General features: G+C 47.9%; 1 protein-coding gene across 3 annotated transcripts; it reads right to left on the reverse strand.

Moving 5' to 3' along the window:
* Positions 1 to 17765: 17765 nt before the first annotated feature.
* mgat3b (beta-1,4-mannosyl-glycoprotein 4-beta-N-acetylglucosaminyltransferase b) lies at positions 17766 to 104324 on the reverse strand. Of its 3 annotated transcripts, XM_083923734.1 has the most exons (6): positions 104175 to 104285; positions 34420 to 34564; positions 27548 to 27992; positions 24482 to 25146; positions 22282 to 22564; positions 17766 to 22180 (listed from the first exon to the last, which is right to left on the reverse strand). In XM_083923734.1, the coding sequence occupies exons 2-6, from the start codon at positions 34494 to 34496 to the stop codon at positions 21683 to 21685; spliced, it is 1968 nt and encodes a 655-aa protein (XP_083779860.1). In that variant the 5' UTR covers positions 34497 to 34564; positions 104175 to 104285; the 3' UTR covers positions 17766 to 21682. The 3 variants fall into 3 exon arrangements, with proteins under 3 accessions (XP_083779860.1, XP_083779861.1, XP_083779862.1); XM_083923735.1 differs by lacking the exon at positions 34420 to 34564 and having other exon boundaries at positions 104175 to 104324; XM_083923736.1 differs by lacking the exons at positions 34420 to 34564; positions 104175 to 104285 and adding an exon at positions 93695 to 94324.
* Positions 104325 to 110169: the final 5845 nt, after the last annotated feature.

Genomic DNA, 110169 nt, shown 5'->3' on the forward strand with positions numbered 1-110169 from the left:
GCAGTGTGACGAATGAGAGTGGCTGAAAGTTCTTGAAACATTGCTACGTCAAAGAATAAGGTTAAAAAACGAGATGCAATGGTGAGCTAAGAAAAGACTTAGCTAATAAATACGACCCTTGCTGTTATGACGAACGACAGAGGTTGAACCCAAGTGCCCGACCCGACTCAGGTGATTCAGTTCAATGTGATATTTATTGTGACCCGGTGAAAGTACCACGGTGCAGGAAGAAATAATGGCGTGCTAGGAGGGGTCCCCGGGATCCCACGAGGAGTGCTGGTGGTGCTGGGGGAAAACGTGGTGATCTCCCCTCGTAAAGGCGGAGACACGTTTCATCGCGGACTGCGTCATGCTGGTCGGAAGCTTCCCCAAGATTGAGGTCGGGTGGCTGCAGTGACCGGCAGTGGCAGGAGGAGACAGACAGGCGTGGAAGCAAGCAGGCAGACGAACTGGCAGGCAACCAGGATTAACTGGACAGAGGAATCAACAGGTTAGAAACGCTACACAAGAGCTAACTAGAGGCTGGTGTCAAACTATAGCGCTCAGGCTGAGAGAATGAACTGGCAACGAGTGGCTGGAAATCATGAGGTTATACGGAGAGGTCGATTAGTGGGATGAGTTGCACCTGGCTCTACCTGCTGGAGAGAGAAGACCACGCCCACGCACGCACAACACTGACTGGGAAGGGGAGAGACGAGGATCAAACATACACAGAGCGGACACAAAGGAGAGGAGGGGCTGCCAGGATGTAGATGGTGACACTTGCTTCTCAGATTACAGATGCAAATACATACTTAGCGCTGCCTGACACAAGGTCACACACATTACGAGTGAAAGGGGGAGGGGGGAGGTTGATTTGACACAATGCTTGCTAACAAGCAATCTTCTTCCTGTGATTTCGAGTGTTGACACTCTGAATAGTTCATTAGTGTGTTTTGGGTGTGAAGAGCGTAAATAACAGGTCTTACTGAGTGATAGGATTTGACTGATGGCTGCAGCGCCGGTCCTCAGTGTTCTCAATGGGCCGACACAGCAAGACACCCATCAGACTGGGCGGCAGAAACAGACCATTACACTAAAAAAGGATGTGTAATAATCCCTTACATTATTCAAACCGAGAATACAATCACACGTGTTGTGCAGTACGGTCATGCATCACCTCCACTAACTGTTCACGAGGCATATAAATGAAGCTTAGCGTACGTTCAATAGACTCAGCAGACCAGGGGTTGGCGACCTTTTTGATATGAAGTGCCGCCCATTTTCTCGTTAATCAGTGTGTCGTATCTACGTCTACCGAGCATTATTCCCCCCCATCTGCACTGTGAAGACGCTAACGATTACAAGGACTCCAATCAGAGCCAGAGCAGGGCCGCTGTTCACAAATGGGGATTGGGTAAAAGCAGTGATGTCCAAACAAAGCTTCATGAAGCTACATGAACCATTTTCTTTATCAACTGATGTCGCACTCACACTGTCCTTCCGTACCGGGCCAAAACAGGTTTTACGGGTAAAGCCTGGTTCGTTTGACCAGTGTGAGTGTAACCGCTCCGCGCCTAGCTGCGTCAAGCTTGCCGTCCACGGCCCGTTTGGGAGAGGTGGGCTTTTGTAAAGCAAACAAATATTTAATATAAACGACAGACAAAACGAGAATAACTAGAGGGAAACAAGAAACTAAGACGAGACGGACGAGGGAAACAGGAACGGGGAAACGAGGGAAAGAAACAAAGAAAACAATGATTAACAAACATCAACGAGGAGGGTAAAAACCAGAACGAACGCGTAACAGGAGCCAAACCGACGAAGAGTTTACCAGGGGAAGGATAACAACGGTCCGGCGCTGCATGCCTGTCAGCTCTGGGTCTTTATGCTCCTCAGGTGATCAGCATAACAGGCTGCAGCTGGGTAAGGCCACGCCTACAGGACCTGGACAAACAAACACAGAGGGGAGACACATGCAGGGAAAAACAGACAGAGGGAGACAAACTCACACAAAAGGGAGAGAGGAGGGAGTGACAGAACCGACTCTTGACACATGAAGCCAGGCAGTTCATTCATTCATCTTCAACCTCTTGTCCCTGTCGTGGTCACCCGGGGGAAATGGAGCCGATCCCAGCTGACATCGGGCGTGAGGCGGGGTCCACCCTGGACAGGACGCCAGTCTATCACAGGACACATAGAGACGAACAGAGACAGACAACCATTCACACCTACGGGTGATTTAGAGTCATCAATGAACCGAACACCTGCACGTCTTTGGACTGTGGGAGGAAACCGGAGAACCCGGAGAAAACCCACGCAGACACGGGGAGAACATGCAAACTCCACACAGAAGGGCCCCAGCTGGGATGCGAACCTGAAACCTTCTCACTGTGAGGCGACAGTGCTAACCACTACACCACCATGTAGATACCAGGCAGTTCACAATCACTAAGAAAACTGTATACATATAAATTACTAAAAGACACCATTTGGTGTCACACTTTTCTATTATTAATCGTTTTCGTACTTTAAAGACGTTCCTTCCTGTGATCTTGGAGCGTTCGGTGTTCCCACAGTGCTCATACTCACAGCACCGCTGCAAAGGATCATAGCAACAGATTCACATGCACAATAACAGGGATGTTACATGCTGCACCTCTCTGAGCATCATCTTTGCTGCTGTTTCTTTGCCATGTTGCAGTCATGTCCCCCTTTCTAATTTCATTTTGCACCAAAGCACGTTTCATTTTCCATCCCTGATCCCCGTACATCGCTTGGTTACTGTCATTCTGAAGAAAAGCTTTTTAATTGGATGTCCATTAGCTGCTGAGATGGTGGTGTGAGTCATCGGCAATTAGGGAAAACATAAAGAGGATATTACAATGTGATGACATTAACGTAATTAAATGCTGCCGACTGGAAACTGTTGTAACTGATAAGCCTGTGAATGTTCTCACTTCACGTCCAGGTCGTCGTTACCCTCAAAGCAACTTCAGTCAAAAGCAACTGGACTTGGTTATTTGTCTAGGAAGACGTTTCACCTCTCATCCAAGAGGCTTCATCAGTTCATGTACGCATCTGACCAGGCTGGGACTGGACCAGGACCAGGACCAGGACCAGGCTGGGACTGGACCAGGACCTGGACCAGGACCAGGACCAGGACCAGGCTGGGACTGGTCCAACTAACTGGTGTGGAGATCCAGGTATTTAACCTCTCACAAGGTCGATGATGTCACTGGAACCCTTTGTGCTCCAAGTGCCAACGACCGTTGTTAGAGTGACAGTCGTTGGTGGGAAGTCGTTTGGACTTGGTTAGTGCTCTATTGAGTCTTGACGACAGTCGTTGGAATCACAGGAGGCCATTTGTGAACAGAACTGATTGGATGAGCCTGCTTCAGTAGAATACTATGGTGTCATCAGAGAGTCTGGAAGGCAGGCGTGACGATGGGGTCGAAGTGAATGGTTGAGACAGTGAATTGAAGAATCTGAGAAAAGCAGCAAAAACGTGGCTCCTATGGGGTTCAAGAAACATGTGCAACCCTGTGTCCAAAGAGACTGTGTGGACGCAGATCGACAGTGAGTCTGCCGTAAGAGGTGTTGATGATTTTGAGCTTCCTCTTGGTGTAGAGGACCTCTGGGAGTTTAGTCATTACCTGCCTTACCGGCCCTTTTCACAGCAGACATAAGCACAGGTGAAAATAATCACATAACGATGGCTCTAATCCATTGTTATTACTTCCACCTGTGCTTTTCCTGCTTTGTCGAGTCAAATTATCGGCTCTATCTAAAGTTCGATTTGAGTAATAGCTAATTTATTTGTTAAGATGCAGCACAAAAGCACAATGAAACTGGAATTGTAGGGGCCCTAAGGTGGCTCTTGCTTACTCTTGACTCAACACACTATTACAGTTGATGTTTGCATACCAATCTGGGTTAAAATACATTATCACAACTTCAGTGTCATAAAGCAAACCTGAGTTTGTCATAAAAATACTGGTTTTCTGTGGCGTGTGTGTGTGTGTGTGTGTGTGTGTGTGTGTGGGGGGGGGGGGGTTCTTGGGCGACACAGTGGATAAATCCAATGTTCTGGACCAAGGTTGGTAAGTCAAATCTCATGTTAAACAGTGTTTGATTTCAATTACTGGGCAACAGTCCACTTACTTCATGTCATGTCCATAAACTTCCTTATGGGGCTCGTCGCCCCAAATGTTAAGGGTTCATCCTTTAAACGGTGTGAATGAACTCTAAATGTCATGGGAGTTAAATGTTGATGATGGCATGAGAGGAAGGACCAGAAACATCAGGGTTCAGCCTCTGGGAAACGCAAAATCCACAGCAACATTCATGGAAATCTGCCAATCAGTGTTTCAGTCTATAATCGTGAACAAAGGTGTGTGTTACGGGCGTCTTCAGATGGTAGACAAAGGAGTAGTCCCCACTGGAACCACACACAGCGTCGACACCACAATACATGACACATCTAGCTAATAGTGTCTGAGTCATCACCTGAGTCCTTGACTTTTTACTTGAGCAAAAATACAACAAGTCATCCATTAAATGGCTGTTTGTGTCATGACTGTCAAAACTCACTTATATGTCATGCATGTCACTTCCTGTCTGCAGCGGTGTGTATTTTACGGCTGCACGGTGTGAAGCTGTTTGCATTTACTCCATGTGTGCCTATCTTCAGATACTAGCGGACCTAAAAGATCGTCCGTGCCTCTTTCTCTCTCCACCTTCGACAGAAAAACAACTGCAGTGCATTCCTCGGTCTGTGCGCCTGGGCCGGGCGCCGTTACACCCTGGCCCACTGTGGCTGATCTGGCACTTCAACTGGACATTAACTGGATACTTAGACATTACAGTGCAGCTGCTCCCTCCTCCCCGCTGAATGCGTCATGGCCTCAAATGACACTTTCTCGGTCCATTTTGTTTCCAAAACGCTGCAGTTTAATTTGGTAGACAGTCGGGGGGGTAGTGCGTGTGATTTTTATTTTCTTCTTTTATTATATTTTGGTCATTTCCACAGAAACAGTCACTTACTGCTTTCACTGCAGGTTAGAAACTCCTCACCATATGGCTTTTGGAAAGTAATGGCGTCGGTGCAGATGTGTCCCTGGAGGCCATTACGGTTTAATAGTCGATTTTTACAACCTGCAGTAATATCAGTGATTAAAGGCAAGGCTATATTTGCAGTTTGGGTCATAAAGCCTTGCCCAAGTTACCTAGCTCAACTCTGGAAGATGCTGATGTTGATTAGTTTCTGTAGTTTGACTCGACTGCAAGTTTGTGTAGGAGTTTGCACCGGTTTAAGGAATACATTTAACGTTATTGGCCTGGGAACGCCTCGGGATCCCCCAGTTAGAGCTGGTTAATTTGGCCCGGGAAAGGGAAGTTTGGGGTCCCCTGCTAAAGCTGCTGCCCCCGAGACCCGACCCCGGATAAGAGGCTGAAGATGAGAAGAGATGAGATTATAGCCGAGGCGTTTCTGATAATTTTCTGGAGGTTTTAGAAATTGCTGGGGTCAAATTGACCCCGAGGATAAATGATGTTGGTACATTTTGAAGGGAACAGGAGGGTTAACAGATTAATTCAATTCAAAAAACTTTATTTGTCCCCGGGGGGCAATTCAGCCGACCGTCCTTGGAAGTTGTGTTCCAGTGCTGCTAATGTGGGCTTTTATTCTGAAATGTTGAATGAAACCTGTGATCAGCATGGCGTCTAATAACCGCATGAATGTTTCTTTATAGATTAGTGTTGTTTGTAAGTTTTTGGTGCGCTTGCATTAGGAGTTTTGAACATTAACGCTCCGCTGTTTAAAATGAATCCACAGCTTAGTGTTCTCAGTGCTGCTAATGTAGGCTTTTATTCTGAAATGTTAGATTAAACCTGTGATTAGCATGGCTTCTAATAACCGCATGAATGTTTCTTTTTAAATTTGTGAGTGTGTCAATCCACAGTTTAGTGTTCTCAGTGCTGCTAATGTGTGCTTTTATTCTGAAATGTTGAATGAAACCTGTTCTCAGTGCTGCTAATGTGTGCTTTTATTCTGAAATGTTGAATGAAACCTGTTCTCAGTGCTGCTAATGTGTGCTTTTATTCTGAAATGTTGAATGAAACCTGTTCTCAGTGCTGCTAATGTGTGCTTTTATTCTGAAATGTTGAATGAAACCAGTTCTCAGTGCTGCTAATGTGTGCTTTTATTTTGAAATGTTGAATGAAACCTGTGATCAGCATGGCGTCTAATGACTGCATGAATGTTTCTTTTTAAAGTTGGGTTCCAGTGCTGCTAATGTGTGCTTTTATTCTGAAATGTTGAATGAAACCTGTTCTCAGTGCTGCTAATGTGTGCTTTTATTCTGAAATGTTGCATGAAACCCGTGATCAGCATGGCATCTAATGACCGCATGAATGTTTCTTTATAGATTAGTGTTGTTTGTAAGCGTTTGGTGCGCTTGCATTAGGAGTTTTGAACATTAACTTTGTTTAAAGTGAATCCACAGCTCAGTGTTCTCAGTGCTGCGTCCTAATGAGCCCTAATGATGTGTGCTGCGGTGCTGCCCTCTAGTGAGAGCAGAGATGGATGATGCACGTCAGCGTCATCTAGGGAAGTTTCAGGACATCTGCAAACAATTCAGCACCGACCCCCACAACACACAAACCCTCGACGTCAGACACAGACACACAGACAGACAGCACCGTTAAAACCTTTAAAATTAATTTATTATATGTCTTTGTCATAGAACTCATTACTTTTTGTTCATGGTTAACATACAGCCATTCATATAGAGAACAATTGAGTTTTGTATTCGTCGTTTTCAGTTCACTTAGAAATGTACACTCTTCTTTGTGACGCCGCGGAGGAGAAAAATATCCTTTCTTCAAAAGTTTCTTTCCTCGTTTGTGTGTTTTTTCGCCCCCCTGAGGGAAAAGGCCCTCTGCTTCCTCCTCCTCTTCCTCCTCCTCTCTCTCTTGATTTGGATGAACGGATGCAGAGGCAAAGGGAACACCTGAACACACTGGCACGATGATGAACACAGGCGGCGAAAGGGCTGATGTGCACCGGGAGCCGAACACCGAGCCGCTGAACAACAACACACCCACCCAATCTGTTTCTCTTCTTTCTCTCACACACACGCTTTCATTAAGCTACAGTACACACACACACACACACACTCTTCCACAGTTAAACAGACCCCATCAAACCGTTTCAACATAACAGCACAAAAAAATAAATAAAATAAATGACCCCAGAAACAAAACGAAGCCCCAACAATGATATAAAAAATAAAACTATGCGACCGTATACAATCATTATCAGTGCATGGGGACAGAGGGAGGCGGGGGGAGGCGGGGGGATGCAGGGTGTGTTATCGTACAATGTCAAAATGTGTAATAAGCTCGTGTTGCCGTTGTGTCAAAAATAAAAGGTATAAAAATCATTTGCTTGCTCCGTGCTCTTCTGGCAGCTTCTGCAAATGTGTTTCAGATGCTTGGAAAGGAGTGACAGGTGTGTGTGTGTGTGTGTTTTTACAGGGTGCATACGAACGTGGCTGTGAGCTCCTCAGGTAGGGGTGTTTTGTTTTGTGTGTTTTTCCACTTGTAGACAGAAATGCATCAGAACGACCAGCCTACAAACGACTCCAATCTCATTTAAATCCACTTAAAAAAGCACGTGTTGCCACCTGCTCGTCCCTTTACCCGACAATAACACACCGTCTAATCTACTAACATTACTCCTCTCACATCGTTAACCGTGTGTCTTTTTTATAACACAACAAAGTGTGAAGTGTGGAGGGCTAAATCTGGCAACGTGGCGGGAGGTTGGAGGGGATTAGATGGATACGGACCTGGCAACTGGCCCTGTTGGTTAATTGGCTGCAGACAGCACTCTGCCCTGGGGACATGAGACCGGGTGGCAGCACCATCGCTGTTGCCAGTCATCTTGCCAAGGCCGTATTGTTGATGTGTGTGTGTTAAAATTTGTGTGTGTGTGTGTGTGTACCCAAGCAACATGGTGTCTTTTGTTAGTTTGTCATTTGTCCTTTTTCAAGGACAAGATGGGCGAAAGGCGGTAGTGCTTGTGTCTGTGTGATATGTGCGAGGACAAGCAGGATGCCTCCTATTGGTCACTGTGTGAAAAATGACAGGCCTGTGTGTGTGTGTGTGTGTGTGTGTGTGTGTGTGTGTGTGTGTGTAGACAGGGCTCCACTAAGCAGCAGCAGTGAACCAGGCAGTCACACTTGTCTTCATTACAGGAGAGAATCTGGACCCAGAAGGAAAAGCTGTTTTTCGTGGTCAAAATTCATCCCTTCTACAAACTTCCTGGTACCCCACTGTGCTGGGTTGTCAGGTGCAGTAGCAGGTGTCTAATTAGCGGATAAAATGTAATTTGTCACTCCATTTGAACCTCAAAGTCCGCCTAATTTGGAGGTCTGTGCAGACAGAAGTTAACATTTTATGGAGTAAATCCATCCTAGGAAGTGCGAAGGAGCTGCGCCTGTTCACCTGATGCTGCTTAATGAAGCCGTCCGACGACAAACACCAGTGACTGAATCAGTGATGATGAAACCCAGAATTAATAAACATAACAAAACCATAACCCTGTTTAAGATTTGACACTGCCTGACAGTTACATCACTTATCAAAATGAATAATAAACAAGCACGTATGCATAAAAACAAACAAAATTAGAATCACATCCCTCCAATAAGGTGCAATTACAGGCAGGAGTACTATCTTCAGTTCAGCATGCAACTCAAATAAAAAGCTTTTTTCTAAAAGAGATCGTCTCTTTTCCTTTTTCTGTGTTTGCTTTTGACATCTTCGTCTTTTTGGAGGGTGAAAAAAACAACATCAGTGGTAAAAGAGGAAAAGAAACAACACTAAAAAGCATCAAACAAGCACCATTTTGCTGTCAGACGGACACGGAGCATTGAACAAAGGATGAGGACGGAAAAACGGTGGTTCATTTTCTGCATCCTGGGTTCCCTCTTGGGTCCGGAGGCTCTGGCCCAAACCGGTTCTGAGTGGCTGAGCGACGACAAAAAAATGCTTTACTGTCGCACAATGGCGAGCCTTCATAGTGATCACATAACAGTGAGGGCACGGACGGATCGGCTACAGTAGTCTGACTGTTTTCCCAGCAGAGGACACGGCCACAATCACACCACAGTGAAAACACCAGGCTGTTCTGTGTGTGTGTACCTTTGTGTGTGTGTAGCCTACGTATGCGTACGCCGTAGTTATCCGTATATGCAGAGTGTGTGATGGTAGGAAAAGGAGTTATGAACACCCCCTTAAAGAATCGTGTCAAATACTCAAACAAGCAAAGCAAATCATAAATCAAGCGCTTATGCGATGCTGGAGGAAAACATAATGTCGTCGGCATAACGCGACATTTACAGAGAGCAAACAAGATGGCCGCCACAGTGCGGAGTCCCGTTTATGGCGTCAAAGGAGGTAAAAGATCTGTGAGGTGAGGTGGACGTTTATTCTAGCAGTAGGCCGAGACAGTGCTTATGAGCTCACACGCACATTCATTCACATACAGCCTTCAAAAGACATTAAATACCAAGCTGCCAAGTGGATGAAGTTACACAAAAACAGTACAAAAACAAAGTTAAATAGAAAAACAGAGGCCCCCCCCCCAAAAAAAATAATATCACCCCTCCATCTGTTTCTCATACTTCCACCAAAAGCAATGTTAAAACAGAAGGAAGGACACATTGATTGACTTCACACAGAAGCACGAGTGCAAAACAAAACCACACTAAAAAGGGGTAGAGGCTATAAATGTGGGAAGTCTGTGATTGTAAGGATCAGCCACTTTCCATCTCTGTCTCCCGTTTCTGATTGCGGGGGAATTCAAACCCCTCTGGAGGCTCGCTCTCGCCCCCTTCCCTCCCCTTCATTTGCCTTTTTCCTCTCTTTCATTGCCTGCGTCTCAGTTCAGGCCGGGACGCCTACAGGGACGGCAGGTTTCTGAGTACCGCGGATGGGATCGAGTTCCTAAACAGACCGCACACATGCACACAGACGAACAACAAAAGAAACACACAACGTGGAGGAAAGTACGTGGACACCTGAAGGTTACAACCGTATGGGATCGTCGAACATCTCGGTCCAAAAACACGGACATTAATCTGCTGCTGTGACAGCCTCCACTCTTCTGGAGAGGCTTCCTCCCCGCCAGCCACAAGAGCATTAATTAAGTCAACTGTAAATGTGTTGGATGTGGCTGAGGTCAGTGCTCAGTGCAGGCCAGTCAGGCTCTTTCACACTAGACTCAGGGCGCACTCACACTGTCCTTCCGCACCGTGCCAAAACCGTTTTTTCAGGTCAAGCCTAGTGCGTTTGACCAGTGTGAGTGCAACCGCTCTGCGCATAACTGCGGCCAGCTGGCCGTCCACGGCCCGTCTGAGAGAGGTGGGCTTTTGTAGAGCGCGTTTGCACATGTACGAGCACGAGCACAAGGCCTACTGCGGTTCTGAGGTCATTTATGTGCGCCTGTTCGGACATAGAAATTAGAAGGACGGACCATGAGCGGACATGGGTCTGGGGGGAGAGCGAGGGGGGACAAGTACCCTAAAGCCCGGGGTGCGGTGCGGAAGGACAGTGTGAGTGCGCCCTTAGTCAACCAGTTCTTCAAGGACATTATTTTGGCCGCAGGGGGCGTATCACGTTAAACAGGAAACGCGGTAAGAGAGAATATCACTGTGTGCCATCGAATTCTGCCAAAGCGGAAACAGTCGGCTTATTTTCATGGAAATAGATTGAGAGTAGAACGAACACCAATCAATGCAGCAGGATGGATCAGAGCGTCGGCCATTTTTACGTGCACTGCTGCCGTGGCAAAGAACCGTCGTAGCGAGCTAACCCACAGTGCCGAGCGCCACTTTCTTTTGAACCAGAACTACCTGATAGGCAGCGCGTGACTACGTACTGATCTACTGACCTGATATGCTGAAGTATGCTGTGGCATTGAACCTGCGCACAGAACAACGTAAATATGTAGAAATGCCTCTGACGGCACCGACATCCACAGTTTAAACCGCTCCGGGACAAGTTCATGTACGATAAGAACAATAAAAAAATATATATAATCATGACAATTTTAGGTTTTTTATGAGAAAAACAAAAAAAAGATGTCGTTATTTAGAGATGATAAACATTAAATGGGGTCAAATTGACCCTTAGGAGAACAGGACGGTTAAACATGACGAACAACCCGGCACTGAAACGCCGTAAACACAATGTCGTCAGGGCTGTCCACATACTTTTGGCCACGTGGAGTAGACACACACACACGAGACACACACACGCGGCGCTCATCCCTTCCCTCCAGTGTCTGCTGGTATTTGATCAGCAGCCAGGTGTCGGCCGGTGTCTGCATGCCCGAGTGTCACTGCGCCCATCTGTCTCTGCAGCGCCACACTGACTTTTATCTTTTTTTTGATCTGCACTGTCACAACATACGGAGTCCTGGACCAAACTGGTCCCGCACCCACCCCTGAAACCGACAATCTGTCCTGGAACGCACTCAAAACGTGTTATGAGTCCTGTCTGGCAAAAACACACACACACACACACACACACACACACACACACACACACACACACACACACACACACACACACACACACACACACACACACACACACACACACACACACACACACACACACACACACACACACACACACACACACACACACACACACACACACACACACACACTTGCCTCCTATATTGCTGATATAAATACCAGATGCATTTATGAGACAAAACGTGACGTGTTTACAAGAGTCTCATACGGTATGCAACACTGCTTCTAAGGGCGCACTCACACTGTCCTTCCACACCGGGCAAAAACAGGTTTTTCGGGTCAAGCCTAGTGCGTTTGACCAGTGTGAGTGCAACCGCTCCACGCATGACTGCGGCCAGCTGGCCGTCCACGGCCCGTTTGGGAGAGGTGGGCTTTTGTAGAGCGTGTTTGCACATGAACGAGCACGGGGCCTACGGCGGTTCTGACGTCATTTATGTGCGCCTGTTCGGAAAAAAGAAGGAGGGACCATGCGCGGACATTTAACAATAACAACAATGGCGGTGAAAGGTTCACGTTGGTGTGATGCGGAGGTGGAGTGTTTACTGCAGATTTGGTCGATGAAAAGATTCAAAAACAGTCGACAAGACGCACAAAAACTCAGAGGTCTACGGAAAGATTTGGAAACAAAGCCACGCATCGCCATGACGTCATCAATGCGTGTGACGTGTTACGGCGTGATGACGTATAGGCAGCAAGAAGCATTCTCCGAGGCCCAGGTAGTGTGAGTACAAACGGGCCTGGAGGGGGGGACAAGGACCCTAAAGCCCGGGGTGTGGTGCAGAAGGACAGTGTGAGTGCGCCCTAAACTGCTGCTTAACGTTCTGTTTTCTCTCGCTGGAGCGGACCCACTTAAATATGCGATAGGGTAAATTATATTTCCATGAAAGTTTTACGGGAGTTGGCTGCTTTGCTGAACACATCTGGACGCGGCCCAATTGATTTACTCATTAAAAACATCTTTAAACAGTAGTTTCTCAGTGGTAGAATCAACATTGTGAGGTTTACTGTTGTTTTTTTTTGCTTATTTTAATGCTTTAAATGCTCCGTTCACCCAAATGTACTCACTTAACATGTAGTGGCACCAAGACATGCAGGTCATTTTGGTTCAATTTGGTCAAGTTTTAAGATATTATCCCTCATAGTACAATGGAAGTGTACTGTGTGGTTTCCATTCCCTCTGTTTCTGGATAATCTACAGACTATGCATTCAACAGTTTTCCTTCATAGGGGCTTTGGTCGTAAGTCGTTCCAAGTCAAACTGGAAAGACACTAAATGTAATTTTTCAACACTGTAAGCCTCATAAATCAAAGTCCGATTACCTCGATCGTGAAAGGGCTGGCGACGGAAATCTCTAAAGATGTTTAACTCAAAGTCTGCTCAGCTGAAACCAAACTTGGACGCTGTAGCGCTCCTAAAATACCATTTGTAGGTTCGAGTCCAACACAAACAAATCCTCAAACAGCCCTGAAGTCCAACTAAGCACAAAAGAGCAGCTTAAAGTCTCGCACTTGTTTTGGGGCCAATGCACTTTTGACTCAGAGGTGACACACCGTCGCAGCTGTCTGGGGTTAATGTGATCGCTCAGCTCGTGGAATGCGAACGCTTTCCGTCGCTCGCGTGAACAGAATAACATGTTTACGGCCAAGACGACAGCAGCAGCAGCCTTCCGTTGCTGCTCTCCGACACGGGCTCCCGTCCGCGGCGACTCGTAGTAGTAAAACGACACTACACTTGGTACTTTTTCCGTAGGTTTTCCGCACATTCCTGACGCACAAAGGAGCTGCCAGAAAGAGAGAAAGACAGAAACGACTTCAACAACAAAGACTAAAAAAGGGACCCAAGTAAAATGACTCTTCCCCCCCCTACACCCTCCTTCCTTGATTTCCGGCCTGCCTGCCGCTAATGTTTCTTGGAAAAGATCAATCGGTGAAAGCCACAGGGCTGGCGGGGGTCCAGAGCCGTGAAGGCATGTAAGCCTCGTAGACAGGCAGCCACTCTGCAAGCAAAACAACAGATGGGGGTGTGTGTGTGTGTGTGTGTGGGGTGACTGTAATGGTGCCGGTGGTGGGGCAACGCAGCCCTGGAGACACACATCTGTTCGGGATACACACACGTGCTGAACGCTACGAACATGTGTTGATGGTTAAGTGAGTATTCTGCAGAAAGAGTCGGACTAATAACGGGGGTTTTTGACGGCTGATCGTTTAAGATGGACGGTTCTGATTTGAAGTTGGCAGAGATTTTTGCAATACTGATCGGCTTACAAGTCGTGGTTAGTGTTGTATAACGTTTCCTGTCGCTTTGGAGGGGCTCGAGAGAAATAACCCCGATGATGTCACGGTGACGTCATCGGGGTTATCTCAGCGTTGGCGTGGAGAGCAAAACATTAAAACAAAAAGCCCGCGTGGCAATCTGGTAACGTGGAATTTGAAAGACATGAACATTGACCAGGTGGGGACAGTGTAGCCACAAATTGCATCATGGGAAATGTAGTCTGAAGACCTTTCGGAGGATACGTCGACCTCTGCTGCACCAGATCAGCATTCTCCAAGTCCCCCAGCGTTATGGAAGTGCAGTGATACCTCACTTTAGTGTCCCTTTAAGCCTTTAGGTGTGTGACTACGCAAAACTAATACTAATACAAGGAAGTATGCTAAACGTTAAGCAAACGTTAAGGAAGAGAACTACCTGATAGGCAGCGCGTGACTACACACTGATCTACTACGGACACTCCCATTTCAATCAATGCAGCAGGATGGATCAGAGCGTCGGCCATTTTTAGGTGCACTTCTGCCGTGGCAAAGAACCGTCGTAGCGAGCTAACCCACAGTACCGAGCGCCACTTTCTTTTGAACTAGAACTACCTGATAGGCAGCGCGTGACTACATACTGATCTACTGACCTGATATGCTGAAGTATACTGTGGCATTGAACCTGCACACAGAACAACGTAAATATGTAGAAATCCCTCTGACAGCACCGTCATCCACCGTTTAAACCGCTCCAGTTACAGACGTTAACCTTCCAAATGGGTCCAAGTTTGTTTCCTGTTGCTAATGTCAATGATTGAAAGGAGTAAAGACCGCGCTCGGCTGTTTCCTAGCAACACAACTCCACACCAGTCAGTCTGCAGCGGCTGTCTCTCTTATATTTTAGCATTTTACATTTCATTTATTCAATGTTCCAGTCGCCTGAGGCAAGCAGCCATGTCAGCCCGGCGAAATCGGATCCACAGAAATGATAATAATAAGTTTGTATCTTTGGGGAAATGTTTGACACTCCTGCACAAAAGGCTGTAAATAAGCTGTAACATCCTCAAAGTCTGTTGTGGTTACGTGCAGCGGCTATTTCCTTCCCCGTATGTTATTGCTTTATTGATTTTATGACTGATCATGACAGAGACAACAGCAGGCACCGGGCCAGTCACACTGTCCATTAACGCAGATGTCACTGTTTTGAATGGCCACAATCTGCTGAAGTGTCCTTGAGCAAGAACCTTCCTCGAACACTTTGAGTCTATTCCGAGTCCAGCGAGGCGTCGCAAACACATCGCGTCTGATCGTTCAACGTAACAACCTTGGTTCAGCTCTAACTGTCACCGGTTTATAGATTCCCTTCTTACAGGGACGCTGAGACGCTCTCTTCATCTCACAGCGTTTGCATTTCATCACCGCGGCGACGCTCCCCCTCATCACGGTGAAAAATCAAAGGTGTCTGGTCAAGCAGTTTATTACTCCCTCCTCTCCCCACGTCAGAACAACGCTTCATCCCATAAGGGCGCACTCCCACTGTGCCTCCATCCCGTGCCCCGTGCTTTAGGGTCCTTGTCCCCCCCTCCAGGCCCGTTTGTACTCACTCTACCTGGGCCTCGGAGAATGCTTCTTGCTGCCTATACGTCATCACGCCGTAACACGTCACACGCATTGATGACGTCATGGCGATGCGTGGCTTTGTTTCCAGATCTTTCCGTAGACCTCTGAGTTTTTGTGCGTCTTGTCGACTGTTTTTGAATCTTTTCATCGACCAAATCTGCAGTAAACACTCCACCTCCGCATCACACCAACGTGAACCTTTCACCGCCATTGTTTAGGCCTCGTGCTCGTACACGTGTACACGCGCTTTACAAAAGCCCACCTCTCCCAAACGGGCCGTGGACGGCAAGCTGGCTGCAGCAAGGTGCGGTACGGTTGCACTCACACTGGTCAAAGGAACTAGACTTTAGCCGTAAAGCCTGTTTGGGCACGGTACGGATGGACAATGTGAGTCATTGGGAACGGCGATGGAAGGATTAGTTCCCTAAAACGCCTCTTTTTGGTTTTGATTCTCCGTTTATCAACTGAACCGTGGTTCGATTTACTTGTTTTCCTGTCCTGGCTCATCTTTTGACTTTTAACTGTAAAACCACCTCAAACTCCCGTGTACGGGCGAATGAAGTGGTTCTGAAAAGAAGGTCTTTCCTGCTCCACATGCAGATTTAGTGTTTTCCATCGCTGTGACTGAGCAGAGCGAGCGAATGCAGCGGCGTTTATTGAAAGAAGAGCGGTGTCAGGTTTTGCATCTCTCACTCAGATCAGATCAGGTTATGTAACGAGAATTACGCAGGAAACGGTTTTGTGGTTTTCTCCAATCGCCCCCGCTCCGGTCTCGATCACCTCTTATCCTATTGGTCGGCTGTCTGGGTCGATGACCTCACACTGTTAAGGATCTCAGAAATTCATCAAGAGGTTAGTTGCCATGACGATACTGGGGCAACAGGCCGAGTGAAGTAACCCTGGCTTTGTCTTTCATCAGACACCCTTATCTGGCACGAGCTGCTCACACACACACAAACACACACACACACACACACACACACACACACACACACACACACACACACACACACACACACACACACACACACGTGCATAGCACACACACGTGCATAGCGCACACAAACACACACACACACACACACAAATGTGCATAGCACACATACAGATATGCAAACACATACATACATACTCACTCACTTACTCACACACACACACACACACACACACACACACACACACACACACACACATTTGCATAGCAAACACATACATACTCACACACACACATACATACATACTGACACACACACACACACACACAGATATGCAAACACATACATACTCTCTCCCTCACACACACACACACACACACACACACACACACACACACACACACACACACACACACACACACACACACACACACACACACACACACACACACACACACACACACACACACACACACACACACACACACACACACACACACACACACACACACATATGCAAACACATACATACTCACACACCCACTGCTCACCAGATGTGCAGCCTGAATGCTCCAGCTCTGGTTAAATACCTCTTGGCAGAGCTGACACACAAACACACTCACACACTCACACTCCCCAGCCCTCGACGGGATTGAACAGACACTCGTGGTCCCATTTCTGAGATGACATTTAGCGATCGAGCACAAACCTTTTGTTTTTTTCCATGCGGCAGCGCCTAAATGAGAAAAAAAGATCCAACTTATAGAGAGAGAGTCTCTGTACATGGTTCAGGTTTGAGGCCTCGGAGCTACAGGGAAGTGTGTCACATCAGAACCTGTTATTATTTAGATGCAGATATCTGTTTACAGAGACGGCATAGCTCGACTCCAACTCGTCTCAAGACCGAACCGTAAACAACGGCCGTCCCTCGGGAGAGGAAGTCTTGGCATGGATCGGATATCTGCTGGCTCCACCAGAGGGCCAGAAATATTAACCGCTGCCCCCAAGATGGTAAATTAACGTCAGAGCCATAAACAATAGGTTCAGAGATAAAAGCTCAGGAAGCAGTTTTTAAAAGATTAATTCTGAGGCTTGGACAAGAAATCGCCAAAAAATCATTCATTTATTCATCTTAAACCGCTTATCCCAGGGTCGGGGTCGCGGGGCGGGGGGGGGGGGGGGTCCTATCCCAGCTGACATCGGGCGTGAGGCGGGGTCCACCCTGGACAGGACGCCAGTCTATCACAGGACACATAGAGACGAACAGAGACAGACAACCATTCACACCTACGGGTGATTTAGAGTCATCAATGAACCGAACACCTGCACGTCTTTGGACTGTGGGAGGAAACCGGAGAACCCGGAGAAAACCCACGCAGACACGGGGAGAACATGCAAACTCCACACAGAAGGACCGAGGCGCGAACCTGGAACCCTCTCGCTATGAGGCGCCAGTGCTAACCAACACACCACCGTGTCGCCCGCCCAAAAGAACGGATGAAATAAAGCAATTTAATCCCAAATTGTTTACAATCGTCCATTTTGGATGACTGCCTGCATTCGTGATTTAACATCTCTGAAAATATACAATAACCACTGTTTACCACGGACTCAAGTTTCCTTCTTCTCTTCTGAATTCATCGTCTGATTCATTTTTAATCCATCTATCAGAAAGGAAATTTAGCAACAATGACAACAACAGAACACAACACATCCAGCTTTGTTGTCGTCTCCTCTTTCCTATAATGTCAAATCCTATTTAAAGCTCGTTTCCCCGCAGCCCTTCTGGGGTTGGATGGGAGTTTGGCTCTGAACGCCAACACCAAACCCCTAACAGCTGTCGCCGCAGACCACGCCGCCAACCGAGGCAGCAGCAGCACAGGCCTGACACGACTGTCAGCGGCCCGTTGGTTAATCTGCTTTTCTCGCTGTGAGCTCACGGCGGTGAAGAGCCGGCGAGTCGTACACGGATACGCTCACACTAGTTTCCCAAAATCTCAGCTTTGAACCTATTCTGTCACCGAAGCTTTCGTCACACACCGTAGGGGTTTAGCTGATGATGTTCAAAGGGACGAAAAGATACGTGAGGGTGTTGGGGTTTAACGTCTTACTCAAGGACACTTTAAGGCGAAACAGGTGGGGAAAAGGAGCATTGGAGGCCGTCCGAATTTAGAGGATATGTGTAAGTGTCTTGTTCAGACGAAGACGGTCTAGAAAGGTAACGCAAAAGTGCTGTTGCATTCTCCCTTTTTATTCCGCGTGTAGACGAGCGCCTTCGGGGGGACTGTGTGTACGCGGTGACGCAAACGTGTGTAAATTGGGTGTAGCGTGCACGTCAGGTGTGTAGGTGGAGCTGTGAAGCGCTGCCACACAACCCAGAGCTGGTGCACGCGTAGAAACGTCCTTCTCCTTCTCTCCCTAACAGCGGAGAAGCAGGACGCCGTACAGTGTGACGGGGATCTGCAGCACGGTCTGCAGCCTCCCACCGCCTCGGCTCCACCCAGGACACTTGAACGTCCCGCTGATGGAAACAGTCCCACATGTTTGTTGTTGTTTACCTGAACTCTGCACACGGATGTTACGGACACACGTTTACGCCACGTGAGCCAGCGTGAGCAGATCAGAGCTCAGTTTAGGGTTTTTACCTTTACACGCAAACACAACGCTGGAGCAGATCAGAGCTCACTTTATCGTTTTTACCTTTACACGCAAACACAACGCTGGAGCAGATCAGAGCTCACTTTAGTGTTTCTACCTTTACACGCAAACACAACGCTGGAGCAGATCAGAGCTCACTTTAGTGTTTCTACCTTTACACGCAAACACAACGCTGGAGCAGATCAGAGCTCACGTTGGTGTTTCTACCTTTACACGCAAACACAACGCTGGAGCCTTTTTAACCTTTACACTCTGGGGGGGGGGGGACGCTGTCACTGTCTAAACGAAAGGCACATCTGATCAAATATTTTGTGGTTTTCACCCTCGAGCGTTGTCGTATACACAGGGCCTAAAGCTACAATATCAAACTTTTGCCTGCAGGTTTTAAAAATTATCAGTCTTCAGCAACTTTTTTCCTCCCTAATATGTTTTTTTATGTTCCTCTTGAGGCGCATATCAAACAGCATCGTGCCTCATGCTGAGGTAAACAATAACTGTGAAGCCCACACAGGCGTTGAAGAAGCAGATGGTGGATGCAGTCAATCTGCAATTACAAGAAAGCGCCAATGCGCTCGCTGTTTTGACTTGTGCTCGTCTGTCTGCTGCATGTTTAGATTCCATCTTAACTGCTCCTGTGATTCCCTTTCCCGAGACAAGACCGAGTCCCGGGCCTCCGCTGGCCTCCGCCTCCGCATGGGACACCCACCGACAAACTGTGCTCCCGAAGTGGCCAAAACATCACCGACTCCTGCTCAACGACATAGGGTGGGGATTTAGGCATCGAGCCACATCGACAGCCGCCTGTGGCGAGGAAAATGGCAAGAGGCATGAGCGCTCATGCCTAAATGTTCAGACAATCAAGCATCGCCACGGTAACAGCTGCCCTGCCCTACCTTGTCCTGTCCTGTCGAGACAAGGGGAGAGGATAAATGTATCCCTATTATTGAAAAGAGACATTCTTGTGAGGATTAAGAGGAAGTAGATACACACCCTAAAGGGAGAGTGAGAGCCAGTGTGTGTACGCTTCTTCGCGGGTGAGGGAAAGTCAGAGGAAGAGGTGCAGATCACCACTGTTTTGACAGAAAAGGGGACGGTGTAGAGAAAGAGAGTCTAAAAATTGAATTGAGGAGAGGAAAACTATGCCTTGTTAATGAGGATTCACATGAAATCAACAGGAAAGAAAGGTAAACAGGACGCTTAAAAGACAGAAGAAGCGCGGAAGAGTCGTTCTCAGAGCGTGGGCGACTGACAGCTGAGGAAAAATTTAACTGAGGGAACTCTGCGTCTGCGTTGACCTCGTTTGAACGCTGCAATTCCTTCGCCTGATGTGAACCCACCCACTCATGTTAACAACCCCTCATCCCGGCTTCTCTCTCACATACTTTAGTTTCCAAGGAAACAAAGTCGTCTCAGCTGCTGGGTAGACGGAAAAGACGCAAAACTGAAGGGCGATCGTTCCCAAACTGCTCTCGATCGCTGTCATCGGACGAACAATGGCAGCGAGTCTCATCCGTCTCGGATACCGTCGACGGGGCATGATTTATTCAGAGCCGTGTGTGTAGGCGCCGAGGGACGCACGCATTCTGCACGCTCATCCCTGCAACACTCGTGCGTCAGCAGACACTGTGGGAAAGGGGAACGCAGAGAGAGCCTCCTTTCTCTCCTTTTCATCGCAGCTCTCTTCCTCATTACTCTCCTTTCTCTCTCGCCTTCTGTTTTCCCATCTCGCGGTCTTTCTCTTCTCCCCCCACTGATTCTCTTCCGCTTTCTGTTTCCTCTCCCTGATCTTGTTCCCCGCTTCACAGACCAAAACCTGGCAATACGATACAAAGACAGACCCCCCACACACACACACACGCACACGCACGCACACATTTATTACACACAGGCAGGTCTAAGGTGCATGAGGATGAGTGTGAGTACACGGATGAGCTGAGACAACTCCATGAAGTCATTCGTTTTCATTTGGCAGTGGGTACTCCGGCGGGGGTTCGAGAGGATTTATACTTTTTCTACCGAGACCCAAGAATAACGTGATATCTGAACGTGTCTGCGTCTGCACAGAGGTCACCAAACATGACAGGAAGACATCTGAAGGAGGGAGAGTGAGGTGGGGAAGTCAGCCGGTCCGTGAACTTTAGTAAACACAAGAAACAAACAAGAAACAATCCCTCACTTCCGAGTTTCTTGCCTCCACGGTTTCCCGCGGCTGAAAAAATATCCCTTTTGCTTCGAAGCGGCCTCTTTCTTTCAGACAGCGGGCGCGTCGAATCGGCTCGGGGTGACGCAGGAGAGGACGGGGGAGGGGTGACAAAATGAGAGATAGCTTGGCTCCTCCCCCCAAAAAAGGGAGGAATGAGGAAATCTATGATTTTTTTTAATCCAGTGGTTGTATCCTTGCAATGATCTCTGTAAATCCATGGTTGTGTTCCCTTTTTTGACCCCGAAATAATGGTTTTTAAGAGATTTGAAGTCCCTGCAACGTCAGTGCTGCCTGGCGGAGATACATGTGGTATCGCTCCAAGGAGAGATGTAGTTCATCAGTACCGTCCCGTCGCCCAAAACTCAACGTTGAGGCCTCACATGGGTCCCATTAGTTATTTCATGTATCTTTTCCCGGCTGAACTAGCCCTCACTCAGTCTGGACGCTTTGATGTAAGGGTTCTCCAGGAGGTAGCGGTACCTGTCATAGTGCTCCAGCATGTACTTAGGGGCGTACATGTGCTCTTTGGGGTCCGCAGGGGGGTATTCCTGCGTGGAGCCGTCAAACCAGCCCCCCGTCCGGATCAGATCGCGGATATAGTTGAGGTCACGCTTGTCCTCGTAGTCACCCCACCGCGGGAAGTCTCCGTTCTGAGCTGACACCAGCTTGAAGAAGATCCCCTCGGGCGAGAAGCACCAGGAGCAGTGCCACCCGGCGAAATGGAAGGGGCTGCCCACCGACCACTGCACCAGGATATGGCCTGTGTCGTTCTCGTACTTACGGAAACCCGGCATGGTGTAGTATTCGCGGCGGCGGAGCTTGATACCGTCGCCATCGTAGACGTCGTGGAGCATCCCCAACGTGCAGCCTGATATCACCTCTAGAGATCCAAACTGCTTCCAGAAGAATCCATACAGTGACTGGAAATAGGGGAGAGAAGAAACCAGAAATATTAACAGAAATATGGTTTTTCTTTCCTTTCTTTACAAAGAAAGCTGCATGACACAGTTACTGCTGCTACCTTGCGCATGTGGATGGCGAACGGCTCTGTCCAGCCATCGAACAGCTTGACGAAAAGGAGGCCCTCGTGCGCCGGGATTTCATCCGCGTCGTTAATGATGAAGACGTCGTCCGATCTTATGCCCACCACCCTGGACAAGCCGTTGCGTGTCAGGTAGGTACGCAGGTAGTCATCAGCGATCCAGCCGTCCTGCCGACCGCCCTCTGGGAAGTGGTCGAGGAACACGTACAGGATCTTGTGACGTATGTAGTCGTATGTACCATTGAGGAGGCGCCGCAGGAAACTGGGGAAATGACATCACAAATGCCATTTAGTGAATTATTAGATCCAAAGAGACTTATAGTGCCATGAATGTGTGTGCTACTATAGAGGAACATCACATCAAAGCTAGCTATTCTCCATTGTTTAGCCTGGGTGTATCTGACCCCACTTCAGGTAGTCATTAGTCTCCATTCCTTTTCATATGGTAGCCTATCAGCTAAGTAGACTTTATTATTACCATTCTTTCTCGTCAAGGTTAGATTGCCATTCCTCAGCAAAACAGTGCAACATTTAAAATACTACTGCATTTAAAAAGGCACCTTGTAGAGTTTCCAACTACTATGAAAGACACATTTTCATGAGCAGGTCCCCGAAGGGAGTGTACCTATAATCCCCGGCCTGTTATTTTTTCCACAATCAGTGCCATTGACCAGCAAATAGGCCTATCTAGACCCTAACACTACCCCCTAACCCTGACTGTAACCCCTAACCCCAACTAAATGCTGAATTAAATTAGCGAAGGCAGAGGCTTATGAGACCGGGGAACATCGGGATGACCCTTCCCCAAACAGGCACGAGGATGCACATGCACTTGCACAAGCATGTTGATGCAAGATTGTAAAGTCTCATCTCATCTCATCTTCAGCCTCTTATCGGGGGTCAGGTCGCGGGGGCAGCAGCTTTAGCAGGGGACCCCAAACTTCCCTTTCCCGGGCCACATTAACCAGCTCTAACTGGGGGATCCTGAGGCGTTCCCAGGCCAGTGTGGAGATCTAATCTCTCCACCTGGTCCTGGGTCTTCCCCGAGGCCTCCTCCCAGCTGGACGTGCCTGGAACACCTCCCTAGGGAGGCGTCCAGGGAGACTTTATATGTAAAGTCTGCATGTATCTAATATTTTGAACAGGAAAAAGCAGAAATAAAAAAATCATGTAATACCTTTAGGTGTAAAACCCTGTAAAGGTAACCATTCCCTTCCAAGAGAACTAGGCATGGTAACTTTGAACTGCATCACCACGCAACCATAATATGACGTCAACATACATTTACAGAGACTAGATGAGCGATGAGATGGACTACATAACGACTTATTGATTTCCATACTTTACAGAACAGAGTGGAAACCAATGCTGCCTGTAAAAGAAAACAGAACCACATCCAAATTGCGTAGATTGCGTCACCATTGGCAAAGAGTTGAAGGGTAACCGGTCACCGACAGGTAAAAGGGGGTCTTGTTTCATGAATCTGTCCGTTCAGTACACAAAACCCACTGTCCACACACCAAAACTGACTGGAAGAACAACTCAATTAACCTGTTGATGTGCATAGCGAGAGAGATTGTTCGCTGAATGTAACCACTTTCATGCAGTGTCACATCCTATGATTGAACACACCAATCTCTCCCTCCGAGGCTGCACGCAGAGTCAATCATGCGGCTCTTGTCATAATCGGCTGTAAAATTGTTCCCGAGGCATTTCATGTCGTTGCCAGAGGAACTTCATTGTAATTGTAATTCAGCGCACTGGTACTTAAAAGGCATGAAGGTTGCCTGTAAACACAAACTGTAAGCTGTCACTACTCAACGCACCAGCAGTGTTAAAGCTCGGCAAAACAATTGGGATTTTGTGCAATTTTTGAACCCATTATTATGAAAATGGAGCATAAAAGAGGCTCCTCCATTGAGCCTGAATGAAGTTCATCTATATCTGATGATGACACGACCAATGGTTACTCTACTGCGCCGCAATACAAGTCCCATCATTGTGTCATATTCTTTTACCTTTTTAATCCATCTCAAAGTTTGCTGAGCGTGCAAAGATCCGTCTTCTGATGGTCGCAGAACAGCTCAGCTATACCATGACCTTAAAGGCTTATATAATATACACACACACACATGCACGCCGCACACACACACACACACACACAAAGAAGGTGTCTTACCCCAGAGGCCGCTTATCGCCATAGGCAGTAAAGTTGGATTCACAAACGAGGAACAGATCGACTGCTTGGGAAAGCTCTTGAAAGCGCACGTGCAGCAGGTCGAACTCGTGGTTAACGTTGATGGCGTTGATCACCCTCCGCGGGGTCTCTCGGGGCGTCAGCCGCTCCTTGGTGGGAAGATTGGAGTGGTACACCATGGTGGGAACCCCACAATAAGGTCCGTGCCACCCCGGCCGACAAACACACTTGACAAGCCGCTTCCCATTGCCCCTGGCCCTGGCCTTGACTTTCGGAGCTGTGGTGGGCTGCTGCTGCTGGATCTCCAGAGGTTTCCTTTGCCCAGCAGCTCGAGCGCCATCCCCAGCTCCATTTGCCACTGACCCCCCTGATTTCCCAGAGTACTCCTTTTGGGTGGCCACCTCCGTCCCCTGCCTGAAACAAAGGGCTCCCGCTTTGGTTCGGACAAAGTAAGGTGTCTTGTCTTCTTGAAGCTTGTGAGTGCGGGTGTGGAGGTCTCCCATGGTCTCTGAGGGGTCAGGCAACTGGTTCTTGTGAAACGTGTCCCGGTGCTCTTTTCGCACCAATGGCGCCTCCGGGAGGTCAGGCCCGGCAGGCTGGGCTGGTTGGCTTGGGTCCCGCTGCTTCAAGTGGTCTTCAGCTCTCTCCTGGAAGACAAAGAGAGAAAGGTGTATTAAGGCAACCTCCATTCAAAGAAGGCCTGTAACCAAACACGTCATTGTCGTTGATGAACTGGACTGTAGCTAAAATAAAGGTGGGGGTAACATGTAGTGTTTTGTATTGCAACCTCCCTTCTCTCCCAGAACTCTACTCTTCAAGGACCCTGAGGAGAGCAGGGAAGATCGCTGCTGATCCCTCCCCACCCTGGTCACTATCTGTTGGAACCTCTCCCCTCTGGACGGAGGCTGCGGTCCATCAGGACCAAAACCTCCCGCCACAAGAACAGTTTCTTCCCCTCTGCCATCAGGCTTTGGAATTCTGTTAAAGACACTTAACGGTCACTTGTTATATTAACGACATCTGGAACTCATACGTTATATTAACGTACCCAAATCACAGGTGTTATATTAACACCCCCCACCCCCCACCCCCTTTTCACTGGACACTAACTTGCACACTACCACCTGCACTGGTCATGCAAACACACTCACTTATATTTCATGTATATAAAATTCAATGCCATATGTTTAGTTTGCTTGTGTTCATGGTTATATTTATGTAGGCACCGTCAAATCAAGTCAAATTCCTTGTAATGAAAATTGCCTGGCAATAAACCTGATTCTGATTCTGCTTCTATTATTGTCCACTATTTCCACACTAATGTCTCTGCTGACACCTGTGACGACTTCCCAAAGGTTCATATAAAAGACTTCATGTAACAAATATAATAATATGCTGTTGCTTTCGTCCGAGTTGCTATGAAACTGTGAACTGTGAAACGTGCTCTTCGCAACTTCAGAGCAATTTCAAAACAAACAAACAACAACAAAAGTTGACCCCACACAAAGAAACCTGGTATGAGTTGCCATGCAGCTCAAAGCCTGGACTGATTTCAACACCAAGAAACAACCAAAAGGGAACAGACTTTAAAATGAAATTGGAAACTTGGGAACGCCAAGTCCTACAATCGCAGCATCCGCCAAAATAAAATGCCCTTTTTGTCACAGGAAGGTCTTTGCAAACCTGTATTTTTCTTCTGAAATGATCATGTTTAAATATAAATACAATCTCCAGCTGTGTCTCCAAAACTTTTGTCCATGATTAAAGTTTTGGGAAAAGGTTCGTGTCACACTCTGGCCTAGGGTGAGGGGGTAGTTTGACTGGAAAAGAGGTGGTTTAGCCTTAAAATGTTGACAAAAAAAGGTTACAAGACGGAGTCCACTTGAAGAAAAACATGAAATGTCCTTTAAACATTGTCCCTTGACAGCAGAGTTTCAACGTTTCAACCAGAAAGTAAAAAAAAACGATATTCACAGTACTTGGGTCCACACTGCCACACAGCCCTTCACCGACTGACTGGGCAGTGTCGAACCCCTCAATTTAAAGGCCTAGCCCCTCCCATGGACCATACCATCTTTAATTGAAAGTCATCAATCAATCAAGTCATCAAAAGTTATTTTCCAGCCAGGTGCCTCCAGTGGAGAGAGGAAATGAGAGATCAGGGGCGAGAGACGGAGCAACAGCATTGTGTGCAGCACCGGACTCAGTGTGCAGGGTTTCTGTGCCTAATATCGTTTTACAATACAGACTCAATGTGTGTGGACCTTTACTCCTACTAAGATGTAGCTGCTTATGCAAATAACCTATTTATTATTGTTATTTCCACGGCCTGAGCCAAAGTCTGTCTTCTTGTTTGGCCTGTTGAACACTGGACATTGGACTTTAAGGGCGCACTCACACTGTCCTTCCACACCGCGCCCCGTGCTTTAGGGTCCTTGTCCCCCCCTCCAGGCCCGTTTGTACTCACACTACCTGGGCCTCGCGCAAATGCTTCTTGCTGTCCATACGTCATCACGCCGTAACACGCCACACGCATTGATGACGTCATGGCGATGCGTGGCTTTGTTTCCAGATCTTTCCGTAGACCTCAGAGTTTTTGTGCGTCTTGTCGACTGTTTTTGAATCTTTTCATCGACCAAATCTGCAGTAAACACTCCACCTCCGCATCACACCAACGTGAACCTTTCACCGCCATTGTTTGAAATGTCCGCGCATGGTCCCTCCTTCTTTTTTCTACGTCCCAACAGGCGCACATAAATTACGTCAGAACTGTCGTAGGCCTCGTGCTCGTAAATGTGCAAACGCGCTCTACAAAAGCTCACCTCTCTCAGACGGGCCGTTAACGGCCAGCTGGCCGCAGTTATGCGCGAAGCGGTTGCACTCACACTGGTCAAACGCACTAGGCTTTACCCGCAAAACCTGTTTTGGCCCGGTGCGGAAGGACAGTGTGAGTGCGCCCTTAGTGGTACTTATTGCAGGCCTATTGTATTGCAGTTTTTCTGGTCACTCAGTGTACTGTACATAATGGAGCAGTAAAGTTTGACCCACCTCATTCGGAGTATCTCCCCGCAGGCTCTCTTCTGGTTTCTCCCAAGGGTGAGGGGGCGCCGGCTCCTCCCTCAACCTCATCTCCAGCCCTGCGCTGCCAATGATCCCGTCCCCTCCGACCATGACCCCCCCAATCCCCAGGCCCACGCCTTCTCCTACTCCTCCTCCCCCCACAGCCAAGGCTCTAGCTTTGGTGTCCAGTTGACGGAAAGCAGGAAGAGGAGGAGCCTCTTCGGGGGAGGCGGGGCTGAGCGGGGTCGTGCCCACACCTTTCTCCCTCCAGAAGAAGCCGGTGACCATGATGAAGGACTTGATGTTGGGGTACGGGGCGGAGAGCTCGCGCAGCAGGGAGACGTAGTGGAGGGCCTTGTAGTAGTGGAGGAAGGAGATGACGCACAGGCCCACTGTGCACAGCAAGAACACCCTGTGCCGCCGCATTTTCATCCTGGACAGAGAGACAGAAAGCAGGGGAGGGTTAGTCCGACTAATAACATCAGAAAACAATTTCCGATTTTGAATTATCTCCTTATTTTCATCTGCACCATCTTCCTCTGTGGGCGTAGCACAATTAACCCAAAACAAATTGCCTCCGGGTCGTTTAGAAGGACAAAAATACCATTTCCACCCCCTCGCTACAGTCTGCAGAATAAGCCCCAGGTGCACGGAGCCATCACGCTAGCATGAGTGCAACAATGTTTTCCCCGTTCAGTCGGTTGTTTTCTTCTCTAATCACATGGAAACGGAAGAGGAGTGAAAATACTCGAGGTGGAAACAAACCATGGATATTTGAATTGACTTTCAGAAGGACTGTGGCGATCCAGGCTCTTTGTTCTGTGTAGACGGATAACAGCGTTAGCTTGATTTGATCAGGATGCTACACGAGTCGGGATTTTCAGAGTAAAATTCAGATGTTTTCAGGCAGTAAAAGAAATGTGTAACCTGGAAGGTGTCGCCCGCAGTGACAAACCAATAGATGGATAGATATATGTTATATATTACAGTTTCACTCGGCTCTACTGTATTTTTAAGCATCTTTGATCTAATTTCTTTGGTTTTACAGCTTGAAACTTCAATATTTAGTTCACTCTCACCGCTCACATCAACGTTATTTCAATACGCAGGTGGGTGTTTGAGTTACAAACAGGTTCGGATAAACCCGAGCCCCAAGTGGCACACGTTAGCGGCTAATTGGTGAAGAGACACGTTTCCCCATCAGCGGTTGGTGGCGACCAAAACAGGGCTTAAAGGAGAGTTTATATTAGACTGAAGGACTGAAACAGGACCCCAAATAACTGCGTTTGCTGCTGGATGTTGCATGTTGTCCCCGTGTCTGCGTGGGTTTTCTCCGGGTTCTCCGGTTTCCTCCCACAGTCCAAAGACGTGCAGGTGTTCGGTTCATTGATGACTCTAAATCACCCGTAGGTGTGAATGGTTGTCTGTCTCTGTTCGTCTCTATGTGTCCTGTGATAGACTGGCGTCCTGTCCAGGGTGGACCCCGCCTCACGCCCGATGTCAGCTGGGATCGGCTCCAGCCCCCCCCACGACCCCGACAGGGACAAGAGGCTGAAGATGAATGAATGAATGAATGATGTTTAAAGAAGAAGCACCTGTTTGCTGATAATGTCACTGTTGTTTGAGTTTGTTGCGGACAAATCGGTTAATTCAGTTTTATTTAATCTAAAACACTGAAAAGTTGTTATTTTAAATGTGTACATTTGGCCACAGATAACAAAGGCCTGTGTGGAGCAGCGCTGTGGCTCGTTGTGCCCAGTGAGCTCTACGTACTGGACATGAATGCTGAAGTTCATGTTGATTAAATGATTTTAATTTCCATAATTTGACTTTTTATTAAGGAGGATGAAAACAATGACTCATGCATGGAAAAGACTGAACCCAAAGAAGAGAAATACTGTCGTTGCATCATTATTCACAATGACTCTTGGCTTCTCACGGAGGACTCGCTTAATGTGCACGGCATTGCATCAAATGTCCTCCTTTATAGGGTTGAGCTTAGAAATCAAAGGTGACAGATTAATTACAGATAATCCGCTGTTTTACACGTCTGCCTCATCCATTACATCATCATCGGTTATGATAAGAATATGATATAAATACTCAAAGCATCTGAAATTGAGTTTCTCTTTTGGCTTTAGAGGAACAATGTTCATTCATTCATCTTCAGCCTCTTGTCCCTGTCGGGGTCGCAGGGGGGCTGGAGCCGATCCCAGCTGACATCGGGCGTGAGTCGGGGTCCACCCTGGACAGGACGCCAGTCTATCACAGGACACATAGAGACGAACAGAGACAGACAACCATTCACACCTACGGGTGATTTAGAGTCATCAATGAACCCAACACCTGCACGTCTTTGGACTGTGGGAGGAAACCGGAGAACCCGGAGAAAACCCACGCAGACACGGGGACAACATGCAAACTCCACACAGAAGGGCCCTCGAACCTGTAACCTTCTCGCTGTGAGGTGACAGTGCTAACCACTACACCACTGTGTCAGGGAACAAAAGAACAAAACACTGAGGTAAGGGGGGGGGGAAGAGCGCCAACTCTGCCAGTGACCTCCCAGCAATGCATCACATGAACCTGAAATAGCTTGTTCAGCACAGAACCCCCCCACACACACACACACACACACACAGACACACCCACACACACACACACACACACACTCGAGGGTCTCCACTACTGGTTATGAAACGAAAGCATGTTGAGGAGTGAGGTCCAGTTAAAAAAGGGGAGAGGACAGAAAGGAAGAGGAGGATGGTGGAAAGGACTGAACGAGGCAGGAGTGAGAGCCCAGCGGAGCGAACGTGAGGGCAAAGAGGAGAGGAGAGGGAGAGGGAGAGTGAGAGTCCTGTGAGAGGAAGAAACATGTACATGCCTGTGCTGCATGAACAGAACTCTATGAGACTAAGCCTGTCCCAGCTGAAGCAGGTAGGTGGACCCAAAGACAGCAGGTGACGATGACTCTCAGATATAACGGGTTCATTTACTGAACAGGCACAAGGGAAGAGCCGGGGACCAGGGCACACAAAGACAAGACTAATCACAGACGAGACGCAGCTGGAGAGGGCAGAGGACACAGGTGGGACTAATAAGAGCAGAGCCGCCAATCAGAAGTGGGGAGAACAGAAAGGAAGTCAAACAAGAGGACAGGGCACAAGAGGAGAGAACTTCAAAATAAAACAGGAAACACACTCAGAACACGCCGCAAACTAGGATCATCACAAAACCGTACGTCGAGAGTCAAGTCGAGACAATATCAAGTCCTAAAATAGTAACAGGAATCATTTGTGCGTCCGCTGCACTGCCAGTCACCCCCCCCCCCTCCCTTCACACACACACACACACACACACACACACACACAGGTCTTAACAGATTGATTCAAAGTGCATTTGTCAGTAAAATGAAGAGTTTCTGCTGCTCATCATTTCTGATCTTTGAGATGAATATCAGGTCAGTTCCTAGCACACGGCTCAAGTCCAAAGGAAGTCACATGGCGTTCGTGTTTGAGTCCCGTTACGCCGAGTTTCAGGCCTTTTGTCAAGTTAAATCCAAAGTCACCTGATCTGTGACGTGAGTCCGGACCCCAAATCATGTCATCCATGTTCACACCTTTGCTATTTTCAGATCACCATCACGGATCTTGACACTACTCAGCTTCCTAAGAAATAGCCACGCGCTGCATCAAAATACCCCTTTTTCACAACAATAATCAATGACGAGTGCCCGTCTTTTATAACGCACAAATATTCCCAACCCACCCCACACACACACACACACACACACACACACACACACACACACAGGGATGTGATACTGAGCAGGCACAGACAAACACGCCTATACAAAGTTAGAGTCATACGTGGGAGAACATGCAAACCCCACACAGAAGGGCCCCAGCCGGGATTCGAACCAGGAACCCTCTCTCTGTGAGGCGACAGTGCTAACCTAAAGTCCAAACACTTCTGTATTAAGGGTCCATTTGATATGATTTACATGGAGCCATATCTAAAGTAAATCATATCAAATGGAGCCTTAATACAGAAGTGTTTGGACTTTCGGTTAGCACTGTCGCCTCACAGCGAGAGGGTCCCTGGTTCGAATCCCGGCTGGGCCCTTCTGTGTGGAGTTTGCATGTTGTCCCCGTGTCTGCGTGGGTTTTCTCCGGGTTCTCCGGTTTCCTCCCACAGTCCAAAGACGTGCAGGTGTTCGGTTCATTGATGACTCTAAATCACCCGTAGGTGTGAATGGTTGTCTGTCTCTGTTCGTCTCTATGTGTCCTGTGATAGACTGGCGTCCTGTCCAGGGTGGACCCCGCCTCACGCCCGATGTCAGCTGGGATCGGCTCCAGCCCCCCCGCGACCCCGACAGGGACAAGAGGCTGAAGATGAATGAATGAATGATCCGTTATCTTAAATTATCACTTATCAATAATCATGAGTGCCACTTTTTCCCCCCAAATCAAAGTTATTCCCCAAATTCGCAGTAGTCCTGGTATAAAAAGAGAGCGTAGGCGGTCTTAAATGAGATGCCGAGGCCCTTTTTCAGGTCACGTTGTGGGAAGGGAACACGTCCCAGGATCCCCGTGTCTTCAGCCGACGAGCCCTAACGCTGCAGCGCCGGCAGATTTATGCCACCAGCTTACGGATAGAGAGCTGCTCCACGCAACTACTCCGTCTCCTCACCGCGCCGGTACACTGCTTCTTCAACATGTAAATGAGGCATGCGTAATACCTCAGTCGATAAGAGGCACCATTTCACATGGAAGAGAGGGTGAGAGAGACGAGGTGATGGGAGCAGGAGGGAGACGTCGTCAAAGCAAAAGAGGATACGAGGTGGAAGCCGACGGTGTTACTGAAGCATCGCGCCACCTCATCTCCCACCGCCACATCCTCTCCGCAACTCTTTCAATCCCCCACTATTATCTGTCATCTTCAATCCCGCTTCACATTCACTCTTCACCCCCCCCACACACACACCCCCCGCGCTCGCTCTCCTCTGTCTCCCACACAGCGCGCCATGAAAGACAAAGAGGAGGAAGCGAAGGGATGAACTCAGAGACTCATCTCTCTTTCTGCCCCAACACACACACACACACACACACAGACACACACACACACACACACACACACACACAGACACAGACACAGACACACACACACACGCACACACACACACACACACACACACACACACACACACACACACACACACACACGCTGAAAGAAACAGTGACAGAGAGCGAAGAAGCAAAAGGGGCTTTTCTTCCTTCTCTACCAAAAGTGTCCCAATACATTTCACTCATGCGTGTCCACAGAGGCGGCGTGTCGGATGACTTGAAGAGTCAAAGATTAATGCGCAAAAATATGTTTCCGACACATGCTGCGGAATAAAAAAGGGAAACGACATGAAGTCACGATCTCTGAACACTTCCTGTAGACTTCCATTGTGATGCAAATACTCGGGACGGGGGCTTCTTAAACTCCCGGAGGGCGACGAGAAATCTGAGGACTCTGTGTGTAAATGAGAAACAGTGTTTCCGTGCCAGCGATGTTTTTTTTTGTCCGACAGCAAAGTCAAATGTTTGGTCCATTCCTCAGATTTTTGACAAGTGCAAAGATTTGGCTTTGAATTTGGTGCTTTGGCTCCGCTCACATGACGTGTTGCAGACGGCCACTTACGCGTATAATTCATAAGATTTTCATCTCGTTACTTGTCTGCTAAGTTCCTTTCTATCACAGAGTGAAAAAACAAGTTAGCATCCAACAAAATAATGGTGTTTGATCATGTGACCTACTAATGAAACCACTGAATGAATATTGAAAACAGAATAAGAAAAACATCAGTACTATGACAAACCAGGCCAACGTATTTGTCAAACCACCCAAGCTACTTTGTGCCGACACGATCCGTCCTAAAGCCGCCCAATTGCGTGGCAAATTGCCCAATCTGGCGACATATCTTGGGCGTAAAGTTTTCTGTCCCAGGTCCACACTTTCAGCGTGTGGTGGCCACCAGGAAACTCTGAGCACACACAACAAACAATAAGATTAAAATATTTATTTCACAAGAGGAATTGCAGGAGGGGTTGCACCCTAGCGTTCTTACCAATTATAAAATAGTCACTGAAAAATATGTTGTGCCTGCCTGAACTACTGCGATGTTAAAAGTGTAAAGCAGAGAAAGGTGTAAATGGACTTGTACTTATATAGTGCCTACTGTCTTCTGACTACTCGAGGCACTTTCACAGTGTTTGTCACATTCACCCGTTCACACTGACAGCAGTGGGCACCACATTTACACACCCATGCACAGCACGGGGGGCGACATGGGGACCGGGGGAGGTGGGGATCGAACCACCAATCTCTCAAATGGAGGACAACCCACTCTCCCACTGAGCCACAGTCATCCACGCTGAATTGGGAAATGATTGAATCAATGGTGGGAAGGAGTGAACATGTGAGACATTTCAGAAACGGTGGGGGCAGACGTGGACCGGCAAATTGGTTTTGAACATAACTGTAAAGGTAATTCCGTGTTTCTGTTTCCTGTTTGTAAAAAAAACTTTTACAGGAGGAGAAGAATAAAAAACAATAAGCAAGTCACAAAGAAACAAAGCCCTAATTACCTTTAAACACACATGAAAGCTAAACCTGGTTAAAGAACATTTCTACTTATTTACCACTGAACCAAAGAGAAAGATACCACAGAACACACCAAAGGTATTTAGCACCATCATCACTCCACACACACACACACACACACACACACACACACACACACACACACACACACACACACACACACACACACACACACACCCCATCACCAGTGCATAAACAGAAACACTTACAAACAGAGTAAGCGCAGGCATCGTGTGGGTATCTGCTGTGGCTGCAGGGATGCCCAGGTGCCTCTAAGCCAAGACATGACTGTAGAACTTATTCCAGGTGCTCATGTCACCAGCGTTGCCGGGCTACTGTTCCCCCTGCGTTAACCTGTCAGATAATGCACAGGATGGAGTTTAACAGTCACATAGCGGCTGCATGCTCAGCATTTAAGTCACTGAACAATACATTTGGTGAAATCATTGATGAGTGAGAACATACGGAAAATCCTCTATCACCAACCAGTGATTACCAAAATAAGACATTCATTGATTCATTCACTTATAATGTGGTGCGCCTTATAATGTATTGCACCCTATAGTGCGGAAAATACGGTTATCAGTCAGCACAAAGACTCCAAAACTCTCTGGTGTCGTCTCGTCGTGGACCAGCAGACCAACTTCCAACCACAAGTTTGTCCCAATCAAAGTTTCCTCAGTGCAATTCAAGGCGCACTCACACTGTCCTTCCGCACCGCGACCCGGGCTTTAGGGCACTTATCCCCCCCTCCCTCTCCCCCAGCGCCCCAGGCCCGTTTGTACTCACACTACCTGGGCCTCGCGCAAATGCTTCTTGCTGCCTATACGTCATCACGCCGTAACACGTCACACGCATTGATGACGTCATGGCGATGCGTGGCTTTGTTTCCAGATCTTTCCGTAGACCTCGGAGTTTTTGTGCGTCTTGTCGACTGTTTTTGAATCTTTTCATCGACCAAATCTGCAGTAAACACTCCACCTCCGCATCACACCAACGTGAACCTTTCACCGCCATTGTTGTTGTTGTTAAATGTCCGCGCATGGTCCCTCCTTCTTTTTTCTATGTCCCAACAGGCGCACATAACGCTACTGCCATAGGCCTCGTGCTTGTACACGTGCGTACGCTCGTGCTCGTACATGTGCAAACGTGCTCTGCTAAAGCCCACCTCTTCCAAGCGGGCCGTGGACGGCCAGCTGTCTGCAGTTATGCGCGGAACGGGTGCACTCACACTGGTCAAACGCACTAGGCTTTAGCTGAAAAAACGGTTTTGGCCCGGGACAGAACGACAGTGTGAGTGCGCCCTAAGAGTTGGTTTCTGAACTGTGTGCAGCAAATGGTAAATGGACTTGTGCTTATAAAGCGCCTTTCTAGTCTTCTGACTACTCAAGGTGCTTTCACAGTGTTTGTCACATTCACCCGTTCACACAGATATTCACACTGATGGCAGTGGACATCTACAGACCATCTAATGTAACCGTTCACACACATTCACACACCCATGCACTGCACAGGGAGCAATCTGGGGTTCAGCAACAAGTGCTTTCATTAGTGGGTCATGTGATCAATCAGCACTGTTTTAGATATTAACTTAAAGTCAATGAAATAGCTGTAAATCTTACGGAGTACATCTTTAATTCTATTATTGTATTTCTATGTGCGTCTTGCTAGAACTCTGTAATCGTGGTCACGGCCCTGCTCTCCTTTCTATCTTCACTTTAATCTGAATTCCTTTCTGCTGTACAAAGCACTTTGGGGTCAAACGAGGTTCGGTTAAAGCTGTTTTTTAACATCTGTCCAATCAGAGAGCGGGGCCACACCCAGCCTTCACCTCGGAGGCGATAAGCCAGCCAATCAAAACCGGGCATGCGTTCAGGTTCGGAACGCACCGAAGAAACGAGGAAATGTTTAAAAAAACAAGTTTTTCTCGTGTGTTTCAATTCAGGGCCGGCTCCAGTTCCTGTGTTTGTACAACTGAAGGCTTTTATTTGAGGACAGTCTGATATCAGAGGGAGGAGGCAGAGAGATATGCCCCACACACACACACACACACACACACACACACACAGAGACACACACACACACACACACACACACCATCTCTGTTTGTTTATCTTATCAGTGCGGTCTCATACGTGTAGATTTCACACCCCTCCTCTCCCTCCAAACAAAAACTCCCTTGTCTGTTTCTTCCTCCACCCACACACACACACACACACAACTCTGCGTCTGTGGGGAGTTTTCTTAAAAGGAAGTTTTGGGACTGAACGTGCACCCCGGAGAGTTTAGAGAAGCCCGGCCCGCTGGCTGGTGAACGCAGCCCAAACATTTGGTTTGGAGGCACGAAGGCCGACCGAGAGTGATAAACAAGCACAGGAGAGAGAGAGAGGGGACGTGCAGGGAGGAGGAGTTCTCCCAGGCAACTGCGTCTGATTTCATCAGTCTGACAGTGTGTGTGTGTGTGTTCAAGTGTCTGTGTGTGTGTGTGTGTGTGTGTGTGTGTGTGTGTGTGTGTGTGTGTATGTGTATCTGTGTTAGTGTGTGCGTCTGCATGTGCGTGTGCATGTGCATTTGCATGTGTGTTTGTGTGTGTGTGTGCGTGTTGGTGCGTGCGTGTCAGCGTGTTTGTGTCTGTGTGTCTGTGTGTGTGTGTTTTTGTTCGTGTATGTGTGCGTGCGTGTATGCATGCGTGTGCATGTGTGTGAGTGTGCGTGCGTGCGTGTGCGTGTGCGTGTGCATGTGTGTGTGTGTGTGTGCGTGCGTGCGTATGTGCGTGCGTCTGCGTGTGTGTGTGTTTGTATGCGCATGCGTGTGTGTGTGTGTGTGCACTGTCACTGCTGACCTGTTGAATCAGTTTCACATTGAAGTGAATTTGGGGTTGGTAGACAAAGGGAGGGCTGTCTGTCGTCATGGCTACAGACGACACATAAACAAGAAGCTTTATCACGGATTTTTTTGGACAACACCGCGTTAGCCGACATCCTGACGTCTCCTGTGATGATTTCAACTCACAAAAACAACTGAAATAGGATTTTAACCATTTTACTTCTGAGCTCTTCCAGACGTTTAAATAAAAACACGTTTCGTTATTAAATGAATAAATATAAAGTGGAATTTCAAAATAAAGGTGCATGTTAGAGATGAGGTATTTCCACTCTGCATCTCTGACACTGGATCACTGAATCAGTATATTGATCCAGATCGATGCATCATATACACATTTATTGTCATTCATTCATCTTCAGCCTCTTGTCCCTGTCGGGGTCTCTGGGGGCTGGAGCCGATCCCAGCTGACATCGGGCGTGAGGCGGGGTCCACCCTGGACAGGACGCCAGTCTATCACAGGACACATAGAGACAAACAGAGACAGACAACCATTCACACCTACGGGTGATTTAGAGTCATCAATGAACCGAACACCTGCACGTCTTTGGACTGTGGGAGGAAACCGGAGAACCCGGAGAAAACCCACGCAGATACGGGGAGAACATGCAAACTCCACACAGAAGGGCCCCAGCCAGGATTCTAACCAGGAACCCTCTTGTTGTGAGACAGACAACCATTCACACCTACGGGTGACTTAGAGTCGTGCGAACACTTTATAGGTACTTTATTTCTGCTTAATTTTCTTTTTACTGGCTCGGTTCAGACGCAGCGTGTAATTTGCATCTCATTTGCATCTCATTTGCATCTCTCACCCATTCGTCTCGTCCCTCTCTGCAGCCGAGAGCATGTTTGCAGCTGTCAAAGTCAAATAAGAATCTCAGGTTCTGTAGAAGAATGCGGTCGGTCGCCTCTCGCAGCGTCGTTTTTACTCCAACACACACACACAAACACTTCTCCTGAGACGACGTCCCAAGTTTCTGAAAAGCCTCGTTTTATAAAAACCTGTTTGTTTCACTTCAAAGTTACAAAACCTGAACCAACATATAATAAAGATTATTTGAACATCTCAGTTCAGCTGACACCAGTTGACCCGGCTGGTGGAGCGACCTCTCGCCTCTGTGCCCGGCTGTGCTGTGTTGTGCTGTGTTGTGCTGCGTTGGGTGGAGGAATGAGGGTCAGGAGGCCTGAGTCTATTTCTGTGCTCACATCTATTGTCTCCACAGGAAGAATCATGCAGACAGCTCGCCAGGGTCGCCCCACACTCAGAACAATATAACACGAATCAACCAGTGATTAGCACACCAGCCAGAGAGCTTTGTTGCCAAGTGCACTTTTTCACAAGGTGCATTATATTCGATTCCTCTCGTAACTCGATTTAATCGCTTATTGAAAATCCTCGAGGCAAAAAGGCTTTGAACCGATGTTGCATTTGATCCGTACTATAAACAGATCACCTTGTTTCGCACAGAGGAGTAAATAGGTGTCGTAATGAGCTAAAAATCTCCAACAAGCCGGATTGGGTTTTCTCAGGAGGGGGTCTGGAGTCTCCCTTAGAGAGAGGGGGAGAAGTTAAGTAGAGCCGCTGCTCCTTTGCATTAAGGAGCCAGTTGAGGTGGTTCAGGATCATCTGGTAAGGATGAACCCTGGGCGCCTCCCTAGGGAGGTGTTCCAGGCACGTCCAGCTGAGAGGAGGCCTCGGGGAAGACCCAGGACCAGGTGGAGAGATTAGATCTCCACACTGGCCTGGGAACGCCTCAGGATCCCCCAGTTAGAGCTGGTTAATGTGGCCCGGGAAAGGGAAGTTTGGGGTCCCCTGCTAGAACTGCTGCTCCCGCGACCCGACCCCGGATAAGCGGTTGAAGATGAGATGTAAAACAAGGAGTTAAAGAAGAAAAGGAAGCGCGGAGGACAACGGAGGTGGCGTGGAAAAATGGGGCAGGACAGAGTCAGCGACTAAGAAGGAAGAGAAGAAACTTTCAGAAACAATCAGAAGTTTGGGACCATTTCAAGCGCAAACTTAAGGAAAACTCTGCGCAGTGTGTGCGTTGTAAAGTTTATTTAGCATATTATAATAGCACAATGATGGCATCTCAACCGCAAGCACCCAGTTTGAGCATCCACTGCCCGGCGCAGACCCGACACAAGGTAACGTAAAGCTAACGTTGGCATAAACTGCGCGAATGAATACGTTAATTATGGCTTCATGTAAATCCATGTGGTGGCAAGTGTGTTTACATACTACACCCACTGACCCTGTTCACTGCAATCAAACTCTACTGACTGGCTCAGTCCATAGGGGACTCGGCTGGGAACCGGAGGGTCGCCAGGGTGCTGTTGAGCACCAGACCCCCAACTGCTCGGGGCGCTGAGCCACTGGCAGCCCCCTCGCTCTAACATCTCTCCATAATTGCATGTGTATAGGTCCCGTCTGTGCATGTGTGTACTTCGGGCCTGGGTGTGTGTGTAACATGTATAATAGAGTGAATTTCCCCTTGTGGGATTAATAAAGTAATTCTTCTTCTTCTTCTTCCTTTAAACCCACCCTTCTGAATATGAGGCAGGTGGATTCACACACGATCACGTCCCTCTCACACAAACATGGCCGTGTCAACACACACACTCGAAAACCGCAAAAGTGCAAAGAAAAAACCCCAACTACTACAGAATATGCAGATACACACGTTTGCACACACAGAGGTACACACACAATCTCCAACTCGGTGGTTTTGCCCCGTCAGCCAAACTGTTTCATAGGTGGAATGATAAATGATACAGTGCTTCTGCAAAGTGCTTAAAGGCCTTTGTTTTATAAGAAGTGAAGGCAGTAAAGCTTCGCTCAGCGTGTGTGCCCCTCTCACGATGCTCCGCGAGAGGCTCCGCGAGAGGCTCCGCGAGAGGCTCCTGTAAATCCCCTTTTCTTCTCTTTCAGCACAAAGACTCCAAAACTCTCTGGTGTCGTCTCATCTGAACTACAAAGTGCCTTTCAGCGTATGCAGCACCACCCACAGTCTCTGACCAGTCTGGTGACCTCACCTAACAAGCACCCAGGGGGGATAACGAAACAGGACAAAACACCTTGGGTGCAACAGACCAACTTCCAACCACAAGATCACAAGTTTGGCCCAATCAAAGTTTCCTCAGTGCAATCAAGGGCGCCCTCCCACTGTGCGTCCGTCCCGTACCCCGTGCTTTAGGGTCCTTGTCCCCCCCTCCAGGCCCGTTTGTACTCACACTACCTGGGCCTCGGAGAATGCTTCTTGCTGCCTATACGTCATCACGCCAAGACACGCCACACGCATTGATGACGTCATCGCGATGCATCGCTTTGTTTACAAATCTGTTGTTGACCTCTTAAAAGAGAAAATGGCTGACTAGTTGATTACAGAGGCAATAATAAGCCAAATAATCATCATCTGTAGCCATACGCGGAGGAACTTGGAGTAGAGCCGCTGCTCCTTTGCGTTGAAAGGAGCCAGTTGAGGTGGTTCAGGATCATCTGGTAAGGATGAACCCTGGGCGCCTCCCTAGGGAGGTGTTCCAGGCACGTCCAGCTGGGAGGAGGCCTCGGGGAAGACCCAGGACCAGGTGGAGAGATTAGATCTCCACACTGGCCTGGGAACGCCTCAGGATCCCCCAGTTAGAGCTGGTTAATGTGGCCCGGGAAAGGGAAGTTTGGGGTCCCTGCTAAAGCTGCTGCCCCCACGACCCGACCCCGGATAAGAGGCTGAAGATGAGATGAGATGAGATGAAGATGTAGCCGTAGTTTTTCATATAAAACACGCTAAAACCAAGAGTTCACACAGACTTTGAATTCTTGAAGGCTTTTGAAAAGTGCAACTCATTGTCAACTTATTTGATAAACTAGCACAGGCGTTAAATTACAACTAACCTATGATACGAAATAAATGTGCTTTCTGCAATTTCCCAGCTCGGGATCAATAAAGTATTTCTGTTCTACTCTAAGATGGATGAGTTTGAGAATGAAACGCTGCAGCCGTACACGTTTCTCAGCCTGATCCTTCCACTTCACAGTACAAGAGTAAGTGTCCATTCACCACGCACCGCTGACTGCAGCTTCCCCTCTCGTTCATGCTTTAAATCCCTGCTCTGCTACTGTTACTTTCTTATACAAGGTTCATCCGTTGGCGAACACGTGTGGTTCAGTGGACCGAGTGTGAGAAGATGACCCTTCGCTCAGGCGGTCACCAGCACTTCTCCCTTTACTGTGAGTAACTTCACTACACTTCCTTATTCACATTTCCCTCCTAACAATCACAAATGTGGATGTTCACACTGAAACGTGTGTCCAGTGTGAGCGTAGAGTGACACACAGACCGTGCTGGAAACCCCAGACGAGTTTCCGCAACAACTGAAAGATCATTAACTAAAGCATTAGTTTAGTTCTGCATTAGTGGAACTTTATCAGCTGATGATGGTCTGTGTGTGTGTGTGTGTGTGTGTGTGTGTGTGTGTGTGTGTGTTTGTGTGTGTGTGTGTGTGTGTCCAGGAAACACCTGCTTCAGCAAGAACCGTAGAGGGGGAATTCATATTTCTGTTGATTTGCCTGTTGTCTGTTTTTGAACGCAGTGATAGCGTCACAACGGACCTGCCACGCCGGCAATGGACTCCGCGGAACCGCCTGCGAACTGCGGCTGGACGTTACAAAGCATCAATGAGGAAGTGGGGGCCTGGCGGACAGAGCAGCGCGTGAGTGTGGGGAGCTGGAGCAGACCACCTCCTGTCCCCTGTATAAACCACCCTCGGAAGCCGGCCTTGGAGATGTGGGACCTGAAATTATGAGCTTTGATGATGGCACATGAAAGAAGAAGGTGCAAGATGCAGTCTCAAAGCTTTACAGGTGTGAAGTTGAAATCAAACAATGACAGCCGAGTTTGAGTCACTCTTCAAACACACTTTGTTCAAACTAGTCCAATCCCAGCCTGGTCCTGGTCCTGGTCCAGTCTCAGCCTGGTCAGATGCGTACATGAACTGATGAAGCCTCTTGGATGAGAGGTGAAACGTCTTCCTGACAAATAACCAAGTCCAGTTGCTTTGGACTGAAATTGCTTTGAGGAGAACGACGACCTGGACACATGAGAACATTCACAGGATCACTTAATGATGATTCTTCCCGAAGAGCGATAAAGAATAGAGATAGCTAGTGTTATTTCCTGTTGTAGTTGCATTATACAACAAAAGTGAGCATAAGCGTAAGTTGGCGTGTGTGTGTGTTGCTTTTGAGGGCCTGACACACGATTCAAACAAGTAGATTTGAACACTAGCTCTCCGTCCCTCATCGCTCTGGCAGCAGTACATGAAAAGTCCTCCCTCCTCTCTTTTCTTTCAAACTGCAGCACCGGCGACCACAGATCTCTTGTTCTCTTGTCCCGCTCCAGCAGCAGCAGCAACAACATCAGAGCACATTCTTCTCTCGTCTCTTCTGCAGCAGAATCAGAGAATTCTGCTCTTCTTCCCCGGCTCACGGGTCACCGCTCTGGTGAGTCAGATGTCAAGAGAAAGCCGGCGTGCTAAGTGGGTTTCAATAATGCAGGCTCGGTGAGGGCCTCAGAAAGTGTATATGTGTGAGTGTGTGTGTGTGTGTGAGTGTGTGTGAAACTGTGTGTATGTTAAGATAGAGCCGGGTTTAAGGTGTACATGAAGCTCGGGACGTGGAGGGCTGGAGCTGCGGTGTGCATGTGTGCTGCCTGTGAGAGATTTGGTGCGTGTCAGGAATATTGTTTGGGTGTAGTAGGTGTGATTGTGTGTGTGTGTGTGTGTGTGTGTGTGTGTGTGTGTGAGGGAGAGAGAAAGCATGGATTGAGGTGGGAGGATGAGAAAAGCCGGTGAAGTGCCTCCATTCCTCCGACCTCATCTATAATTCAGCTCTGTAGCGGTCCGTGAGGTCTCTCTCTCGTCCCCCCCCCCTGTTCGCTCTCTGCACTGAAGGTGGAGACAAGTGTTCTACGGCACATTACACCGCCTCCCCCCATCCATCCATCCTCATCTACCGCTACCTCTCCAGAGGCGAAGCAGCTGTGAGGCAGCAGCTCAGTGGATTTCACTGAATGAAGATGTTCTCGACATACAAAGTGCGTTTAGCGCAGAATGAAAACCACCCTAGGAACGCACACATGATCCAGGTCATGGACTCTAAAACATGCATCGTTATCCAGCTACAGTTTCGTCAACCAGCGTACTTTACAGTCATGATTTTATCTTTATTTCTCCTAAAGTCATGTCTAAGCATATCCAGTGTGTTGTATTTCTAATTTTACATATTTAATGTGTTACATAAAGCACTTGTGTGTGTGTGTTTGTGTATCTGTTATATAATTAAGCTCAACCTGCCTCACCGTGATGACCACGCTTTGATCCTTTCAAGATTCAAGATTCAAGAAGCTTCATTTATCCCGATTGTGCAACAGTTTCAATACAAAGACGGGAAAGGGTCAGAGTGACAATAAGCATAAAAACATTAATCAAATATAAATAAAGCTAACGTAAAATAAATCAAACAATAACTAAATGTGACAGAGTGCAACAGACATTGTGGTTAAAGCAGGTTTATACAATATACAACAATACGCAGCGTGCAGTTTAGCAGCATGTTAAAATAAAATAAGTACAAAGTAAATAAGTGATAACAGTGTTTAAAGTGTAGCAGCATTTCTGACTGAACTAAGTTACAGTGCAACTAAATAAAGTGATGATATAAAGTGATGTAGTGATGATATAAAGTGATATAAAGTGATGCAGTGATGATATAAAGTGATGCAGTGATGATATAAAGTGATGCAGTGATGATATAAAGTGATGTAGTGATGATATAAAGTGATGCAGTGATGATATAAAGTGATATAAAGTGATGCAGTGATGATCTAAAGTGATGCAGTGATGATATAAAGTGATGTAGTGATGATATAAAGTGATGCAGTGATGATATAAAGTGATATAAAGTGATATAAAGTGATGATATAAAGTGATGCAGTGATGATATAAAGTGATATAAAGTGATGCAGTGATGATATAAAGTGATGCAGTGATGATATAAAGTGATGTAGTCTAAATCTGTTTCCACCGAACAGATTTTGAACGAGAGCGAATCGCCCCTTTGGTCTGATGAGCAGTCGACAGAGCGTGTTAGAATAACAGTGTAATAACTGTCGCCTCTTTGCTTTTGTTTGTATGGATCCAAGTTTGATCGTAACTCTGAGACGTCCCCTCCTCTGGGGGTCCGGATTACAAACACGTATACACAATAAAAGCAACACACGTCTGCACGTCAAGGCCGAACTGAGGGACTCAACATAAGGAACGGAGTAAAAAAGGCTGAATTGATGCGGCTGAGGCCGAGAGAGAAGAGTCTCGCTGCCTGATAATACACATGTTACACACACAGGCCCGAAACACACACACACACACACACACACAGGCCCGAAACACACACACATGCACAAACAGGACCTATATATATGCAGTTAATGGAGAGATGTCAGAGCGAGGGGGCTGCCAGTGGACCGGCCCCCCGAGCAGTTGGGGGTGCGGTGCCCAGGAGATGAACTGGCACCTCTCCAGCCACCGGTCCAAGCTCCATACATGGTCCATACAGGGACTCGAGCAGGCGACCGTCCGGTTCCCAGCCGAGTCACCTATGGACTGAGCTCCTGCCGCTCCAATATTGATACAACTTTACGTAAATATAAGGACGCTTTAGTAGCAGCAGCGCCGGCGGTGGAAGAATGACGAGTAGCTTTAATAACTGAGGCACACCTCGTGTCTCAGCAGAGGTGGTGGTCGTCCCCGTCTGTGTTTTGCTTTTATGAACTCGTATATTTTGGTTTGGAAGTGTAAAAAGCTGCACGGTCATCGCACCTCAGGGACAATAAAGCCTCGCTCAGCAGGACTCAGTCTTTCCTCTATCGAGGCTTATTCAGCCGTTCTCTTGCTTCACTTCCTTCCTTCCTTCCCTTTATTCCAGTTTTCTCTCGCAGAAACATTCTGACACCAGCAGTTTGCAGGGGCGTGTTCGGTTCAGGATCTCGCCTCGGATGAACTGTACCGTTAGCACCATTGGGACCATGCGCGGACATTTACTATATACTTTTTCCTTTTCCCTCTCTCTTCCTGACCTATTTCCTATAATTCCAGTACGTAAGATGACTTCTGTAGTGTTGCTGTTTGTACTTTAAACCACTGTGACCCCTGTATTTTCTTTTCCTGGTTGTTGTTCAATCTGGATATTTAGGATGACAAATAGTTGTTATCCACAGGCCATCAGGCTGGTGAACAGCTCCCTCATCGAGACCCCCCCCTCCCTCACATCCCTCAACTGATTCACACACGCGCACGCACACAGGCACACGCACGCACACACACACGCGCACACACACACACGCACACACACACACACACGCACGCACACACACACGCACACACACACACACGCACACACACACGCGCACACAAACACACGCACACACACACAGGCACACGCACTCGCACACACACGCACACACAAAGACAACTGATTAACATACAAACACTGCTGCTACTCTCTGTGCTCTCAACACTTGTTGTCATCTCTTCCTATGTTCACTCGTGCAATGCTGTTTGGATCTGTTCTAAGATTCCATCTTTTCACTTTCATTTTAATTTAGTTTTATTTTTAGTCCGTACGTTTATTTTTTTTTAACTTAAATTTTATTGTAGCCTTTTTTAAATTCTATTTTTTGACACTGTTTAGTTAAATATATATTTTTATTTCAGGGAGACGTGCAAAGTAAGAATTTCATTGTGGGTGTCCAGGGTGTACCCCGCCTCACGCTCGATGTCAGCTGGGATCGGCTCTGGGTTCAGCTTCCTCTCTTCTACCTCCAGAATATTCTGTGTCCTGAAAATCTAACCAACTAAAAAGACTCCCCCTGATCTCCGTTCAGTCTCCAGTCTCCAGTCTTGTTGGCTGCACACCGCATTAAAAGAAGGTAAGCCAATTATACGTCTGCGGCCTACGGGGAAACTTCCCTCCACTACAAAGGCTTCAGCTTCCATCTTCCCAATTCCCCACAATCCCCTGCAACGTCGTTCATCACCACTAATGAACACCGCTCTCTTAAAAAGCAATCTTCGCTGCAGTGATTCACTCCTTTAGTCATTTGCAGCATCCATCCATCTCTTTGTTTGCCACGCCCACTCACTTGGACTCTATTAGAAGCTAAAAGGCCAAACGCCACGTCCCTGCCACCGTTACCCGCTCTGCATTGTTATTGCACGGCTGACTCACTCACGCTGGCGTCTGCATAACGCGAGTGGTAATGACGGGGCTCGGCAGATCATCTTGACAGTAAACAAAGATGCTTCCCCCCCAGGTGTGTCATTATTTCCAAAACCGGATGAAAACACCGATCCTCTCTCTCTGTTTTCTTTCTCAATCCTCTCCCCACCTTCTCATCCTCCCCGTCTTCCTCTCGGATGCCTGCTGAACTGAGAATTGTCTGCTGCGAGGACTACCGCTGCTGTTTGTGCCTGAAGTATTGAAGTCATTAGTTTTGCCCGTGCGCGAGAGAGTATAAGAGAGTGAGTGAGTGCGGTGTTCTGGGTATGAGCACTATACCTATCGAGGTTCCTATCTGTGTGGGAGAAAATGAAATGGCAAGCACACACGAGTGGGTTTACCGCCAAGCCGCCGTCTGTTTGTACACCCGTACGAGCGCACATCTCAGTGCGAGCCGGCCTCTGTGAGAAACGCACCTGATTTCACTCGATGCATCCTTTCATCTGCTCTCGCTGCTCACATCAATCCGCCGCATCCTCTGAAGTCTGCAGCCCTCGTTATGTGTCACGAAATCAGCCAGCCGGCGAACAATCAGCTCCATCGCCAAGGTCAAGACACCGGCCCGTTCAACGTGATTGACACTCCAATCAAAAGGGCTTACGTGTAAACTGAGCCTGATCACACAACATACAGGCGTACCCACACACACACACACACACACACACACAGGCCTGGGATTAGCTAAAGTAGGTCAACACCCAAAAAGCACAAGACAGAAGGATTCACTGACACACTTGTATTGTTTGTGTGGCTGCTATTGTTATTATGGAAACAGGAAGATGGAATCCATTAGAAAGGTCCCATTCTGGCTCTCGTTGAAGCCTTATGGTCTTTGCATTAGTCCACGGTCCAGGCGGTAATTGCTGAACGCACAGAATCAGGCCTGATGGACCGGGAGAATGGCGCCTTTGTGTCCAGTATTGTTGCTGTGTAATGCATAACAGGATACTCAATACTGAGAAGTGGCCATGTTGGTTTAAAAGCAACCCACAGTCGTGAAATCCACAACAATACATTGGATTCTTGCAGCAGTTGCTCATTTTTAACTCCCCTGCCTCTCCTGCAACAATGCAAAAAGGCATTTTGATGCGGGTAATGCGTTCTGCAGCAGCAGCACCTCGGCTCCGCGCTGACAAACACAAGGAGTCGGGGGCGTCGCACCTGAACGTAGCCTGCTTCGGCCTCGGCGACTGGTTTAAATTACAGCTCGACGGAGGCACTCGAGGAGAGAGCGTGATCAGAGCGGAGGAAGAGAGTGAAGAGACAGTGATTAGAGAGAGGAATGCAGGGAGCGAAACTCTTAGAAGGAACAGCTAGAGGGAGAGAAAGGGGGCGAAAGGGCAGTCTTAAAGGGGAAGCACGAGGTTAGTGCGAGCGGCGGCCGCAGCAGGAGGATGTGTGCTGTAGAGATGTGAGTGAGAGGAGGAAGGAGGAAGGGAGAGAGGGAGAGAAATAGAAAGAGAGACGTGGGGGAGGGATGCAGTGGAAGCCCTGACTGAAGAAAGAGCCAGAAGCTGTGTGTGTGTGTGTGTGTGTGTGTGTGTGTGTGTGTGTGTGTGTGTGTGTGTGTGTGTGTCTGTGTGTGTGTGTGCGAGTGCGTGTGCGTGTGCATGTGTGTGTGTGTGTGTGTGTGTGTGACTGTAGATGAAATCACAGAGTGGAGCAGGGCTGGGTGGGAGAGGGTGTACAACAACAAGTTCAACGGAGAGAGACGAAACATTTGCTAAGTTTAAAAGCACACAAACGACTTCCAGAACAATGGTCTGATGAAGCCAACGACGCGGTTTGCAGGAACCTGGTGTCCTGGGTAATGAAGCCTGACTGACGCTGGATTCGCGAGGCTGACAGCGATGTGTACATTTTAGAGCATTAAGATAAAGATCGGGGACGTTGGTTGTTTAACTCTGGGGGCGTCGGAGTGCTGGTTGCAGCCTGGTGTCTCCAAAATCAACAGATAACGCGCCAATTTCTCAAGTCAAGTCGCTCGAGAGGACATTCACGATTATACCGATAATGGAAACTCACCATAATTAACTTCTCGAGTGTGTTTTTCGTACAATCTACGATAAAAACGATTATCGTCCCGTCCCTACACACGACCTGCAAAGTGTCCGATAAAGTGGCATGCTGTGAATACGCCTTCCCGAAGGATCACACTGTTGGTTGGCCATTAAACAAGACATTTGGAGACCACCTTGAGCTGTTTTTTTTTTTTACTTTCAAGAGGTGAAGCAGTGGTTAGCACTGTCGCCTCACAGCGAGAGGGTTCCCGGTCGAATCCCTGCTGGGGCCCTTCTGTGTGGAGTTTGCATGTTGGTGCAAACTGGTGGTCAAACAACGGGGAACTCTGCGGCAAGGTAGAAATGCGAGGCTTGTATTTGAGGCAGGTGTTTTGAAAGTGCGTTACTTATAACCTGCACCCGTTAAAACAACACCGCTGCCACACCGAACACATTATGACGACACAGCAATCATATTTATGCAACTTAAAGTAAATATAAGAATACGATAGTAGCAGCAGGGCTACACAGTGGTGTGGTGGTTAGCACTGTCGCCTCACAGCGAGAAGGTTCCTGGTTTGAATCCCGGCTGGGGCCCTTCTGTGTGGAGTTTGCATGTTGTCCCCGTGTCTGCGTGGGTTTTCTCCGGGTTCTCCGGTTTCCTCCCACAGTCCAAAGACGTGCAGGTGTTGGGTTCATTGATGACTCTAAATCACCCGTAGGTGTGAATGGTTGTCTGTCTCTGTTCGTCTCTATGTGTCCTGTGATAGACTGGCGTCCTGTCCAGGGTGGACCCCGCCTCAGGCCCGATGTCAGCTGGGATCGGCTCCAGCCCCCCCACGACCCCGACAGGGACAAGAGGCTGAAGATGAATGAATGAAAGTAAAGAGTATCTGACAGTCGACCAGATCATCAGCTCCAGGACGACCTATCACCAGTGAGTCCATCTTATCTTTTTCCAACAATATGCAAATAAATAATCTCCAATCAAGTCTATTTTCTATTTTTGTTTCTTATCAGCTGCAATATAACTGATAATAACTATAACTACCCTGTGTCTGTGAGCTAGAGTCGGCTGATACAATTGGCCCAAAACCATGTTCGCTAATATATCGATGTCTGTATTTGTGCGAGCATTCAAGACTACAACCTGACAGGAAGTAGAGACATAAGAGAACATGTGAGCATTCAAGACTACAACCTGACAGGAAGTAGGGACATAAGAGAACATGTGAGCATTCAAGACTACAACCTGACAGGAAGTAGGGACATAAGAGAACATGTGAGCATTCAAGACTACAACCTGACAGGAAGTAGGGACATAAGAGAACATGTGAGCATTCAAGACTACAACCTGACAGGAAGTAGGGACATAAGAGAACATGTGAGCATTCAAGACTACAACCTGACAGGAAGTAGAGACATAAGAGAACATTTGAGCATTCAAGACTACAGCCTGACAGGAAGTAGAGACATAAGAGAACGGGTGGGTGCGTTCATTGGTGCTTGTCTTTCCTGTTGACGACACACGCTCAGCCACTCACAGCGTCAACATTAAAGCTGTGTTGCTGTCCCCAAACCCCAAAAATCTGCTGTTTCTTTGACATCGCTGCCAGCAACTTGATATTTCTGAGGAGGAAATCACTAAGCTGTGTAGGTGCCAGGAGGAATCGGAGTAATCCATCTGGGTTAATCGAGTTGTGCTCCTGCAATTACAACCTTAATGCGAGTGAGATAACTAAAGGGATGTATCTGACAGTTGCAATATCACCCTGCTGGCTCTAATCAAATTATTAGAGTTCGTGTAAACACGGTGAGCGGCAGAGACGAAGACGGAGGGTGAGGGAAGGGGGCGGAGGCAGAGTGGCACATTAGACGAGTGAAGGTAGAGAGAGTCAGATGCCCTCAAAGCACGACAGAAGAAAGGATCAGGTGATTCCCGTCAGCCGTGTGATCTTGAAAAAGCAAAGAGTAAAACTGCTATCAGCCCTGCTCGTCTCGGCTCCGCTGTCACACGCAGTGAAAAGCCTGAAAGCACTCGGCGCGCACTCCCAGCTCCTCCCTGCCCCTCGAATGTGCTCTCCAGACAAAAACAAGTTCACTCCATCTCTGCTTTCGTAAACGGGAGACACAGATAGTGTGAGCAAGGGCGCCCTCACACTGTGCCTCCGTCCCGTGCCCCGTGCTTTAGGGTCCTTGTCCCCCCCTCCAGGCCCGTTTGTACTCACACTACCTGGGCCTCGGAGAATGCTTCTTGCTGCCTATACGTCATCACGCCGTAACACGTCACACGCATTGATGACGTCATGGCGATGCATGGCTTTGTTTCCAGATCTTTCCGTAGACCTCTGAGTTTTTGTGCGTCTTGTCGACTGTTTTTGAATCTTTTCATCGACCAAATCTGCAGTAAACACTCCACCTCCGCATCACACCAACGTGAACCTTTCACCGCCATTGTTTGAAATGTCCGCGCATGGTCCCTCCTTCTTTTTTCTATGTCCCAACAGGCGCACAGGAAATGACGTAAGAACCGCCGTAGGCCTCGTGCTAGTACACGTGCGCACGCTCGTGCTCCTACATGTGCAAATGTGCTTTACTAAAGCCCACCTCTCCCAAACGGGCCAGGGACCGCAAGCGTGCCGCTCCTAGGCGTGGTACGGTTGCACTCACACTGGTCAAAGGAACCAGACTTTAGCCGTAAAACCTGTTATGCCTCGTGCTCGTACATCTGCAAACGCGCTCCACAAAAGCACACCTCTCTCAGACGGGCCGTGGAGCGGTTACACTCACACTGGTCAAATGCACTAGGCTTGACCCGCAAAACCTGTTTTGGCCCGGTGTGGAAGGACAGTGTGAGTGCGCCCTAAAGTGAGATAAATTGCGCGACACGGAGGATGATAATCGGCAACACTGCCCTGTAAATAAAGCTCTTGTTTGCTATTTTCTGTTTCCAAACTCTTTGCAACAGTCTGGGAATAAAGAGCGTCTTCATTTAAGGGATTGGGCAGATCTCCGTCTCATGTTTCAGAGCTAACGGGTTTGTTTGGATCAAACAGAAGCAGCACGGGCACCAGCAGCAGCAGCCATCATGGAACCAGCACCTCTGTCAACAGCAAAGTGCTTAGCACCAAAGATAGAGATGGAAATGAAAATGTCACAGATTTGCAGTATGAGCTCAGAGCTTAAGGCCCCGTTTAGGAGATGATGCCACAACAAATCCTCTCTGGGTTTATGAAAAACATAAATATGAATGTCTCAGGAAGAGTCTGGAGGGGACGCTCAGGGGACGACCAAACATGAAGCACTTTAAAAAATATATATATAAGGAGGTACAAGGTACAGACATGAGGAGGGTGTGTGATTATTTATTTACTTTGTTATTTATGTATCTGTGTGTTATCTTCAGTGTGTGTGTGTGTGTACGTCCGTATGTGTGTATGTTTATACAGGTAGCTATATTGTTCTCTGTGTCATCTTCAGTATGTGTGTGTGTGTGTGTCATATGTGTGTATATATATGTGTGTGTGTATGTCATATGTGTGTATATATATGTGTGTGTGTGTATATGTCATATGTGTATATATATATATGTGTGTGTGTATATATATGTGTGTGTGTGTGTGTGTGTGTGTGTGTGTGTGTGTGTGTGTGTGTGTGTGTGTGTGTGTGTGTGTGTGTGTGTGTGTGCGTCCGTGTGTGTGTATGTTTATACAGGTAGCTATATTGCACTCTGTGTCATCTTCAGTATGAAGGTGTGTGTGTCATATGTGTGTATATATATGTGTGTGTGTGTGTTATATATTATAATAATAAAGAATAATAATATATTTTATTAAGATAATTATCTTTGTAATAGAATGACGCTTTGTTAGATACAGAACAAGGATCAGTGAAGAATGAAAAATGGAAGTTATTATTATTGTTATTATGACTTTATACATATATATAAGTGTTATTTCAGTAATATTTATTAAAAAGGGGGTGGAATTAAATAAGTTTACACTTCTTCCCGCTCCTTTTAGGAACATGTAAACAGAATTTATATGTTTTCAGTTTACTTTGTCTTATCTCTCTGACGAACATTAATGTGTGATCATTTAGTTTTTTCACATATTCAAAATAAACTAAACTAAACACAGAACCAGTCGTGCAGAGGGACCTCTCATTTACAGCTACAGGACGTCCTGAGGATATCAAACGCCTGATATTTGCAAAACGAGCCGGGATGTTTCACTGCATCTGCTCGATATCACCATCTTTCACTCGCCTGTCCTCTTTAAGCCTCACCCGTTTGAAGTGCAGACGGAGGATCTAAGCAGCAGATGAACACTGATGAATCATATTTAACAGTCTCAGCTCTACAGAAGAGGAAGTGTGTGTAAAGTGCAGCTGTGCGTGAACCCAGGAGCTCTGTGACGGAAGTGAAAGTGAGCAGGCTGTCATCAGTGTGTCACTGTGCTGGCAGGTGTCTGGGTTCGTTCGTACTGCAAGTGCATTTTGACTTTGACTATTAGCTCCCTACATCTCCATCCGCCCCAACAACAGAGGACAAAGGTTTAGATTTTTAGGCCAGCAACAACGCAGGCAACCACGAAGGCCAAAGCAGTGAAGGCTGCAGCGCTTTGACAACAGATACGGGTCGGTGCCGATGATGAAACAGAAGCTGCAGGTAGAGAACTGCAACTTGGCAAGAGACGAACAAAATCAAACAACTGAGATGGTCTGAAATCTAAGTTTTAAGATAATGGACCTGCAGTTCATGGTGAGATAGAGAAAGAAGACATCTCCTCTGCACTGCACGCTCAAAAAGGTCTGATTATCCCCGACTGGAGCTCATTAAAGGCTAGAGGTCTGAACTTTCTCTAAGGGCGCACTCACACTGTCCATCCGTACCGAGCCAAAACAGGTTTTACGGGTAAACTCTGGTTCGTTTGACCAGTGTGAGTGCAACCGTACTGCGTCTAGGAGCAGCACGGTTGCCGGCCACGGCCCGTCTGAGAGAGGTGGGCTTTAGTAAAGCACGTTTGCACATGTACGAGCGCGCGCACGTGTACGAGTACGAGCATGAGGCCTACGGCGGCTCTGAGGTCATTTCCTGTGCGCCTGTTGGGACATAGAAAAAAGAAGGAGGGACCATGCGCGGACATTTAAAACAATGGCGGTGAAAGGTTCACGTTGGTGTGATGCGGAGGTGGAGTGTTTACTGCAGATTTGGTCGATGAAAAGATTCAAAAACAGTCGACAAGACGCACAAAAACTCTGAGGTCTACGGAAAGATCTGGAAACAAAGCCACGCATCGCCATGACGTCATCAATGCGTGTGACGTGTTACGGCGTGATGACGTATAGGCAGCAAGAAGCATTCTCTGAGGCCCAGGTAGTGTGAGTACAGACGGGCCTGGAGGGGGGGACAAGGACCCTAAAGCACGGGGCACGGGACGGAGGCACAGTGGGAGGGCGCCCTTAGTGTTTGGTTATTAAAGGGGGCACTCTCCCATTCAAACAGCCTTTCGGCACTTGACTGTTGGTCCGTGTTCATACAGTAAGATCCCTAAACCCAAACACATCGATGAGTGCCTAATGATTTAAGAAATGGGGACAACATGCAAACTCCACACAGAAGAGCTCAGTGCTAACCGCCACTCCACGCGTCGTAAAAGTATTTATTAAAGAACCATCTTTACTGAAACGATACATGCTGCTAATTAGCATTCGTCTGCATAATCTTAACACTGTGTCCTGTGAAGCTGCCTTTGTAATTGGGATTTAATTACGTTGCTCTAATTATCTCCTGGTGCTCGACTCATTTCTGCGAGTGAAGAGAAGTTTAAACTGAACTATGAGAGGTCAAGTTCAGCTGTGAGCCTGCATTCATGCTCCACGGGCTGCACTGAGCCAGCTGACTCCAAGATCCATTTGTTGACTCATACCACAACCACGCACCTCACCTCACCCTGAAAAGCACATTCAGACCTGCATCGCTGACGCACACATGCACACACACACACACACACACACCCTTACAAAAAACTCCTCTGTTTCCTGCCCCTCGTGCTGCCCGCAGCTCTTTTCCTGTCTGAGGGAGAGTTTTCAGGCAGTGTGACAGATTGATCAGCAGTTGCTGTTGCACGTGTGACAGCGTCCGATCGGGTTCGGCAGATTGCTGCAGCCGCGGCGTTGTCCAGACTCGTAACGAGTCCGGTGCCAACCGCAATCACAAAGCCTGTCTCTGCACTCCACGGCTCACTTATCTGTTACATGCACAGCTCAGGAGGCGCCGTGCACGCTGGGAATTCAGAGTTGTCGGCCGTGACCGTGTGTATTTGTGAAAATAGAAAGTGTGTGTGTGTGTCATGCACAGGCCTCGAGCGAGTACACATTTCATAAAAAGAAACTGTGGCTCTTTGTGGAAATCGCTGTTTATCGCCGTGACACCGAGCCTTCACGCCACACCCTCCTCCTCTCACGTTCAGACTTGACATTTAGGAAGTTAATTTTAGCAGCGGCACAGAAAAGAACGAGGAAGCGAACGGAGTAGTGAGCAACTCCGCAAATAACGGTATTCTGCAGCAGCAGCAGCATAAAAATGCCAGGAAATATAACTTCACTCCCCCTTTTCCACGATCCGTGACTCCCCTGTGGCTTGAAATCCTTCTGTAACCTCTCCCTGACCCGTCTGAGAATAGAAAAATGTGTCGTTTTAAAGGCATCTGCTCGGGAACTGGCTGAGTTACTCCCAAATAGCAACAGTGCAACACCACGAGGCGTCTGCTCTTCATTAGAGAGAACCAACAGAGGTTTCTGGATATGCCCGGACCACTGACCTATTTGGAGTTTACATGAGTGAGTGTTTTTAATCAGACTCTGTTCTCTGCAGGCGTGAACGGAGGATGGGCAGAGGTAGAGGAAGTGCTAATATTGCAGATGCTATATTAGACAACACCCTGATTAGATACGCAGATATTTTGTGAGCTGGAAAAAGAGAAGAGTTGGTGAAACAGAGATCTTGCGACATCACTCAAGTGCCACTTACGATGACGCTTCAGATCTGCTTCCTGCAGTGATGCCTAAGGCCGCACTCACACTGTGCCTCCGTCCCGTGCCCCGTGCTTTAGGGTCCTTGTCCCCCCTCCAGGCCCGTTTGTACTCACACTACCTGGGCCTCGGAGAATGCTTCTTGCTGCCTATACGTCATCACGCCGTAACACGTCACATGCATTGATGACGTCATGGCGATGCGTGGCTTTGTTTCCAGATCTTTCCGTAGACCTCAGAGTTTTTGTGCGTCTTGTCGACTGTTTTTGAATCTTTTCATCGACCAAATCTGCAGTAAACACTCCACCTCCGCATCACACCACTTTTTTCTGTGTCCCACCAGGCGCACAGGAAATGAACTCAGAACCGCCGTAGGCCTCGTGCTCGTGCTCTACTAAAGCCCACCTCTCTCAGACGGGCCGTGGACGGCCAGCGTGCCGCAGTAATGTGCGGAGCGGTTGCACTCACACTGGTCAAACGCACTAGGCTCTACCCGTAAAACCTGTTTTGGCCCGGTGCGGAAGGACAGTGTGAGTGCGCCCTTAGAGGCCTCACGTGTTAGGCAGCCAGTTGAGGTTCAGTGGTTAATTCTGGACGATTCAGGCTTCACAGCTTTCAGTCGATTTCACCTGGGGAACAGGCAGTCCCCGGTGTACAGGGTCTAACTGACCCGGGTTCAGTATTTTACAGTTATTGCAGAACGGGTGAAGAGCGAGTTAATTGGAAAAACTGCGCTGAGTAAAATGCACACTGGCGTCCTTGACCTCAGCGCTGTTACATAACAGCCCTAAACACTGCGGAGACGGGGGCAGTGACAGGGGGAGGCAGATAATTACTGTAGCTGAAAATAACACGCACGACTTCAGACTAAATTATCAGCTCACAAACGTACATTTACATACATTTGTGGACTGTTCTGCTGAAAAAGGAGGAAACGTGGAAAGATATGGGGGCGTTAAACACGGCGTACTGCAGGATGAGCTCCACACAACTCCAGACCAGAGAAACTATCATTCTCTTGGCCGACGGAGAGGTCACGGTGGCTGCAGTGTGTCGCGTCGGCACCAGTCACTGTCAGAATCAGAGCTCCTTCAATCTGAGATAGTGGCATTACAGCAATAAGACCACTGAAGGAGAGTGGAGGAGACTGACGGATGCACTTTTAAAGGTTTTCTGCTGCCAGTTCAGAGACTCGAGTCTGGAAATGCTTCAATTACAGTGTCAGGGAGACTTGTTCTAGTACTGACCCTCTGCCAGTGCTCATGTCAAAGGGCCAGTTCACCCGAATGACAAAATCTCTTTCTGTAAGTGACATCTAAATACTGTAGTTTAGGTTTTTTTATTTATTTTGAGGCCTCTGTCTCTGACATGTCTGCTGCCACAACTTTGAATTATATTGATTGTGTTTAAAGCTGCATTAATTGTTAGTTTATTGTTGTTGTTTTGTTTTTTTTTTACCAGCAAACACGTTTGACATTAGCAATTTTTTCCAAGTCATGCATCTCAGCAGTTTTTTCTGCTGACATAAGTAAAATATTAATTTCTCTTTTAGTCTCCAACTCGTGACGGAAATATCCGCCGCTCTAACTGCTAAATGTTCCCCTATGTTATGTCTACCATCCAACTTATACACCCATGATTTTCAAAGGGAACATTAGACAATCTGCTTCCAGCACACACATGCCCAGTGTACCTGAAATAAGCGACTTCCTGGTTGATCAGGAAGTGCCAAAAACTGCAGTTCTCAGAGTGTCCACTAGAAGCAGTTTGCAAAATAGAGCAGTTTCTCATTGACCCCCATGTTAAACGTCAGCCAGATGGACGTATCTCCCTCCCCCCAACGTCACATACATGCCCTTTTTTGGTAAGAGGAAATGAGGCGGAGTCAAAATCTGACAAGATGGCGACTCCCGTAGGCGAGGAAGATTGGATCAAGTTGGATCCGAGACCTGACCCCGGATAAGAGGCTGAAGATGAGATGAGATGCTCAAACATTCACTCACTCACTCACTCACTCAGCTCTACACCTCATGTTTCCCTGCCACTAGTGTCCACATTGACCATTTGGCAGCTCAACTAACCGGCTAGCATCTCAAGTGGCCTTATCTCTGCCGCCCTGTCCTCCCCTTCGACAGCACAAGCCTCACCTGCACTTACAGCGCTAACCGGAAAGGTCAGGAATGTGGAAGTAAAAGGAAAACAGGGAGAAAAGAAATGTAAAAAGGAAAATGTCAGGCCCCCTGAGCTATTTGTCAGCGGGGCGTATGTTGGAGAGAGGAGGCTGCGTGCTACCATGTCCGTTCCCTCTGAGAGCTGGGTAAATAACCCTGGGCTGTTTGCTTGCTGCACACCCTCTCTCCTGCTAGCGCTCATGCTAATCTTCACTCAGATTCACACACACACACACACACACACACACACACACACACACACACACACACACACACACACACACACACACACACACACACACACACACACACACACACACACACACACACACACACACACACACACACACACACACACACACACACACACACACACACACACACACACACACACACACACACACACACACACACACACACACACACACACATGCGCGCACACACACAAATAACACTTATTGACACCTTTTCCAATCGTCTCCTAGCTGACACCTCATTGTCATTCTCTTCCTCTCCTGTCTCTCCTTCAGCCCTGTTTCTCTCCGTCTCCTTCCTCCTCTCTGCTCAGAGTCTTTAAAAACAGAAAGTTTGCTGATATTTTAAAGCTCCCACTGCTGCACGGCTTCACATTGCACTCAACAACAAGCCCATTCTGCATCGCCAAACGCTCGGGGCTCCTCGCAGAGCATCACGGCACATCGACGTGACGCATTATTCATGATTTTAATGAAACATCACCGGAGGCGACAACATGGCACGAAACTACTAACGGCTTCAGGCAGCGGAGCACAATAGGTGTACATTTCAGCTCCAAGGTGTGATTACCACCGGAGCACATTGTTCATGTTAACACCGTGACATCGAGGAAAGATTAAATGAAGGCAGAAAATAAAATATGTATCCTTCAGTAATGAACCTGACACCACGCGACAGATGAGCAAGTAAGAACAGAGTCATACGTCAGTCCCTGCAGGGATATAACTGTTACGTTTCCACTTTTACTGTAATTTTACAAGCCCTCTGAATGAGCCTGGAAGTGTCTGAGGGCGTGATCACACTGTCCTTCCGGACCACGACCCGGACTTTAGGGTACTTGTCCCCCCTCCCTCTCCCCCCCGCGCCCCAGGCCCGTTTGTACTCACACTGCCTGGGCCACGGCCAATGCTTCTTGCTGTCCATACGCCATCATGCCGTAACACGTCACATGCATTGATCGCGTGTGTGTGGCTTTGTTTACAAATCTTTCCATAGACCTCGGAGTTTTTGTGCGTCTTGTCGACTGTTTTTGAATATTTTCATCCGACCAAATCTGCAGTAAACACAACATGAACCTTTCACCGCCATTGTTGTTGTTGTTAAATGTCCGCGCATGGTCCGTCCTTCTATTTACACGTCCGAACAGGCGGACATAACGCTACAGCCGTAGGGCTCGTGCTCGTGCTCGTACACGTGCGCACGCTCGTGCTCGTACATGTGCAAACAGCTCCGCTAAAGCCCACCTATTTCAAGCGGGCCGTGGACGGCCAGCTGGCCCCAGTTGAGCGCGGAGCGGGTGCACTCACACTACTTAAAGGTACTAGGCTTTAGCTGAAAAACCGGTTTTGGCCGCGGCCAAAAGGACAGTGTGATCACGCTATGAATGTATAAGAGAAACGACTCAACACAGACTGGGCCTCAAAGGAGAGACAAAACCACGTCAAGTCACGATGTGCAAGTATAAATGCAGCAGTGTGTGCGTGAAATCTGTGCGTTTACTGTTGAGTTCCACGTTTAAACAACCAGCTTTCCAGCCCCAGGGCACCTGCTGCATCTGGAGCCGGCTCTGCCTTTAAAAAAGTGCTCCAGCAAACTGAATCCATGTGTGTGTGTGTTCTTAATCGGGCCCAACAGCAGTAGTTTGGTGAGAGGAGGAATTACAAGTCACACACTGACATTGCGCTTACGTCACAGGCTAGGACGAGCCAACTCGTTTGCAACCGCGACGCGACGCAGCCTCCAGCGAAACGACTCCCTTTACTATCAGAATCTGATTGATTTGGTCCAGTAGCGTTCGAGAAGCCTGGAAGAGCAGCGTGATTGAATTATTTTATCCCCATTCTAGTTAGAGTAGGGCTAAAGCGGACGTCTGCCAGTCCGGACCAGAAATCTCCTGTGATTGGTTCGGAGAAATCACAAATCCCTCTCCGTCATTGTCATCAGTTAGAGTGCAGCCGACGTCAGACGGAAGATGGAAACACAGTGGAACCAGAAAGTCTGTCTGACGCCAAACGAATGATCTTCATCAGCAGATGGAGTCGTTGTTATGAGTTGTTTCTGTGGTAGAAGCTGAGGTTAGTTAGTTAAATGTGGCTGTAGGTCGTCCTGTTGTGTGCGTGTCCTGTCTGCTCCGGTGGGCTGCATATGCCTCGCTGTACGGATTTCTACCATTTACCTTTATTTGTATTTGTCTGATGCTGACTCTTGTTTGTCCTGCATGATTTATGCATGTTATGCCAAATTACAGGATTTGTGGTTATGATTAATGTGTTATCACAAAGTGTTGTTCTTCATCTCATCTCATCTTCAGCCTCTTATCCGGGGTCGGGTCTCGGGGGCAGCAGCTTTAGCAGGGGACCCCAAACTTCCCTTTCCCGGGCCACATTAACCAGCTCTAACTGGGGGATCCTGAGGCGTTTCCAGGCCAGTGTGGAGATCTAATCTCTCCACCTGGTCCTGGGTCTTCCCCGAGGCCTCCTCCCAGCTGGACGTGCCTGGAACACCTCCCTAGGGAGGCGCCCAGGGTTCATCCTTACCAGATGATCCTGAACCACCTCAACTGGCTCCTTTCAACACAAAGGAGCAGCGGCTCTACTCCGAGTTCCTCACGGATGCTGAACTTCTCCCCCTCTCTCTAAGGGAGACTCCAGCCCCCCTCCTGAGGAAACACATTTCGGCCCCTTGGACCCGCGACCTCGTTCTTCTCGTCTTAGTTAAAGTGTTGTTTCTTAACCCTTCTTGTAATTTGCCTTTTAAGGAGGTGACAGATGATAACTAGCCTTCTGGTTAAAACTGGTATATTTACAGAAATGTCAAATAAAATATAAGTAAATAATAAAATAAGAACGGCAACATGTTGAGGACACAATCCAACCACAAGGTCCATTTAGCAGCTCTTCTGTTCTGGTCATATCACTATACCTTTGGTCTGGTTGAGTTTAGACAATATAACCACTTCAGCTTCAAAAAGATCACCTTCAGGGCGGCCAAGGGCTCAGTGGTCAGAGCAGTCCTCCCATGTAAAGAGGCTGAAGGTCCTCGAGGCAGCGGCTGCGGGTTCGACTCCGACCTGCTACATGTCCCCCCCTCTCTCTCCCGATCAATTTCCCGTCTGTTCTTTAAAATAAAGGCTTGAAAAACTGCAACAAAAATGATCTTAAAAAAAGAAAAAGATCACCTTCATGGCTAAAATAATCCAACATGCACACGTCGGTAGGAGAGAGGACGGAAATATGGTTGAACTCAAACTCGAATGCTTCGTACGATCAAGAATCCGCCCTGACTTCCTCCCTGGAGGGTTTGTTTAGTGCTGAGATTTAAAGTCAACAGCTCACAACAAGGGAAACTAAATTAAATGAACGTTTCCATGACAACTGTCCAATCTCTGCTGTTGAAGATTGATGATACGATGGAAAGCTCCAGCAAATAAACGGACCTCGAGGTGAAAACGGTTGTATTAACTATCGAACAGACGGCCCGCGGGGTGGGAGGTCATCGTAAAACAAACCTGATGCAGCTTTGGATGAAACCACAGACATTTAATCTGCTCTCTGAACCGTTCCCACTGCTACAGCACCGAGAGAGAAGCTGCAGAAACATCCCGCAATCATAATCTCCTCTCAGGGGGACTCAGGAAAGACAAATTAATACACACATGGGATCTTGTTTGTGATATTTCAGTACATCTCATCTCATCTCATCTTCAACCGCTTATCCGGGGTCGGGTCGCGGGGGCAGCAGCTTTAGCAGGGGACCCCAAACTTCCCTTTCCCGGGCCACATTAACCAGCTCTAACTGGGGGATCCTGAGGCGTTCCCAGGCCAGTGTGGAGATCTAATCTCTCCACCTGGTCCTGGGTCTTCCCCGAGGCCTCCTCCCAGCTGGACGTGCCTGGAACACCTCCCTAGGGAGGCGCCCAGGGTTCATCCTTACCAGATGATCCTGAACCACCTCAACTGGCTCCTTTCCACGCAAAGGAGCAGCGGCTCTACTCCGAGTTCCTCACGGATGCTGAACTTCTCCCCCTCTCTCTAAGGGAGACTCCAGCCCCCCTCCTGAGGAAACACATTTCAGACGCTTGTAGCCACGACCTGGTTCTTTGGGTCCTGACCCAGCTTTCATGACCACAGGTGAGGGTAGGAACCAGGACTGACCGGTAGATCCAGAGCTTTGTCTTCCTCAGCTCTCTTTTGGTCACAACGGTGCGGTAGAGCGACTGAAGCTCCGCCCCCGCTGCTCCGATTCTCCGGCCAAACTCACGCTCCATCGTCCCCTCACTCGTGAACAAGATCCCGAGGTACTTGAACTCCTTCACTTGGGGTAAGGACTCATTCCCTACCTGGAATTATTTCAGTACAGTCACAGTTAAATTCACTGATGTGCACTCGAGCTGTGGGAAGTGAAACTCTCAGGTCAACCACGTGATTTAAACCTCAGGGGACTCGACTTAGGGGAAGGTAGGGGAAGTTTCCCTCGACTTTCGTCTGTTGCAGCGAACGCAAATTCAGCTTCACCTGTAACATCAGGCTTTACATGTGAAACCAGTGAAAGAGACGCCGCAGGCAAATGTTGCTGATACGGCTCCAGCACAGCAGGGACATGTTTCATCAATAGTTGGTTATTTGATGCGCTAATGGTGCAGAACCGCAGCGAAAACACCCACACAGCCGTGGCAACAACAGGGAGCCGTAAAATATTATTACAACCAAATCTCCTTTAAAATGCAAAGAGGGAGGGCAAGTGTTTGCAACTCGACCTTTGGTCCACAGCGACTGAACTGTTAATCATCTCCAGGACTACAACACAAAGAGAGACACGGTGGCTTTGATGGCCTTCTGTTGGGGTTACAACTAATATATTGATTATAATTATCATTTAATTATGTGTATTATACCTAATACTTAGAACAGTTCATTAACCCCTAACCCTTAGAACAAAAACATTAAAGGATGGCTAACTTTTGTGCAAGGCCATGTATTAGAAAACTATTCTTAATACAGAGCTCTAATTACCCATCAGCCTTTTCTATCCCTCTCTGAACCGCAGGTCGTCACAGCACACTGACGGCTGAAATGTGTTTCCTCAGGAGGGGGGCTGGAGTCTCCCTTAGAGAGAGGGGGAGAAGTTCAGCATCCGTGAGGAACTCGGAGTAGAGCCGCTGCTCCTTTGTGTTGAAAGGAGCCAGTTGAGGTGGTTCAGGATCATCTGGTAAGGATGAACCCTGGGCGCCTCCCTAGGGAGGTGTTCCAGGCACGTCCAGCTGGGAGGAGGCCTCGGGGAAGACCCAGGACTAGGTGGAGAGATTAGATCTCCACACTGGCCTGGGAACGCCTCAGGATCCCCCAGTTAGAGCTGGTCAACCCTCCTGCTCTCCTAAGGGTCAATTTGACCCCATTTAATGTTTAAAATCTCTAAATAATGACATCGTTTTTTTATTTTTCTGCTTTATATTTATGACTTTTCCTCATTTTATGGGGACGACTCATGAAAAACCTAAAATTGTCATGATTATATATTTTTTTATTGTTCTTATCGTACATGAACTTGTCTCATCGCTGTTCCTTTGGGTCAGTTTGATAATCTGGATGATTTAATCATTATTATTATTGTTTATTTTACAATTCAAATATTATATGAGGTCAAATTCACGCTGCTGTCCTTGATAACGGACGTTACTTTCATTCCAGATGTTACAAATAACACAAAATAGCACTTAAAATAACAGACTTACTGTAAAACACACACACAGAAATCCCTCCATGCAGTTTAACATCAGTGATATTTTTCATTCTGTTAAATAAAAACATAAAGTACCCGACTTCACTTGAGTCACACATTGATTATGATCATTTTACAGATGTTTAACGGTCAAATTGACCCCTAGAATAAATGGTGTTAGTGAAATTTGAGGGCAACAGGACGGTTAATGTGGGGAAATGGAAGTTTGGGGTCCCCTGCTAAAGCTGCTGCCCCCGCGACCCGACCCCGGATAAGAGACTGAAGATGAGATGAGATGAGACAGGCCACTGCAACCCTGCTCTAGGCAATAATGACCCGTCTGTAATTAATACCTGCCACCTTTTTGTCGAGGTAAACAGAGGCCTCGGCTGATACACACAGGCGGTCGCGCTGACACTAATCTGACTGACACCCAGACAAATAAGGCTTTTTTTCCCCCTCTCCACAAAATCGAAAAATTAGCAAATGAGCACCCGTCTCGTCGGGACGTTCTGGCTGTCTCTGGAGGGAAAAGCGTGAGGAGTGAGAGGCGACTGGCAGCTCATTAAACACTGGACGACAACCTGTTAATGATGCGAGTAGTGGGGGAGTGCAACACGCAGCTAGCACCTTACCCCCGCTGTTAGACTGAGACACAAACCGGTGCACAAAGACAATTCAGTGACAAAGATACACACAGGCAGAAGATACACATTACTGCTGCAGATTAAAGACAACTCTTACCCTTCTGCATGTGCCAGGCATGCATTCACAACACTGCATAATTCCCATACAGCAGGGTCTGATTGAGTTCCTGGTAATTCAGCAACATCTGCCCGCTCCTCCTCATATTGACTCTTCAGCATCCAATCAGCCACACATACATGCGAACATACGCACGCCTTAATTACAGAGGGCCTGTCAGTGATGTTAAGCCTTCCTTCTTGTGACGGCAGGATGAGAGAGCACACTCATGGCTGCTGCAGATTTGCATGTGTTGGCTTGCACACAGAGCCGTTCTGCATACGGCCGTGCAGCTGGGACCGGCCACCCGAAGAATCAGTGCCTTTTATGGACTTTGCGCACAAGTTCCTGAAACTGCTTTTATGTTGTATAACTCAATTAAAAGGCCTTTGCTTCTGCTGTTGATCAGTTTAGAGCCGGGGTGTCAGAGTGATCCAGTAAAGGGCCGTGTGGCTGCAGGTTTTCATTCCAACCAAGCAAGAACACACCTGACTCGACTTACTCAATCACTTGAAATGACTTCACACAGTTGATTTGTTGGACCAGGTGTGTTTTTGCTTGACCTGCAGCCACAGCGAACCTTTATTGGAGCAGTTTGACATCCCGGGTTTAGAGGGTCGACGTGAAGTAAATTCAAGCCCTTTTCACACATACGCTGTAAATCTGACATTAGACATTAGCCATTAGCGGAGCCGTATGAGGGAACGTAAATGTCCAAATCAGTTGGACTGGACATGACTTTAAACCTGGGTGTACGAGCACGAGGCCTACGGCGGTTCTGAGTTCATTTCCTGTGCGCCTGTTGGGACATAGAAAAAAGAAGGAGGGACCATGCGCGGACATTTCAAACAATGGCGGTGAAAGGTTCACGTTGGTGTGATGCGGAGGTGGAGTGTTTACTGCAGATTTGGTCGATGAAAAGATTCAAAAACAGTCGACAAGACGCACAAAAACTCTGAGGTCTGAGGAAAGATCTGGAAACAAAGCCACGCATCGCCATGACGTCATCAATGCGTGTGACGTGTTACGGCGTGATGACGTATAGGCAGCAAGAAGCATTCTCCGAGGCCCAGGTAGTGTGAGTACAAACGGGCCTGGAGGGGGGGACAAGGACCCTAAAGCACGGGGCACGGGACGGACGCACAGTGGGAGGGCGCCCTAAGTGAGAACGCGTCTGACACAGAAAGTCTCCTGTTGTTTGCTGCGTGTGAAAGAAAAACATTACGTTGAAGAAAAAGCAGCTTTAAAGATAGAAGAAAGGATGACAAAGATCAGACAGCACCTCGATCTAAAAATGTTAAATCGTTGACCAACTGGAAAAACGGGATCAAGTTCAGTCAGATGTAATCCATAATTCAATTTACGCTAGAGAGCAGGAACCGCTGCACTTTCCCTCTCAGGGCAGACATTTACAGATCATGTTACATGCTCTAAATCAATGCACAGGGAGGATCTGCACCAACACCACCAGAGCTATTTTCAGCACATTTGTTACACTGCCGATGAAGGGAATTCTGATTAAAACTTAAAAATCAACAAATAAAACATCCATTGGCTGAAGCTGCCTGTTCCTGCAAACCACACACCGGCTGCCTCTGACTCTAAAACTATTCGACTATTGAACAATACGATTGTTTCTCCCTTTTTTCCTTCGCCATCTGTTCGTAGCCCATCTGTTTTAAAGCTACTTTACACGCCGAGAAGTTTGTCTGATGAAGAGAGACTATTTTTAGGCACACAACATTGAAAAACTTCCGTATGGAGCTGTGTTACGATAGCCTCGTGAGACCGTCCTGATCTCTGAGCTCCGTTGTATTTCACTCGCAGATCAGTCTGGGAACGTGCGGCGCGGAAAATTTGGAGAAGTTTGCCAAGAGACCGAAGCGACTGTTCAGTGTAAACAACATGGAGGCTTCCACGGATGAGATGAGCAGCTATGGAGCAAGACGCTCACTAACTCTTTGTTCTCTGGATCCTTCTGTTGAATATGGACCGGGCTCCTGAAACTGGGCCTTTGGCTCCTAGAGAACACTTTAGCACACATTTTAGCTCCTAGAGGACACTTTAACACACGTTTATGCTCCTAGAGGACACTTTAACACACGTTTAGGCTCCTAGAGGGCACTTTAGCACACGTTTAGGCTCCTAGAGGGCACTTTAGCACACGTTTATGCTCCTAGAGGACACTTTAGCACACATTTTGGCTCCTAGAGGACACTTTAGCACACGTTTAGGCTCCTAGAGGGCACTTTAGCACACGTTTATGCTCCTAGAGTACACTTTAGCACACGTTTAGGCGCCTAGAGGACACTTTAGCACACGTTTAGGCGCCTAGAGGACACTTTAACACACGTTTATGCTCCTAGAGGACACTTTAACACATGTTTTGGCTCCTAGAGGTCACTTTAACAAACGTTTATGCTCCTAGAGGACACTTTAACACATGGTTTGGCTCCTAGAGGACACTTTAGCACACGTTTATGCACCTAGAGGACACTTTAGCACACATTTTGGCTCCTAGAGGGCACCTTAGCACACGTTTTGGCTCCTAGAGGACACTTTAGCACACGTTTTGGTCGATGAAAAGATTCAAAAACAGTCGACAAGACGCACAAAAACTCCGAGGTCTACGGAAAGATTTGGAAACAAAGCCACGCATCGCCATGACGTCATCAATGCGTGTGACGTGTTACGGCGTGATGACGTATAGGCAGCAAGAAGCATTCGCCGAGGCCCAGGTAGTGTGAGTACAAACGGGCCTGGAGGGGGGGACAAGGACCCTAAAGCACGGGGCACGGGACAGACGCACAGTGTGAGTGCGCCCTAAGTAGTGGTTCTAACTCTGCGTTGTGTTGTGTAGTCGACAAAGACACACTCCTGGATGATTGCAACAGTTTATTCCTGTGTCTACCTTCGTACCTGCATTACGGAGCAGAAACATTCACATATACGCTCTCGGTGCGCTTTCTGGGACAATCACGGACCAAAGGGGAAGTAGCAACCAGACAGAACGCATTACGTACAGGTTTAGAAAATAAAACATTGCTTATACTTCCGGTAATTATCCGACATTTTCCCTGGTATGCATTACTGTTCAAAACATTACTATGAACATTTAACAATTACCTAATTTCCTCTCATAGAAATAAAACTCAACGGAATAAAAAAGCATGCCATCACAAAACACTACCCTTCAAAATAAAAGTCTGCGCTACACTGCCTTGTTCATAATATGGCGCAACAACATCACCCCACTACATCTACTCACTGACATCAAACCTGCTGCAAAGTTGCACGGCTCAAACGCCCCGGCAGCCCGCCCGCCACTTCACTGCTCGTTCAATTTCCTGCTCTTTGCATTGCTTACTTTTTACATGTTTTGGCAAAAGGGAGCACGATAAGCTTCATTTCCTGGTTCACTTCTGTTTTAATCAACCGACTGTAAACTGGTGCGGTACCCCGGCAACAGAAAGGAAAAACTAAATCCCTCTGACCTTAAAAGGATGATGGTAGGAGGAGTGGCAGAAGAGTGGGGAGAGGAAGAAGGTGGGTTCCTTTAATGAGAGTAATTAGTGCGAGCACAGGAGGACAATGTAGGAGACAGGATGTGATTCAGGGGGGGCGCGAGCTTATTCTTAACGTGAGCAACTACCGCTCCAAAAAAGGTGAGTAGGTCATCCTGTCTCCAATGTGAATAGGTCCCATTCATGTCTGTATACGTTGCTGTGCCAGTGTGTATTAAATTAGGATTCCCATAAAGCACAAAGAAGGTCTCGACCCGGGAGAGAACAACACATTCCTGAATTTAGCTGAGGATGGTGAAGCCTTTCCTGAACACTGGTACCATTTGAACACAAACGCAGCTGTGCAATGCTCAAATAGATAAATTGGATCATTTAGGCGCACAGACAGCCTCTCTATTTGCTGACAATATGCTGCATTATGTCCCGAAACAGTGAGGGGTGCAGAAGAGTCGGGGGCTTTTCTCCAGCTTCGTGCCTCGTCAATGAGTTTTTAAGATGTGCACACTCATCAGTATGAAACCACGAACACACAAGCACACATTTCCTGCTTCACACCAAGTCTTGTTTCTCAAAAAATGACTGGTGACAGCAAGTGTTGTTTAACAGCGAGGGCAGCTTTCTCAATACAATCTGTTTCCACATGCAGCTCAGTCGTCAGGCGAGCGCCAAGAGCTGTAGTTCCAGGAACGGCCACTTGGGGCTGGCTCAAAAAAAGAGTCCAACCCCCGTAAACCCCCGTGTTTCAATGTCCAACTTTACAGCAGACATGACCACTGGAGGGGAGGGATTGTGGTGGTTTAGCGCTGTCGCATCACAGTGAGAGGGTTCCTGGTTCGAATTCCAGCTTGGGCCCTTCTGTGTGGAGTTTGCATGTTCTCCCCGGGTCAGCGAGCAATTTAACTTCTAACAGACAACGTTAGAAGTTAAATTGCAGATAGAATTCTAATTTAGATTTTGACCCAATTAATGCATTTTTAAGGGCGCACTCCCACTGTGCCTCTGTCCCGTGCCCCGTGCTTTAGGGTCCTTGTCCCCCCCCTCCAGGCCCGTTTGTACTCACACTACCTGGGCCTCGGAGAATGCTTCTTGCTGCCTATACGTCATCACGCCGTAACACGTCACACGCATTGATGACGTCATGGCGATGCGTGGCTTTGTTTCCAGATCTTTCCGTAGACCTCGGAGTTTTTGTGCGTCTTGTCCACTGTTTTTGAATCTTTTCATCGACCAAATCTGCAGTAAACACTCCACCTCCGCATCACACCAACCTGAACCTTTCACCGCCATTGTTTGAAATGTCCGCGCATGGTCCCTCCTTCTTTTTTCTACGTCCCAACAGGAACACAGGAAATGACCTCAGAACCGCCGTAGGCCTCGTGCTCGTACACGTGCAAACGTGCTTTACAAAAGCCCACCTCTCCCAAACGGGCCGCAGCTAGGTGCGGTGCGGTTGCACTCACACTGGTCAAACGAACTAGGCTTTACCCGTAAAACCTGTTTGGGCACGGTACGGATGGACAGTGTGAGTGCGCTGTGAGACCAAACTTTCATCTGAATTTAGCTCTTTTTTCCCCAGGTGATAAATGTATTACATAAAACAAATGTATAGCCGCGTTAGCTGAGGTGTTCTTCATTTCAGGCACGTTGGAAACTCTGCTCGATACACTGAGCATTGTTATACGGTCCTGTTTGTAACAGGAGGAAGTGACAGATATGCTGATTTCAGTAAAATAACAGAGTCAAAACACTCTTCCACTGCACCGTAGCAGAGTCTGTAGGAAGCTCGCTGCTGTATCATCCCACCCCACAGTATGACACTGAATGATGCGATGAACCAAACACTGGTGTCTTTGCTCTAATGTTAAGTTTTTCCTGAGGGTGCCGCTGGTGGGAACGAAATATACGACTGTGAATGAACAGAAAGGCAGTTTGGTCATTAACAGCATGACCCTGCTCAGTGTTTTACGTTTGTTTGCTCAAAAATCATAAAGATACATGTGGGTGCAAAGTCCGCCCCGAGGGTGGGGACAAGGGGAGAAGTGAACCGCGTGGATGAACAGTGCTCACTTTGAGAACGTATTCTGAATATTCAAAGTGGATTCAATTCATCTCTAATGCACCAGTGGAAATTTGGCGTCGACCCCGTCACTGGTATTTATCCCTGGGGACCAGAAGTGCTATCAGCTAATTATGTTCACTCATCTCTGCTCCATGGTTCACATGACGCAGTAATCGCAGCTGCATACATGTTCACATAAAAGAAAAACCCCATTGTATAATAATAGAACTTTCTCTCCGTCATTATCCGACGCTGATGAAAAAGCACCGGGACGGCAGATTGGCAGTAATGGCAGCAGACCTGCAGCGAGGCAGCGTGACACTGTACCAGAGTCGGGCTGAGAGGAGACGGAAATAGGTGGAGAGAGACGGGGGGTGACATGAAATGAGAAAATAAGACAGTGTGTGACTGTGTGTGTGTGTGTGTGTGTGTGTGTTGCAATAAAACAGATTAGACAAGTGCCCTCTGACGATAACTACAACCTTGACAACAAAGGAGAATCAGGGAGAATAGTCCACAAATCACATTCCCCCAACCTAATGTTTCCAAGTGGTGTTATTGTTATTTTTGTATAAAATACAGTTTTTCTCAGAGATAACGTTACCGACAACAGATGACACGGCACTGGTTTGGAAGTGCTATGGACAAGGAGGTTTTCATATGTCATTACAGGTAGTAGCAGTACGCTAGCATTAGCGGTAGCAGCCTGGCTACTGTCTAAAACAAGAAACAACTGTAAGCATCCCAATTTGAACTAGAAACCATGATCTCAGTGCTAGGGTAAAGGCAGAGTTCAACACACGGTAGCATTAATTAGCAGGCAGGCTTTGTAACCTCCTGATCTGATGACAGCTACTGTCGTTGCCTCATCCCTACGTTCCCCGGGTCCTACGTTCCCCGGGTCCTACGTTCCCCGGGTTTTATGTTCCCCGGGTCCTACGTTCCCCTGGTCCTACGATCCCCGGGTCCTACGTTCCCCTGGTCCTACGATCCCCGGGTCCTCTGTTCCCCGGGTCCTACGTTCCCCTGGTCCTACGATCCCCGGGTCCTCTGTTCCCCGGGTCCTACGTTCCCCGGGTTTTATGTTCCCCGGGTCCTATGATCCCCGGGTCCTACGTTCCCCGGGTCCTACGTTCCCCGGGTCCCCTGTCCTCGGGTCCTTCGTTCCCCGGGTCCTACGTTCCCCGGGTTTTATGTTCCCCGGGTCCTATGATCCCCGGGTCCTACGTTCCCCGGGTCCTACGTTCCCCGGGTCACCTGTCCTCGGGTCCTTCGTTCCCCGGGTCCTACGTTCCCCGGGTTTTATGTTCCCCGGGTCCTATGATCCCCGGGTCCTACGTTCCCCGGGTCCTACGTTCCGTTGCCGGGCAATTCGGCACTGATGTGGAATAAATAACTTCTTAAATAACTTACTTCTTTCTTAAAAAAGGGTCCCATGTTCTCCGGTCACATACAAAGCGGGGAACACAGGTACGCCCCCCTCTCTTGTGGGCAGTGATGCCGCGTGCCGAGGGCATTTATTATAAAAGTAAGAACTAAAGCAGTGAAACTTAAATGTGCTGCTGATGACAATGTGGGAAGCGTTTGGTTCAGACGACAGAGCTTCTGTGTTATAATTTCATTACCTTTACGAGTACAAGTGCAACTCAAGCTCTTACCTCTTCCTATGTGCTGTAAAGTCATGCTGTGAAAAGCTTATAGGGATCCAATATATACAGCGATGGTGTCATTACTATTCTATGGCCATTACACTATGCGATCAACGTTAACCTCACAATGGTAAGTTAAAGAAAAAGCATGTGTATTGCCACTTTGCTCGGTGTCCACCAGCCCTTCCACGTGTTAAATTGCATTCAGATTCAAATGTCACCACAGACTTTTGCACGTTCGCTGCCCCGTATGAGAGGGAGGTGCTCAAAGATTAAAGAGCTCTCCTCTAAACTGATATCCAAACCCTTTCCATTGACAGCTTTTCAGATGTTTCTGTAAAACAAACCATCTGGTGCATGACATTACGTCACAGAGAGCGTTTCTTGGAAAGCATTTGGGCCGAGGTTAACTCTCTTAGGTCATATCAAGTCACAAATTGAGAGATTTAAAACAGATTTTAATATGAAACAGGTCACGAAAGGCTCGATTAGTCACTCCCTATATGATTTGCCAACAGTGTCCGTAACCCGTCATTGAATCTGGACGTCTCGTTGTTTAATTCCACCTCATATTGTTCGAGTAAAACATCTGGGATGTGGAGCCAACGCTCGCGGTTTATGTGCTGACACTGTACGCGTAAAACAGCCTGTCAGCCCCTGTGAACCGTTATGGATATTGATAATAAAGATTTGGTTGAAAGCTCTGAGGCAGAAGTCGAGATGTGTAGCCTTACACCAGTGATTCACAGTAACCGTAACCTCTGACACCGTGTCACATGATCTGACAGACAGGAGACGTCAGCGTCGCTGAACGTGAAACTTGGTCCGACTCAAAAACGAGTTGTGTATGACTGTTGTATGTTTGAGGAGGTGGTCGGAGGGGCCGTAGGCGCTGATTGGCTGCCACGCTTCCGTCAGTCTGCCCCAGGGCAGCTGTGAATACTGCGTAGTTTACCACCACCATGTACGTCTGTGTGTATGAACCTGGACTCTGTAAAGCGCCTTGAACGCTGCGAAAGATGCTATATAAATCTAAATCTAAGCCATAATAATAACACATGCTCAGCCTGACTTAAGTAAGTGACTTAAATGAAGGCTACCTCACACGAAATCAAGAAAATGTAACTGTGGGAAAAGAGATGCAACAGCAAACCAGAAAAAAAAGAAAGAGCTGCAAGGAAACAGGAAGTGAGCCCTTGATTAAAGAGGACATGAAAATACCTCAGACCTCTTCATTTCGAACAAAATGGTGCATGTTATGCATCCAACGCCGCACCAAACAGGCATTTCCCATGTGCACGATGATTGTGGATGTCATTTATTTGTGTTTATTCAGGCGGCGTAAACACTTCTACCTGTCTGCAGGCTTTTATCTCCTGCTGGCTGGATTATATTCAAGTCGTGTTTCACTGCGTGTCATATATATTCAACGGTTGTGAGAAGTACAGCAGAGTGAGAGCCACAGCAGATACTCAACAGTATTTCAGGATAAATCAAGTATGAGTCGTTTGTTCTCTAATTGTGATTGTGTCCGCGCATATGTGTGTGAGAGAAGACAGATCTGACGGCATGTGTGGACTCAAGCAACAGCCGACAGTGTGTGTGTGTGTGTGTGTGTGTGTGCGTACGTGCTCGTGTGTCTGTGTGTCCCAGCCCTGTGTGATTTTTATCACATCTCAACTTCCTCTGTTGCAGCAGTAAAAAACTCAACATGCTCGTCTCTCCTGCACACAATCATCAAGTGAAAGCTTTAAATTTGCACTTGTTCTCATCTCATCTTCAGCCTCTTATACGGGGTGGGGTAGCGGGGGCAGCAGCTTTAGCAGGGGACCCCAAACTTCCCTTTCCCGGGCCACATTAACCAGCTCTAACTGGGGGATCCTGAGGCGTTCCCAGGCCAGTGTGGAGATCTAATCTCTCCACCTGGTCCTGGGTCTTCCCCGAGGCCTCCTCCCAGCTGGACGTGCCTGGAACACCTCCCTAAGTCCCAGAAATAAGATCACCCCTGGTCCGCTGAACCAAATGGGAACAAACTGAGCTTTGCGTTGACAATATGCTTTTAACAGGACACAAAATTCAAAATACTGTTTGGAGAAAACAATATTCTTTTCCTTTTAATCTTCAAAAGCTTCGACAATAAACAAAACGAAATTGAAGCGCCAAAGATCAGTGAGTGACCCAAAGAAAAGGTCAAACTGAACCGACTGTACTCACGCACGGTAGCATGATAGTGGTGTTGAAACACTTCGTGCCCTCTTGAGTGGGGTTGAAAATGTGCGACGCTCATGTGGCTCTCTTTCTAGCTTTGACCGCATCTACATCTATAGTGAGGAGCTGTTTGGATGTCATCTGTTTAAATCACTGGTGTTGCCAGAACAAAATAACCTGGGTGTGCCACATGATCTCTAAAAACAGGATATGGAGGCGTAGTCGTGGTGGGGAGGGGTTGCAGTTCAGTGGGCTAAGGATCTCGTCTCTGCTTTTTGCAGATGATGTGGTCCTGATGGCGTCGCTGATCAGTGACTTTCAGCACTCACTGGATCGGTTCACAGCCGAGTGTGAAACGGCCGGGATGAGGATCAGCATCTCTAAATCTGAGGCCGTGGCTCTAAGCAGGAAACCGGTAGGTTGTTACTCCAGGTAGGGAATGAGTCCTGAACCCAAGTGAAGGAGTTCAAGGACCTCGGGATCTTGTTCACGAGTGAGGGGACGATGGAGCGTGAGTTTGGCCGGAGAATCGGAGCAGCGGGGGCGGTGCTGCAGTCGCTCTACCGCACCGTTGTGATGAAAAGAGAGCTGAGGAAGGCAAAGCTCCGGATCTACCGCTCAGTCCTGGTTCCTACCCTCACCTGTGGTCATGAAAGCTGGGTCAGGACCCAAAGAACCAGGTCGCGGGTACAAGCGCCTACCCTAGGGAGGTGTTGGGAGATGAAAACCTTCCCTTTGACAGGCAGGAACGTCGGACAGACCCAGCTCTGTGGAGGACGCGCATCTATAGTCATAAACAAAGTAGAGTCCCGGCCTTTGGACTCAGCGATGGGCCAAAAGAAAAGTCAGGAATAAGAAATTACAATGAATCCTGAAGAGAATATCTGGCCCAAAGTCTGCCGGTCTGGGTGGTGCCGGTCTTTTCAGGGGATCACCAGATTCAACTCAGTCTCTGGGCCTCACGTTTATGTAAAACGTCTCATGGCAATCAATCCAACTACTTCAAGAGATATTTGCAGCCTGGAACGCAGCGATGGACCGACCGACCTGCTGACCAACACTGCTAACACGGCAAATGAAAACTACTGTAACAGGGATTTTTAATTCTCATTCTTCATTTGTGTACAGTCGAGTTGAAACTCCTCTCGTGTTCACAGAAAAGAATATAAAAAGTATGCTTTTACTACTTCACGCGCACTGAAGCTGCAACCTGCCGCATCACAATCACAGCTCGCAGGTGGAAAGTGATTTTACAGCCAGTAAGTAAGCAGCACATAAAAGTTAGTGTGCTGGCTCTACACAAATTGCTCTCTAATTGCTACTCGCTGCAGGTTTTCCCTCAGTTGCCATGAGAATGTTTAAGGTTGAGGAAAGCGATGCCAAGGTGTTAGTGGCAACATGGTGAGAGTTCACGCTCGGACAGATGGTGCATCAATGAAACTAAAGCAGATTCTTCTCTTGCATGATTTTAAATGTGCTCTGGAAATAGTGAGGGCTAAATTAGCCTGTTATCATTATTATATGTTATTCATGTTACACACACACACACACACAGGCCCGAAATACAGGACCTATATACATGCAATTAATGGAGAGATGTTAGAGCGAGGGGGTCAAATGGCTTAGCGCCACGAGCACACTCCATTCATGGTCCACACAGAGACTTGAACAGCCGAGTCACCCATGGGCTGAGCTGCTGCCGCCCCAAATCAACAAGCTTTCATGGAAAATGTCACTTGGTTTCAACAAGAATTTCCTTCTGCTGCAACAAAAGTGTTTAAAAGTGTCAGGTGTACGAGGAGATAAGCAGAAGGCTAAATGTGGATTGTGTTGATTCCAGTACAGGGCTTCTTATTGTGTGTGTGTGTGTGTGTGTGTGTGTGTGTGTGTGTGTGTGTGTGTGTGTGTGTGTGTTATTGGCTAGCCACTCTGTCTCCAAGATAGTGCCGTTGAACACAATGAGGCCCATTCAACTCCGCAGCCACCTCCTCTCTAGAATAGTCCTGTGTCACAGCTCTTGATGGGGTGTGGGTGGGTGTGTGTGTGCGTGTGTGTGTGTGTGTGTGTGTGTGTGTGTGTGTGTGTGTGTGTGTGTGTGTGTGTGTGTGTGTGTGTTAAATAGAGACATGCACACACACACACACACACTTATATAATCCTCAATAAAGCCATCTTTGAATTGTCATTACATTGATGTAATACCACCATGAGCGAACGTGACGACGGGATGGCGTGTCAGCCTGTGAATTAGGAACCGCGGACCTTTTATGGCGTAATGTCAGTGCACCGCGACGTGCTTCATGAAAGCTGTTCATCATGTCGCATGTTAAACTCACACGGGGCAACCTAATGCCCCTGACAGCTCATCGCCGACGTATAATACAAAACCCCATTTTCATATATTAAAAACACAATGTAGATGAAAATGTGTTGAGCTGTAATCCCCTCTGACAGCACGGCGTGATGACATTATTCTCCATGAGCGTAGCATGTTGTAGGTACAGAGCAGAGCGAGGCTTCTCACGTGGAGCACATGCAAGGAAAGAAAAGTCAATATGCTGCTCGACACCAGACTGACAAGCACGAGAGGCTTTAAAAAGGTTTCAACCCAAAAAGTCAACACATCCATTTTTAAATTGAGCCGTCACCGTCAGTAAATGTCCAAAATAAGATTATTCCGCCCCTCAGAGGTCAACGGCATCTGTGCCTTTCTTACTGTGGGATCACAAACATCTCCAGATGATTCATAGCAACAGTAGGAAACAATAAAGTTCTCCTCCACGGCTCCCGTCATGTTGTCAGAGTAGGCAGCGCCTCTCATACCACTCATAAATCTGCTTCCACCCACTTAGCTTCTTTGTGTCGGGTTTACTCTCCGCCGTTCAAACACGGGGCGTTGAAGCTCAGAAGCTAATCCAGGCTGACGGAGATTTCTGCGTCAGTGGTGCATTTTCGGACGTAAATACTTGAACAAGACTCGGTGGGTTGGCGTGACGTCTAAGGGCGCACTCACACTGTCCTTCAGCACTGGGCCAACACAGGTTTTTCGGGTCAAGCCTGGTGCGTTTGACCAGTGTGAGTGCAACCACTCCGCGCATAACTGCAGCCAGCTGGCCGTCCACAGCCCGTCTGAGAGAGGTGGGCTTTTGTCAAGCACGTTTGCACATGAACGAGCACGAGCGTGCGCACATGTACGAGCACGAGGCCTACGACGGCTCTGACGTCAATTTCTGTGCACCTGTTCGAACATAGAAAAAAAAAGGAGGGACCATGCGCGGACTTTTAACAACAACAACAACAATGGCGGTGAAAGGTTCACGTTGGTGTGATGCGGAGGTGGAGTGTTTACTGCAGATTTGGTCGATGAAAAGATTCAAAAACAGTCGACAAGACGCACAAAAACTCAGAGGTCTACGGAAAGATCTGGAAACAAAGCCACGCATCGCCATGACGTCATCAATGCATGTGACGTGTTACGGCGTGATGACGTATAGGCAGCAAGAAGCATTCTCCGAGGCCCAGGTAGTGTGAGTACAAACGGGCCTGGAGGGGGGGACAAGGACCCTAAAGCACGGGGCACGGGACGGAGGAACAGTGGGAGGGCGCCCTTAAACATCCGTGATGCCCAGAGGATGAATCCTAATATCTTTGATAATCTCAAATTTTCATCGTGCGCCATCGACTCATCAGTCCAGTCCACCATCTTTTGTTTATGACCAAATACCTGCAAAACTAATGACGCTCCCATTGGTTCAGCTGAGGCCTTATTGATGAATTTACTCGTCTTTACGGAGGCACAGTGGGAGTGCACCCTTAGACACTGACTCTGTTGTTGATTAACCCGTGATTACCTGGTTATCTGATGGGTGAGGGTTTCTAGGCCATCTCGTGTGTTGTCATTGTGACAAACAGGCCCATATAAGAGCGGCACACCTCCCTGCCCTCCTCTGCCTCGCACTCAGAGTGTCTCTGCCCAACCCATCACTCCACTGGTGGCGCATTGTTCTGTAAAGGTTGCGTAAGCAGACACCACGCTCCCATTAGCACTGTATCTCATGTCCCGGATACCTGGAAGACAATGAAGAGCTGAATAGGTGCGACTACTCTCTGGCCCGGAGGACGGATTATAAAGAAAGGTCATGTGAGAGATCAGGTGTGTTTGGGACTTTGGTGTGTTTGTGTAGCATCTGGGTCACACACACACACCAATCAGCTCACATTTAACAGCCCTGTGAGATAACAGGTCAGCCGTACACACCCTCACATACGATACTTTTTTGGAACAGTGACAACTAAACAATGTGCACAGGTCGTATCACATACGCTTAAACAAAGACATCGCTGCGGGTGACTGTCGTCGTGTGTATCGAGTACTTAAGGACTAAACAATATTCCCGTTACGTCAGGTAGCACATGATATTTAACACTTTGGTTTGTGGATGTTGGATATCTGTTACTGGATCTTTCTGAGACGCAAAACCTGAAACCTAAACACAACAGGTCTTTTCAAGGCGTTTTACTACATGGAGAAACAAACACATGTCACGCGGACGTACCTGTGTGTGGTTGAGTTTATGGCTTTATTTTACAGGTCGATATTTTTTTTTTCCCTCATCGTTTCCTGTAAGGAACTAAAGTAACTCAGGAGCAAATGATCACCAAAGGGAAAATGTGAAAGAAGACAAGTAACTTAGGGAGCACTCACACTGTCCTTCCGCACCGGGCCAAAACCGTTTTTTCGGGTCAGGCCTAGTGCGTTTGACCAGTGTGAGTGCAACCGCTCCACGCATAACTGCGGACAGAGGAGAGAGGCTCCGTCTGAGAGAGGTGGGCTTTTGTAGAGCGCGTTTGCACATGTACGAGCACGAGCGTGCGCACGTGTACGAGCACGAGGCCCACGACGGTTCTGAGGTCATTTCCTGTGCGCCTGTTGGTTTGCTAGTGCTCGTACACGTGCAAACGTGCTTTACAAAAGCCCACCTCTCCCAAACGGGCCGTGGACGGCAAGCGTGCCGCAGCTCGGCGCGGTACTGTTGCACTCACCCTTCCGAATTTCTCGGTTAATAGTTGTTACATAAAAAAAACTGCCTCGATGGCTTATTTGATGTAATGAAGTGCAGAAAAAGACCATGGGATGATTTTAAGCCGGAATTTCATTTTAGGTGGGGACGATAATTCCTTTGCCGAAGACACGCAGATGGTATTTCCCGGCAAAGCAGTCAACACACACACACACACACGCACACACACACACTACTGATATGTTGGTAACAAGATGACGCCACGAGGAGACAGCAAGGTGTGATATGATGAATATTTCCACATCCCACCATCCGCATTTAAATGCATCATTCATCCCCTCTCTTCCTCTCACACACACACACACACACACACACACACACACACACACACACACACACACACACACACACACACACACACACACACACACACACACACACACACACACACACACACACACACACACACACACACACACACACACACACACACACACACACACACACACACGCACACACGCACACACACCTCAGGTAATTACAACAAATGGGAGGAGAGAATTGAACCATTCCAAGAGCTCGGTAATAGTACACGCAGTAAAATATCACAAAAAATTAATTCATGGTTTGGGTTTTTTGCTTATCAGTAACTAAATGAAATTCTTCCCCTTTGAGGTATATTTCATTTTCATTAGTTGGAAAGAAAGCATCATAGTCTCGTTGACTGCAGGTGTTTTGCGCTCTCTCAGGACGTTTATCACTGATCGTGATAGAACGCGTTTAATCCCATTACTAATACACGTAAAAAAGTCTTTAACAGAGAAAGTAATGTCTAAATCAATGCCAGTCTTCTCCTGCAGCCTAATACACTTAACACTTCCCCCTTCCCAGCATGCCGCCGGTGTTACTGTGTTAGCAAAGCTACCCGTCTCTCCGTACAGTCAAAGCATTTTTGAGTGTAGAGAGCAGAACGTGACCCCGAAAACAGATGTTTAAGATTGTCAACTGAGGGCGCACTCACACTGTCCCTCCGTACCGTGCCCAAACAGGTTTAACGGCTAAAGTCGGGTTTGTTTGACCAGTGTGAGTGCAACCGTACCGACCGACGGAGTGCCTGCCGTCCACGGCCCGTTTGGGAGAGGTGGGCTTTTGTAAAGCACGTTTGCATCATCTCACTGTGGTCGCTATAAATACAGTAGCAGAGTTCCGTAACGGTCATGGGAAGACACTGTTTCCCGTTTGCCATTGGCAGGTTTTACATGTGTTGAACAAGGCACGAGTGATGACTGCTGCACCATGTTATCAGGTTAAAATAGATTATTTTTTTATCAATACCCTGTTGTTAAACCTTAACGTTTCCCCCCACGGGTATAAGGAATGGTGGTGCTGAGGGACGTATACGTATACCTCCAGTTAAAGTCTATTGTGGATACATTTACCTATAAGACGTGAGGTAAAATATGCACGTCGACTGAGTTATTAAAACAGTCCGTGCCGCTTGGTTTTAAAAATATGACCAAAAGAGGGCACATTTCAAGGGTTGCAACTACTGAATATCTGATTAACAGTCTATGATGGGGTGTCCTGGCCTAGGGTTTAAAGGTGCTGCTCTCCTGGTTCGAGTCCAATCATTTCGTGTCAGCTCTCTACTGTACACACACGAGACAGAGAAACGCCATAAATCCTCATGTTTGCGGAGGCCGCTTGAACAAACGCTGCTGATGCCGAACAAAGAATCAATTATCACATGTGTCGTCTGATCAGTTCTCTAATGAATGGACTAATCGTTCTGGCAGCCGCTCTGCCTTTGTCCATATCGTGTTAGCGTTTGCATTGTTAGTCTTCAGCCTTCAAAGAGCGTTATGCATCTGGCATGAAGTCTCCGCGTGGAAGGTATGGTACTGGAATACAAAGCACCACACTGCTATCAAGGCTGTCCCCCCCCTGGCTGCAGCCTGCTGACAGGTGGGCAGGGGTTTGGGGACGCACAGCGAATAAACAGTGTAATCAAGTGGGAGGAACTCCACCAGGATTCAACGAGGGGAACAGAGGGACGGGCCACACATGCACGCAGTATTCACAGAAGTATACGTGGAGATCCAGCGGCAGAGTCGATCTGGAGGGACCACAGTGTAGTAAGAAGCATGAAAGAAGGGCTTTCCTGGGCAAACTGAGGTGAAGCAGAGCTTTTACAGCTTCTGCAGCCTCCCGAGGCAGCGTGCGTGTGTGTGCGTGTGTGTGTGTGTGTGTGTGTGTGTATTTTCAGTAAGCACTGGGCCACTTTCCCAGATGAGATTCTCTGCTGCAGGATAATCCTGATGAAAATGCCTTTCCTCTTCCTCTCCCTCTCATTCTCTCCCTCCATCCGTCCGCCCGTCCGTCCGTACGCAGACCAACAGTTGGCCGGTCGCCCTCCCTCTTCCTCTCTCTACCTTTGTACACATTTCACCTCCCTCGCACTACCGTCGACAGACTCATCATTGACGTAGGTCTCTCACAAAAAGCCAAAACAAAAACACAAATGTGACGACTCAGCGTTATTATCATTCTTGCCGAGCCACTGAGTTGTGTGTGGTTTTTTTTGTTGTTGTTGTTCAAAATGAATCATAAGCGCGCCCACGTAGTCTTCTGCCTCTTCTGTCTGTGGCTTTCTACCTTGACCTCCGTTGATCTTTCCAGTCTTCTTCTCTTTTTTCTGCTCACGCTGCGTTCTGGAGCGGCACATATCCGAGCGCCTGTTATGAAGGACCTAACGGAGGTGAAACGGCGAGAGCATCTCTCACAAACCCTCCCTCGGCCCGGCACTGAGACCATGTGCCGGTGCTTTACCTGTCGGCTTTGATAAGTTAAAAACCGTGGGCGTGCGTCGCTGTGCTCAGGGAAACAGTGTCTGCTATTTTAAGGACGTTTTCCAGAGTCACTTCAGGATACGCTGCAGGCTCACGGGAGGCAATAAGTGTGTCATAAGTTAGTGTGTGTGTGTGTGTGTGCGTGTGTGTGTGTGTGTGTGTGCGTGTTGCATGCGGACGACCTTCTTGGCAAACAACGATTGCACAAGTACAACCTCCTCCAAGATTAGCAGTATCTCCTGTAATGTCACACTGACCTCTCGTTGCCTCCTCTTTTCCAGCTGGGACCGGAAATTCATTTGAAAGTATCAGCAGATGTGGACGGAACAGAATTTGCTCAAATCAACTCGAGATATAAGATTCGCAGCACGAGGACTGACGGTGTTAGCAAGGTCGTTATCGCATCCAGTCAGCATTTGCATGTCAAAAGACATCCAAGTGTTGTGCTGCTAGGCCTGGAGTATACGGCATTACTGTCACAAGTGAGGAAACTCAGGAATATAGTTTGCATGTTTGCATTTCAAATATCTTCAGCCTCTTATCCGGGGTCGGGTCTCGGGGGCAGCAGCTTTAGCAGGGGACCCCAAACTTCCCTTCCCCGGGCCACATTAACCAGCTCTAACTGGGGGATCCTGAGGCGTTCCCAGGCCAGTGTGGAGATCTAATCTCTCCACCTGGTCCTGGGTCTTCCCCGAGGCCTCCTCCCAGCTGGACGTGCCTGGAACACCTCCCTAGGGAGGCGCCCAGGGTTCATCGTTACCAGATGATCCTGAACCACCTCAACTGGAGCTAATATGTGAAGTTATCTATCGTTGCTGTTGGGAGGAAACCTTTTTACGTCCCAAACCGCCATTTTTCAGGAATGTGACGTTTTGCTGACGATCCAATGGTGTTACAAGAGTTTATCACAAGATCTTTTTTATACTTTTACTGGTTAAAACTTTATAAAACCCACACGCAGACGTAAAGAGCGACCAATAGCATTGAAATGACAAAATATGGAGATACAACGTTTCCCCCAGACAGCAACGATACGCACAATCGCCCTTGATGGACATCGCAGAAACTGCTATCACTGGTAAAAGCCTACAATCCAGTGCTTCCTGGTTTGTGTGTGACGCCTGATTCTTGATTTGTACATTCTGCGTAGTAAGGGTTAAAATGAAGTCACCGCAATATTGTTAAAAACATCTTTGTAACATTCTCTGATACGATTCTTTATTACGCCTAAAATGACTTGTGTTGGAGAGAATGTGGCGAGTTAGAAGCAGGCCATGCCCAGGTTACGGGGAATGGGACACAGCGTCATGCAGAAGATACTGGGATACAACATCCCCATGACCTGTGAGACTCTGTGGATGTGTGACCTGGATGAAGGACATACACATACTGGAGATAGATATTTGCTAAAGATATTATTGATCGTGTGTAAGAAAGCTATAACTAGAAAATGGTGTGAGGTAGACCCACCTAACCAGGATCAGTGGATGGCAACTGTCGAAGAGATGGAGATACACAATGGAGAAGATGACATTTGGAGACGACAAGAGGTGCAAGGAGAGCAAACATGGGAGAAATGGACAATATACAAGAACTCAAACAGCGATAGACACGAGGACGTGGGAAACGAGAGAGTGACTCCCTCTACTGGGGGGGCTATTGTCAGTAGTGTTTGTCTGTTAAATCAAAACAACATTAAAAAAAACCTCTTTATATGATACTTCAACTTTCTTGCCCTTAAACGGTTCATCCTGCTTTACACAAACACAAACCATCTGGTGCTCCACATCGACTGAACACACAGAGAAATATCTACATCTCCATCTTCGACGAGGCTCGATTGCTTCCTTTCCATACAGCGTGTGACTCCCCCCTAGGAACTGTACGCTGCACTGTAGCCTCAATAAACACACATACCAGGTTGAGCGCGGGTCAGGAGCACTTTTACCCCCTGCTGGGTGGGTCTCCTGAGGTCTCCACGGCGCGGATTTGACTGTAAGGTGACACTTGGGTGACCGAGAGAGGGGGGAAGGACAAAGTGGGTGAGAGAGAAAGCAGGGCACGCAGAGAAAGAGAAAGACAGAGAGAGAGAGAGAGAGACAGAGAGAGAGAGAAAAAGATATCTTGAAGGACAGACGACTTCTATTTTGGCCTGGCGGTAAACTCGGGTTGGCTGTCTGACAAGAGCACGACACAGTGTGTGTGTGTGTGTGTGGAGGGGCCGCCGTGGGGGCGGGGGGCGGTTTGAGGTCAAGGAGGGAGAAGATGCCTTATTTAGAAAAGGGGAGCAACCTGCAAGCAGCACGAGGAGGGGAGGGAGGGAAAGGAGAGAGTAAAGGGAGAAGGAGGCTGCGATGCCGGCCTTTCGACAGGCGCAGCAGCACGGAGAGCTCTTCATCCACCCCCACATAAAGCACAGCCATGCTCAGTTTGACCCGCCAGAACAGAAATCCATACTTCATCATCGCAACTGCCGCCCCCCTGAAGACCCCGCCTGAGACGCAGACGGTCTGCGTGTGCGAGACTACAGCGGGGTTGTCGAGTGGGACTAACTGCGCTGTAAATCTGCGCTCTATGTGGACTCTATGCAGCAGGGCCCGTATCTCACAGCACACGAGCGGCGGCTGCTATTAAGACATCGTCTTTCTCATGTTAACCAGAGTCTATCGTTCCTGCGCTGGTCAGCAGACGCGATGAGGCCTTGGGGCAACTTTATGAGATCCTTTTTGAACTGCCTTTGAAACGGCTCTGATAGTAATCTTTACGGGCCTGCAGATGGCACTCAGGCAAGGTCACTGTCAAGACAGACGGCGCTAAATGCTGCTGTAAACCAACGAGCACAGAAACAGTAAAGAGTAAAGAGCGTGCACTGGGCCAAAGGTCCAAAGAGTTTTCAGGGATTTCAGTGAAACAACTAACTGATACTGTACGGAAGATGAATCCAACCAGATGATCCTGAACCACCTCAACTGGAGGAAATATGTGAAGTTATCTATCGTTGCTGTTGGGAGGAAACCTTGAACGTCCCAAACCGTCATTTTTCAGGAATGTGACGTTTTGCAGACGATTCAATGGTGTTACAAGAGTTAGTCACAAGGTCTTTTTTATACTTTTACTGGTTAAAACTTTATAAAAACCCACACACAGACGTAAAGAGCGACCAATAGCATTAAAATGACAAAATATGGAGATACGAGGTTTCCTACAGACAGCAACGATACGCACAACTGTCCTTGATGGACATCGCAGAAACTGCTATCACTGGTAAAAGCCTACAATCCAGTGCTTCCTGGTTTGTGTATGACGCCTGATTCTTGATTTGTACATTCTGCGTAGTAAGGGTCAGAATGAAGTCACCGCAATATTGTTGAAACATCTTTATATGATACTTCAACTTCATCCTGCGTCACACAAACACACGCTGAATGCTGCTGTAAACCAACAAGCACAGAAACGGTAAAGAGTAAAGAGTAAAGAGCGTGCACTGTGGCAAAGGTCTGAAGCGTTTTCAGGGATTTCAGTGAAACAACTGATACTGTAACGCAGACAAATCTTAATAAAGAGCCGCATCAGCAAATCTTCTCAGCTTAGCACAAGAAGTTATTAAATTAAGAACGCATAAAACGTCTAATTAATATACTAGTTTGGAATGCAAGACAGCAGCATATAGGCCTTTAACTATTTATGTAGGCGACACGGTGGTATTGTGGTTAGCACTGTCGCCTCACAGCGAGAGGGTTCCTGGTTCGAGGGCCCTTCTGTGTGGAGTTTGCATGTTCTCCCTGTGTCTGCGTGGGTTTTCTCCGGGTTCTCCGGTTTCCTCCCACAGTCCAAAGACGTGCAGGTGTTCGGTTCATTGATGACTCTAAATCACCCGTAGGTGTGAATGGTTGTCTGTCTCTGTTCGTCTCTATGTGTCCTGCGATAGACTGGCGTCCTGTCCAGGGTGGACCCCGCCTCACGACCGATGTCAGCTGGGATCGACTCAAGCCCCCCGCGACCCCGACAGGGACAAGAGGCTGGAGATGAATGAATATATAATATGAACAGGGTATTTATGTACTTATTAGCATTACATTGAGGTAATTTAGACTTTTACACATATGGGGGTCTATATGTTATAATTTATCACTGTATAACTGTTGGATTTGCTTCATTGAAATGAATCAGAGCAACCGTAACAAGCCTGGTGCATAAGGTAAACTCACTTCACGGAGTGTGCCTCGTAGGCAGTCGCTAAATAAACACACTGAATAAACACTGTCACCAAATGACTGGAGGTGTTGTCACTAGCCAGAGCAATCACAACACACTCCTGGCACCTGTTTGTCCGTGTGTTAAATCCTTTGCTCAAGGGCACGCCTCGCACAGAAACATGTTCTGTGCGCCTGTTCCGCCCGGCCTCGCCGTCTGCAGTAACGTGAGCTTTTCAGAGTCAAAAGTAGAACACCGCAGCTCTGCTGAGCTCGGGGATGATATTTTTATCTCTGCAGCTCGCGGGGTGACAGCAGGTTAGCGGTGACGAGGGAAACTTTGAGCTGCTCGTGCGCCGCGCCGTCAAACGTTTGGACCTCTGGAGCCAAAAGGTTGTGCACACGGGATCTGCAGCGTGCATGGGCGGAGGGGTGATGCAGGAATGTGTAGGATGCATGATAGATGTGTGTATATGAAGTGAGTAAGCGGGAGAGAGAGAGAGATGACGAAGTTTACAGGAAGCCCGGTGAGTGAATTGAAATTAAACAGCATGAGAAAGTGTGTGGAAAGAGATGTCAAAAAAGGAAGGATGTGCGCCTGAGTGTGTGATTCTCTCTCCAGGAATAGTGTGAGCACAGCCAGGAGTCTAGCAGTGTGTGTGTGTGTGTGTGTGTGTGTGTGTGTGTGTGTGTGTGTGTGTGTGTGTGTGTGTGTGTGTGTGTGTGTGTGTGTGTGTGTGTGTGTGTGTGTGTGTGTGTACAGATGCCAGCTCAGAGGTGGAACACAGCTTAATTCCCCCGGCAGCAGCAGCAGCCGGCTGTGCTCAGCCGTATGTAACCTGTTGGTGGGGTTAGCATGGCGCCGTTTGGACATCCTGGAGCCTGGGACGACCCCGCCTGCACCGCGGGGAGATTACACGCGCCGCAGTAATGATTCACACGGATTGGTTCTACTGTATGATCCAGGTCAACAGTGACAACGGGATGGAGGTGCACAAGAGCTAGGAGGAGAAATACGGAGAGAACGCACTTGTGTTGCTACGCGTGTCTTTTTTCTCTCCTTTCACTCTCCGCCGAGCCGTCTCGTCATTTTCTAATTGTTTATTAAGTGTATTTCGTCAAGGGACGATGTGCAGCATCACATTTAATATTCAGAAAATAGAAAGCTAGCTCCCATCTGTAACTGCAGGTCTGAAAACATCCCTTTGTCCCACGGACTTCCAGTGGAATAAAGAGCATATGAATGCCAGAGACCGCCCGGGCTGGAGGTAACACTAGCTGCCGGGATAAAAATGGCCTCCTGCATCATTCAGCATCACTCAACCTTTGCTGTCATTTCTCCTCCCAGCACTGTGTGACTGTGGAGAGGAAGCTAATATAGAATTACAGTAACTGTGAGCCATCGATCCTTTACATGTACTTGAAGATGATTTCGCCGCTGCAGAGTCCAGGGTCTGCAAGTTGCACATTGGCCCATGCTGTCACAGGACCTGGTTGTACGAACACGTATTAAAGTGAGATAGACGTCAGCAGACTGAAGTGGAAACAGCCTCTGGTGTCAAACTCTGCACATCATTCTGTACAGTTCCCTTCTGCTATTTCCGCTATAGGCCCTACCGTCGCCCAACGCAACCGACAATGGTTGGTTTAAAGAAATACAAACAAAAGTCACAGTGTTTCATACCAGAATGATGAACCCGTGTAGCCAAGCAGCTAAACCACCCCCACACACTCGAGCGGACACGGCGCTGTGGAGAAGCTCAAACACGTAAGAAAAGAAAAGACATTTAAGAGTCAAAGGGTGCTTTAAAAATCCTTGTTTTCTTTGCTTTGGTTTCTCTGCGTAAAACTGCAAAAATAACTAAATCAGGGCTGAAACATAAAGTGTGTAAGAGTGTAAGTAGGGCTCTGTCTATGTCTGGTAAAAGTGAAACTACGGTGTAAATTAAATCCCTTTTCTCAGCAAATACACTCATCAAATAAGCCAACGAGACAATTTTTTCCGTGCAACAACTATTAACGGAGATATCCGGGAGAGATGCTAACAGTCGCTAACAGCCGAATGCGGCTAACAACACTGGTTAGCTCGGGGCAGTGCGGGGAAGGCACCCAAACGTCTTTTTTAACCACTAATGCTGCTCAAAATAACAGCGAACCTCTGCAGCAGCATGAGAAGAGTCCCTAGAAAGCTTCAACTGAAACTATCCAACATGAACAGGTCGCCTGATCCACTTCCCAACCAAGTGGAAGCCAGGGCTGACTGTACTCTGTCACGACGGGGATGCTAATCTCAGCCAAATCAAATGCTAAATGTAAATGAGTCAGTTATATCTCTGTCGTACGAATGGCTCCAACATGGACGGAAAGTATTCTTTGTGTGTGTGTGTGTTTGTGTGTGTGTGTGTGTCTTATTTATATCCACGCTCCCTGATTTCCAACAAACCACGGTTTCTACATTCAGTCGCAGACACTCAGACACATTTGATAAAGTAATGTACTTTGCCTATGCAAAACAGTTGTGACTGCTTGGTCTCTCACCGGTGTTCACACACTGCAGGATATCAGGTGTCTGCATCCATCTGCTTAGAACAACAAGCCCGGTTTGCGGTCATTTCCTACAGACGTACATTCTCACTTCTAACACAATGCCACAGTCTACGCTTGCCTAAACGAAAGTCAAGGGAATAAACTCTCCCTGCTGCGAATTAACGCCGTTTCAAACCCTCACACTCGATCTGATCGCAGCCTCTGAGTTTGAAATCAGTGCGCGTTGATAACAGAGCGGTCGGCCCCGGCGAACCATCTGAATCACTCAGAGCGTGCAAAACAGGATGCTGTGGGAAAAGGAAGGAGGCTGCTGATCTCCGCGTTCCCACATCTACCTCTGGCAATGTTAACTGACAGCCTCCGTGTGTGTGTGTGTGTGTGTGCCAGCGAAGCCATTTGTTTCAGCCTTGCAACTCGAGTCGCCGGCGGTGAAAAGAGGGAGCGACATAATGAAAGTGCTGTGCGAGAGGAAGCGAGGGAGGGAGAATGAATGGAGGAGTTGTGATGAAAAAAAACACAAACAAATAGATGTAAAGCCGCGTATGACGGTTGGTTAATGAGGTAAGAGGTACGGCACGAGTCCTTATGTTCCTACGACGTGTCGACAACGATGCCGCGCTCCAAAAGGTCAACACAACAATCTCATTAGCAGAGATTTATGTGCAGAAAACACAAAAACTGGAGTGTTAAAACAACAACTCTGCGTATTAGGGCTTGTTTTAGTTCTTGGTCGACACTTGAGGAAGTTACTGTTTCTAGTCAATTAATAGTCTGGCACTTTAACCTCCGCTTGACTGCGAACTGGTGTTTTTATACTTTATGCTATGCTAGCAGCCACCCCTGATTACAGCTGCTAATAACAGCTTTATATTTAGACATGTGTGTGATTGAACTCTCTGGAGAAAGCAATTGAGCATGCTTCACAAGGTCTCAAACTAATTATATATAAATGAAGAGCTCTTTTCCAAAACGAGATAAAAGCCACATTTTAAAAAATGATTTTGAGCCACTTTGCTGTAAACAGAACCTTTTCACTGCTTCATCAGTGTTTCTGCCAAATCTCTATATTTCCTTGTTTAAAATGGTCTCAAGATGCAGTTCCTTTCCAAACCGCGACCAGCGCCAAACCTGTTTTTAGCCTAAACGCAATACGTCCTCTCGACCAATCAGAATTCAGTGTGCGTTCTATGCGATCCAACATGGCGGCGCTCTGAAGCAGGAGAGTTTTTTGTTTCGTCCGTCCGTTCAACACATTCAGACTGAGTGAAAGTGAAGAAAACGACTAAAAACAAATGAAAAACACCACAAAAATGTGACAAAACGACTAAAAACAAATGTAAAACACCACAAAAATGTGACAAAATTACTAAAAACAGATGAAAAAACACAAAAACGATTAAAAACAGACGAAAACACCACAAAAACGTGAACAAAAATGACTAAGAACAGATGCAAAACACCACAAAAACTTGAAAAAAATGACTAAGAACAGATGAAAACTCTCCACCAATCAGAACTCAGTGAGCGGTCTATGCGATCCAACATGGCGGCGCTCTGAAGCGGGAGAGTTTTTCATGTCGTCCGTCCGTTCAACGCGTTCACACTGAGCCATAAAAACCATTTTGACAAGATACATGAATATTAACCAAATGTGTGGGTAAAAAGGTAAAAAATGTCATTTTCCTGAAAACTATTAAAATGGAATTATAGCGTTTTGGAAAAGAGCTCCTCATATGTATGTGTGTGTGTGTGTGTGTGTGTGTGTGTGTGTGTAATCTGTAAGAACTGAGATGCGTTGTTTCTAGCGCCCTCTTTGGTGGTAAGGTGGAACTGCAGGTGAGCCTCTGGGACTTCATCTCCCAGAGTTCCTTTGGAAACCAAAGTGTCGACTGTGTGACGTCAGCAGATCGGCAGCTCTCACCAGCAGCAATGCGCCGTGATGCCTTCACATGCTCCACACTGATAGGAGGTCCGAAGAAGAAGGGGAACCACGTAAAAAGCGGCGCTAACTGTGCGGCACATTTGATTTAAGCGCGGGAAAGTCTCAACAAAGTCAACAAAGCAGCAAATAAAGGTGCTTTCATCAGTGGGTCACATGATCAATCACCACTGTTTTGACTCACTCTGTGACAGACAGGAATTTAGCAGACAATTAATCTTACGGATTATATCTTTAAGACGTTTCTTCGTAGTCACTGTTAATGGTTCTTTTTAGGGATCGACGGATATGGATGTTTCAGGGCCGATGCCGATTTTCCTGAGCCGATGTTTTGAGCCAATACTACTTACACCATAAAATGTACACAATGATAACAAATGTTCATTCATTCATTCCTTCATCTTAAACCGCTTGTCCCTGTCAGGGTCGCGGGGGGCTGGAGCCGATCCCAGCTGACATCGGGCGTGAGGCGGGGTCCACCCTGGACAGGACGCCAGTCTTTCACAGGACACATAGAGACGAACAGAGACAGACAACCATTCACACCTACGGGTGATTTAGAGTCATCAATGAACCGAACACCTGCACGTCTTTGGACTGTGGGAGGAAACCGGAGAACCCGGAGAAAACCCACGCAGACACGGGGACAACATGCAAACTCCACACAGAAGGGCCCCAGCCGGGATTCAAACCACGACCCTTTCGCTTTGAGGCAAAAGCGTTAACCACCACAATCCCTCCCCTCCAGTGGTCATGTCTGCTGTAAAGTTGGGCATTGAAACACGGGGGTTTACGGGGGTTGGACTCTCTTTTGGAGCCAGCCCCAAGTGGCCGTTCCTGGAACTACAGCTCTTGGTGCTCGCCTGATGACTGAGCTGCATGTGGAAACAGAGCGTGTTGAGAAAGACGCCCCCTCTGTTAAACAATACTTGCTGTCACCTGTCATTTTTTGAGAAACAAAAAGAAACGGGATTTGAACCAAGAACCCTCTCGTAGTAAGGCGAAAGTGCTGACCACCACACCACCATTACGAGTCTTGGTGGAACTTTTATAGAACATAATAAAGGCAACATGGCGCTACGGTGCTGTGGACGCCTGTCTGTACAGAACGGTGGGAAAAAACGCGTGAACGCAAAGCAAAGCAGTCCGCAACGGCCGATACCGACACACCTAAAAACAGCCGATGTATCAGTCCATCACTAGTTCTTCTCTTATATGAGCGGTTGGTATTTTAAGTTATTTGTCTCCTTCGTCTCCTTATCCTTCAGAAGTACACATGACGTTACATGTGAAGCCGCTAAAACAAATTGAAAGTGAGTTTGAGGGAGAGGGAGGAATCACAGGAGAGGGTTCTTAATTAACTCTGACAGAAGGAGCGAGCTTCAGCTGCGAGCTTCAGCCGTGGGGCTCAGGTGGATCTCTGGAGTCCACACACTCTTTCAGACACATGACCGGAGAACACGCCTCCAACGTTCCTCACAGCCCGCTCGACTCTCTGTTCTTTCTATTTTCATCCATCCATCCGTCCATCCATCCATCCATCCATCCATCCATCCGTCCATCCATACATCCATCCATCCATCCATACATCTCACTGCGTTCTGACCACAGCTCTGATGCACACACACATGCACGGAACATACATATTCAGGTAAACAACTGTGTTCAGTCCCCGGCTGGAGATCTCTCTCTCACACACACACACACACACACGCGCACATGCGCACACACACACGCACACTCACAAGCACGCACACACACACTCACACTCTACCCTGTCTCTCAGCATCACTGGGAAGTGGAAAGGCCAGCATCCCCATGAGACGTGGTCGTCCTTGTTGATGTTTTGAAACGTGGGGGACCCGGGATGTGGGTCGTCGGGGCATCGAACCGTTTGAAGACACAAGACATCACCACAAGAGAAGCAGCCAAACTCAAATACTTTCTTCCTCTGTGCAAGGTGCAGATCCGGGTCCAGTATTCAAATAATCACCTGCACCTTCAAACAACCTGGAGTCACACTGAGGGAACACACTGAACATGCTAATCAGCACTGCCCTGTTTCACACATGCACAGCTGGGAGCTGCCAGGTAAAGCTACAGTCCACCGCTGAGCCGCTCTGATGGAGTTATAGCCTGATGAGTCGCCTTGCTCAAGGGCGACAAGTCAAGGGAACGAGAAAGAGGTCCATGTTTACACTCCACAGTGTTTCTCCAGTCACAATCTCAACTTCTTCTCTTCTCTACTCATTCATTTGCACCACATTTACACTTAACCGCCTATCAGGGATCAGCTTACTCAAGCCCTCTTATAGTCAAACCCATCTGGGAGCCTTGGATCAATACCTGACCCCTAATCAGCGACTGGGGAGCCGCCCCCCCCCGCTCTCGAGGGAAATTAGAAATGGATTGGGCCGATTGTGTTGGGCTTTGGTTTTTGGTTTGGGAGATGGAAATGTTTCGTGTCAGCGAGGCTGGCGTACAGAAGACAAGCGCCCCGGGGTGCAGGGTGATTCAGATGCGGGGAGGTGACATGTGGCGGGGCTTGGAAGATATAGCTGTGATGAAGCTGATTGCTGCCATCAGCTCAGGTGTTTAGAGAGGGGGGGGTGGGGGTGGTGGGGGTATGTACCTTCTAATATCATGGATTCAGTCATGGGTGGGCAGCCACAATGGGAATCAAACTAAAGTCCTGGCAGCAGCAAAATCCATCCAGTGAACCTCTAAAAACTCTGTGATACGAAGATTAAATTGCTCTGAATGTCAGAACTTGGTCTAAAGTCCTGCACGGTTCAGGTCACGGACGCATTATGAGACAAACTACAAGTTGTGTCGTTAATCTGCATCTCTCCGTAGTTGTTTTGGTGCCTCATTGTCGTAGTTTTGTGTCTCTTTGCCGGTGTTTTGCTTTTCTTCGTGGTCCTTTCGTGTTAGTGCATTTGAGCCCACAGGCCTGTTCTGTAATCCGCCCGGGGTCCCGGTTCAATCTCTGTTATTAAAACCAAATGGCAAATATCCAGGTCCCCAATAACATCACAGAACAGCATCATATGAGACACACATACACTCCAACAACCAGGAGCAAAATGCCATCCGTGAGAAGCAACTTCATCAGCCTCACACGCACGCGCACACACACACGCACACACACACACAAGGCCTACACCCCCTCCTTCACATTGCAGTCTTATACTGTACGTACAATGGCAGGGGTCTTCACGCCATAAGCCTTCCTGCTGCCCCCCCCCCATGCCCAACCTCCATAACCCGGAATAAAACACTAAAACACACACACACACACACACACACACACGCACACACACACACACACGCATAGCAGAGCATCTCCTCTTACCCATCTGTGCCTGTGTCTGATGTCTTTCAGAGGTCCATGGTGGATGAGAGCCCTGCTGATCCGGGTCTAGTCTGCTAGTTCTGCTGCAGAAGCCGCTATGCCATCGCATCGGTGATGCTTGAGTCTCGGTGAGAACCGGGGGCCGGGGTCTCTCTCTCCCCCCTCTCTCTCTCTCGGTGTTTCAGCCGGGTTATTCTACAGTCATCTCGCAGTGTTTACCCTCCTCCTGCGGTTTTATCCGTTATCCGTTCGCCGATGATCGTCCGGAGCGGGGCATGCAGGGGATCCGGTCGGTGGTAGGCTACAGTGATGGCACAGCCTCCTTCTCTCCTGCCTCTGGTGTTTATCCTACGGGAGACCGAGCGGAGGTCGGTCCGGGAAAAGAAAAGATTTCCAAAATAACGCAGAGCAAACAGCCGCGCGGCTCTGGTGCGCACGGGGATGAGCCCAAAGGTGCGGAAAGGATGGAGATGGAGAGATGAGGAGGGACACGGGGTTGACGGTGGGGGTGATCGCCGCTTTCCGCCGTCCTATTCGCCGTTTTCTGTCGTGTTTACGAGCCGCTGTCGCCTCCTCCCTCCGCCTTTTCTATCTCTCTCCCTCTCTCTCGCCGTGATGCGTCTCCCTCCTTTACGTGCTCCGCGCTGCGCTCTGCACCCGGTGTGACGCCTTTTCCGCTCCTTAGAAAAAAACAAGACCCCCCCACCCACCCCCAAACCGGCTCTCCTTTCTTTTACTTCTTCATCATCTGCCCCTCTCTCTCCCTTTCGATCAGACATGCACGGAAGGAGGAGGCGGCGGCGGTGGTGGTGGTGGTGGTGGAGCGTGTGTGGGGACAAGTGAAGGCAACGGAAGGAGGAGCCCCGCGAGAAGAGAGCTCCTCCCCCGTTATGCTGCTTATCAGCGGAGGACGGGGGGCGCCCATCGTGTGGGGAGCGATGAGGGAGGAACTACGGGAGAGAGGGGAGGGGAGGAGGGGAGGAGGGGGTGAACTTGAGAGGCAGAGGTAGAGGAGACTGGTATCATTATTGCTGCTCGGCTACTCTGGGACATGAGAGGAGTCCTCTGACCCTAAATGTTTTTGACCCCACAGAGGTTTTTGCAAAAACCTGGACAGTATAATGTAATGTTCTGACCATAACAGAGCCTCCATGAGGTTATGCAATGCACGTCACACACCATACAAATGATGCACAGACAAAATATGACAAAAGTGCTGTCTGGACATACAGCAAACTCAAGGGTCAAAGGTGGTGGACTTTGGTCAGAGGGTGGCGCCAGAGGAGCCCCGATGCTGTGATTTAAAGAAATAATTTGACATTAGGAAAATCCTCAACCCCCCACCACAGCTACTTCCTGTTTGATCCAATCAGGAAGTGCCAAAAACTACAGTTGTAGTAAGTAAAATATTAATTTCTCTTTTAGTCTCCAACTCGTGAGGTAAATATCGGCACACGCGTGCCCAGTGTACCTGAAAAATCATGGTGAGGATTTCCAACCAAGCCCCCACCACAGCTACTTCCTGTTTGATCCAATCAGGAAGTGCCAAAAGCGTCAGTTCTCTGAGTGTCCACTAGGGGCAGGTTTCATAACAGAGCAGTTTCTCATTGAGCACCATGTTAAACAGGCCGTTTACACAGCATCATTAAACCTGTTTAAGGACAAAAGAACATTCTAGTCTGTGTGTTTAGATCAGATCTCCATGACAACACTGGGGGGCGTGAATTTTTTTGGCTAGTTCTTATTTGATCAGAGGTTAAAGTTTATGAATAATTAGGGGCGTGGCCTCTTGAGTGACAGCTAGCCTCTGGCCTTCACTTCTCCTCGGAGGTAAACGTCAGCCAGATGGACGTACGCCCCTCCCCCCAACGTCACATACCTGCCCTTGTCAGAGGAAATGAGGCGGAGTCAAAGTCTGACAAGATGGAGACTCCCGTATGCGAGGGAGATTGGATAAAGTTGAGAGACCGAACAACGACGGGTTTGCTGCGTCCATTTTTTATACATTCTGGCAAATTCACAGAATGGATTGCAGCCGCTTGTTTGAATCGGACATCACTTGCGACCGCCATCTGTCCGGTCTCCGAGCCGCACAGTCCTTGTCTGAATTTGCCTGTGAAGGTGCGATGAGAAGATCAATCGATCGTGTTTGGTCAAAATGAAGCTGGATGTTTATTAATATTTCAACACACCATTATACATTGCCCTTATTTATTAACTGCTTTATCCTGATTTATTGCTTTAAATCAGAAGGGTTTAAACTGCCTTCATATCACATGGAGGTTTCCACGTCTGACTGCTGTATGTTTGAGTAGATGGTCGGAGGGGCCGAAGGCACTGATTGGCTGCCACGCTTCCGTCAGTCTGATGACTAGTACGTAGTTTACCACCACCATGTATGTCTGTGTGAATGAACCTGGACTCTCTAAAGCGCCTTGAGCAGTGATATAAATCAAAGCCATAATAATAATAATAATCAATGAAACAGTGGTGTATGTGAAATGAAAGTCTGACGTCAGTAAGGCGGAAACTCCCCTGTTGTGTTGCCCTCATCTTTTATTCCAGACGATGAAAGAGAAAGGGATAAGAAATATAACTAATGTGTAAATGTATCCTGAATGTACGACAGTCTTATCTGAAGTGAGAGCCAACACTGAGGCACCGCAGTGCATAGAAATGTGCATTCTCTGTCCGGTAAAGTAGAAAAGCTCAGTATAAATGCAAGTCACCTGACCTGAGTCACCTCTCTTTAGTTTAAGTTTTGTCACCATGACGATGCATAAAAACATGAATATGAGCAACGGCCTTTATTGAGCAAAGGAGGAACAACAGACTGCCATACAATCAGGACTGAGCACACACTCTGAGCACAAACACACGGCCCTGGAGCAGAAAGCAAAGACTCGTCACCCATATTCCCATCGCACCATCGTCTTATTCCGGGATGCAACAGACACTGACAGCGACAGTGTTGGAATTATATTTGAAAGCGGACAGATGGTGCTTGTGTGGGGCGTTCATCTCCTGGGCACCATCGATGTCCGTACCGTACCGTAATTTTAACCTCCATGGACAGGCCCGGGTACCGACTGACTGTGATCCGTACAGGTGTGCAGCGAAAACACAGACTCTCCCCGACCGGATTAATCATTAAACCAATAAAACATTGTTAAATCTGACGTCAACTGTGCTATCAGTAGTCTCGTCTCATCTTCAGCCTCTTATCCAGGGGGCAACAGCTTTAGCAGGGGACCCCAAACTTCCCTTTCCTGGGCCACAATAACCAGCTCTAACTGGGGGATCCTGAGGTGTTCCCAGGCCAGTGTGGAGATCTAATCTCTCCACCTGGTCCTGGGTCTTCCCTGAGGCCTCCTCCCAGCTGGACGTGCCTGGAACACCTCCCTAGGGAGGCGCCCAGGGTTCATCCTTACCAGATGATCCTGAACCACCTCAACTGGCTCCTTTCAACGCAAAGGAGCAGCGGCTCTACTCCGAGTTCCTCACGGATGCTGAACTTCTCCCCCTCTCTCTAAGGGAGGGGGGAGGGGGAGGGGACATTAACCAGCTCTAACTGGGGGATCCTTAGGCGTTCCCAGGCCAGTGTGGAGATATCATCTCTCCACCTGGTCCTGGGTCTTCCCTGAAACACCTCCCTAGGGAGGCGCCCAGGGTTCATCCTTACTTCTCCCCCTCTCTCTAAGGGAGACTCCAGCCCCCCTCCTGAGGAAACACATTTCGGCCGCTTGTACCCGTGACCTGGTTCTTTGGGTCCTGACCCAGCTTTCATGACCACAGGTGAGGGTAGGAACCAGGACTGACCGGTAGATTAAAGTATGACCACAGGAAAAGCCCTGCATGAAGAAAAGCATTGGCAGTAGTTTTTTTCAGTTGTAGTCATTGTTGCACTGTCATTGTTGCAGTGCTCCGTAATCAGGACTTCATGGTTTATCGCGTATAACAACTTCTCTTCCTTGTTTGCTTCCTGATAAATCACCAGTCAAGTTGTAACAACACACACACCTCGTGTTATACATGCTTGGAAAGGGGTGTGGGGACAAGCATGGTCTCGCACGCACCACACCCTGAAATCTTGTTCATCTTGTGTTTACATGTGTTTTTCACTCTGGCAGAACCAGGGCAACTGCTTTCCCCTCTGATACCTTATCACAACCTTCATAAGGTACTTTTTTTTTTGTTGCTGCCAACCAAACTGTCAAACACGAGCTTCAACCGTCTGAATCAGAATCGCTTTTATTCGCCCAATGCACCAATGGACGCACAGGAACTTGACTTGGTATCCAGCGCTTAACACCAAATGAGACACAGACAGTAAAATGTGCACAGCAATAGAAGACATGATCTTAGAAACATTAAAATAAAGTAATAATAAATTAGACTCTGAAGGGGGGAGGGGCAGTCATTGATTTAGGAGGAAATAGCCTTTGGGAGAAAGCTTGTTAGGTGGCGTGAGGTCAGCACAGTACCGCCTCTCCGACAGAGCAGCTCAAAGGGGCTTGCAGGATGAGACATCATCTGACTCGTAGAAAAGTCAGATAGTTCCTGATTTAAAACACTATGACACTTTGCACACATATTGTAGTTTTTATCCTCCTAAATGATTTTCATTTGGTATTAGGGCGCACTCACACTGTCCTTCTGCACCGGGCCAAAACAGGTTTTACGGGTATAGCCTAGTGCGTTTGACCAGTGTGAGTGCAACCGCTCCGCGCATAACTACGGCCGTCTGAGAGACATGCACATGTACGAGCATGAGCGTGCGCACGTGTACGAGCACGAGGCCTACGGCGGTTCTGAGGTCATTTCCTGTGCGCCTGTTGGGACATAGAAAAAAGAAGGAGGGACCATGCGCGGACATTTCAAACAATGGCGGTGAAAGGTTCACGTTGGTGTGATGCGGAGGTGGAGTGTTTACTGCAGATTTGGTCGATGAAAAGATTCAAAAACAGTCGACAAGACGCACAAAAACTCTGAGGTCTACGGAAAGATCTGGAAACAAAGCCACGCATCGCCATGACTTCATCAATGCGTGTGACGTGTTACGGCGTGATGACGTATAGGCAGCATGAAGCATTCTCCGAGGCCCAGGTAGTGTGAGTACAAACAGGCCTGGGGCGCGGGGGGACAAGGACCCTAAAGCACGGGGCGCGGTGCGGAAGGACAGTGTGAGTGCGCCCTTAGTCTTCTGTTCTTAGGAACACATGTATGTTTAATGTCAGAGGGTATTTTTACATTGAATGTTGTTACTTCCTCTAGTGATCACAATAAGTCGAATGTAGTTCATGCACACGTGGTCTTTTTAAGCACCAACATAATGCAACACGTTTCCTCAGACACTGCATGGATATGTGGGGCTTTCGCCTACAGAGAGAGAGCTGGGTCTTCTGAGGGGCCTCGGAGACACAGATGCACAGGTCTGGGAAGTGTTCCAGCTTCTGACAGTCTGCGTAGACAAACTTGCGTCTGCTAATGTTTTCCACTGTCATGTTTGTTATAAGTTCTGCTGATTTGTAAAAGCTACTGCTCATTTGTTTCTTTAACGTGGCCAACGAGAAGCTCTGTAACACAGAGTGATCTCATCTCATCTCATCTCATCTTCAGCCTCTTATCCGGGGTCGGGTCTCGGGGGCAGCAGCTTTAGCAGGGGACCCCAAACTTCCCTTTCCCGGGCCACATTAACCAGCTCTAACTGGGGGATCCTGAGGCGTTCCCAGGCCAGTGTGGAGATCTAATCTCTCCACCTGGTCCTGGGTCTTCCCCGAGGCCTCCTCCCAGCTGGACGTGCCTGGAACACCTCCCTAGGGAGGCGCCCAGGGTTCATCCTTACCAGATGATCCTGAACCACCTCAACTGGCTCCTTTCAACGCAAAGGAGCAGCGGCTCTACTCCGAGTTCCTCACGGATGCTGAACTTCTCCCCCTCTCTCTAAGGGAGACTCCAGCCCCCCTCCTGAGGAAACACATTTCACACGCTTGGACCCGCGACCTGGTTCTTTGGGTCCTGACCCAGCTTTCATGACCACAGGTGAGGGTAGGAACCAGGACTGAGGGTAGATCCAGAGCTTTGTCTTCCTCAGCTCTCTTTTGGTCACAACGGTGCGGTAGAGCGACTGCAGCTCCGCCCCCGCTGCTCCGATTCTCCGGCCAAACTCACGCTCCATCGTCCCCTCACTCGTGAACAAGATCCCGAGGTACTTGAACTCCTTCACTTGGGGTCAGGACTCATTCCCTACCTGGAGTAACAATCCACCGGTTTCCTGCTGAGAGCCACGGCCTCAGATTTAGAGGTGCTGATCCTCATCCCGGCCGTTTCACACTCGGCTGCGAACCGAGCACTCTACAAAGGAACTTGACACATTAACCAACTCTTATCGTCGTTCAGCGGGAGAATAGGTGATGAATCATGAGGGGATTGGTTTATTGACTTCTTGTGGCGCACAATTATGCTGTCCAGTAGTCAAACTCATGTCTGAAGAAATAAGCTCTAAAGAACAAACTGTTACACGATGTAGCGACACATATTGCTCTCATTGCTTGTGACTAACTGATTCAGGCTTAGTGTCGCGTTACATCTGGCTCACTGTTTCTCAGACTCACGCCCCGGGGTGGGGGGAGCGGTTCACTCGTGAACAAGAACACAGGTGCTCATTATTTGGCAGCAGTGATACAGTCCAGACTTACAAAAGGCCTGTGACCTACTTACTTTTTAAGGGAGCCTCTGTGTTCATGCAGTTATTGGGCGAAGTTGGCAATGTCTCAGTTTGTTAGTTATACAGTAAATACAGCTGCACGTTAGGACTCTGGCAGTGCAACATTCTGCGTATCAGCCTCCATTTGATCTGCCTCTGAGCAGCCAGCAGTCGTGGGAGGGAGGGAGGCTCACAGACCCGCATATCAGGCTGCCTTTTTATCAAATATTGATATCAGCCTGTCAGCACGGCCACTGTGACAGAGGTTCGCATCCCTGACAACAGGGGGCTGTTTTATGAAGTTAGTGTGAGTAGTAACTGGATTCTCATCAGATCTGGAACAATGGTTCCACTTAAAAAGCCTCTTACAGGGTTTCTAGCAACGTGAGGTGTTTGGATTCAAACATACACAGAGAGGGTATTTTAGGGCGCACTCCCACTGTGCCTCCGTCCCGTGCCCCGTGCTTTAGGGTCCTTGTCCCCCCCTCCAGGCCCGTTTGTACTCACACTACCTGGGCCTCGGAGAATGCTTCTTGCTGCCTATACGTCATCACGCCGTAACACGTCACACGCATTGATGACGTCATGGCGATGCGTGGCTTTGTTTCCAGATCATTCCATAGACCTCAGAGTTTTTGTGCGTCTTGTCGACTGTTTTTGAATCTTTTCATCGACCAAATCTGCAGTAAACACTCCACCTCCGCATCACACCAACGTGAACCTTTCACCGCCATTGTTTTAAATGTCCGCGCATGGTCCCTCCTTCTTTTTTCTACGTCCCAACAGGCGCACAGGAAATCTGCCAGTTTTCAACAATAATCTAATTTTCCAACATACGCACACACGCAGACCTCATCATTCAGAATGTGAAATATTCAGCAGAGGAGCCCTCTCAGATGACAGCGGAGATATGAGGGTTACGGAGGACTTTGATCAGAGTCGGCACAAACTGAACCTAAAAAAAAAAGCTTCTCTCAGATAAAATTCCAGAGTGACAAGAGAGAAATCTGGAGCTGGAGACGAAGCATCTGACTGAACATAAGGCGAGGTTAGAAAGACATGGAGGTGTGTGTGTGTGTGTGTGTGTGTGTGTGGCTCCGTTCACACTGCAGGTCTTAACGCACAGATCCCATTTAGTGTTTGTCTGTTCACATCACGTCGTTAAAAGTGGCCCGTCTACGGGTTACTGTGTGAACGGCTCACGCTCCTGAAGTGACCCGCGTGCGCAGTTGATCACTGATGACGTCACGCCACAACGGAGTTTACGGAAGCGAACGTGGCGACGGCGACCGGCGTCGTAGGACTTTACGGTTTAATGCTGAACTGACAAAACTGCTAAACTAACCACCCAGTCCGCCTGCTTCACTGCTGTCCTCCGTGTTTGTTGTGATTCTGTTCCTGGGGCCCGTCTGTGGCACACTTTCAGTTTTCTATCAACTTTATTTGTCGTTCATTTCCAAAACGGTGCAGCGCGGCTCAGAATGACGACAAAGTTCATTAAATGCGACCTGGCTGCTCAGATACGTATCTGATTCAGTAGCACATTTAAAAAAGGCCTGATGTCAGATTCAATGTGACTTGTGCTGTTCACACTGTCCAAAGCAGATCAGATGTGGGTCACAGATGAGAGGACAAAGTCGGGTTCAGGTCACTCCACACACACACACACACACTGATGCCAGAGGCTGCTATGCAAGATGCCAACCTTCTCCTCAGGAGGCATTAGAGCATGGGTGTCAAAGTGATCCAGTAAAGAGCCGCTGTGGCTGCAGGTTTTCATTCCAACCAATCAAAAACACACCTGGTCCAACAAATCAACTGTGTGAAGACAGTTCAGGTGATTGAGTAAGTTGAGTAAGGTGTGTTCTTGCTTAGTTGGAATGAAAACCTGCAGCCACAGCGACTCTTTACTGGATCACTTTGACACCTATGCATTAGAGGTTCAGTGTCTTCCTCAACGACACTCTTCCTCTCTGGAGGGGCCGGGGATCGAACCAGCTAACCTTCCAATTACAAGACGACCACTCTACCAAGTTATTGTTTGCACCATCATTTGAATAATCTCTACAAACTCGACATATGGCGTTTGAAAGTGGCGTTTACCAAGCAGGGTGTAACAAAAGACACTATCAAGTTGCCGTATGGGCAGGGTCGGGTGTTTGTAGCAGCTTTAGTGACAGTGCTAAGTGGCTATATGGAACATCTGCAGGATGCGTTTTAAAAAGAGCCGGGCTAGAAGGGTGAAGGATGATTTAGGACTCTACAGGAATGGATTAACATTTCTCAGATACAGCTGTTTGTTGCATAAAGTGCATAAAGTTAGATACGATGTGTGCGGCTTTCATGTCTTATATAGCCCGGAGACTCTGGGTCAGCACGAGGACTGGAAACATCTACAATAATATCTCATCTCATCTTCAGCCTCTTATCCGGGGTCGGGTCGCGGGGGCAGCAGCTTTAGCAGGGGACCCCAAACTTCCCTTTCCCGGGCCACATTAACCAGCTCTAACTGGGGGATCCTGAGGCGTTCCCAGGCCAGTGTGGAGATCTAATCTCTCCACCTGGTCCTGGGTCTTCCCCGAGGCCTCCTCCCAGCTGGACGTGCCTGGAACACCTCCCTAGGGAGGCGCCCAGGGTTCATCCTTACCAGATGATCCTGAACCACCTCAACTGGCTCCTTTCAACGCAAAGGAGCAGCGGCTCTACTCCGAGTTCCTCACGGATGCTGAACTTCTCCCCCTCTCTCTAAGGGAGACTCCAGCCCCCCTCCTGAGGAAACCCATTTCGGCCGCTTGGACCTGGACCTGGTTCTTTGGGTCATGACCCAGCTTTCATGACCACAGGTGAGGGTAGGAACCAGGACTAGATATATATTTCTTAAAAATCACCCATTATAGCACCTCCAAACTCCAGAGAGCCAGCTGTCATGCACCCCCTGTAAAAGCAACACTAGTTGGTCTAACATTTCGGGTTTTGTATGGATTTAAAAGTATATAAAGGTGCTGATTTAAGGAGATGCTGGCGGTGGATGTTTTCCACTTTTGGACAGAGACACCAGGGGCGTCCGACCCTGCTCCTGGAGAGTCGCTGTCCTGCATGTTTTAGCGTTCTCTCTGCTCCAACACACCTGATTCTAATGATCCGCTCCTTATCAAGCAGCCGGCGCTCGTCAGGGTCAGGTGTGTTAGCTCACAGAAACACCTAAAACAAGCAGTGCAGTAGCACTCCGGGAGCAGGGTCAGGCACCTCCGCACCTTCAGCAAACTTCTCACCAACTCCAGCTTCACATCCAACAAACTTAACAAAAGACCGACATATTGTCCTTTTCTCTTACTCTGCACAAAAATGTGTCTTTCCCCAAAAACGTATTCTTGAGCAAAATTCCACTAAAAGTTTCAAGCGGTGTACTAATAAATCTCATTTCCACAAGCAGCAAACTCAGTGATCGGAGATTATTGCTGATGTGAATTTGTAACTTCCTGTTTCTGTGGGATGCAACTGAAGGATATCTAAAAGTACTTGTAAGGAACTACAGAAGCGAGGGAACACATCTATGATATTTACCTACTTTCGGACGCACTTGCGGTTCCTAACTCACAAGCTATAATGTAAAAATGTTCAGTGTTCAAAAAGTAGGAGCACAGGATTTCTCCTTTCCTACCACAACAGTGTCAGGGATGCTGCCCCACCTGCATCTGTTTACACACAAACAACACACCGCTCTCCTCCTCACCACCACTTAGTTTCCATAAATGACAAGTCTTGTGTGTTTACCTCACAGCGTGTCTTCTACTCATAGTTTTCTCCTGCAGTCCGACGTGGGAGTGAAACGGCCACTGTCAAGAGTCCGGCTCCAGGTGAGGAAAAGAAAACACTCCTCCTTCCAACGGACACTAACAAGCACTGCCATCATGGGTGAGAAGAATCAGGTGTGGGCTGAACAAACACTGCAATCCACACTCTCCCCGGTGACAAACCATATCAGATATGCCGCCTCATTGGATGTGTGTACACCCTAAACACACCCACAGTGTCAAGCCTCCGAAACCCTTACCCAGTGAGACATAATAGAGAAACAAGGAAGAATAGAATCAGTCACTGCCTGTCATTTTCCTTTTTCATGCTTTCTGTTTTTATACATATATCTGCTGACACTGCAGAAAGAACCGTGATCAGAAACACACTCGGTGTCTTGCACAACGTTTAAAAATGCCTGTCACCATGTGGAGTAGGCAGGTTACAGTGTGCCTGGTTAATCGAGCATTCGGCGCCCTGTTGCCAGTTTAAGTCAGAACCTGAAGGCACAGGTTGGTACCTGAGGACACTCGGCCCATCAGTAAAACGCAGCTCCACATTGCCATCTGATGGACTGACTGGAACACACAGCAGACATGTCAGAGGGGCGGCACGGTCATAGGTGTCTTTGCCAGAGGAGAGGGAGCAAAGAGGAGTTACGTTTCAAATCTAAAGCCTACTGGAGTGAAAAAGGCTGATTTTCACTGGGAGTGTTTCTCATTTGGATGAAACACATAGAGACACAGTGGCAGAGTGGGCTGTCCCCCCATTTGAGAGAGGACGGAGGCGGTTCGATCCCCAGCTCCCCCGGTCCACATGTCAAAGTGTCCTCTGGCAAGACACTGAACCCCGCATTGCTCCCCCTGGCAATGGGATATCTGTTTCCTGTATACAGTCTTTGTGCTAAGCTAATCAGCTACTCACAGTAGCTTTATACTTAGGGCGGCTGTGGCTTAGTGGGAGAGTGGGTTGTCCTGCATTAGAGATATTGGCAGTTCAATCCCCAGCTTCCCCGGTCCACATGTCGAAGTGTCTTTGGGAAAGACAGTGGACCCCGGATTGCTCCCTGTGCTGCGCATGGGTGTGTAAATGTGGTGTGAATGGTTAGATTAGATGGTCTGTAGATGTCCACTGCCATCAGTGTGAACGTCTGTGTGAACGGGTGAATGTGACAAACACTGTGAAAGCGCTTTGAGTAGTCAGAAGACTAGAAAGGCGCCATATTAGTCTATTTACCAATTACCAAATGAAAGTATTTCAGTCTTCTCTTTGGCCGTAGAGTAAAGTAACAAAGTCAAACTACATTTACTCAAGTACAGTTATGAATCACTTGGACTTTCCCCCCACCGCATTGTTTGAGAGCAAGTTACCAGTTACTTTATTTTTTATAAAACATATGATCAGTTTAGTGAGACACGGTGGTGTGGTGGTTAGCGCAGTCACCTCACAGCGAGAGGGTTCCTGGTTTGAATCCCGGCTGGGGCCCTTCTGTGTGGAGTTTGCATGTTGTCCCCGTGTCTGCGTGGGTTTTCTCCGGGTTCTCCGGTTTCCTCCCACAGTCCAAAGACGTGCAGGTGTTGGGTTCATTGATGACTCTAAATCACCCGTAGGTGTGAATGGTTGTCTGTCTCTGTTCGTCTCTATGTGTCCTGTGATAGACTGGCGTCCTGTCCAGGGTGGACCCCGCCTCACGCCCGATGTCAGCTGGGATCGGCTCCAGCCTCCCGTGACCCCGACAGGGACAAGAGGATGAAGATGAATGATCAGTTTATAAAAATATGATGCATTGATAGGTTGAACTAACTCAACTGTAGATAAAGAACTCACCCAGCTACAGCTGCACAAGCACTTTAACAGGGTTCGTGCACCTTTTCCGAGGTCAAATTCAAGCACTTTCCAGGTCCATTTCCAGCTTTTCCAGCACAAGAAAATGACAATTTCACCTTTATTTTTACCATTAAAATCACTTTTAAAGCGATGGTATTACACTATAAACATCAAAAATGTTCTGTAATGTTCTGTAATGTAATTAAACTATATTTCTATTCTATAGCTTTTGTGTTTGTGAAGAAATGTGGATTCAATTTCAAGCATTTTACACTTTTCAAACCTTGTAAACACAATATTAGAATTCAAGCATTTTCAAGGAAGCACCTGTTTAAATAGATTTGTTTTATTTAAGCACATTTTCCTGCTAATACTTCTGTATGTGAGCTCTTTTCCAAAACGCTATAAATCCGTTTGAATAGTTTTCAGAAAAATTACATTTTTTACCCAGACCCACACATTTGGTTAATGTTCAGTTTATCTTGTCAAAATGTTTTTTATGGCTCAGTCTGAACATGTCGAACGGACGGACAACACAAAAAACTCTCCCGCTTCAGAGCGCCGCCATGTTGGATCGCATAGAACGCTCGCTGGATTCTGATTGGTCGAGAGTTTTCATAAGTTTATAGTCATTTTTCACTTTTTTTGTGGTGTTTTCATCTGTTCTTAGTCATTTTTTTCAAGTTTATGTGGTGTTTTGCATCTGTTTTTAATTGTTTTTGTGTATTTTCATCCGTTTTTAGTCATTTTTTTCACTTTATGTGGTATTTTGCATCTGTTTTTAGTAATTTTGTCACATTTTCGTGGTGTTTTCATCTGTTCTTAGTCATTTTTTCACGTTTTTGTGGTGTTTTGCATCTGTTTTTAGTCATTTTTGTCACATTTTTGTGGTGTTTTTCATTTGTTTTTAGTCGTTTTTTTCACTTTCACTCAGTCTGAACATGTCGAACGGACGGACGAAACAAAAAACTCTCCCGCTTCAGAGCGCCGCCATGTTGGATCGCATAGAACGCTCACTGGATTCTGATTGGTCGAGAGGACGTATCACATTTAGGCTAAAAACAGGTTTGGCGCTGGTCGCGGTTTGGAAAGGAACTGCATCTTGAGACCATTTTAAACAAGGAAATATAGCGATTTGGCAGAAACACTGATGAAGCAGTGAAAAGGTTCTGTAAACAGCAAAGTGGCTCAAACTCTTTTTTTTTAAAATTTGGCTTTTATCTCATTTTGGAAAAGAGCTCTTCACATCTACTTAAGTCCGATGAATCCACTGCTTTCGTAGTAGAGTTGTGTTTACCTTGAGGTGGATGGACTTATAGAGGTGTAGAGGCGTTGCTACTGTTAGAGATGTGAATACCCACGGCCTGTAACTCTGACTGACCAGAGCAAGTTCTGAGTGACTCAACTCTCCCAGTTCATCAGGAGCACAAAGAAAGACTTGGGTTTGGAAACTTGATGCGGTTATGTTGATAAGGTGTTAGCTGATCGTGTGTACCAAAGAAAAAGGTAAAAACCCACCTGCACCGTTTGCACGTCCTGTTTCTTTCTTCATGAACTTGAATTGAACACTTTCATCGCTCCTCAGAAAAACCTTTTGATTTGAGTCGTGTTTTACTTCGTGGTTTCCTTTCAGGCTCGACACAAAGCTCACGTCATCAGCTCCGTAACACTGGAGTGCCCCAGGGCTACACCTTGAGCCCCCTGCTGTACTCCCTGTACACACACACCCACACCACTTTCGACTCCATCACAATCATCAAGTTTGCTGACGACGACCATGAAAAGGCCTCCTTGAAAGAAAGAGGACGCTGGTGTAATGATGGTTTATCAGCATCACAGCAGATTTGAGAAGAGAGTTTACGAGCTAACGCCTGTTTTAATGCTAACGCTGATTTAGCCGTGTACTGGGTCTCTGCGCCTGACCTCGCGGTGAGCCCAGCGCAAAAAGCTGATCATGTGACGGCGCCTTATACCTGCTCAAAATCACAGCAAACCTCTGCAGCAGCAGGAGAAGAGTCTCTACACACAAAACAAAGCAGCAACAGCGTAGTTAGTGAAGCCAAAGTTTATTAAAAGAGTGTTTTAAAGACTTACCTACTGGCCCCTGTACCAGCTCCTCTCATAGTAAAGCCCATTACAGTGGAAGGAGCCCATTGGTGCTTTGTTTTGTGTGTAGGGACTCTTCTCATGCTGCTGCAGAGGTTTGCTGTTATTTTCAGCAGCATTAGTGGTTAAAAAAGACCTTTGAATGGCTTCACCGTACTGCCCTGAGCTAATCACTGTTAGCTGCATTCTGTTAGCCACTCTCTGGGATTTCTCCGTTAAGAGTTGTTCCACAAAAGAAATTGTTGCGATGGCTTATTTGATTTGCCGAAAAAGACCCATGGGAAGATTTTTACGCTGGAATTTCACTTTAACATCCGTGGAGAAGTCAGACAATGGACAGCACCTCGGTGTCCACGCAGAGGGTCCGACCTGGGCGCTGCATCCTGACTCTGGTGTGAGGAAGGCAAGGCACAGATGGTTTCAGACAATAGGCGGTGCTCTACCCTGCTTAGAGGATATTTACACCACGCACTGACAGAATAAGGCCAAGATACTCGTTAAGGAGCCCAACCACCCAGATGACAGCCTCTTCTTCCTGTTGCAGTCGGAAATTTGGCACCGGATACACCAGGCGAGCGCTGAGAGGCACAGGAAGAGCTTCTGCCCCTCAGGCCGTCGGGATCCTATATGAGATCACTGCTTAAGACCCCCCCACCCTTCACCCACCCACCTGCGTTATGTTTGGCTGCTTCAGACTGAGGTTTTTTTAAATGGAAAAAAAGAAAAGTAATTGTTAAATGTCTCAGTTCTGGAACAGGGCCAGGGATCGTCAACGCACGAGGCCACGGCGCTTACATCGAGCCCCCTCTGAGACCATCCATCACAACAACACGAGGTCATGTTCTACAGGAGCCGCAGCGTGTTTCCACAATACACTATACGTACGCTTCAGCAGGGCGCTACTGTATATCCCCCGGCACGCAGCAGATTAATATCACACAGCATGATAATCTGGAACATACACGAAGAATACAGAACGTCACATTCATCATTTCCATCCGTCGATATTTCACAAGTGTGTGTAGAGACTTCCTTGAGACGGGGCGAACAGAGAAGAACAATGCAGCAATGATGGCAGCTCAGTTCACCCCAGACATTTCATTTCCCTTCATTTTCAACAAGAAGCAATAAAGTTAATTGAACCCACTCTTGTGGCCGACGTGGGAGGAAAACGCCAATTAGCCCCAAAAACGAGCAATTAGCAACACGCCGTGTGTCTGCTTTGATACAACTTCTCCGACTGGTGAGAGGAGGTTTAATGTGAAATGATTTATCCCCCCATTTATCACTTTTGTGTGCATTTCTAATCAGCGCCCCTGATTAAGCCAATTACAGTTTCCTACCAGTGTGGAGTTCATTTAGAGAACGACATTAACTTCCAGGAGGAAGGTCGCCCGCTATCAGACACAGCCGTCAAACGTGTCACGCTCGGGTTTCCCGTCTTCACTCTGACATTACCTCCACGCTAACAGATTTCCTAGGGGGAGGAGGGTTGCGTTGCCATGGCAGCCTAATTGTTAAGAGTGGAGTGAGGCGAAGGAGAAAACATGCCGATATCGGTCGATATTGAGACAGCTTGACAGCGTTAGTCCTGCTGATTGGCTAATCATTAGCATATTTGTACATCTTTCACTGGCAGCATGTGAGATGTGTTCTCATGCTGGGTCATGACCGAAAGAACGAAGTCGCGGGTCCAAGCGGCCAAAATGTGTTTCCTCAGGAGGGGGTCTGGAGTCTCCCTTAGAGAGAGGGGGAGAAGTTCAGCATCCGTGAGGAACTCGGAGTAGAGCCGCTGCTCCTTTGCGTTGAAAGGAGCCAGTTGAGGTGGTTCAGGATCATCTGGTAAGGATGAACCCTGGGCGCCTCCCTAGGGAGGTGTTCCAGGCACGTCCAGCTGGGAGGAGGCCTCGGGGAAGACCCAGGACCAGGTGGAGAGATTAGATCTCCACACTGGCCTGGGAACGCCTCAGGATCCCCCAGTTAGAGCTGGTTAATGTGGCCCGGGAAAGGGAAGTTTGGGGTCCCCTGCTAAAGCTGCTGC

Source organism: Echiichthys vipera, assembly GCF_963691815.1.
Source record: "Echiichthys vipera genome assembly, chromosome: 2".
Lineage (NCBI taxonomy): Eukaryota > Metazoa > Chordata > Actinopteri > Perciformes > Trachinidae > Echiichthys > Echiichthys vipera.

Coding starts and splice junctions, on each gene's coding strand:
- mgat3b (XM_083923734.1), bottom strand. CDS start 34,496: ATGTCTTGGCTTAGAGGCACCTGGGCATCCCTGCAGCCACAGCAGATA. Junction 27,993..34,419: donor TGCCTGCGCTTACTCTGTTT/GTAAGTGTTTCT, acceptor CTCTCTGTCCAG/GATGAAAATGCGGCGGCACA. Junction 25,147..27,547: donor GGGGAGATACTCCGAATGAG/GTGGGTCAAACT, acceptor TTTGTCTTCCAG/GAGAGAGCTGAAGACCACTT.